This window comes from Lithobates pipiens, unplaced genomic scaffold (assembly GCF_037356315.1).
Source record: "Lithobates pipiens isolate NorthernLeopardFrog02 unplaced genomic scaffold, aLitPip1_a1.2 Scaffold_13, whole genome shotgun sequence".
NCBI classification, from domain to species: domain Eukaryota; kingdom Metazoa; phylum Chordata; class Amphibia; order Anura; family Ranidae; genus Lithobates; species Lithobates pipiens.
Window position 1 is genome coordinate 548,942,021 of NW_027507718.1, and position 144,179 is coordinate 549,086,199.

Genomic DNA, 144,179 nt, shown 5'->3' on the forward strand with positions numbered 1-144,179 from the left:
TGTTTATCAAAAAATAAAAACCGCAGAGGTGATCAAATACCACCAAAAGAAAGCTCTATTTGTGGGAACAAAATGATAAAAATTTCATTTGGGTACAGTGTAGCATGACCGCGCAATTGTCATTCAAAGTGCGACAGCGCTGAAAGCTCAAAATTGGTCTGGGCAGGAAGGTGTGTAAGTGCCTGGTATTGAAGTGGTTAAAGTTTGTTTACCAGAGAGAAGTATGCAGTGCAGTGTGGACCGGACTCGGGGGGGGGGGGGGGGTGGGACTCTGGCTGGGGAGAACAGACATCGGACTGAGCGGCAATGCATGGAGCAGGAGAGGGGTACTCTGAGGAGCCGGCTGAGGACACGGGTCATGCGGGGAATGCACAACTAAAGAGCAGCCAGTGAGATAGTCGAGCATGGAGCTCTGCTAGTCACCCTCCACCTCCAGCCACCCCGTGTGCATGGTGCACTGGTACCCCTTGCTGCCTATGCTGCTGCCGGCCATATGTAGAGGGGGCTGCATGGGCCCCCTGCAGCACAGGGCCCAGTTGCGGTCGCCACTGCTACACCCCCTATAGTTACGCCCCTGCTGAGAGGTTTTGCCCCAAACTGGTCCATGTTCCTTTAGATGGTCAAGAGCAGCCTCCTTTACCTGGATGGGCACCTTGGTTGTCACACATGATAGGACTCCTAGCAGGTTCTCAGCAACATGCACAAAAATAGAGGGCAAAAAACTTACAAGATACAAACGGAAGTGTATATAGGTTTGCCGATCCTCACAGATCTACATGTATCGATTTTAGAATGAGCGGAGATCAGTCCTCCAATAATGACGTCCCCTTCTTGGTAATATTCATACTCAACCTCAGACTTTAGGGCTTCCAGTCTACAATGAGAGGCCGATCTTTGGGTTGTTGCCATTCTAGAAAATGTGGACAGGAGAAGAGTCAGTAAATAACCCCCCCCCCGATGTGTTTCATTGTTTCATTTCATATGGCGGATCTTTTTACACAAATACTCTATTTTTGCATACTTTTACCATTTCACCTACAGCGCCTGTACACCCCCTATAGACCAGGCTCATGTTTTGCTCTAGGACAGTTTATTTGGTGATAGCTATAAAGTAATACATACAGTAAAACCTTGGTTTGAGAGTAACTTGGTTTGAGAGCGTTTTGCAAGACCAGCAAAAAATTTTAATACATTTTGACTTGATATACAAGCGCTGTCCTGATATACAAGTAACGTCATGTCACAACTGGGTATAAAAGAGAAGAGAGGCCCCTCCAAGTGTAGAAATATGGTAACATTTAACGAAGATCCAACAATTAGCAAGTCACATGGATGATGATTAAAAGAGACACAGCTAAATATGCAGGGATCCGGGATAAAGCTGTCCACATAGACCGTCCTCTGCACCGCCATTGACGTCATCTCTTCCTCGCTCCATGAGAGGTTCAAACCTTCGCTTTCAGATCACTCTACTGCAGGGTAGCCTTCCCGGTCACGATTGCAGACCATTGACGTCATCTCTTCCACGCTGCACTCCATGAGAGGTTCAAACCTCGCTTTCAGATCACTCTACTGCAGGGTAGCCTTCCCGGTCACGATTGCAGACCATTGACGTCATCTCTTCCACGCTGCACTCCATGAGAGGTTCAAACCTCGCTTTCAGATCGCTCTACTGCAGGGTAGACTTCCCGGTCACCATTGCAGACCATTGATGTCATCTCTTCCACACTGCACCCCATGAGAGGTTCAAACCTCGCTTTCAGATCGCTCTACCGCAGGGTAGTCTTCTCGGGTCACAATTACAGACTGACGGCGGTGAGAGCCGGCGGCGTGGAGGACGGTCTATATGGATACCTTTACCCCGGATGCCTGCATACTTAGATGTGCCTATTTTAATCATCAACCATGTTAGTTTCTAAATGTTGGATCTTCATTAAATATAACCATATCGCTACACCTAGAGGTGCCCTCTCTTCTCTTTTATACTCTGGAGTTCCTGCTGGATTTTGCCTCTAATCTTGTGGAGGCCGCCATTTGTGGACGGATATTTTATGGTTACACAACCTGATCACATCGCTATAATCTTTTTATATGGACTATAAACTGAAGGACTTATCAATAAATGGTTGTGGAACGAATCACCTGAGTTTTATTTCTTATGGGGAAATTTACTTTGATATACAAGTGCTTTGGATTACAAGCATCATGTTTCCGGAAAAAAAATATGCTTGCAATCCAAGGTTTTGCGAACTTGATAGATATTTTGGATGCTGAATCCAAATCCTATTAAAATAAAAGGGAGCTGAACCTGTCAAATTAAAAATGCCCATTTTCTGGGATAATCGGCGACTGTCAAAAAAAAAAAAAATAGCGTGGAGGTAGGTACTGACCTCGGGAACATGTATCGATGGAAAAAAAATAAAGAGATAAAAATAAGTTCTAGTCGGCCAGGGGCAGTAATTTAATGCAAAAATGCCCAATTCCTTTAAATATTATTATTATTATACAAGATTTATTTAGCGCCAACAGTTTGTGCAGCACTTTACAGCATGAGGGCAGACAGTACACTTACAATACAATGAAATACTTTTAAGCTTTTGGGTTGACGGTCAACTACAACCACTAGTGAAGGGTTTGTCTAGTTATTTAACCACTTGCCGACGGCTGGCCGTCATATGATGTCCTGGGCTTTGTGTGGAGATATCTGAATGATGCCTGCAGCTACAGGCGATTCCCTACACCATGAGAACGATCATAGCGGCTGGTAAGTTGCTTGATCGTTCTTACGGGTGGCGAGAGAGGACGTCCCCCCCCCCCTCCCGCCGCCCTCTGGTGCTTCTTCCGACTCACCGATGCGATCAGTGAGTCGGAGAACGGATCCGCCGGCCCCAGATGTTTACATAGAGATTTTCGGCGGACCATATGGCAGCGGTGAGTCAGTAGAAGCATCGGAGGGCAGCGGGAGGGGGGAGACATCCCCTCTCGCCACATGTAAGAACGATCAAGTGGATGGGCCGCTTGATTGTTCTTACGGGCGGCGAGAGGGGTTGTCTCCCCCCTCCCGCCGCCCTCCGGCGCTTCTACTGACTCACCGCTGCGATCGGTGAGTCGGAGAACGGATCCGCCGGCCCCAGATGTTTACATAGAGATTTTCGGCGGACCATATGGCAGCGGTGAGTCAGTAGAAGCATCGGAGGGCAGCGGGAGGGGGGAGACATCCCCTCTCGCCACATGTAAGAACGATCAAGTGGATGGGCCGCTTGATTGTTCTTACGGGCGGCGAGAGGGGTTGTCTCCCCCCTCCCGCCGCCCTCCGGCGCTTCTACTGACTCACCGCTGCGATCGGTGAGTCGGAGAACGGATCTGCCGACCCCGGATGTTTACCATAGAGATTTCCGGTGGACAAGATGGTCGCCGGAGTGTCTATGATCGTCGGAGGCCGGGCGTGATGTTATGATGTCACGCCCGGCCTCTGCATTAAAAAAAAAAGCGCAGCCTCCGTTGGGAAGCCGTGATCTTTTTTTTTTTTTAATTTTAGGCTTCCCAGCCTAGAGGTGAGATGTGGGGTCTTATTGACCCCCCATATCTCACTGTAAAGAGGTCCTGTCATGCCATATTCCTATTACAAGGGATGTTTACATTCCATGTAATAGGAATACAAGTCATCTTTTATTTTTTTTTATTTTTTTTTAAAGTGTCAAACAAAAAAATATAAGTAAAATTAACAATTAAAGAAAAAAAAAAGTAAAGTGCCCCTGTCCCCGTGAGCTCGCACGCAAAAGCGAGCGCATTCGTAAATCCCGCCTACATATGAAAACAGTGTTCAAACCACACATGTGAGGTGTCGCCGCAAATGTTTAAAATATCGCCTATGGGGACTTTTAAGTACTGAAGTTTGGCGCCATTCCACGAGCGCGTGCAATTTTGAAGCGTGACATGTTGGGTATCTATTTACTTGGCGTAACTTCATCTTTCACATTATGCAAAAAAATTGTTTGGGGGTTCTATGTAATTTTCTAGCAAAAAAATGATGATTATTTACATGTAGGAGAGAAATGTCAGAACTGGTCTGGTTGGCAAGAGGTTAAAGTGGTTGTAAAGGCAGAAGGTGCGTTCTATGCATTAAGATAAAAAAAAAAAAAACCTTCTGTGTGCAGCAGCCCCTGCTCAGCCCCCCTAATAGTTATACCTGAGCCTATCTAGATCCAGCGATGTTGCACGAGAGACTGTCCGAGACTCTCCCTCCTCATTGGCTGAGACAGCAGCGAAGCGCCATTGGCTCCCGCTGCTGTCGATCAAAGTCAGTGAGCCAATGAAGAGAAAGAGGGTCTGGGGCCAGGCCACCAACTCCGTGTCTGAATGGACACACAGAGCTGCGGCTCAGCTTGGGTAACCCCAGAGAAAGCTTCTGGCTGTGAGGGGGGGCGGCACTCAACAGGAGGGAGGGGGTCAGGAGAGCCAAAGAGGGACCTGAGAAGAGGAGGATCCAGGCTGCTCTGTTCAAAACCACTACACAGAGCAGGTAAATAGTACATGTTTATTATAAAAAAAAAGACATTAGTATCACAATGTGCCAACAGATAGTTTGGGAGGAGGGTGATGTTTGGATGTCATGAGATGTGTCCAGTCTGTATTCTTCTATACCACACATATTGGGGCAGTGCATTTTTTTTCTGGACCATCGCAAGTGGTTATTTCTAAATTCATAAGGAATATATTCAGGAGTGCTTACAGTACTTGCTTACGCTCTACTACTTCTCATTTGATGGCACATTTTACATCCAGAGACGTGGGGCTGCTATGGGATCCCGTTTTTCACCCTCTCTCGCCAACCTTTACATGGGTTGGTGGGGGAAGGTCCGCATCTTTGGAGGTACAAATCTGTTTTTGACCCTCTAGTAGGTTCTACCGTCACTACGTTGACGCCCCCGTTGTTCATCTGTACAGGGTCTGTTGGGACTTGGGATAATTGTTTTTATATTATTGAAATGATAATCAGTTAGATTTACTGGACAGCTGAACTATTTCCTTCTCGGATGTCACTCTCCAAGGTAAAGAGGGAAATATTACCTCTAGGCTCTATAGGAAGCCTCTATCCAGAAATATGATCCTGGACACCCTGGTCATGTAATTCGGGGTATACCGGTAAGATCATTTTTGAGATTACAGAGAATCCGTAGCAGGGACGTGCGGTGAGGTGAGTGACTGGCGAGGCACTGGCTAGTATCAGAGCCGGATACACACAGGTTACATACACCACGAACGTTAGAGCGATAATTCTAGAACTAGATCTCCTCTGTAACTCTACACATTTACATCCAGAGACGTGGGGCTGCTATGGGATCCCGTTTTGCACCCTCTCTCGCCAACCTTTACATGGGTTGGTGGGGGAAGGTCCACATCTTTGGAGGTACAAATCTGTTTTTGCCCCTACGTTGACAACCCGTTGTTCATCTGTACAGGGTCTGTTGGGACTTTGGATAATTTTTTTTATATTATTGAAATGATAATCAGTTAGATTCACTGGACAGCTGAACTATTTCCTTCTCGGATGTCACTCTCCAAAGGTAAAGAGGGAAATATTACCTCTAGGCTCTGTAGGAAGCCTCTATCCAGAAATATGATCCTGGACACCCTGTAATTCGGGGTATACCGGTAAGATCATTTTTGAGATTACAGAGAATCCGTAGCAGGGACGTGCGGTGAGGTGAGTGACTGGCGAGGCACTGGCTAGTATCAGAGCTGGATACACACAGGTTACATACGCCACGAACGTTAGAGCGAGAGCGATAATTCTAGAACTAGACCTCCTCTGTAACTCTACACATTTATATCCAGAGACGTGGGGCTGCTATGGGATCCTGTTTTTCACCCTCTCTCGCCAACCTTTACATGGGTTGGTGGGGGAAGGTCCGCATCTTTGGAGGTACAAATCTGTTTTTGACCCTCTCTTAGGTTCTACCGTCACTACGCTGACGACCCGTTGTTCATCTGTACAGGGTCTGTTGGGACTTTGGATAATTTTTTTTATATTATTGAAATGATAATCAGTTAGATTCACTGGACAGCTGAACTATGTCCTTCTCGGATGTCACTCTCCAAGGTAAAGAGGGAAATATTACCTCTAGGCTCTATAGAGAAATATGATCCTGGACACCCTGTAATTCGGGGTATACCGGTAAGATCATTTTTGAGATTACAGAGAATCCGTAGCAGGGACGTGCGGTGAGGTGAGTGACTGGTCTGAGCCAGATACACACAGGTTACATACACCATGAATGTTAGAGTGAGAGGGATAATTCTAGAATTAGACTTCCTCTGTAACTCTACACATGTAAAAAAAAAAAAAACAAAAAAAAAAAACAGGGTGGCCTATGGAGATTTTAAAGTACAGAAGATTGGAGCTATTCCACAAGTTTGCGCAATTATAAAGCGGGACATGTTAGATATCGATTTGCTTGGCATGCCATCATATTTCACATTTTACCCAAAAATCGGGCTAACTTTAATGTTTATTTTTTATTTTTTATTCATTAAACAGTTTCTTTCCCAAAAAAAGGTGTTTGAAAAATTGCTGCGCAAGTACCATGTAACATAAAAAAAAAATTGCAACGACCACCATTTTATTCCATAAGGTGTCTGCTAAATATATATATATATATATATATATATATATATATATATATATATATATATACAGTATAATGTTTGGGGGTTCTGTGTAATTTTCTAGCAAAAAGGTTATAATATTTACATGTAGGAGAGAAGTGTCAGAATTGGCGTGGGTGGCGAGGAGTTAATTACCATAAGTAATATACAAATAATAATTAATTTAATTATTACAGTATATATTGTTTTTAAGGTAATTTGCTATATTTTCAAAAACTGGACTCAAGCAGGTGGCTTAACGGACAAATTACTGAAGTTTGAAGTTATAACTTCCAACCAGTAATTTCACAGTAAATAGATAAATAATAAATGATTATGTTATAACATATAGCATATAAATATATGATTTAGCTTGTACCTTCTCATCAGCAGATTCTCCTTCTCCCTCTTAAATGTGTGAGGAAAAACACGGGATTGTGGGTAAATCTTATACACATAAACACATGTTATTTCCTTGTAGATAAGAGGGCTGGAAGGGAAAGTTTGTCTTTTAGACACACGCCCCCTTCTATGACACTGCAGTGAGAGGCGTGCCTCCACTGCAGCATTTTTATTGGACAGCTTGTTCCAATGGTGCTTTACCATTTGGTCCAAGACTCCAAGCTGTCCATTGAGCTCAGTGCCTCTGATAAGAAGTGAGGAGAGGCCCTCTGAGCGCATCCTCTCAGTCTGCTGCAAACAGAGTGTGCCGGTGTCTTGTCAAATAACGTCCTCCATCGGATAGTGTCCGCTGCGTACTGCGCATGCGCAGTACACAGCAACACAGATTCCGAAAATTGCCGAGGATGAACGGCGCCTGCGCCGTGAGTCCAGGTTCTATCCCCACTATCCAAGTGGACATAGAGTAGGAATAAAAAAGAGCCGAGCCCGAAGCGTGGCGAGCGAAGCTTACCCGCGAGGGGCCCTCTAAAATTCACAACCCTATGTCCGCTTGGATGGTGGGGCTACCACCTCCACTCACGGCGCAGGCGCCGTTCAGCTTCGGAGATTTTCCGAAGCTTCGTCTGCTCCGTACTGCGCATGCGCAGTACGGAGCGGACACTATTTCATGGACGGACACTATACGGCAGAACACCGGCTTGTATTTAAACTGGCTGCTCTGTATGCAGCTTCTGACAGGCTGCACAAGGAGCCCCGTATCTCCGGAACGGTGTTAAGCCCTTCCCTGTCAGTGTCATTTACACAGTAATCAGTGAATTTTTATAGCACTGATCGCTGTATAAATGTCACCGGTCCCAAAAAATGTGTCAAAAGTGTCCTATGTTTCCATTGCAATGTCGCAATACCGCAAAAAATTGCAGCTAACCATCTTTACTAGTAAAAAAAAAAAAAAATTCATAAAAATGCCATAAATCTTTCCCATAGTTTGTAGACGCTATAACTTTTGCGCAAACCAATCAATATTTACGCTTATTGTGTTTTTTTTTTTTTTTTTTACCAAAAATATGTAGAAGAATATATATTGGCCTAAACTGATGAAGACATTTGTTTTTTTTTTGTTTTTTTTAAGAATTTGGGGATATTTATAATAGCAAAAAGTAAAAAATATTGTTTTTTTTTTTTTTACTTTTTCCAAAATTGTCGGTCTTTTTTTGTTCATAGCGCAAACAATAAAAACCGCCGTGGTGATCAAATAACACCAAAATAAATCTCTATTTCGGGGGGGGGGGGGGGGGGGGAAGACACACATTTTGTTTTGGGTACAGCGCTGCACGACCGCACAATTGTCAGTGAAAGCGGCGCAGTGCCGAATTGTAAAAAGTGCTCTGGTCAGGAAGGGCGTAAAATCTTCCGGGGCTGAAGAGGTTAAAGAAGCTTATCCTGCTTCTAACTAATACACTGTTTTTACTTTATCCATCAGCTCACCCCCCCCCCCCCCCCCAGCTATTGCCTTTTGTATCAATTGACCCTCCCTCCTAGATTGTAAGCTCTAGTGACCAGGACCCAAAAAGACGCAAATTTTGTTTTGGGTACAGCGCTGCACGACCGCACAATTGTCAGTGAAAGCGAAGCTGTGCCGAATTGTAAAAAAAGTGCTCTGGTCAGGAAGGGAGTAAAATTTTCCGGGGCTGAAGCGGTTAAAGAAGCTTATCCTGCTTCTAACTAATACACTGTTTTTACTTTATCCATCAGCTCACCCCCCCCCCCCCCCCCCCCCCACAGCTATTGCCTTTTGTATCAATTGACCCTCCCTCCTAGATTGTAAGCTCTAGTGACCAGGACCCAAAAAGATGCAAATTTTGTTTTGGGTACAGCGCTGCACGACCGCACAATTGTCAGTGAAAGCGACGCAGTGCCGAATTGTAAAAAAAGTGCTCTGGTCAGGAAGGGAGTAAAATTTTCCGGGGCTGAAGCGGTTAAAGAAGCTTATCCTGCTTCTAACTAATACACTGTTTTTACATTATCCATCAGCTCACCCCCTCACAGCTGTTACCTTTTGTATCAATTGATCCTCCCTCCTAGATTGTAAGCTCTAGTGACCAGGGCCCTCTGATTCGTCTTGTACCAAATTGTAATGTAACTGTAATGTCTGCTTTCATTTTGAAAAGCGCTGCGCAAACTGTTGGCACTATATAAATCCTGTATAATAATAATAATACAATATGTTTTGTTCCTTTTTACTAGTTCGCTTACAGGAGAACATTCCCGCTTTTCCTTTTTTTTTTGTACTATTGATGATATGATTTTTGCTTTCTATGGGAATCATCCTTTCCTATGTAATACTTTGTAATGGTGCTTATCACATGTTTCTCTTTTTTTTAATAAAAAGTTTGATTAAAGAACAAAAATAAATTGGGTGATTATCCATACCTCCCAAAATTTTTGAGATGGGAATGAGGGACACCTATCAGCAAAAGTATGCAGGCATAGGACACACCCCCCTTGCCACGCCCCCTTAAAGGAGAATTGTACAAAAAAACTAAATCGATTAAACCCACAAGTGTTTTTTTTTTTTGTTTGTTTTTTACCACGACTATTCCTTTATATTGGGTTTTGGAATTTACAAATGTAGCAATTTAAAAATCAGATGAAAGGTTTAGCTCTGGAAAACACTTTTTGATAGATGAAAAGTGCATTTTATATACATTTTATATGGATCAGACCAAAATGAAGGACAAATGAGGAGCAATGGTGGACAGAGGGACATTGCTCGAAATCAGGGACAGTCCCTCGAAATCAGAGACAGTCCCTCGAAATCATGGACAGTCCCTCGAAATCAGGAACAGTCCCTCGAAATCATGGACAGTCCCTCGAAATCATGGACAGTCCCTCGAAATCATGGACAGTCCCTCGAAATCAGGGACAGTCCCTCGAAATCAGGGACAGTCCCTCGAAATCATGGACAGTTGGGAGCTATGGATGATCTGATGCTAGCACCGGTTAGTATTAATGGTATCTCGCATGTAGTCTACTGAGTTTAGTCATTGGAGAAACGGTGGATATACAGTATAATATATTGTAGTGACCTCTTACCTGGGTGTGCCGAAACTAACCGAGTAACCGGGACATTGTAAGACCTGTACGAAGACCGATATCCCCAATAAGACCAGCCACTTCTTCCTTTTGGCTACAATAGTCAGGAGCCTCCGTCTTTTCTCTAGACAACGTCTGAAGGGTAGATCCCAAGGTTGGCCTTGGATTGCCACAATTATTAAATGTATGATAACACAAGGTAACCCCGAGCACAGGTTCAAGAATCTTGTTAAACTCATTAAAAGCAAAGATCAGAGCCAAGATGCTTCAGTATAGTTGAATGTTAATTCTGCAGGATATGAATTATTTAGACTTTGTTTAGACTACAGGAGGATATAGAATCGTATAAGATAGAAGAACTACATACACACATACCTGTATTCTTTAAAATGAACATTAGTGATTATAGCCATCTTACAATTCAAATGAAGGCCTCTTGAACCCCCCCCCAGGGAAAGAGAGCCTGGACTGATGGGGGCATGGCCAGGTGCAGGACGAGGTGGCTGAGTGGTCACCAGGGATTGGTTGTTATGGGGGATGGGCTGGGCCTGAGCCCAGGAAAGTTTTGTTCCAAGGGAATTCTGGGTTTTTCCGAGGAACGTGGCTTAAAGAGCTGGCCACCCTCCCACCCCTTTTGTCTATGGTATGTCACAGCTTGCTGCGGTTTCTTGAGCTTGCCAGCATAAAAGTGGCTGTAATGGGCTATGCCCTTGATGGAAATCGGAAGTAGGCGGCCTGTCCAGCACTTATAGTAAGGACAGCCCCCCCCCCCACCCCCACCCCCACCCCCTTTGGAATTGTGTGCTCATAGTACAACTGTGACTGTCACTGGTTTAAAAGTCTTCACATGTTATGTGTTGGATTTTAATAAAGCTGTGGCCTTGCCCTTTCCAACCTAATGGTGGTAAGTGTGTTGATTTAATGGGGTGAAAGGGCAATTGTGAAGGTTTTTTCCTATACATTTATGTTACAGTTAATTTGTACCGGGACCATTGCGCCTCAGCAGTCAAGCGTCGCCAGGCAATAGAACATATCAGTGAGACTTGGTGCCCATGTGTGGGACAAGGGGAACTGCACTTGCTAATGCCGAAACTTCAGGCTGGGAGCTGAGGTCATGTGACAGTCCACATTAGGGCAGATCTCCCTAGTTTAGAAGCGACCTGCACTGACACGGTTATCTCCTCGCTCTCTGTGCTGACTTCATTACACTGACGAGACTTGGGCGCTCTCATGCATTGAGGACACCATCTCCCAGGGGTGCCGCATTTTGGGGCCGGTACTGCTGAGCCTGTACCGGGCTTCACCAATCCAGCAGTTCATGCCAAATCTCTCCCAGTTTCCCATGGGAAATAAGAAAATGCTTGACATATGAAGGACATAACCTCCAGTTCTCTTTTCCAACCTGTTATAACATAATCTCCAAACCCCTCCACTTACTCAATAAATGACGTGACAAGGTTTATTGGGGTAAATTGGCCTTAAGGCCATTTATTAACAATTAACGTAATTTAAGTAAATAACATTTTTAAATAATAACCATCAACCAAACGTCTCTATATATTTCGGGGGTCTTTGAGGGAAACGACACACAAATTGGTTCCTGCGACCAACTTCTTTTAAACATTAGGCCTCCGGTCACAAGCCACCGACTCAGAGATGATACTCAACATTCGCAGTGACCTAAATTTTTACCCCTTCCTGGTTAACCCCTCATTAACAGGAAGGTACCTGAGAACCCCATAGCACAGATGGGTATCCCAACCATGTTATTTATATATATATATATACAGTGGTGTGAAAAAGTGTTTGCCCCCTTCCTCATTTCCTGTTCCTTTGCATGTTTGTCACACTTAAGTGTTTCGGAACATCAAACCAATTTAAACAATAGTCAAGGACAACACAAGTAAACACAAAATACAATTTGTAAATGAAGGTGTTTATTATTAAAGGTGAAAAAAAATCCAAACCATCATGGCCCTGTGTGAAAAAGTGATTGCCCCCTAAACCTAATAACTGGTTGGGCCACCCTTAGCAGCAACAACTGCAACCAAGCGTTTGCGATAACGTGCAATGAGGCTTTTACAGCGTCCTGGAGGAATTTTGGCCCACTCATCTTTGCAGAATTGTCCTAATTCAGTTACATTAGAGGGTTTTCGAGCATGAACGGCCTTTTTAATGTCATACCACAACATCTCAATAGGATTCAGGTCAGGACTTTGGCTAGGCCACTCCAAAGTCTTCATTTTGTTTTTCTTCAGCCATTCGGTGGTGGACTTGCTGGTGTGTTTAGGATCATTGTCCTGCTGCAGAACCCAAGTTGGTTTCAGCTTGAGTACACGAACAGATGGTCGGACATTCTCCTTCAGGATCTCTTGGTAGACAGCAGAATTCATAGTTCCTTTTATCACGGCAAGTCTTCCAGGTCCTGAAGCAGCAAAACAGCCCCAGACCATCACACTACCACCACCATATTTTACTGTTGGTATAATGTTCTTTTTATGAAATGCAGTGTTCCTTCTACGCCAGATATACTTGGACACACACCTTTCCAAAGAGTTCCACTTTTGTCTCATCGCTCCACAGAATGTTGTCCCAAAAGTCTTGGGGATCATCAAGATGTGTTGTGGAGAAATTGAGACGAGCTTTGATGTTCTTTTTGCTCAGCAGTGGTTTTCTCCTTGGAACTCTGCCATGCAGGCCATTTTTGCCCAGTCTTTTCCTGATGGTGGAGGCATGAACGCTGACCTTAACTGAGGCAAGCGAGGCCTGCAGTTCCTTGGACGTTGTTGTGGGGTCTTTTGTGACCTCTTGGATGAGTCGTCGCTGCGCTCTTGGGGTAATTTTGGGCGGCCGGCCACTCCTGGGAAGGTTCACCACTGTTCCATGTCTTCGCCATTTGTGGATAATGGCTCTCACTGTGGTTCGCTGGATTCCCAAAGCTTTGGAAATGGCTTTATAACCCTTTCCAGACTGATAGATCTCAATTACTTTCTTTCTCAATTGTTCCTGAATTTCTTTGGGTCTCGGCATGATGTGTAGCTTTTAAGGATCTTCTGGTGGACCTTACTGTGTCAAGCAGCTCCTATTTAAGTGATGCCTTGATTGTGAACAGGTGTGGCAATAATCAGGCCTGGGTGTGGCTAGAGAAATTGAACTCAGGTGTGGACAACCACAGTTATAGTATGTTTTAACAAGGGGGGCAATCACTTTTTCACACAGGGCCATGATGGTTTGGATTTTTTTTCACCTTTAATAATAAACACCTTCATTTACAAATTGCATTTTGTGTTTACTTGTGTTGTCCTTGACTATTGTTTAAATTGGTTTGATGTTCCGAAACACTTAAGTGTGACAAACATGCAAAGGAACAGGAAATGAGGAAGGGGGCAAACACTTTTTCACACCACTGTATATATATATATATATATATATATATATACCACCATCTTCTCTTCCTCCAAAGACCCACCACTTCGGGGCTGTCCTGACAGCCACCCTGAAATACAGACCAAACATCGGGAAGGTGGGTGGGAATCTTCTTCCCCTCCGCTCTCGACTGACGTACCTTCTCTTTCACCCTACTTCCCTAGAAAGCTTCCCGGCTCCAGACCATCCCCCTTTCCATAAAGGGGCCAACTTCCTACATTACCCCCTCCTGTTCTATGTCCACCCATGTCATGCCATCCCTCCACCCATTCTTTCTATTCTTTTTAACTCCGGGTCTCCCTCTCTCTCTCTACAATCTTTGCACTTGTACTCTCTCCCTTGTGCTCTCTCCCGTGGCCCCTCTTCATCTATCCTCTTCCCCCTCACTTAAGGCAGGTGCTCTGTGCCACGGAGGCAATTCCAAAAGTGGGGAACCGGTCGTTAGGGGAAGTGCCAAGCACTTAACCATCTCCACTACCAGAGGCCTGCCTGTTCCCCATCTCCTGGCTGATTGGCTGCCTTAAGCAATGACACAAACTATGTAGTCATTAGCAACAACACATTAAAGGGGTTGTAAAGGTAAATATTTTTCCACCTTAATGCATTCTATGCATTAAGGTGAAAAAACATCTGACACTGCCTGAGCCCCCAGCCCCCCACGTTTTACTTACCTGACCCCTCGAAAAGTCCCACGCTCACCTCCGACATCCTCCTCGCAGCTCAGCCTGGCCGCTGATTGGCTAGAGTGGATGGATTGAAAGCAGCGCAGCCATTGGCTCGCGCTGCTGTCAATCACATCCAATGACACAGTTCGCCGGGGGCGGGGCCCAGTGATACAGCGAGCGCCTATAGCCACCGGCTGTATCACGGGAGCACGCCCGCAAGTACTTCTCACCATGCGAAGGAGCTCGCATGAACGTGAGAAGTACTTGCGGGGGGAAGCCAAGAAAGCCGCCGAGGGACCCCAGAAGACCAAGTTCGGGGCCACTCTGTCCAAAGTGGAGGTAAGTATAACATGTTTGTTATTTTAAAAAAAATAAAAAATTTACTTTAAAGAGGAAGTAAACCCTGATGGGTTTACTTCCTCTTTCATTCCCTGCAAAGGCAAAGCATAATGGACTACTATGCATCGCATAGTAGCCCATTATGTGTCACTTACCTGACACAGGAGCCAGCGATGTCACCGCTGTCCTCTGTAGTCCGCCGCATCCATCTTTTCGGTGGGGTCTCGCAGCTCCGCCGCTGTCATTCGGCGGAGCCGCGATGATGTCACTCCCACGACACGTGCGGCAGCTCCATTGTTGGAAATGCCGCGCTCAGTGCGCCTGCGCGCGCTTTCTACGGCGCATGCGCCATAGACAGCGGTGCCTGTTTTCGGGCAAATATCTCCTAAACCATATAGGTTTAGGAGATATTTCTTGGACCTACAGGTAAGCCTTAATCTAGGCTTACCCGTAGGTCAAAGTGGTTTGTAAGGGTTTACAACCACTTTAAAACCACTTTAACATCCTCTTTACCGTACTCTGTGTGTTGGACTCATGTATTGCATCTTCCTCTAGCTCAGTCCCCTTGTTGTTTTGCAAGCCCTGTTCTTTTGATACTCTGTGCATGCTCCCCTTTAAGCAACTTTAAACAAGGCAATTAACAGTTAATGGTAACTTTACTGAAGAAGAGCAAACATACGGGAACAGTTCTTGTAAAGCAGCTTCTTTCAGAAAATCCTGTACACAGGTCTTCTAGTACCCATAAAGTAACAGCACTGGAGACAGAGTCCATGATTGCTTTGTGATCTGCAAAGGCAGTAAGTCCACAGCTGGCAGCTAATTCCCCGTACACACAAGGGGAAATTCCGCCAGCAAAAGTCCGATGTGAGCTTTTGCTCGGAAATTCCAACCGAGTGTAGGCTCCATCGGAATTTGCGCCAGCAAAAGATTGAGAGCAGGTTCTCTATTTTTCCAACGGAAAAGGTTCCTATCGGAAATTCCGATCGTCTGTAGCAATTCCGACGCGCAAAATTCCTACGCATGCTCGGAAACCATTCGATGCGCATGCTCAGAAGCATTGAACTTCATTTTCTTGGCTCGTCGTAGTGTTGTACGTCACCACGCTCTTGGCGGTCGAAAGTTCAGAGAACGTTTGTGTGACCCGTGTGTATGCAAGCCAAGCTTGAGCGGAATTCTTGGATGGTTTTTCCGACGGAAATTCCGCTCATGTGTACAGGGCATGAGAGTCCATGGAGTCTTCAGGTTCCCAGCCCCTCGGGGAACCCCAGCTACCCCCACCCTAGATAGGGACAAAGACCAACAAAGTAGCAGCCTAAATTTTGACAGTGGTCCCCACCAGCTCCCTTGGGTGCCTCTTGTAGGCACTTGATACTTTGTTATCAGAATAGAAGCCAACGTTTTAAGTTGTTGAGGTCAAAGGCTACAGAAATTCTTTCCCCATAAACCCCAGAGACTTTACATTAAGATCCCAATTGGATAACACCATGGGGCAGAAAGACACCAAGAGAGTGGGATCACACTCTCCTGATGGGGAGTCTCACTGCTATTCTGTTTGCACAGTAAACTGGTAACTGATTCTTTGAACCACTTTTTTAACAGTTCACTATTATGCCAGGGTTAGGATAATGGTATCCACTCAATGGAATTGCTTACAGAGCCAATTCATGATTATTCAATGAGAATTCTTTGCTATATTAGCTTCAATGGAGGGTAGGTGAGACATCAGGGGTATAATATACCTCTGATGTCTCATTAAAAAGGCCTGTCACAAAAACATTGTATCACATAGGGGACTTTTGGGTCCCTATCTCCTATACACTATATTACCAAAAGTATTGGGACACCTGCCTTTACACGCACATGAACTTTAATGGCATCCCAGTCTTAGTCCGTAGGCTTCAATATTGGGTTGGCTCACCCTTTGCAGCTGTAACAACTTTAACTCTTCTGGGAAGGCTGTCCACAAGGTTTAGGAGTGTGTCTATGGGAATGTTTGACCGTTCTTCCAGAAGCGCATTTGTGAGATCAGGCACTTATGTTGGACAAGAAGGCCTGGCTCACAGTCTCCATTCTAATTCATCCCAAAGATGTTCTGCCGGGTTGAGGTCAGGACTCATGTCATGTTGGAACAGGAAGGGGCCATCCCCAAACTGTTTCCACAAACTTGGGAGCATGAAATTGTCCAAAATGTCTTGGTATGCTGACGCCTAATGCCGCATACACACGAACGGACTTTCCGGCAGAAAAGGTCAGACGGAATCATTTCATTGGATATTCCGATCGTGTGTGGGCTGCAGCAGACTTTTTTTTAAAAAAATTCAGATGTACCTAGAAATAGAACATGTTTTAAATCTTTCCGACGGAATCAATTTCTATCGGGAAAACCCTTTTGTCTGTATGCTGGTCCAAAGGAACCAAATATGATGCAAGGGCAGCTATTGGCTACTGGCTATTGAACTTCCTTCTCTAGTCCCGTCATACGTCATCGCGTTTCAAAACTAATGGACTTTGGTGTGATCATGTTTGGGCAAGTCCATTCGGTCGGAGCTCTGTTGGAAGGACCGTCGGAGTTTATTCTGATGAGAAGTCCGATCGTGCGTATGTGGCATTAGGAATTCTCTTCACTGGAACTAAGGGGCCAAACCCAACCCCTGAAAAACAACCCCACACCATAATCCCCTCTTCACCAAATGATTTGGACCCATGCACAAAGCAAAGTCCAAAAAGGCATGGATGAGCAAGTTTGGGGTGGAGGGATTTGACCATTTGCATATGAATGCACTGTGGGTACAAGGGTAGGGCATTTGCAAGACAAGCAACTAAGCTGAGAATGTGGGACTTGCACAATCTGGGACTGTTCCTTTATAATTAGCCCCTTAGACCCCTTTCACACTGGGGGCGCAGCCATGTTAGCGCTAAATTGGCGCTTAATTTTAGTGGTGTATGGTGCTTTTTAAGCTGTGCTTTTCACTTGCTAGTGGGCAGCTTTTAACCCTAACGAAGGGGTTAAAAGCGCTCATGTTTTGCGGAGCTTACGGAACACTTTTCAGGCGCTTCGGAGGTGCTGTCTATTCATTGCAATGGGCAGGGGTGTTTTGGGAGCGTTGTATGCAGTGCTCCCAAACCGCCTTAAGGATGCCACTTGCGTGACTTTTTCTAATGTCCCGCAAGCGCACCACCGCACTGTGAAAGCACTCGGGCTTTCATACTACGGCGACATGGGGGGCAGTTTTCAGGTGCTTTAAAGGCACTATTTCTATCGATAAAATGGCTGAAAACTGCCGGGCATGCATGGAATGGCATCAACCCAAAAATGAACAGATACAGGGGAGGGGAGGAGGAAAAATAAGGAAAAAATAGGGGAGCAAACAGTGGAGGGGACAAGAAAAGGAAAAGAGAGAAAAAAATAAAAAAGAAGCAAAAGCCACAGGCTAGCCAGACACAACAAGAAAGGGGCAAATGGGCTGGAACCCATTGCACCCTGAGATGGAAATATGGGACACACATCACGACAACAACAAAAATGCACAGAACATAAAAGACATGCACTGTATGCATTGGAAGGGGCATATGGCATAGATGGACACAAATGGTCGTTAAATAAAATCCCAAAATACATAATAATATTTAACAAAAAGCCGTATTGATAGAGCAGAGCAAGCCGGGGTACCAGATGTCCAGGCTATTTTTACGCGCCTCCAGAGGTGAATCCCTCCAAGAAGGTTTATGTAATACAAAAGCACATTATTAAGGAGGCCATGATGGTCTCTGCCAGCCCTGGGTCTCCTGTTGCCTACTAGTCTGAAGGGTCTTTGACCCATTGTTAATTGTGCTAATACACCTATTGTCTCCTAGCAAACTATTGGGGGATAAGTTTATACTTGTAATAACATGTATTGTACTTTGTGAGCTTGGGGCCGGGAAGTCTGACCTGATGTGGAGATATCTGATTATTCACAACATTGTCCAGGTGGCTAGTTATCCGGTTGCCGACCAGCGCACAGTGATGTACGTCGGCAGAATGGCACAGACCGGCAAATGGGCGTACAGGTACGTCCCTTTAAATTTGCTGCTGTGCCATCGCGTGAGTGCCGCCGGGACCTCCGTTAGTCGGGTTGTGGGTCCTGCGGACTCGATCTCCGGAGGGATACCCGCGATCGTCCTACGGGGAGGAAGAACGGTGAGATGCTAATGTAAACAAGCATTTCCCCGTTCTGCCTAGTGACAGTGTCACTGATCTCTGCTCCCTGTGATCACCACCATTACTAGTAAAAAAAAATATTAATAAAAATGCCATAGAACAAAGCCCTATTTTGTAAATGCTAGAACTTTTGCGCAAACCAAACAATAAACGCTTATTGCGATTTTTTTTTTTTTAACCAAAAATATGTAGAAGAATACGTATCGGACTAAACTGGGGAACATTTTTTTTTTTAATATATTTTTGGGGGATATTTATTTATAGCAAAAAGTTAAAAATAATATGTTTTTTTTTTAAATTGTGGTGCTTTTTTTGTTTATAGCGCAAAAAAAACCCCACGGGGGTGATCAAATACAACAAAAAAAAACCTCTATTTGCTTGGGTACAACGTCGCACGACCACGCAATTGTCAGTTAAAGTAACGCAGTGCCGAATCGCAAAAAGTGCTCTGGTCAGGAAGGGGGTAAAATCTTCTGGGGCTGAAGCGGTTATTTACTTCATTTAATTTTTATAGTACATGTTGGTTGCTTAGGTATGGTAATTATTTTCCTGTGAACAGTTTGTATTGTTTGGGTAACATTCCAGTTTCATACAAGCTATTCTCGGCTAGTCCTGTATATTGCAGCTATAATATCTGATATCTATGTTCAGACTGAGGGAAGTGGTATACAGACCGAAGCACTCAAGCGGAGTGTGGGATGTTCCATCACATTGTTGGCAAGCAGTGGGATGCTTCCTGCAGTCTGGAACATCCAACCCTTCACCTGGATCCATGGTCCAGATAGCAGAAAAGGAGAGGTACAGATATCAGCCGCCATGGTAGAGGAATTCGAAAGGAGATTGGGAGAGATGTGGATACAGCACAGAGGACCAGCGTCAGAGCAGGTCTCACAAGAGCCACATACCTGAGATGAGACCGAAGTAGTGGGGAGGCCTCCCTTGCACCTTGGGTCCTTGAAATCTCTGGAGATGGAGACAGAGACTTGGTGGACACCGAGTGGCATGGGTGCCAGGGGTGCAGAGCACCGTGCAAAGCCTTAGTCCAAGATCCAAGCTGAGGTCCAGTCCAGTTTGGCAAAGAAGTATAAAAGGGTTAATCAGAAGAAGAATGATCGAGATCCAAGCCGGGGTTGGTTACAAACTGGCAGCTGAATACAAAAGGGGCAAAGAAGTAGAATGGTCAAGGTACAAATCTGAAGTCAATGGGAAGCAGCAAATAAGAGTAGTCAAATAGGTTTCTGGGTCACAACAAGTTCAGACAGATCACATACTAGCACAGGAACAATGGGGGACTAAAGATAATCCAGCCATTTGGCAGTGTCTGGGCTGGGCTTATATAGGGAAGTTTGAGGTCACTTCCTGTGCGCCTCCTGGGCATTTTCCCGACTTTTTCCATCAGGTTGAGGTCACTTCCTGTACGCCTCCTGGGCATTTTCCCGACTTTTTCCATCAGGTTGAGGTCACTTCCTGTACGCCTCCTGGGCATTTTCCCCACTTTTTCCATCAGGTTGAGGTCACTTCCTGTGCGCCTCCTGGGCATTTTCCTGCCTTTTTCCATCAGGTTGAGGTCACTTCCTGTATACCTCCTGGGCATTTTCCTGCCTTTTTCCATCAGATCTTCTGCGCAGGTGCGGGTTGGTGCAGTGAGGCGTCTTTAGCGCATGCTCAGTTGGCACATATTTCCTCTTTCGGCAACGCGCCATTGGTGCATGCATAGTAAGACCTGGACTCTTACAGCGGGTCCTGTTTGGATAGTATGATTCTGTACGCTGGGAACTCTAGAAAAAAGAGCTAGGCCATGAGCAGCAACACTAGGGAAAAATTCTCCCCTCCATCCAGGAAAGGTACTGGTCACAGTAAGAAGTGTGAATGCTGTTTTTGGGGAAACAACCACACAAGGAATGGAAAGATGAGTTAAGCAGGCTGGTTCAGGCAGAGATGCGGTTGGGCGAGAGCTACAGAGTCCTCCACTGGTAGGTAGCCCAAGTGTGCCCGTGGACAACGGACAAGAGTCCAACAGAAGGCTTTGGCTATGGTGGCCTGGGGCTGTTATTGTTATTAGAGAGGCTGTCCAAGGACCCTGACTTTGGGAGTGATCTGGAGTGTTGTTTGGAGGAAATATTGGAATACAGAGAACGGAAAGCTGAATGTCTTGGAAGTTCTCTGGTCACTGGAAGATTTGGAGTTTCTAGCCAATCAGATATAGGAGCTGGAGATCGCCTACAGACGGCTGCTAGACTCTGCTCAACAGTAGGACTTGGCTCCTTTTGCATGGGACAATCCAGAAGTACCAGCTGACAGCTCTGAAATCCTGGCTGAAGTGTCAGCAATGGGGCAGAATAACAGTGTGATTTGCTCATCTCTGCCCGCAGCTATGGAATAGGAGGTCTTATGGCGGGTGCAGCAAGTGCTGACTCACGTTGACGATCCTGTTTCTGCATGGGACAATCTTGGATGGAGGAATGCATCTGTATAGCAGCTGGGTAAAGGTACTGGAGATGGAGCAGCCGGCTCATCTTCCCATTTGCAGTTGCAGAGCTCGGGAGAAGACAACGCCATCATCATTCCCCAGCCACCGATCACAGAATATATGGATTTAATTGACTATTCATCAGAGGATGTTATAGAATATGAGTCACCTGCCAAAGTGTTGGCACTGGGCCCAAGAGCCACCAACCCTGTCCTGGATTTTCAGCAATTCCAGAGACTAGTGATTTAATCAACTTTTCTGCTGAGGAAGAACAACCGGGTGAGCCTCCAGCAGAAGAGCTGGCATCAGGGCTAAACCTCACTGACCTCTGTCCAGCAACGGCAACAACTGCTGACTTACAGGGATCTGGAGCAGTTGGCACCTCTCCCCAGCGACAAGATTATGTAGTGAAGCTCCTACTCCCAGCTGAATCACTGGCAACAGGGCAGAGCACCCCTTGCTTCTGCCTAGTACCTACAGTGTCTCCACAGCTTCAGAGAGCTGGGTCGATCGGTCACTTTCCCCAGCAGAAGACTGAGCCCCGGAAGGGTAAAAACCCACCCAGCTGAAGTGCCCGGCAGCAGGACAGAGAGTGACTTCTGTCCCACACCTACTGATGGCAATTATTCCCTGCAGCCAGGAATGGAGATCATGCAGACTGACTATGTTCACTCTGCCAGACTAAAGCATATCCAGACCAGGTGGAGGTCTGGCTCCTTGTTAGTCGACTTTTGATGGGGGAGAAATGTGATAGACTCACCCGGGACAGAGACTTTTGGAGGAGACTGAATGCTAGCCTAGCCTTGCCTCGACTATGGGTCCTCGCATTTGAGGGAGCTACAAGCATTTAGGAAGATGTTCTGTTATGTAATACAAAAGGATATTATTAAGGAGGCCATGGTGGGATCTGCCAGCTTGGGACTCAGCAGACAGATGTATGTGAAAGGAAAGCTGGCTAATGAGATCTGGAAAGCCCTGGGTCTCCTGTTGTCTACTAGTCTGAAGGGTCTTTCACCCATTGTTAATTGTGCTAATTAACTCACCTATTGTCTCCTAGAAAACTATTGAGTAATGCGTTTATACTTGTAATAAGGTGTATTGTACTTTGTGAGCTTGGGAAGAGAAGCACACAGGGTTCCAGAGAACACGGGGCTTGAGGAGGAGGAGGACAGAGGAGCCAGAGGAGGAGGACACAGTTGGCTGGAGGAGGAGGACAGGGGGCCCAAGAACAAGGGACTGGAGGAGGACAGAGGGCCGGAGGAGGACACAGAGGGCTGGAGGAGGAGGACAGGGGGCCTGAGAACACGGGACTGGAGGAGGTAGACTTAGCAGACATTGAAGGGATGATCAGTGCGGCACTGTGGCAGAGGGACAGTTGCAAGCACCGATCTCCCTGTATGGCATTTCAACTGAAGGCCATGGGAGGAAGAGGAGGGGAAGTGACTGTCTGAAAAGCCATGCAGGGAGATCGGTGCACACAACTGTCTCTCAGCCACAGTGCCGCACTGATCATCCCTTCAATGTCTGCCAAGTCCACCTCCTCCATTCCCATGTTCCTGGGCCCCCTGTCCTCCTCCTCTGGCTCCCCTGTCCTCCTCCTCCTTTCAGCCTCGTGTTCTCTGGAACCCTGTGTGCTTCTCTTCCACCCCCCTCGATCATCGTCCCGATCAAGAGACAATCAACCATGTGTGCAGAATGGGTCACAGTGGATGATACACCACTGGTTGAATGTTAATTCAAGTAAAAGTTTGTAAAGATAGAAATGACAATAAACAATTTCAGAGCAGATTTTTGGTAGCAAAACTGACACAAGAAACTGAGAAGAATGCAGTTGGATTGATACTGAAAGTTATGCCCCATACACACAGGGTCGGAAATTCCGACAGAAAAATACAGATCGGATTATGTGGATGGAAAATCCGATCGTGCGTGGGCTCTGTCAGACTTTTTCTGTCCCAATTTCTGACGGAAAAATTTTGCGAGCTGGATGTAAAATTTTCTAACAACAAAATCCAATCAGACTTTTTTTCCGATCGTGTGTAGAGAATTCCGGCGCACAAAGCGGCACGCATGCTCAAAAAAAAATTTGGAGACACAAAGCTATTGTCTACTGGCCTCTACGTGGTCCTGTTGTACGTTTTTTTTTTTTTACGTCACTTCGTTCCGAAGCGATTGGATTTTCCGACAACTTTGTGCGACCGTGCATATGCAAGACAAGCTTCGACAAGCTTCGGCCAAAATCCGTCGAAAAACATCCGAGGGATTTTGTGGTGGGAATGTCCGGCCCGTGTGTACGGGGCATAAAAGTCCATCTCTGAGAAATCTGAAAATCCTCCGTGGCTGCGGGGCTGAATCTGCGCACAAGAATAAGCCTATTCTCACCAAAATCAAAGAAATTACAAAACTGTCCGGTCAGTGGAATGTGGTAATTCAAAGATATTTTTCTTATATGTAAAAAATCTGATTATGGATTGAACAGAGATTGTTCCTCCAATAATCACCACCCCTCCCCCGATGATATTGAAACACGAAAAGAGGTTAAATGGTTCCTCGTCTACACTGCGATGCTGAGCTCTAGGTCGCTATTGTTCAGTAATATGTGATTTGGGCAAATAAGAATTCTAAGCAAGTAAGAGCAAAGTGTAGAGGAGACCAATCCATGGCGTACACCAGATCTTCTCACACAGGGGGGTCACCGGCAGCTCTGCTCTTCCCCGGCCAGGACTGGAGGAGACTCACAATCACCAGATCTTTATATACATCAACTGACATTCATTTACATCTAGAAACTCATCTGCAGAACAAAGGAGCGGTGTGTTCATTTCACCATCAATCCTAAAGATAAATCTACATTCATCTTATTCTCTTGGTTTATTTGTATTTCATTTTCAGTATACAGTATACAGAGATTTTTCTTTTTTTTGTTTGCGAAATTATAAATACCTTTTTATAAACACTCACCAGCTTTATGAGTGAAAATCCCAATGGAGTTTGAGCAAAGTTGACTTTTTACTAATCTTTGTACAAGTTGATCAGTGACACAACAGACTGATAATATCGTTTCTGAGCGTCCTCTTCTGCTTAAAGCGGAGCTCCACCCTAAAGTGGAACTTCCGCTCATTGGAACCCCCCCCCCCCTCCGGCGCCACAATTGGCACCTTTCAGGGGGAGGGGGGTGAAGATACCTGTACAGTACAGGTATCTGCACCCACTTCCGGCATAGATATCCACATAATCTGCGGATATTTACGCCACTTCCTGTGGGTCCCCCGCTCTCCGCTGGGAAACACACGGATCCCAGAGACAGCGGGGACCTTCCTTATTGCGCAGCGCGACTCGCGCATACGCAGTAGGGAACCGGGAAATGAAGCAGCAAGGCTCCACTTCCTGATTCCCATACCCAAGATGGCAGCGGCGGCAGCACCTGAGAGACGATCGACAGATCGGCTTCGGGTGCCGACATCGCGGGCGCGCTGGGTGGGTAAGTGTCCTTATTTTAAAAGTCAGCAGCTGCAGTATTTGTAGCTGCTGACTTTAAAAAAAAAAAACACCAGCGGAACTCTGGCTTTAAAGTGGTTGAAAACCCTTACAAACCACTTTGACCTACAGGTAAGCCTAGATTAAGGTTTACCTGTAGGTCCAAGATATATCTCCTAAACCTACACGGTTTAGGAGATATTTACCTGAAGACAGCGGCGCGCAGGCGCACTGGGTAAGCCGCAGATCGCGGCGATATGCCGCAAGTGTCGGCTCCCGTGCGCATGCGCGGGAGTGATGTCATTGCTGCTCCGGCGCTGTGATTCGCCGGAGACCCACCAAGAAGATGGACGCTCGGAACTACAGGGGACAGCGGTGACTTTGCCGGCTCCTGTGTCAGGTAAGTGACACATAATGGACTACTATGCATTGCGATGCGATGCGATGCGATGCATAGTAGCCCGTTATGCTTTACCTTTGCAGGGAATCAAAGAGGAAGTAAACCCATCAGGATTTACTTCCTTTTTAACCACACTGTATTGTCTTAAAAGTTTAATAAATCCTCAAAACTAAGTGCACAAAAACACTTTAAAAACTACAACTCCACATAAAACCACCTCCCGTCCCCATTATCCACAAGTACTCCAGAATGTTACGAAGAGCGATCATGAAAATGAACTTAAAGCGGGGTTCCACCGCCGTTTTTTTTTTTTTTTCCCCGCAATAATGTGTAAAATTAAGTATTCTAAATACTTTACTTACTTCTAAGTGCTGTCCGAGTCTCTTGCAGCCGTTTTTCTTTCTTCAAAACTTATTAGGAAAACGTCTCCAGGCGTTTTCCATTTTGCCTGTGGGCATGTGAAGCCCACAGGCATTGTCTTCCGGGGCACAGTCCTCCTAAACTCCCATCATGCACCGCCCGTATGATCTGCGATCTCGCGCATGCGCAGATCAATCCGCTCGAGCGCACACAACAATCCTGGGCGCCGCACAGACTCCTGGGAAATAAAAATAACGATCCCAGGAGCCCCTGCGGCCGACAGGAAGAAGTGACCTACTGCTGAAGCCCCGTCCATTTCCGCAGCGGCTCCGCCCCTTTCCGGAATCTCCAGAGGCAGAAAATTTGAAAGAAGAAGAAAACAGAAGAAGACAGCAGAAAGGTAAGGGGGTTACCTAGCGATTAGGGAAGGGGGGATCACATAGACCTAGGACTGTTAATTAGGGTGGACCTCCGCTTTAATCCCATGAAAACCTTTTCTACTGTACTTGTGAAGAAGGCTTCGGAGCGCCTAAGAAATTCCAGACCATCTCCTACAGTTGATTCAGCTGTGGGATCGGGGGGGCACCACCAGTGCGGAGATTGCTCAGGAATGGCAGTAGAAAGGTGCGAGTACATCGGCACGCACAGTGAGGAGAAGACTTTTGGTGGATGGCCAGCAAAGGGCAACAAAGAAGCCACTCCTCTTCAGGAAAAACATCAGGGACAGACTGATATTCTGCAAAAGGTATAAGAATTGGACTGCCGAGGACTGGGGTTAAGTCATTGTGAGTGACAGACCTAGCTGGCACAGGGGCTTTTGGAGAGGACTGGGAGCAAGTCTCTTACCCGCTGACTGAGGTCTGGTATTTAAGGGAACACTACTCTTTGGAAGGTGTATGCCTGGGGGATCCGTGGAGTGGTCTTGTTACTTTGGATTCAAGTCCATATCTCCCCAAGAAGACACAAGACTCTGGGACTCTAGGCCCGGGTCCATGTTAAGGGCCTAGATGCCACATTTCCAGCAAGGACTGCTCCACACTGTGGGACTCATAGCAGACATTGATGTCATCAGCAAGCCACCTGTCTGGGGTTGCCTGCTATAATGTGTTTATTGCAAGTAGGTCTAGTATGCCTCCTATGGGGTCTTTCACCCATTGTTATTTATGCTAATTAACTCATCTATTGTCTGTCTGCTAGCAAACCATTGTAGGTTGTGTTTATACTTGTAATAATGTGTATTGTACAGTACACTGTATTGTGGAAGCCGGCAAGTCTGACCTGGAGTGAAACCTCTGAATAGTCTGGGTGGGCCCTGAGTCATCCAGGTGGCTAATTAACGTAATGTTTCATGCATCCAAGGAGGGCGGAGTCACTGGGTGGCCCCGCCCTCCGTTATAAAATAACTGTCAGAAGAAGAGAAGCGTCACACAGCGGGAGCCTCCCATTGCGCGGAGCGGCCCGTGAACCAAGAAGAGACGCCGTGGAGGAAGACGAGGACACCGGAGCAAGAAGAAGCGGATCAGAGGAAGAAGAGGATCGGAGGAAGAAGAAGATGGAGGAAGAAAACAAAGGATGAAGAAGGAAGAAGACCAGAAGAAAGAAGATGAAAGAAGACGACTTTAATAAAGGAATTGTCAAAGACCGTCTCCTGTCATTTTTAACACTTTTTTTGTCACTTTTTTGGTGAAATGGTAGGGTTACTTTTGTACCCACTTACCATTTCACACAGGGGGGAGGCCGGGATCTGGGGGTCCTCTTGTTAAAGGGCAGCACAGTGGTGTAGTGGTTAGCACTTTCACCTAGCAGCAGTAGGGTTGCTGGTTCAAATCCCGACCACAACACTATCTGCCTGGAGTTTGCATGTTCTCCCTGTGCCTGCGTGGGTTTCCTCCGGGTACTCTGGTTTCCTCCCCCACTCCAAAGACATGCTGGTAGGTGAATTAGACCCTGTCCAAAAAAAATTGGCCATAGTATGTGTATGTCAATGTTGTATGTGTCGTAAGTGTGTCAGGACCCTACAGATTAAAGGACTGCATAAAAGCTGCAGATGGACACCAGTGGCAAGAAAGCGCCCTGAGGCGATTCAGTTCATATAGGTAGCGCTATACAAGTCACTCATTCATTCAAAGGGGGCTTCCAGATTCTGATAAGCCCGCAGACCCCCACAACTACCGGCCAGGGTTGTGGGGATGAGGCCCTTGTCCTCATCAACATGAGGAAGAGGTGCTTTGAGGGGCTACCTCAAAGCACCCTCCCAATGTTGAGGGCATGTGGCCTGGTACAGTTCAGGAGGGGGGGGGGCGCTCTCTCGTCCTTCCCTCTTTTCCTGCAGCCTGCCAGGTTGCATGCTCGGATAAGGGTCTGGTATGGATTTTGAGGGGGACCATTATTATACCACGCCATTATTTTTTTGGGGCGCGGGATTCCCCTTAAAATCCATGCCAGACCTGAAGGGTCTGGTAGGGATTTTGAGGGGGACCCCCCCACGCCGTTTTTTTTTTTGGCACGGGGTTCCCCTTAATATTCATACCGAATTTCGGGGGACCCCCACGCATTTTTTTTTCTTTAATGCTAATGACCTGTGTGCAATGCAAATAGCCTTTAAAAAACCCATAGAAGACGTACAACATTAGAATCCTACTATAGCTTGTAGTCAAAATATTCGACTGGGAATGTATGATTGCAGCATCATAAGTGAGTTTCGCTGCTCCGTCGAATCTTCTTTAAACATTCCGACAGACACCATAAGTCTTCAATGACAGATTCGACCGTAATTCATTTTGATTTTCGGACAAATGCAATTATTTTAATGAAAAACGAAATAAATAAAAACAAATTTCGGGAGTAACTAAATAAATTTATTTTTCGAACGAAAACTAAATTCCGAAACGAAATATTTCAGTCTGCACATGTCTATTAACCACTTCCTTCCCGAAGTATTGTCAAATTAGGTCTGCAGATGGGATCTCCCATTCTGGGCGAACGTCATATGACGTCCTCCTCTTCCCACCAGTGTAGGGGGCGCGCATGCGCCGCGTCACTGAGGAGCCGATGCACGTGCCTGACGGCCATGATGGCGGCCGGGCACCCACGATTGATCCTGACAGAGCAGAAACATGGATCTGTGTGTGCAAACACACAAATCCATGTTCTGTCAGAGGAGAGAAGACAGATTGTGTGTCCTAGTATATAGGAACACCGATCGGTCTCCTCCCCAAGTCAGTCCCATCCACCCACAGTTAGAACACACACTGAGGGAACACATTTAACCCCTCGATCGCCCCCTAGTGTTAACCCCTTCCCAACCAGTCACATATATACGGTAATCCATGCATATTTATAGCACTGATCACTGTATAAATGTCAATGGTTTTAAAAAAGTGTCCGATCTGTCCGCCACAATGTCACAGTCCCAATAAAATTTGCAGATCGCCGCCATTACTAGTAAAAATAAAATAATAAAAATGCCATAAATCAATAACCTATTTTGTAGGCACCATAACTTTGCACAAACCAATCAATATACGCTTATTGCCAGTCCCCCCATGTAACAAATTACAGCACAGCTTGGGCGGCGGGTGCACACTTTACCCAGAAGCACTGATCATGCCCCTCAAAAAAGGCCAGTACTTGTACTGCCCAGCCAAGACCCGATTTACCTTGTTCCAATGCTGGCTCTACAGTGATTACATGCAAGAGGGGGGATATATGTGTAACACTGACCCCCGAAGGAGCGGCTAATTTGATTTGGGCTTACCGTTACCTTCTTGACCTCGTATTCGTCTAGGGGGTTTCCCGAGGTAGATGGCCCAAAGAACTGTAGAGACCGACACTGGATCCACTTTAGGAATTTTTATTCGCAAAATGGCCGACAAAACACAGTCTCTCCATAAAGGATAGTGGGTATAGGTGGGAAGTTCAGGTACTCTTGGAACTGCATAAATCTCTCACCATGGCATCCAGAGAATAGCTATTCGCAACTGGATATTACGGCCATCGGATAAATCTCCTCTCAGCAGATTTAGCAACTGATAGGTGGTTCAGATACAGAAAAGTCTCTGCCACAGACTTGGTTGTAACTGAAGGATATTTGAAATTAGAGAACCCTCGTACGGTACCTGTATCTTGCAACCGGTCCGGCGATACCATACGAGTGTGGATTCACCTGTTGTCTGGTGTCTTAGCTTCCATTAGGCTCTTACCGAGCAGCCAGCCTCCTTCATGGCCCTCTTCTGAAGAGTCTTCCCCTGGTTGCGTTCTCAGTTGCTGGGCCTCTCCAAAGACGAGACGGCACCGGACCACCTCGGAATCCTCCTTCCAGTTACTTCGCCTCGGGCTAGCCAGCCCCGAGACTCGGCAATGGATGAATCTGCAACCCAGCCCATGAGGGCCCCTGAGGACTGGTCAGGAGGACCAGGACCAAGAAGACAGAACAATCCTCTGGACCGGAACCCCGTATCACTGGACCTCTGCATCTTAAGTACCCCCTCCCAGAATGCCCAGCAAGATGACACACTCACGGGTTGGTTCCGAGAGAGATTGGCACCCAATGCGTCCAACCGGACATCGTTCATTTGCTTGCCAGTGGTGACACCGACACCTATGGTCAAGCAGAACACAGTGCAATCCAGCCAAACTGGTACTGAGACCATCATTTAGAACAATTAACTCCAAAACCCAACTGTGGTTTTGGGAACGTTTACATTTACAAAACAAATAGCGCATGCTCATCCTGAGCCCAGGGCTACATATGACTTCTCCAATCACAAGCAGGGGGTGGGGGTTGTGCCTCTCTAGACATTCCCGGGCAGGACAAGTACTGTCAGTGACTAAAGCGGCGTTGTGGCGGCCTTTTTTGGGGGCATCGGATCAGCCCTGAGGGGTGGGTGGCAGTGTCAGTTTCATTCCGGGACACTGTATTGCCCCGGAATGAAGGTGCCCGGGACAGACCTGCAAAATGCGGGACTGTCCCGGGCAATCCGAGATGCGTGGTCACCCTAGACCCAGGGCAGCTCCCCCTTGAGCCCGCACTGCCTGAAAATAGTTGCTAAGTGGCTTTGAGAGGGCAAAAAAGAAAATGTTTGCTCATGGTGCAATCAATTTTAAAGACGGCCCTGCTGGCAGCAGGGTGATATGGCGGATGTTTGTTACTAGTGGCTACTACACTGCTACAATAATAATATCAGTTTGATCAGGAATGTTATTTTCTGTGAACTTTGCCATGTAAAAATCACACAGGGATGTCTAATGCCACCTGTATAATCATACATTGTATGAGCAGCTGGCAGACTGCGCTCCCCCTCCCGTCATCCTCCCCCTCCCCCCATCCTCACCGGGATCATTCTATCAGTACACAGTATCCATACACAGGGGGACGGGGTCACCTGGAGACAAAATTACAGAGGTGTCACCTTCATAGAAAGACAGATCACAGCTTCTCCCCCCTTCCTACTCACACCCCTTCCCTGCCGGGACTCTCCTGGGGCCCCTCCCACATAACTGATCATTATTGATTACAATGAATGGCAATGAGATTGTTTTCATAGCGGATTTTATTATAACTTTATCTGTACCTTCCCCGGGGGACACTGAACAGACTCCCAGCACAGCGAGGAGCACAGGAGAGACGCACAGAGGAGCGCACCTAAAAGTTACACACAAGTTGTGGCAAAACACAATGACTTTGATAAAGTACTTTTATTTTTTAACCGCTTCAGCCCCGGAAGATTCGGCTGCTTAATGACCAGGCCATTGTTTGCGATTCGGCACTGCGTCACTTTAATTGACAATTGGGCGGTCCTGCGGCGCTGCACCCAAACATTTTTTTTACGCACAGAGGAGCGCACCTTAAATCAGGGGAAAGTTACACACAAGTTGTGGCAAAACACAATGACTTTGATAAAGTCATTTTATTTTTTAACCGCTTCAGCCCTGGAAGATTCGGCTGCTTAATGACCAGGCCATTGTTTGCGATTCGGCACTGCGTCACTTTAATTGACAATTGGGCGGTCCTGCGGCGCTGCACCCAAACATTTTTTTTACGCACAGAGGAGCGCACCTTAAATCAGGGGAAAGTTACACACAAGTTGTGGCAAAACACAATGACTTTGATAAAGTCATTTTATTTTTTAACCGCTTCAGCCCTGGAAGATTCGGCTGCTGAATGACCAGGCCATTGTTTGTGATTCGGCACTGCGTCACTTTAATTGACAATTGCGCGGTCCTGCGGCGCTGCACCCAAACATTTTTTTACGCACAGAGAAGCGGACCTTAAATCAGGGGAAAGTTACACACAAGTTGTGGCAAAACACAATGACTTTGATAAAGTCATTTTATTTTTTAACCGCTTCAGCCCCGGAAGATTTGGCTGCTGAATGACCGGGCCATTGTTTGCGATTCGGCACTGCGTCACTTTAATTGACAATTGCGCGGTCCTGCGGCGCTGCACCCAAACAAAATTGACGTCCTTTTTCGCCCCACAAATAGTGCTTTCTTTTGCTGGTATTTGATCGCCCCTGCAGTTTTTATTTTTTGCGCTATAAACAAAACAAAAAAACGCCAATTTTGAAAACAACGCAATATTTTGTCCTTCTTTTTTTTAAATCTTTTATTTATTTCAAGAAAGCACAAAAACGCAAAACACACATAACGTCTCTGGATATATCAGAGTGAAAAAATAATAATTAAAATATATCAAACTAACATCATTCATCTAAATCATATCATTCAAGAAATCGATATATATATATATATATATATATATATATATATATATATATAATAACATGATGGCCATGCCTACTCTGCCTAACCGACATCTAATATTTTTCTATGCACTAGACGTCTATTCCTTCATATTATAACCTGTGCCCCTATGCTTCTTGCCTCCAATCTTCTCAAACTGAACCACTTCAGCCCCGGACCAATTTGCAGCCAAAGGACCAGGCCCCTTTTTGCGATTCGGCACTGCGGTCGCTTTAACCAACAATTGCGCGGTCGTGCGACGTGGCTCCCAAACAAAATTGGCGTCCTTTTTTTCCCACAAATAGAGCTTTCTTTTGGTGGTATTTGATCACCTCTGTAGTTTTTTTATTTTTTGCGCTATAAACAAAAATAGAGCGACAATTTTGAAAAAAAACGTTATTATATATTATTTTATTATTATTATTATTATTATTATTATTATTATATTATTATATTATAGCATTATTTTTTTATTTTTTGTTATAATTAATATCCCCAAAAAATATATAAAAAAAAATATTTTCATTCCCTCAGTTTAGGCCGATACGTATTCTACATATTTTTGGTAAAAAAAAATCGCAATTAGCGATTATTGATTGGTTTGCGCAAAAGTTATAGCGTTTACAAAATAGGGGATAGTTTTATAGCATTTTTATTAATTTTTCTTTTTTACTAGTAATGGCGGCGATCAGCAATTTTTATTGTGACTGCGACATTGTGGCGGACACATCAGACATTTTTGACACATTTTTGGGACCATTGTCATTTATACAGCAATCAGTGCTATTTAAATGCATTGATTCCTGTGTAAATGACACTGGAAGTGAAGGAGTTAACCACTAGGGGGCAGTGTAGGTGTTATGTATGACGTTATGTTTTTTTTTTTTAATTGTATGGGGGTGTGGCCTGGCATGTGACGTCACTGATCGTCTTTCCCTATAAAAGGGAAGAGACGATCGGTGACAACCACACTAGGAAGCACGAGGAGAGGTTTGTTTACACAGACCTCTCCTCGTTCTTCAGCTCTGTGACCCGATCGCAGGACACCAGCGGCGATTGGGTCCGCTGGTCCCGCGGCCATGGTCACGGAGCCCAGGACCGGGACGGGAGCGCTCTGCCGCCGGCGCGCTCCCGACCCATGGCTGGGCACTTAAAGAGCAACGTACAGGTACGTACTTGTGCCCAGCCGTGCCATTCTGCCGACGTATATATAAAAAAGGGGGGGGGGGAGTAGAAAAACTATAATTTAGGTAGGGAAAGGGGAAGGATAATTTTTTTGCTATAATAAATATCCCCCTATTTTTTTTAGGTTTAGGCCGATACGTATTCTTCTACATAGTTTTGGTAATAAAAATCGCAATGAGCGTATATTGGTTGGTTTGCGCAAAAGTTATAGCGTCTACAAAATAGGGGATAGATTTATGGCATTTTTATTTATTTTTAAATTTTTTTACGGCGATCTGCGATTTTCATCGGGACTGTGACATTATGGCGGACGCATCGGACACTTTTGACACATTTGGATTATTGGCATTTATACAGCGATCAGTGCTATAAAAATGCACTGATTACTATAAAAATGTCACTGGCAGGGAAGGGGTTAACACTCGGGTGGGGGGGGTGATCAAGGGGTTAAATGTGTTCCCTAGTGTGTGTTCTAACTGTAGGGGGATGGGACTTGCTAGGGGAAGAGAGAGATCGCTGTTCATACTTTGTATAAACACACAATCTCTCTCTTCTCCCCTCAGGGAACCTGGATTTCTGTGTTTACACACACAGTTTTCCGGTTCTCGCCGTGTCATGAGCGATCGCCGGGGAGTCCGGCGGTCATCGCGACCACCGGGCACTCTTATCGGCTCCGGGGGGCGAGTAGCGTGCATGTGCGCTCCTCTAGTGGCCACCAGAAGAAGTGACGTAACATGATGGCGATTCGCGCAGCCGCGCTGTTCTGCTGCAGTAAAAACGGCCGTGGCTGGTCGGCAAGCGGTTAATAGATTGAATGATGTGACATGTAAAGGTCAAAAGAAAAAAAAAGAATCCCCTGTGCCCATGACCAATGAACATTAACCACTTAAAGTGACACTAAAGGTTCAGTTTTTTTTAAATAACAAACATGTCATACTTACCTCCACTGTGCAGTTTGTTTAGCACAGAGTGGCCCCGATCCTCCTCTTCTGGGGTCCCGCGGCGGCTCTCGCGGCTCCTCCCCGCACTAGATGACCCCCTCTGGGAAGCTCTCTCCCGAGGGGGTTACCCTGCGGGCATATTCCCATGTCATACACTCGGCATCCTTAGCCGGCGAGTGTATGACTCGGCCCCCCCCCCCAGCACCCATATCATTGGATTTTATTGGCAGCAGCGGGAGCCAATGGCTGTGCTGCTATCAATCTATCCAATGAAGAGCCAAGAAGCGGTGGATAAAGCAACGCGGGATCACGCCCACGGAAATTCGGGGGCTCAGGTAGGTAAAACCGGGGGGGAGGGGCTGGGGGGCCGCCCGGACACTGCAAGGTGTTTTTTCACCTTAATGCATAGGATACATTAAGGTGAAAAAGTACACGAGGGTTTACAACTCCTTTAACCACTTGCCTACTGAGCACTTACACCCCCTTCCTGCCCAGGCCATTTTTCAGCTTTCAGCGCTCTCACACTTTGAATGACAATTGCGCGGTCGTGCTACACTGTGACCATGTGAAATTGTTATCATTTTCTTCACACAAATAGAGTTTTCTTCTGGTGGTATTTAATCACTGCTGGGATTTTTATTTTTTACAAAAAAAAGACCAAAAATTTTGAACAAAAATGTTTTTCACTTTTTTTCTGTCAGTAAATTTTGTAACTAAGTAATTTTTCGCCTTCACTGATGTGCGCTGATGAGGGGGCACTGATGGGCACTGACAGGCTGAACTGGTGGTAACTGATGAGGAGACACCAAAATGCTGCACTTTTGGGCACTGACAGGTGGCACTGATATGTGGCACTGATGAGCACTGATAGGCGGCACTGATAGGCGGCACTGGTGGGCACTGTTAGGCGGCACTAGTGGGCACTAATAAGTGGCATTAGTGGGCACTAATAGGTGGCAGTGGTGGGCACTGATAGGTGACACGGATAGGCCGGCACGGATAGGTGGTACTGATGGACACTGATGGGCATTGATGGGTGGCACTGATGGGTGACACTGATGGGCATTGATTGACTGCAGTAATGGGCATTGATGGGCAGCACTGATAGGCGGCATCTATTGACAGCACTGACTGGCATCGGTAATGGGCACTGATTGGTGGCACTTTTGGGCAGTGGTGGGCATGGATTGCTGCCACTGGTGGGCACTGATCATTGGCATTGGTGGGCACTGTTTTTTTGCACTTTTTTTTTACTAATGTAATCAGGGCACTGATGATCAGTGCCCTGATTACATTCCTAAATATGAGGCAAGGAGCACCAATTACAGGCACTTCCTTGTTTACATGTGACCAACTATGATTGGACACAGCCAATCACATGTTTAACCACTTAAGGACCGGCAGAATGTCACGGCTGGGCACAATCATGTACCTGTACGTGGCTCTTTAAGTGCCCAGCCGTGGAACGGGAGCGTGCCACCGGCGGCGCGCTCACGACCCAGGTGCTGAGCTCTGTGACCATGGCCGCGGGACCAGCGGACCTAATCGCCGTTGGTGTCCCGCGATCGGGTCACAGAGCTGAAGAACGAGGAGAGGTCTGTGTAAACAAACCTCTCCCCGTGCTTCCTACTGAGCCTGTCACCGATCGTCCCTTCTATAGGGAAAGACGAACAGGGATGTCACATGCCAGGCCACGCCCCCCTACAATAACAAAACACATAACGTCATACATAACACATACACTGCCCAATAGTGGTTAACTTCTTCACTGTCAGTCTCATTTACACAGGAATCAGTGCATTTAAACAGCACTGATTGCTGTATAAATGACAATGGTCCCAAAAATGTGTCAAAAATGTCTGATGTGTCCGCCACAATGTCGCAGTCACAATAAAAATCGCTGATCGCCACCATTACTAGTAAATATGTAGAAGAATACTTATCGGCCTAAACTGAGGGAAAAATGTTTTTTATATATATATTTTGGGGACATTTATTATAGCAAAAAGTAAAAAAAATAGAATTTTTTCCAAAATTGTCGCTCTATTTTTGTTTATAACGCAAAAAATAAAAACCGCAGAGGTGATCAAATACCACCAAAAGAAAGGACGCCACTTTTGTTTGGGAGCCACATCACACGACCGTGCAATTGTCAGTTAAAGTGACGCAGTGCCGAATTGCAAAAAGGGGCCTGGTCCTTTGGTTGCAAATTGGTCCGGGGCTTAAGTGGTTAACCACTTTCAGCCCCGGGCCATTTTGCTGGCTTAAGACCAGACCACTTTTTGCGATTCGGCGGTCGTGCGACGTGGCTCCCAAACAAAATTAACGTCCATTTTTCCCCACAAATAGAGCTTTCTTTTGGTGATATTTGATCCCCTCTGCGGTTTTTATTTTTTGCGCTATAAACAAAAAAAGAGCCCCAATTAAAAAAAAACGCATTATTTTTTCCTTTTTGTCATAATAAATATCCCCCAAAAATATATAAAAAAGCATTTTTTTTCCTCAGTTTAGGCCGATACGTATTCTTCTATATATTTTTGGTAAAAAAAAAAGCAATAAGCGATTATTGATTGGTTTGCGCAAAATTTATAGTGTTTACAAAATAGGGGATATTTTTATGGCATTTTTATTAATAATTTTTATTTTTTACTAGTAATGGTGGCGATCAGCGATTTTTGTTGTGACTGCAACATTATGGCGGACACATCAGACATTTTTGACACATTTTTGGGACCCTTGTCATTTATACAGCAATCAATGCTATACAAATGCAGTGATTCCTGTGTAAATGACACTGGCAGTGAAGGGGTTAACCAGGGGGTGGCAGTGTAGGGGTTAAGTGTGTCCTAGGAGCGTTTTACTAACTGTGGGGGGCTGGGCTGTGTGTTAATGAACACTGATCTCTGCTCCAATCACATGGAGAAGCGATTAGTGTCACTTGTTGCTAGGCAGAATGGGGAGATGCTGTTTACATCGGCATCTCCCCATTCAGCCTCCCTGTGAGACGATTGCGGGTATCCCCGCGGCGATCGAGTCCGCGGGACCTGCGACCGGACTCACGGGGGTCCCGACCCACACACGCGCGTGCCGGCGAGCACGCGATGGCAGGGCGGCAATTTCAACTGGACGTACCTGTACGCCAATTTGCCTGCCCGTGCCATTATGCCGACGTACATCATCATGCGCTGGTCGGGAAGTGGAATTTCCGAGACTCGAAATGCATGGTTCCACACCCCAGGCCAGGAGGGCCATGAGGCGGGGTCAGGAGGACCACCGGAACCAAACAGACAGAAAATAATCTCCGGAACCCCCGAAGCACGTGATGTCGGTACCTTAAATACCACCTCCCAGAATGCACAGCAGGAGAACACCCCCACTGGGCTGGTTCTGAGAGAGCAGTGGCATTCAATCCACCCAGCTAGACTGCGTTCTTACTCTTGCCGGCGGTGACAGCGACACCTGCGGTCAAGGAGAACCCAGTGCAACCCAGCTGGACTGGTACTGAAGCCAGAAATTTAGAAAATTTAGCCCCAAAACCCAACTGTGGTTTCAGGAAAATTAACTTTGAAAAAAAAAAAACATAGCGCCTGCTCGTCAGGATCCAGCGCTACATCTGATATATGTAACGCTGTCAATCTGCACAAATGTTTAAAACTTCAATAAATCTTGATTGTGAAAAAGAAAAAAAAAGGAAAAGTTGTATATAATGTATACCTGAGTATTCCTATATAAACTGTAACGTTCGTTTTTATAGATGGATTGAAATTGTTGTGAGAATACCTCCTGAATCCCGAAGAAGCAGAATATCCATGAAACGCGTAGGCTACTCATGACCACGAACCATGGTTTTGGATTCTTTTCATATATATATATAATGATTTGATCCAATGATTTTAATGGCTATATATGGTGATTTTTTTTTAACATGAGTTGTAATAATAAACATATTCATTTTATGTATATGGATTCTAAATTGATGTAATGACTTCATAAAGTGAATATTTGAAAGACCCGTATATCTACTTGTTTTAAGATTTGGTAAATATTCAAAACAACTCAGCATGCCTCCTAAAAAATACCTTTGCAGGGTTTTCTCTCTAAAAAGTATTCAGGGAAATAGATGCATAATATATACCCCTTGAAAGCCTAAAGGCACTCATTGGATTTTGGGCCTCTATATGTGTCCAGGCTGCAAAAAAAAAAGTTTTACACATATGTGGTATCCTCATACTTGAAACAAGTAGAAGAATGTCTTGTGGGGTGTAATTGTAACATTGTAGGTATGCCAATGCTGTGTGCGGGTAATTCCACTGCTCTGGCACTCCAGAGCCTCCAAACACATGCTAAGTATTCAGGGAAATAGATGCATAATATATACCCCTTGAAAGCCTAAAGGCGCTCATTGGATTTTGGGCCCCTGTATGTGTCCAGGCTGCAAAAAAAAAGTTTACACATATGTGGTATCCTCATACTTGAAACAAGTAGAAGAATGTCTTGTGGGGTGTAATTGTAACATTGTAGGTATGCCAATGCTGTGTGCGGGTAATATCTTTTTTAAAATGTCAACTTTGTGAAATTTATAATAACATTTTATTTACTTTTTTGTTCCATTTTCTAAAACACTGTGGCAAAAAAATGTAAACTTAACCGCTTGCCGACCAGCCGCCGTCATTTTACTGAGGCAGGTCGGCACGATCCCGAGAGCCGTCGTGGCCATACGTCGGCACGCAGGATCGGGATAGCAGGCGTGCGCTGCGGGGGTGCTGACGCTCTTGTCCGACGGTCGTGATGACCGTTGGCCAGGAGCGATAGCAGGCACGAGACGCAGAACAGGAATGTGTAAACACACACACACATCCCTGTTCTGTGAGGAGTCACAGATCGTGAGTTCATAATAGCTAGGAACCACGATCTGTCATTTCTTCTAGGTCAGTCGCCTCCCCCTACAGTTAGAACACACACAGGGAACACCCCCTTGATAGCCCCCTAGCATTAACCCCTTCCCTGTCAGTGACATTTTTACAGTAATCTGTGCATTTTTATAGCACTGATCGCTGTATAAATGCCAATGGTCCCAAAAATGGGTCAAAAGTGTCTGATGTGTCCGCCATAATGTCGCAGTGCCGATAAAAATTGCTGATCGCCGCCGTTACTAGTAAAAAAATAATAATAATAAAAATGCTATAAGTCTATCCCCTTTTTTGTAGACGCTACAACTTTTGCGCAAACCAATCAATATACACTTATTGTGATTTTTTTTACCAAAAATATGTAGAAGAAAACGTATCGGCCTAAACAGAGAAAGAAATTAGCTTTTTTTTTTTTTTTTTTTTATAAAAATGGGGATATTTATTATAGGAAAAAGTACAAAATATTGTGTTTTTTTTTCAAAATTGTCGCTCTGTTTTTATATAACACAAAAAATAAAAACTGCAGAGATCATCAAATACCACCAAAGAAAGCTCTATTTGTGATAAAAAAAAAGAACGTGGGTCGCATGACCGCGCAATTCTCAGTTAAAGCGACGCAGTGCCGAATCGCAAAAAAAAAAATGGCCTGGTCGTTCAGCAGCCAAATCTTCCGGGGCTGAAGTGGTTAAAAAAACTCATCGTGCTTCTTATTAAATGTACTAAAGGCCATAGAATGTGTCACATTTGTGTAAATCTTCTCTTCTATCTTTTCATGTGACAACACTGAAGAAATGACACTTGTCTACAATGTAAAGTAGTGAGTGTACAGCTTGTATAACAGTGTAAATTTCCCGTCCCCTCAAAATAACTCAACACACAGGCATTAATGTCTAAACCGCTGGCAACAAAAGTCAGTACACCCCCCTAAGTGAAAATGTCCAAATTGGGCCCAAAGTGTCAATATTTTGTTTGGCCACCATTATTTCCAGCACTGCCTTCACCCTCTTGGGCATGGAGGTCACCAGAGCTTCACAGGTTGTCACTGGAGTCCTCTTCCCCTCCCCCATGATGACATCACAGAGCTGGTGGACGTTGGAGACCTTGCGCTCCTCCACCTTCCGTTTGAGGATGTCCCACAGATGATCAATAGGGTTTAGGTCTGGAGACATGCTTGGCCAGTCCATCGCCTTTACCCTCAGCTTCTTTAGCAAGGCCGTGGTGGTCTTGGAGGTGTGTTTGGGGTAGTTATCATGTTGGAATACTGCCCTGCGGCCCAATTTCCGAAGGGAGGGGATCATGCTCTGCTTCAGTATGTCACAGTACATGTTGGCATTCATGGTTCCCTCAATGATCTGTAGCCCCCCAGTGCCGGCAGCACTCATGCAGCCCCAGACCATGACACTCCCATCACCATGCTTGACTGTAGGCAACACACACTTGTCTTTGTCCTCCTCACCTGGTTGCCCCCACACATGCTTGTCACCATCTGACCCAAATAAGTTTATCTTGGTCTCATCAGATCACAGGACATGGTTCCAGCAGGGGCGGACTGACCAGTCGGTCACTCGGACGCCGCCCGAGGGCCTGAGGCCATTAGGGGCCCGGACTTGGCCACATGAGAGGCCACTTGCATCGGCTGTATCACATGCCATGATGCCGATAATAATACTACTAACACCGGCCCCTCCTTCCTTCCCGTTCGTCCCAGGTACTTGTGTACTGTATGCATCATGACATCATGTGACCTGGGACGGACGCAAAGAGTGGAGGGGCCGGCGGGGAGCAGCGCGCCATTAGAAGTATTGTTATTGGCAGTCACCGGTGAGTGAAGCTGAAATACCAGGGCTGCCACACATGTGGGGGGTGCAGATGTATGGGCCCCGGGTCCCCCCCACCCCACAGTGTCCTCCTGTGTATGTGTCCCCCTGTGTGAGTGTCCCCCTGTGTGCGTGTCCCCCTGTGTGTGCGTTCTCCCTCCAGTGTCCCTGTGTGTGTGTGTGTGTGTGCATTCTCCCTCCAGTGTTGCCCTGCATGTGTGCGTTCTCCCTCCAGTGCCCCCCTGTTTGTGCTCTCCCCCCCACAGTATCCCCCATTGTGCTCTCCCTCCCCAGTGTCCCCCTGTGTGTGTGCTCCCCCCCTCCAGTGTTCCCCTGTGTGTGTGCTCCCCCTCTCCAGTGTTCCCCTGTGTGTGTGCATTCTCCCTCCAGTGTCCCCCTGTTTGTGCTCTCCCCCTACAGTATCCCCCACTGTGCTCTCCCTCCCCAGTGTCCCCCTGTGTGTGTGTGCTCCCCCCCTCCAGTGTTCCCCTGTGTGTGTGCTCCCCCGCTCCAGTGTTCCCCTGTGTGTGTGCGTATGTGTGCGTTCTTCCTCCAGTGTCCCCCTGTGTGTGTGTGTGTGTGTGTGTGTGCGCGTTCTCCCTCCAGTGTCCCCCTGTGTGTGTGCGTTCTCCCTCCAGTGTCCCCCTGTGTGTGTGCGTTCTCCCTCCAGTGTCCCCCTGTGTGTGTGCGTTCTCCCTCCAGTGTCCCCCTGTGTGTGTGCGTTCTCCCTCCAGTGTCCCCCTGTGTGTGTGCGTTCTCCCTCCAGTGTCCCCCTGTGTGTGTGCGTTCTCCCTCCAGTGTCCCTCTGTGTGTGTGCATTCTCCCTCCAGTGTCCCCCTGTGTGCGTTCTCCCTCCAGTGTCCCTCTGTGTGTGTGCGTTCTCCCTCCAGTGTCCCTCTGTGTGTGTGCGTTCTCCCTCCAGTGTCCCTCTGTGTGTGTGCGTTCTCCCTCCAGTGTCCCTCTGTGTGTGTGCGTTCTCCCTCCAGTGTCCCCCTGTGTGTGCATTCTCCCTCCAGTGTCCCCCTGTGTGTGTGCATTCTCCCTCCAGTGTCCCCCTGTGTGTGTGCATTCTCCCTCCAGTGTCCCCCTGTTTGTGCTCCCCCCCCCCCACAATGTCCCCCATTGTGCTCTCCCTCCCCAGTGTCCCCCTGTGTGTGCTCTCCCCCCCTCCAGTGTCCCCCTGTTTTCTCTTCCCCCCCTAGTCTCCCCCTGTGTGCTCCCCCCCAGTGTCCCCCTGTGTGCTCTCCCCCCTGTGTCCCCCTGTGTGCTCCCCCCTGTGTCCCCCTGTGTGCTCCCCCCAGTGTCCCCCTGTGTGCTATCCCTCCCCCCGTGTCTCACTGTGCAGGTGTGGCTTTAGTGTGGGAACCAAGGGGGCCCCCATGAGTTGTCAGTCCGCTCCTGGGTTCCAGTAATCCACGTGCTTAGTCTGCTTGTCTTCAGCATACTGTTTGTGGGCTTTCTTGTGCACCATCTTTAGAAGAGACTTCCTTCTGCTGTTCACTTTGTCCTACTACTTAAAGAGACTCGGTCATTAAACTACTAAGGGAAGGGTGTCCTCATTTTTTCCTCTTAGTGTTTGAGGAGTTCAGGCTGAAGCTGTATCATTACCTCTCTATGGTGGCCGGGTTCCGATGTTTAGCGTTTCTACCTGTCTGTCTTTCGATCTGTTCCAGCTAGCTTGAATGAGCTTGATTGAGCGCCGGCACCCGGTCTGTGCTTTGGACCACAGGGGGGGGGAATTTATGCATTGCTTTTGAGTGGCGCTACAAGTTTTTGTATATGGGTAAAATGAGCATCAGTTTTATGGCTCAAACACAATTGATCTGACAGTAACCGCGAATATGTGTAGGCTCTGGAACAAGAACAAGTTCACAAATATACATAGTCATGGTTATTTCAAAGTTTATGGTCAATAAAAAAATAAAAATATAGAAATTGTATAAACTGAACAATAACATTTTTAATAGTTTTGTGTGTGTGTATATATATATATATATATTTTTTTTTTTCAGAGAACACTGAGGGGATCTAAATATTTCTCCAATAAAGTATATAAACTGCTAGATATTGCTGTGATCCTGAGCACTGCTCTGGTGGGAATCTGTAGATGTGTCAGTGTGAAGGTTGTGTCTTCAGTATGGCCTCCTCTGTACGGCTCATCGCTGCCTGTTATCTGCTTATACTGGTCCCAACGTCATCCAATGTGGAGAGACTGCGACAATCACCATCGCAATGGAAACTCACCGAGCTCCAGTCTCAATTTGAGTATGAATATTACCAACCGGGAGATATCATTATTGGAGGATTGATCTCCGCTCATCTCTTCACATTACCTCGGAGTTTTACTGATTTCAGCCGGATTGAAAAAATTATTTGCCACGGGTAAGTGTGATTTGTTAGATATTTATCTACCAGGTTATAGATGAGTGGTTGACATATTTTATTGCAGTATCTTCCTATATATATTTTATTGTCAGCTTAACTTTAGTTATGTACTTATTTGTGTTATTTTGTATGTACCGTATTTATCGGGGTATAACACGCACCCCAAGTTTAGGGGGGCATTTTAAGGAAAAAAGTTTTAGGAGGGAAGTTTAAGGAAAAAAAACCTACATTTAAATGCCCGTCAATGCAGCCTTATCAGTGTGCATCTGCAGCCTTGTCCATCATTGCAGAATGATCAGTGTCATTTGCAACTTGCCCAGCGCCGTTTGCAGCCTTGCCCATGTTTAAATTTCCCGCCGCCGAGACAGACCGAGCGAGCGCCGCCGAAAAAGACCGAGCGCCGCCAAACAAGACAGAGCCGATTGCTCGGCTCCGCTCGTAGTCCCGCCTCCCTGCTGTTTCTCTAGCGAGCGCTGCCGAAAAAGACAGAGCCGTCTGTACTGTGTATTCGGCTGGGCTCCGCTCGCAGTCCCACCCAGCATGGGCAGGACTGCAAGCCGAGCTGAGCCGAGTACACAGTACAGACGGCTCGGTCTTTTTTTTTCGGCAGCGCTCGCTAGAGAAACAGCAGGGAGGCGGGACTACGAGCGGAGCCGAGCAATCGGCTCGCTATTTTTCGGCGGCGCTCAGTATTTTAGACACACAGACAGTGGGGATCGGCGTATAACACGCACCCACGACTTTCCCCCGATTTTAAGGGGGAAAAGGTGCGTGTTATACGCCGATAAATACGGTAATTATTATTATTATTATTATTATTATACAGGATTTATAGAGCCCCAACAGTTTACGCAGCGCTTTACAATATAAAAGGGAGACAATACAGTTACAATACAATAAAATACAAGAGGATTAAGAGGGCCCTGCTCAGAAGAGCTTACAATCTAATAGGGTGGGGTAGGTGGTACAGAAGGTTGTAACTGTGAGGAATGAGCTGATGGTAAAAGATTAGTCGGAGGTGCGATAGGCTTCCCTGTAGAGATGAGTTTTCATGGATTGCCTGAAGGCAGCTAGAGTAGGGGGGTAGCTGGACAGACTGAGGTAGAGAGTTCCAGAGGATGGGAGAGGCTCTGGAGAAAGCTCCTGGAGACGGGCATGGGAGGAGGAGACAAGGTAGTTTGAGATCAGGAGGTATTGAGAGGAGTGGAGAGGACGGTCTGGGTGATATTTGGAGACAAGATTGGTGCTGTAGCTCGGGGCAGAGTTGTGGATGTCTTTGTATGTTATGGTTAGTATTTTGAATTTATTTTGATGGGTGATCGTAAGCCAGTGTAGGGATTGCCGGAGAGGGGTGGCAGACACTGAGCAGTTGGTAAGGTAGACGCAGCACTTATGGTAGACTGAAGAGAGGGTAGCCTATGGAAAGGTAGCCCAGTGAGAAGGGAATTCTAATAGTCAAGGCGAGAGATAACGAGGGAGTAAATGAGGAGCTTGGTGGTTTCATTTGTTAAAAAGGGGCGAATTTTAGAGATGTTACGGAGGTGAAATCTACAAGCTTTTTGACAGCGATTGGATCTGGGGCTGAAAGGACAGGTCAGAGTCCAGGATTATAGCTAGTACCCTGGCATGAGAAGAGGGATTGATGGTTGCATTATTTGATTTGATGGAAAAGTCACGGAGGAGGGCACGGGTTGGGGTAACATTACCAGCTCGGTTTTAGAGAGATTGCGTTTAAGGAATTGGTGTGACATCCATGCTGATATGTCAGTTAGCAAGTTTAGTAATGGGAGAGGAAACTGAAGGAGTGAGGTGAGGAGTAAACAGATAGATTTGGGTGTCATTGGCGTATAGATGGTATTGGAAGCCATGGGCACTTATCAGGTGACCAAGGGAGGAGATGCACATAGAGAAGAGAAGGGGTCAAAGAACAAAGCCTTGTGAGACCCCCACAGAAAGGGGTAATGGAGATGAGGAGCCAGAGTTGTAGGTAACACTGAAGGAGCGCTGTGATAGGTAGGAGGAGAACCAGGATAAGGCAGAATCTTTGAGGCCAAGGGAACAGAGTTTATTGAGAAGGAGCGGGTGGTCAACAATATCTAAGGCCACAGAGAGGTTAAGTAGTAGGAGTATGAAGTAGAGGCCATTGGTTTTAGCAGTTAGTAGATCGTTAGTGAGTTTTAGTAAGGCAGGTTCCGTGGAGTGCTGCAAGCTAAAGCCAGACTATAAGGGGTCAAGAAGGTTATTTTGAATGAGGTAGGAGCTAAGACAGTTGTTCTAGAAGTTTAGAAGTGAATGGGAGCAATGAGATGGGTCTTAAGTTGATCAGGTTGGTGGGGTCCAGTGAGGGCTTTTTAAGTGTGGGAGTGATCTTTACATGTTTTAGAGGGGAGCGGAAGATGTCACTAGAGAGGGCGAGATTGAAGATGTGAGTGAGAGAGGATAGGATAGAATAAGGGGGTGACCAAAGTAGTTGTGAGAGAAAAGGATCCAGGGGACAATTGGTTAGGTGGGCATCCTAGAAAAGATTTGTAACCTCTTGAGTAGTAGCTAGTTCAAAAGAGGAGAGTGTTGAATGTGCTGTTAGGCCAGGTACAGGGGCATAACTATAGGGGGTGCAGCAGTCGCAACCGCAACTGGGCCCTGTGATGCAGGGGGCCCATGCAGCCCCCTCTACATATGGCCGGCAGCAGCATAGGCAGCTAGGGGTACCAGTGCACCATGCACACGGGTGGCTGGAGGTGGAGGGTGACTAGCAGAGCTCCATGCTCGACTATCGCATTGGCTGCTCTTTAGTTGTGCATTCCCCGCATGACCTGTGTCCTCGGCCGGCTCCTCAGAGTACCCCTCTCCTGCTCCATGCATTGCCGCTCAGTCCGATGTCTGTTCTCCCCAGCCAGAGTCCCGCCCACCCCCGAGTCCGGCCCACACTGCACTGCATACTTCTCCCGGGTAAACAAACTTTAAGCACACAGATGCAGTGCAGCCCTATGAGAGCCCCCCGGAGGACACTGCAGGCTTGTCTGCCAGCCCCCCTCCTCCCCCGTCATACACAGATGATGAAAGGTCTTTCTGGGAGATATGCTGATCACCCGTCCAGCACACTGGATGGAGCCCAGGCCAACATGGATGAGTGCGCGGCCTACAGCTTGGTCATGGTGAGTGAGAGGACCCCATCCCCCACACACCATTACATACCCCCTCCATCTCCCCCTGGGGACAGGGGCCCCTTCTCATGTGGTGACAGGGACCCCCATCTCCCCTGGGGACAGGGACCCCTTCTCACCTGGGGGCAGTAACTTCATCTGCCCTGGAGAAAAGGACCTCATCTCTTCTGGGGACGGGGACCCAATCCTGCCTAGGGACAGTCCCCCAATGGGGCACCTAAAAATTAAAAAAATTTAAATAAAAAAAAACTACTGATACCAGTGGTGGAACTACAGGGCTCACAAAGGTCATACCTGTGACCACGCCCTGGAGTTCCACCGCCGGACTCAGAGGGAAGGGCCCTGGCTGGGGTTCAGGGGGGCCCTTCATGGTTTCTTGCATCAGGGCCCTGAAGGTTCTAGTTACGCCACTGGCCAGGTATGTTGGGTGGGGATGATGCACAGTGGAGGGGTCCTTGCATATTGCATCAATTTTGTCTTTAAAGTGTTTGGCACTCTCTTGGGCGGTTAGTGCGTTAGTGGGTAGAGGGAGCGGGGGACGAAGTAGAGAGTTAAAGCTTGAGAAGAGCCGACGGGGACTGGATGACAAGGTATTAATAAGAGAGACAAAGTAGGCTTGTTTGGCAGCATGGAGGAAGGAATTGCATTTTAGAAGGGCAGATTTATATAGAGTGAAATCCTGCTGGCATTTGGTTTTACACCACAGTCGTTCAAGAGCACGGCAATGTCTCTTAAGATTTCTAGTGCTGTCAGTTTGCCAGGGATGTAACAGTCGGGGCCTGATTCTGCGTGTAGATGCAATTGCATCCAGTGATGATGAGAGTGAGACTGTTTGAGACAGAGGTGACCAGGTCAGGAAAAGACAGAGGATAGATTATGTCATAGAGGTCCATTGGCAACAGCACCCGAAAGACCCACACCATAAAAAAATGTAGACTTCTTGCTCCTCATCTGGGATCTCTACCCCTACTATACCTCAAGTCTTCTCGAAAATCTCCACGGAGAGGGATGCTGGTATAGCAATGGGTGCCACAGGTACTTCCACCCAGTCTGTTAGCAGTACACCACGTGTTAATTTCCCCCAGACAAATTTTGCTACCTCAGTTGCTGAACTGTAAAAAAAAATATACTGTCCCAGCCATCCACATGCTAAGCGTCTAAATTCTAGCTTGGTCAAATTTCTAGGACTACAACTGCTGTCATCTGGTAGACTCTGCCCCCTTTCATGACTTTATCACAGTGGCAGGTCTTTTCACGTAAGGCTATTCCAGCTCTGTACCATCATGTGAAAGGCAATGTTTTGGCCCCCGTTGGACAAGGCAGTCAACAGCAAGGTGCATATTACCGCTGACTCATGGTCCTCCAACATGCCTCCAAAAAAGCTGGTGGTGATTCTGCTCTCCTCTGCTCTCCTCTGCTCTCCTCTTCTTATGTCTCTATGACTTCTTCTGCTGAATTGTTCCCTTAACCAGCAGTGCACCCTAAGCATTCAAGGGGCTACGCAAGCAGTCAGGCTAAAAGATGCCAAGCAGTGCTTCAGTTGGTTTGTCTAGGGGACAGGAGCCACACCGGGGCAGAGATTCAGTCAGCTCTGCAGGGGCAGGCTCAGAGGTGGTTGACTCCATGGCAGCTTGAGCCAGGAATGGTTGTATGTGACAATGGCACCAACCTCCTCGCCCTCCGACAGGGACACTTGCTTGGCACATGTCCTGAATTTGGTGGTTCAGTATTTCTTGAACAGGTACCCAGGCTTACAAGATCTTCTGAAGCAGGCCAGAAAAAGACTGTGGCCATTGTTTGGCTGGCCGACATTCAATGGGAATTTAACCTGCCCATCAACCGCCTCATTTGTGACATGCCCACCAGTTGGAACCAGGGGCGTAACTATAGGGGTTGCAGCAGTTGCGACCGCAACCGGGCCTTGTGATGCAGGGGGCCCATGCAGCCCCCCTACATATGGCCGGCAGAAACATAGGCAGCTAGGGGTACCGTGCACCATGTACATGGGTGGCTGGAAGTGGAGGGTGACTAGCAGAGCTCCATGCTCGACTATCGCACTGGCTGCTCTTTAGTTGTGCATTCCCCGCATGACCTGTGTCCTCAGCCGGCTCCTCAGAGTACCCCTCTCCTGCTCCATGCATTGCCGCTCAGTCCGATGTCTGTTCTCCCCAGCCAGAGTCCCGCCCCCCCCCCCCCGAGTCCCCCTTCTCACCTGGGGGCAGTAACTTCATCTGCCCTGGAGAAAAGGACCTCATCTCTTCTGGGGACGGGGACCCCATCCTGCCTAGGGACAGTCCCCCAATGGGGCACCTAAAAATAAAAAATAAATAATAAAAAAAACTACTGATACCAGTGGTGGAACTACAGGGCTCACAAAGGTCATACCTGTGACCACGCCCTGGAGTTCCACCGCCGGACTCGGAGGGAAGGGCCCTGGCTGGGGTTCAGGGGGGCCCTTCATGGTTTCTTGCATCGGGGCCCTGAAGGTTCTAGTTACGCCACTGGTTGGAACTCAACATTGGCAATGCTGCAGTGGCTGCACATGCAGCAGAGGGCTATCAATGAGTACCTGTGTGAGTATGGCATAAGCATAGGCTTAGGGGAGCTTGGCTTCTTTCACACCACACCAGTGGCTGCTGATAAAGAATGCATGCAATGCCCTGTCACCATTTGAGGAGGTAACAATGATGGTGAGCCGTGACAATGCATGCATTAGTAACACCATCCCCCTAGTCTTGCTGCTGGAGCACACGCTTTGTGGAATCACGGACAGGGCACTTGAGGCAGAACAGCGGGAGGAAGAGGAGGACTTCCTTTCCCCTCAAGCCCTCTTCATGCAGATACCATTCCTGCAGAGCTGCTAAAAACACAGGAGGAAAAGGAGGAGGATTGTGTCAGGATGGATGCAGAAGATAACATACAGCAGTCTTCAAGGGATGGTTTTCCCTCCTCAGAAGTTGTATGTGGCTGGAAGGAGGTCATTCCTGACAATGTCATCCTTAGTGACCCAGAGGAATCAGAATCTCATGCCTTCTCAAACTTACGCTGCATGGGCTCCCTGGTTCTGCAAAGCCTGCAAAAGTACCCTAAGTTTTGTGTTATCAAGGAGAGGGATCGTTACTGGCTGGCAACTCTTCTTGATCCACGTGTAGCACTGACCCCCGAAGGAGCTGCTGGTTTTATTGGGTTTACCGTTGCCTTCTTGACTGCTTTTCTGTCTAGGGGTTCCCGTGGTAGATGACCCAAATAAACATGGAAACTGACACTGAATCTTCTTTTGGGTTATTTATTTGAAACAGAAACAGAGCCTCTCAATGAAGGGTAGAGGGTTAGGAGAAGGTTCAGGTACTTTAGACTGCGAAAATGGAAAATCTCTTATAGAAAAATCCTGAGAAAAGCAACCGTTTCTCAACTGAATTTTACAACCCCCGAATAGACCTCCTCTCACTAGGCCTAGCAGCCAGTAGAGTGTTAAGTAAAGTCTCTGCCACAGACTTGAGCGTATGAGTGTAGATCCATGTTATGTCCTTCAACTAAGCCTCCAGGCTCCTTCAGAGAAGCCAGCCTTGTGCACGGCCTTCTCCTGAAGAGTCTTCCCCTGGGGTTCTTCCAGTTGCTGGGCCTCTCCCTTAGATGAGACGGCACCGGACCACCTTTGGATGAATAGGCCCTGAAATCCATTCAGGCCTGTCCCTGCAGTTGTTTTGCCTCGGGATAGCTAGCCCCAAGACTCGAAATGCATGGTTCCGCACCCCAGGCCAGGAGGGCCATGGGGCTGGTCAGGAGGACCACCCGAACCTGAACAGGCAGAAAATATTCTCCAGAACCACAAAGCACATGATGTCGGTACCTTAAATACCACCTCCCAGAATGCACAGCAGGAGAACACTCCCACTGGGCTGGTTCCGAAAGAACAGTTGCATTCAATACACCCAGCTAAACTGTGTTCTTACTCTTGCCAGCGGTGACAGCGACACCTGCGGTCCAGGAGAACCCAGTGCAACCCAGTTGGACTGATACTGAAACCAGAAATTTTGAAAATTAACCCCAAAACCAAACTGTGGTTTCAGGGAAATTAACTTTAAAAAAACACATACCTGTAAGGGTTAAGTGTGTCCTAGGTAGTGATTCTAACGGTGGGAGGAGGGGCTACATGTGACACATCACTGATCACCGGTCCCAATTACAGGGAGCTGTGATCAGTGACGGTGTCACTAGGCAGAAACGTGGAAATGCTTGTTTACAATAGCATTTCCCCACTCTTCCTCTCCGTGAGACGATTGCGGGTATCCCCCCGGAACATCGAGTCCACAGGACCCGCGATCCTACTCATGGAGCTTGCGGCGAAAAGTAAAATCAAGGTCAGGTGATGAAGTCATGTGACGGTGACGAACATGCATGGGAACACGAGACACCGGAAGTGACCTGGGCGAGCTCGCAGCTCGTTTGTTATATGCCTGTTTGATAGTTCTTATTGTGAGTACCTTGATTTTACTTTTACTGTTTTGTCAATAAACATTTGGAAATACTACAATATTGTGCATCCCTTTTTACATCCCCCCCCCCCCCCCCCCCGCCCCATTGCAAGGTTCATTAGATGCGGACACACCAGGGACAATCAGTGCCTTGAAAAAGTATTCATACTCCTTGAAAAGTTCCACATTTTGTCATGTTACAACCAAAAATGTAAATGTGTGAAGTCCTCAGAGGTTTGTTAGAGAACCTCAGTGAACAAGCATCATGAAGGCCAAGGAACACAGCAGACAGGTCAGAGATAAAATTGTGGAGAAGTATAAAGCAGGGTTTGGTTAAAAAAATCTCCCAAGCTTTGAGCATCTCACAGAGCTCTGATCAATCCATCATCGGAAAATGGAAAGAGTATGGGCACAACTGCAAACCTACCAAGACATGGTCGTCCACCTAAACTGACCAGGCCGGGCAAGGAGAGCATTCATCAGAGAAGAGCCAAGAGGTCCATGGTAACTCTGGAGGAGCTGCGGAGATCCACAGCTCAGGGGGGAGAATCTGTCCACAGGACAACTATTAGTCGTCTCTCCACAAATCTGCCCTTTATGGAAGAGTAATAAGAAGAAAGACATTGGGAGAAAGAAAGTCATAAAAGGTCCCATTTGCAGTTTGTGAGAAGCCATGTGGGGGACACAGCAAACATGTGGAAGAAGGTGATCTGGTCAGAGGAGACCAAAATTGAACTTTTTGGCCTAAAAGCAAAACTGTGTGGTGGAAAAATAACACTGCCCATCCCCCTGAACACACCATCCCCACCGTGAGACATGGTGGTGGCAACGTCATGTGGTGGGGATGCTTTTCTTCAGCAGGGACAGGGAAGCTGGTCAGAGTTGATGGGAAGATGGATGGAGCCAAATATAGGACAATCTTAGAAGAGTCTGCAAAAGACTTGAGACCGGGGTGGAGGTTCACGTTCCAGCAGGACAACGACCCGAAACCTACAGCCAGAGCTACAATGGAATGGTTTAGATCAAAGCATATTCATGTGTTAGAATGGCCCAATGAAAGTCCAGACCTGAATCCAACCTGAATCTGTGGCAAGACTTGAAAAATTGCTGTTTTACAAACAATTTCTACTCGCTGTTCACAGATGCTCTCCATCCAATCTGACAGACCTTGAGATATTTTCCAAAGAAGAATGGGCAGAAATGTCCCTCTCTAGATGGGCAAAGCTGGTAGAGACACCCCCAAAAAGACTTGCAGCTGTAATTGCAGAGAAAGGGGGTTCTACAAAGTATTACACAGGGGGGGCTGAATACAAATACCCCCCCCCCCCCACACACACACACACACACTGTATAGATACTTATTTGTAAAATATTTAGAATATTATTTATCATTTTCCTTCCATTTCACAATTATGTGCCACTTTGTGTAGGTCTAAATCCCAATAAAATATATTTACAAATTTGGCTGTAACATAACAAAATATGGAACATTTAATGGGGTATGAATACTTTTTCAAGGCACCGTATCAATGTGATTTAACTGTGAGGTTAAAAGAGTTTACTTTGTTTAATCTGATATAATTATATCGTTCGCCTGTAGATCAAAACTTTTCCTGTACAGTTCCTCTCTATGGGGTCTTCATTTCTCCCAAACCGGATCTTCTTTTTTTTTTATTGGAAAGCCCCTTTGAATGTTCAATTTTGAAAAGCAAATTTATGACTAAAGCGGGTCATACATGGGTCAAATTCTGAAAGAATTCTCTTATGCCGCGTACACACGACCAGACTTATGTCCGACAGACTTTCGAAGGAGTTCTGCCGGAGTTCTGACAGAGTTCTGACGGACTTTCCGAATGAGCGGACTTGGCCACACACAATCACACCAAACTCCGACGGATTGGAACGTGATGACGTACGACTGGACTCGAATAAGGAAGTTCATAGCCAGTAGCCAATAGCTGCCCTCGCGTCGGTTTTTGTCCGTCGGAATAGCACACACACGAGCGGATTTCTCGGTAGGAACTGGGTCCGGCAGGGTTCTTGCGGAAAAATTTGAAGCATGTTCCATTTCTAAAGTCTGTCAGACTTTTGCGAATCAAAAGTCCGTTGCAGCCCACACACGATCGAATAGTCTGACGGAATCATTCCATCAGACTTTTGATGTTGAAAAGTCCGGTCGTGTGTACGGGGCATTACAGAAATTGTGACTTATGCCACGTACACACAACCAGACTTTTCAACATCAAAAGTCCGACGGAATGATTCCGGCGGACCATTCGATCGTGTGTGGGCTGCAGCGGACTTTTGATTTGCAAAAGTCTGACAGACTTTAGAAATGGAACATGTTTCAAATCTTTCCGCCAGACCCGGTTCCTACCGAGAAATCCGCTCGTGTGTATGCTAGTCTGATGGACAAAAATCGACGCGAGGGCAGCTATTGGCTACTGGCTATGAACTTCCTTATTCTAGTCGGGTCGTACGTCATCACGTTCGAATCCGTCAGACTTTGGTGTGATTGTGTGTGGCCAAGTCCGTTCATTCTGAAAGTCCATCAGAACTCTGTCAGAACTCCGTCGAAAGTCTGTCGGACCTAGTCCCTCGAAAAGTCCGGCCGTGTGTACGCGGCATAAGATCTTTCTTTCAAATTCCGCACCATTAGTGGGCTGCAGCAACAGCCAATTTTTGCGTGGCCACTGAATTTGAGTGATGTTAGGACGAATGAATTTCTAATCAATGATGGGAGAATCGTGCAAGAAACATAATCGAAAAAAAAGAAACGTGACTTGGAAAGAAAAGAAAATTCCTTGCCACAAAAAAAAATATATATTTTCTGTAGCAACTTGAGATGAAATTGAAGGCTTGGTTGGTCGAATTGCGAAAATCGATGGTGATGCCATCAGATCACAAAGTGTACAACATTTTAGATTTTTAAAAGAAAAATTTGTTTGGAATTTGACCCATGTATGGCAGGTTTAGTTCTCAACTGATCAATGGGCCCTCCAACTCTGGAGATTCCTACAGTCCGTTGGATTCAATTGGTTCATTTATTTAGGAATTGTTCTATTGAATTCATGTTCATGTACCTCAATGCTTCTTCATTCGTTTTTCAATGTCACCATTTTATTGCCATGGTTTTACTACATTGTATTATACATGTTTTGCAGCATTGAGTTGGATGAATACTTCAGCATTTTGGTGCTTATTTTCACTATTAATGAAATTAACGATAGCTTGGATCTTCTGTCCAATATTACTCTGGGTTATCACATATATGACACCTGTAATGATATAAGGAAAACCTTAATTTATGTCCTAAAAATATTATCGGGGAAGATGAAATTGGCTCCTAACTATGACTGTATACAACGTGGTGAAGTTGCCGGTTTTGTTGGTGATACTGGTTTTAACCCAACCCAAGCAATGGCAGAGTTACTCAACCTGTACAGATATACACATGTGAGTGGAGACTGCCAATCTTAAATTAAAATATAAAAACGGCCTACAAACATTTGACAATATTTTTGAAACATTTCAACTAAACTATTTTCATATTAAATAATGATAATATAACTAAGCGTGCTCATGACGTTTTAAGCTTTGAGTTCTTCGCTTCCAGACAAAGAGTCTTAAACATCTGGCAGCCCTCTTTGCTTTTGGCGGTAAATGTTCTGTGTCACGTGAACTTGATGGACATGTGTCTTTTTTCAACCTGACTAACTATGTATGTAACTATGTAACGTGACAGACCCCAGTGCTTCCAAAGAGTATGTCCACCATGCCAGTGTCAGGTCACCTTGAGGCGAGGTGACAGATGCACACCGTAGGGATCAGGAGTGCACCGCAAGGTTGTGGACCCTACGGCTGACTGCTGCGGACGGGAGACAGGTCCCACCGGGGTTAGAGCGTAAGATTCCCTGGGGCGCGGAGTCTAAGAGCCAGCAGGTGTTCACCAGAGCCTCGAGTGGTGAGGATGGACTTGGCTGCAACTGGCTCCAGGTCACGACCCCCAGGGTCCCCCAGCTCACACCCACATTAGGCAACAGGAGGATAGGGATGGTGAGGGACAAAGCCAAGGTCGGGGGCCACAAGCAGACAGGAATAGGCAGGGACACGCCAAAAGGTCAGGATCACAGGCAAACAGGGATAGTCAAAGACACGCCAAAGTCGGTAACGGAAAACAGTAGAAGAGCACACGGCAGGTAACAGGAAGCCAACACACAAAGGAATACACAATGGTTGATCAGCACTGCTGGCTTGCAGTGCACAGGTTAATATAAGGTTCCCTGATAGGGCCTGGGGTGGAGCCATGCTTAGAGGAGAGGTTATAAAAACCACCAGGTGGAAGTGGCTGGCCTCTTAGTCTGAACACATGAGGGGAGGTAAGCAAACAGGAAGATCACTGCATAACCATGACAGCCAGCTTCCCTTGCCTGGACACCAACTGCTATTCAGGTTCCACCGCCCACCCTATAAACTAGTCGGGACACAGTGAAGGATGGTAAAAAGCATAAGACTCTTTATTGTAAACACAGAAATATATAACCTCAGGGTCGGTTTCCTCTCCCTCTTGGTAAAAAAAAAAAAAAAAAACACAAGGCTAGACCATCTGTACAGCCAATAACTAGCGGCATTGAAACCTTTAACCTTTCAACAGCTATTTGAAACAGTAATTGGTCACACAAACCACTTCTTTTATAGAGAGGACCGTCAAAGGAGCGTCATCTCTCCTATGACTTGGGCACACAGTTCAAAAATGGCTACCATGAACCGAGAGTGATGGTCTGTATCCTGGCCTAGGCCAACAAGGCCCAGGCCTAGGGCAGCATTTTTCAGGGGGGGCAGCACGGAAAGGGTCCCCGCCGGCTTGCGCTACATTGTTAGTGTAGCACCAGTCTTATGGGGCGGACTGGGCTGAGAGGCAAATTAGTCCGTCATCCCCCATAAAGCGGCCGCACTGCTTCGGGTATGCGAGCGGCTGGCATTACGCAACTGTGGGGGGGGGGGGGGGGGGCACCGATTCTAATTTTGACTGTCCTCTCATCCTGAACCACAATCCTTCCTCACTGTGCTCTATGGTTTCTGCTGCACCATTGACATGGTTATATCCTCTTAGTCCTCTCCATAAAATTATCAGAAATTTGTGCTTAAAGTAGAACTATAGGCAACACTCTTTTTTTTTTTTTCATTTTGGATAGAGTAAGGGAGGGTTATAACCCCTGTCAGTTTATTTTTTACCATCCCTGTCCCATTGCAGAGATTTCCCTTCACTTCCTGCCCCATAGCCAAACAAGAAGTGAGAGGAATCCATTGCCCACCCCCTCCCCCAGGCTCTCAGAACTAGTGTCCCCACTCGAAAATGTCAGGGCGGGTCTTAAACAGCAAGGGGTGTGGCATTGACAGGAAGGGGTGTGTCATATTTAAATTAGGGGGTGCACGAGTTTAGGCAAAACCTAAATACACTACTGAGTGGTGGGTACTTAAGAGGGATAGTGGGGTTGAGATAGACCCGATGGGACTGGGCTGTCACATCTCATTTGTTCCCACTCTGTCCCTGGCCAATCAGAACATATTATGATACTCATCTTCTCATCTAAAAGCTATTCAGTGACACAAATGTTTCAAAGTGTGACAGGTTGTAAGAGAACTGCTGTAACACGTTGTGTGCATGCACGTGCGCATGTGCATACTGAGGCTAATAGACTTGGGCACAGACAAACTAATATTGGCATATGTGCCAATGCGCATGCGTGAAAGAATGCGTGCACTCGCGGGAGCACATCCACAGTCCCCATCAGGACCGGAAGGCCTATTTAAAGGGTGCTCTGACTCCTGCTCAGTTCTGACTGGCCTTCAGCTGTTTCCTTGTGCCCTGCTTGAATCCTGCTTGATATTCGCTGCTGACCTGGCTTACCACTGACCTGTCCTTGGATTCTGTTTATGCTCTTGATTAGGGATGAGCCCAATGTTCGAGTTGAATGTAAGTTCGACTCGAGCATCAGTTGTCCACCCGTTTGCCAAATTGCGAACATTATGGGGCGTTTATGGCAAAATTCGAGCACAGCGGAACACCCCATAATGCACTGCGAGATTGCAGTGCATTGGCGTCTTATGATGGGCCAAAGCATGCACTTGACCTACATGCTTTGGCCAATCACAGCGCGCTCTGCTGAGAAAGCCATAATTGGCCAATGTCCACACCCCACACTATGTAAGGCTGCTTACATAGCAGACGTACATAGTGTAATGAATGAGAGCAGCAAAATTACATTTCTAAAGGAAAATTTTTAATTTAAAACTGCTTGTGGCTTTAATTTATTGCCGGATCCCAGCAATATACATAAAAGACATTGAAAAAAATGGCGTGGGTTGCCCCTTCCCTTCCATACCAGGCCCCCTTCAGGTCTGATATGGGTATTAAGGGGTGCCATGTGCCAAAATGAAAAAAAAATGGCAGCCCCCCCCAAAGTCATACCAGGCCCCTCAGGTCTGGTATGGGTTTTAAGCAGAAACGGCACCAAATTTAAAAAAAATGGTGTGGGGGCCCCCCAAAATCTATGCCGGACCCTTACTTGAGCACGTAACCTGGCAGGCTGCAGTAAAGGGGGGAGGAGAGAGCTCCCCCCTCCTGAACTGTACCAGGTCATATGCCCTCAACATGGGGAGGGTGCTTTGGGGTCCCCCCAAAGCACCTTGTCCCCATGTTGATGGGGACAAGGGCCTCTTCACCACAACCCTTGCCCGGTGGTTGTGGGGGTCTGTGGGCAGGGGGATTATCAGAATCTGGAAGCCCCCTTTAACAAAGGAACCCCCAGATCCCGCCCCCCCATGTGAATGGGTATCGGGTACATTGTACCCCTACTCATTCATCAAAAAAGTGTCAAAAAAAGTAAAAATGACAAGATACAGTTTTGGACAATTCCTTTATTAAAAAAAAAAAAGGTCCCGCGATGCCTCCAATCGAGGCAGAGTTTTTGCATTTTTTTTTGATTTGTCAGCACTGTGATCAAAGATGGACGGACATCACGGGATACTTTTATGTGGCCCGGTATGGTTCAGGAAGGGGGGATGATCTCTCGCCCCCACTTTTCCTGTGGCCTGCCAGGTTGTGTGCTCAGATAAGGGTCTGGTGTGGATTTTGGGGGGGACCCCCACAGCATTTTTTTCAATGATTTTTATCTATATTGCCGGGATCCGACAATACATTACAGCAGCGAGCAGTTTTAAATGACCTTTTTTTCTTTTAGAAATGTCCTTTTGCTGTGGCACAGTAAACTACATCAGAAAGATGCTCTACTCTATAGGCATACTAAGGAGACCTCCTAGGCTCGATATTTAATGGAATATTCAATTTTTATTGTTTCACTTTAAGCATTATTAAAATCACTGCTCCTGAAAAAACGGCCGTTTTTAAAACTTTTAATTGTATTGATACAATCATGTCCCCTGGGGCAGGACCGGGTCCCCATATACTTTTTATGACAATAACTTGCATATAAGCCTTTAAAATGAGCACTTTTGATTTTTTCATGTTCGTGTCCCATAGACTTTAACGGTGTTCACACAAATGTTTTGCCGGCTTGCATGTTCTGCTGCAAACCGAACCAGGGGGTGTTTTAGCCCATCCCTACTCTTAATTATCGGTTCCTGACTTCGGCTTACTCCTGACCCTGCTCCTGTCTAATGCCCTGCTACCCCGCTGCTCACTCACTGATGATTCCTCTCGTGAGGCGAATGGTAAATTATAAATAAAAGGCTGGAGGCACTGTTGATAGACAGTGCCTCCAGCCGATTACGGCAATTAATATAAATAACTTAACCACTAGGGATCCGCGCTATAGCCAAATGACGGCTACAGCGCGGACCTCCTTTGCCGGGACTACGTCTATTGAGGTTGTTCCGTGCACGAGCGGCCTGCGCGCCCCCTGAGGGGCGCGCGGCACACTCTGTGATCAGTGAGTCTATGAGACTCGCCTCATCACGGATCGAAGCAAGGGGTCGATCCCGCCCCCTTACTACATGATCAGCTGTCAGCCAATGACAGCTGGTCATGTGACACAACGGAGCCGGTAATCGGCTATTTTTCCTCCTCGCGCTGATAGCGCGAGGAGAAAAAAAAACAGCCGATCACCGGCGGCCGTGATCGGGACATTAGTCCCGATCACGGCCAGCTTACCAGTGCCCACCTGCCCCCTGCCAGTGCCACCTCAGTAATAAAAAAGTGCCCCCATCAGTGCCACCCATCCATGCCCATAGTGCCACCCAGCAGTGCCCACAGTGCCACACATCAGTGCCCACAGTGCCACCCATCAGTGCCCACAGTGCCACCTATCAGTGCCCACAATCTGCCTCAACAACGGTGCTGCACCCCAGTGCCACATATCCGTGCCCATCAGTGTCATCTACCAGTGCCCATCAGTGCCCATCAGTGCCACCCATCAGTGCCCAGCAGTGCCACCTATCAGAGCCACCTATCAGTGCCCATCAGTCCCATCTATCAGTGGTACCTATCAGTGCCCCTTAGTGCCACCCATCCGTGCCATCTTATCTGTGCCCATCTTTGCCTATCAGTGCCGCCTTATCTGTGCCCATCAGTACTGCCTTATCTGTGCCTATCGGTGCCACCTTATCTGTGCCTATTAGTGCCCCCTTAACTATGCCTATCAGTGCCCACCAGTGCAGCCTATCAGTGCCCACCATTGCTGCCTCATCAGCGCACTTCAATGAAGGAGAAAAATGACCTGTTTGCAAAATTTTATAACAAACTATTAAACATGATTTTTTTTTTTTTTTTGCATCTTTTTTTGTTTGTTTAGCAAAAAATAAAACTCCGAGCTGTAATTAAATACCACCAAAAGAAAGCTCTATTTGTGGGAAAAAAATGATAAAAATGTCATTTGGGTACAGTGTTGTATGACCGCGCAATTGTCATTCAAAGTGCATCAGCGCTGAAAGCTGAAAATTGGTCTGGGCAGGAGGGGGGTTTAAGTGCCCAGTAAGCAAGTGGTTAATAACAATATGAATTTTGTTCAGACACTCAATAGTATACCACAACAATTTTCAGAGTGCTTTAATCTATAGTGATTTCTTACCAATATATAAATATCTCCCAATTAAATTAATAAGTAAATATATTTAATTAAAATACAAGTCTACGTATACAACTACATACAAAGCTGGAATAACTGGTGATTCCTATTTCACACACACATGCAAAGACATCAGTACAATAGGAAGGTCATTTTTTTTTTTTAAATACCAGGACAAAACCTGGAACAGCTACAATCGACTATAAAAAGGTCATCAACGTATCTTGAAGAGCACAAAGTAAACCGCTACTAAATTTAAAAATAACCCTAAATTCAATAGATCTGGTGGACAATAATCAATTTTACCTGGGACACCAACAATAGCCAATTTAGCCGCAATACAGATCTATACCTATTTTACCCGTACATGATTTCAACATACAACATAGACAGACTATGTAGGAAAACTTTAGTCAATAAATCGCCCCGCACACTATAAATAATAATATAAAAACACAAGCAGTAAAAACACAATCCCTATAAATTTTGGGATCAAAAAAGGTTAATCGGTATATTTAGAGTCAAATATGTTTATTTATTGTATATCAGAATAAGAAAACAGAACAGAAGATCCAAATATTCAGCACAATAATTTGTACAGTACGATCAATGTGTCAAAAGAGAAGGAAGAGGAAAAATTGGAACATAAACATAAATGAGGTACCATTATATGCAAATACCACATATAACTGAGGAACAGCAATCTACCACTCTTGGTAGTGTGTGTTGGATCTTGAAGTCAACACAATCATATTGGGAAGGGGAAAACCAGAAAACAGAGGAGAGGGAGAGAAGAAAAACGGGTTGGAGAATAGGGTGAGGTCGAGGGGGGGGGGGGGGGGGGAAGTTGAGAGAGGGATTGAGCAAACCTTGGAGGACTAAATTTGGTCAAGAAATGTTCCAACAGTAGCCAATGGGTGACAACATAGTCTGAAGTGGAGAAATCCATCCAGAAAAGCCACAGGGCCTTACATTTTTCAAAGGTGTCCAGGCATGTACTGGCCATTGGGACTACAGGGAGTTTCCCGGTGGGCCGATGGCTCAGTGGGCCGGTTTCAGGGAGAAAGTAATGGCTGTGCGGCTCGCCCTCAACTTCACGCAGTGATGTGAGAAAGATGAGAAAAATACAGAGGAGAATAAGTAAAATAATAAAAGAGGTTAGCGAGGACTCCTTATGTTATGCTACTTATGTTTTTTTTTTTCACAATTACGTATAGTTTTATATACTGTTTTTGTGCTTGTTTGCAAAATTAAAGTGGGCTGGTCTGGATGAAGTCCAGGGCCAAATTTTTGTCCCAGTCCAGCCCTGAAGGTGTCACTATTCAGAGCCAGCATCTCCTCCATACGCATAATGTTGTTGTTAATAGCAGAGACCCACAAGGACAGTGTGTGTGTGTGTGTGTGTGTGTTAGTTATTTTCCAAAATAGGAGGATCAGTTGTCAGGCTTCTGACAGGAAAAAGTGCAGTACGTTGAATTTCTGGGAGGTCATAGAGCCTGGAAGCATAGATAATAATGCTATCTCAGGTGTGGGCGTCAGGGGTCGATCATAGCGGGTACCGTGTATGGAGAACACCTGTGACCAGAAGGTCTGAATTCCAGGGCATTCCCACCAAATGTGGAGATAAGTCCCTTCAGTCGATCCACACCTCCAACAGGTAGGGGGAACCGATGGAAATATTGTATGTATGGACTGGGGGGGGGTCGCTGTACCATCTGGAGAGAAGTTTACAATTTTTTTTTTCCTGCATGTAGCAAGATATGGAGGATTTATGCGTAAAGTAGAATGACTTCTGTCAGTCGACCATTGTGAGCTCCTTCCCTAAATCCGTGGACCACCGCCTGGTGTATGGTGGGAGTTTATCATATAGTAAGGCGCATAATAGTTTATAGATGGAGGAAAGTAAATAAATGTCTGGGAGTTTCTGAGAGAGAGCACAACTGTTCATAACCTGTCAGGTGTCTATGAATCTGGGAGGAGGAGGATAAATCCATCCAGAAGGAGAATTTGCAGAGAGCAGTAAGCCAGTTACCACCACGGCCCTTAGGAACGATAGGTGTACCCGAGGCGGGGTGTACAAATGAGCTAGCGGCCAGGAGGAGCATGTAAACGGGCCCACCTTATGCAATCCCATACCCTGAGGCAGTGCAAGGTGATCAAATAGGGAAGACATCCCCTTCCTGTACCATAAACTTAAGGGGGAAGAAAGCCGCTGTAACTCCTGTCCGTATCCCCAGAGGAGGGCCCGTAGGTCAAAGTCAGAGAGGTCCTGTTCAACCATAGTGAATGCTTTAGGGAAGGGGCGAGGGAACCATTTCAATACCCTGGATAATAGGGCCGCCCTGTGGTAAAGTTCAAAATCTGGTAGGCCCACCCCTCCCTGAAGTTTGGGGTAGGTAAGCAATGTATGGCGGATGCGGGAGAGCCCCTGATGCCAAACAAAATGTATAGATGTGGAGCGTAGGGAACTGAAGAAACATTTAGGGGCAGTTATGGGTATAGTCTGGAACAAATAAAGTAGTTTAGGTAGAGTGTCCATTTTGAGCGTGTTAATGCAACCAAAGCAGAGCAGAGATATACAATTAGTGGACCTCCAGCTGTTGCAAAATTACAACTCCCATGAGGCATAGCAAGACTCTGAATGAATGAATGAATGAAATACTTATATAGCGCACAATGCGAACTGAATCGCCTCTAGGCGCTGTGGCGAGCTTTGATCATCTGCTAAAAGAGGAAGGTCTTGAGTTTTTTCCTAAAAGCCAGGTGATTTTCTTCCAGGCGGATGTTGATTGGTAGAGCATTCCATAGCCGAGGCCCTTGGACAGCGAATCTCCGATCACCCTTGGATTTATACCGGGCTTTGGGCACGAGGAGGAGGTTTTTGTTGGCTGATCGAAGACTGCGGTTTGGTGTGTAATGATTTATTTTCTCCATTAGGTATTGCGGAGCTTCTCTATGCACGCATTTGTGGGTGAGGCAAAGGGTCTTGAACGTGATCCGATTTTTTACGGTTAGCCAATGTAAGCTCCTCAGTGAAGGAGAAATGGATTCCCAGGGTTTTTTTCCTGTTATCAGCCTTGCCGCCGTGTTTTGGATCAGTTGTAATCGCGCAAGTTGATATTGTGGTAATCCTATGTAAAGCGAGTTTGCGTAGTCCAGTCGTGAATTAATGATTGTTCCAACTACCACTGCTTTGTCATTCTTTGGGATAAAAGGGATGAGTCTGCGAACTCTGACAGCCACAACTATGACACCCAGAGGCATGATGGGACTTGTAGTTTTGCAACAGCTGGAGGTCCGCTAATTGCATATTCCTGGTATAGAGGATAAATTCCAGGCATCTAGGTCCTTCCTGATTTGAGTCAATAAGGAGACATAATTCAGGGCATATAGGTCTGACAAGTTAGAAGGAATCATTATGCCTACATATGAGATACCCCTAGGAGAAATTAGATCTCACTTGAGCAAGGCTATTGGCAGGTAGAGATATGTTAAGGGCTTCTGCCTTGGAAATATTCTGAGTATATATACTAGTAAGTCATCCGCATAGATCGGAAGTTTCTGATTAGAAGAAGGCGTCTGGATCCCAACTATAGAGTCGTTTTGCCTGATAGCCCTAGCTAGGTGTTCAATCACTAGAACAAACAGCAAGGGGGATAAGGGACACCCCTGAGGAGTCCTGTTAGAGATATGAAATGGTTCTGATGAGGAACCATTAACCAACATGGATGCGGAGGGCTGGGAGTACAGTGACTTGGCCTTGGTGTCAAAGGCTTTTCCGAGACCGATCTGTTCCATAAAGAGACGTAGAAACTGCCAGTTAACTCAGTCGAAACACCTTCTCAGCGTCGAAGGAGAGAAGGCATGCTTTCAAATTATGTCTCTGGATGTAAGAGATGAGGAGGATGGTTTTAGTGGTGTTATCCCTAGCCTTCCATCCAGGAACGAAACCCACCTGGTCTTTATGTATGACTTCAGGCTGGAGGGGCGAAAGGCGGTTGGCCAGAACTTTTGCGAACAATTTAATATCTGAATTAAGGAGGGAAATTGGACGGTAACTGCTACACTGGGAAGGGTCTTTGCTGGGTTTAGGAAGGACAGAGATGTTAGCGGATAGAGGGTCTTTACAGGATAAGTGGGAATTGTCAATGGAGTTGAATGCTATCTATATACTTGTGGATAGGTTGAAGATGATGGCGGGAATGTATGGTATAGCTCTGGCATGGGTAGCCTCGTTCCTGTGAGACAGGGCTCAGAGGGTAAAGTTGGGACCATTTTATTCCTCCGATATTCCCCTGTCTTGCGGGGTCCCACAAGGATCGGCTTTATCTCTGATCCTGTTTAACATCTATATCAGGCCGCTGCTGTACATCATTCGGCGTTACAACCTCCCGTTCCATGTATATGCTGACGACACCCAGATCTACTTCAAACTATCCAACTAAACTACTATTAAACTACTCTAACTAAAAAGGGGAAGTTCAGGTAAAGCTGGCATCCTGTCTGGAGGAAATCCAGTCCTGGATGGGTGCCAATTATCTAAAGTTAAATGGAACCAAAACTGAATGTATCATCTTTAGTAACCAGGTGTATCCAAACTTGTTTCTGTTATGGCCGGAATCTTTCAAACCTTCTCCGATTCCAGCCACTCAAGTCAGTGACCTGGGTGTCATCTTTGACTCTAGGTTGAACTTGCGCCCTCAGGTAAATCAGGTGGTGAGTTCATGTCACTTCTACCTGAGACTCCTGAGGTCGAATTTTCGCTATATCGCAGATTCTGATAAGATTGCCATTGTCAATGCCATTATCAGCAGTCGATTGGACTACTGTAATGCCCTGTATTTGGGTTTACCTGCTTGTACCATTTACAAGCTCCAGTTGGTTCAGAATGCCGCAGCAAGGTTACTGACAGTGGTTGGTCGCCGTGACTACATCACTCCATCCCTTAGAGCCCTGCATTGGCTGCCCATGTAGAACGGGTTCTGTTTAAAACTGGATGTCTTGTCCATAAGTCACTGCATGGACGTGGCCCAGAGTACCTGAAGGAAAAATGTGTCAAGTATTTGTCAAGTACCGTATTTATCGGCGTATAACACGCACTTTTTTCCCCTTAAAAGCAGGGGAAAATCGTGGGTGCGTGTTATACGCCGATCCCCCGAAATTCTGAGCCTCTGGGCGGCTTTCAGCTACCTTCGGCTCTTCAAGGCGACTTTCGGCCGCCTTCGGCTCTTCTCGTGCAGCTTTCGGCCGTTCTCGGCAGTTTTCGGCCGCCTTCGGCTCTTCTCGGCGGCCGAAAGCTTCCGAGAACGGCCAAAGACGGGCAAAAGCTGCCCGAGAAGAACCGAAGGCGGCCGGAGGCCCGCCGAGAACTACCGCACGCCGCTGAGATACACATCCGGTTCTGTATCTCGGTGGCGGCATTTTTAAAAAATAAAATAGACACGGCTGCAATGGGGGACACGGCTGCAATGGGGGACAAGACTGCAGTGGGGGACAAGACTGCACTGGTGGACAAGGCTGCATAAGGCTGCAATGGGGGGCAAGGCTGCAATGGGGGACAAGGCTGCAATGGGGGACAAGGCTGCAATGGGGGACAAGGCTGCATAAGGCTGCAATGGTGGACAAGGCTGCATAAGGCTGCAATGGGGGACAAGGCTGCAATGGGGGACAAGGCTGCATAAGGCTGCAATGGTGGACAAGGCTGCATAAGGCTGCAATAGGGGGACAAGGCTGCAATGGGGGACAAGGCTGCAATGGGGGACAAGGCTGCAATGGTGGACAAGGCTGCATAAGGCTGCAATGGTGGACAAGGCTGCATAAGGCTGCAATGGGGGACAAGGCTGCAATGGTGGACAAGGCTGCAGATGACACTGATGGGCATATAAATGTAAGTTTTTTTTTTCCCTTAAACTTCCCTCCTAAAAGTTTTTTTTCCTTAAAATTCCCTCCTAAACTTGGAGTGCGTGTTATACGCCGGCGCGTGTTATACACCGATAAATACGGTATGTGCCTACCCGATCCTTGAGATCGGCAAACTTGGCCATACCTAAGATTCCAAAATTTAGAAAGAAAACATGTGGAGGGAGAACGAGTGAAGTACAAGGAGCTGTATTTTGGAACTCCTTGCCTCTGAAACTGAGACTTGAGAATTACTTTTTGAAATTACGAAAGAAATTGAAAACCATACTTTTTTTACAAGCTTTTGGAGTCACCTAATTATTAATTGGGGTTTGATGGACAGACTCCCTGGTTTTTATTCTGTATCTTGCTATGCTGGTTCGTTGGTTTTCTTAAGGTCTTTTAATGTCAATGTTCTTTTGTTTTTGCGCATCGAGGCCTTCGGGTAAGACTGCGTAGGTTAAGCATTTTAATAAATAAATAAATAAAATAAATAGACAGTAAGGGAGCAAGGAGAGAGGCAAATGATTTATAGAACCTAGGTGAGAACCCATCCAGGGCCCAGGCATTTCCCTGGTTTCAGAGCTTTAATGGTGCCTAGGAACTCTGATTCAGATAAAGATTTTTTTAAAGGTCAGTTACCGCATCAGTGTCTACCTGTGGTAAGGCTGTTTCTACGATATACTTTTTTATGGTAGAGGAAGGGGGGCCCACCTGTTGGGTCCTAGGGTGCGGAGGAAGATTATATAATTGGGAATAATATTGCTGAAAGCCAGTGAAGATGCCTTGAGTGTTGCAGATCCGCTGCCAATCGATGGTGCAAATAAGTTGTATGGGATGACAAGGGGCGAGTGGATGGAGGGCCCGCGCTAAGTGCTGTCCACACTTGTTGGCTAAGGAGTAATGGTAGTTATGCACTTTATCCCTAGCTATGAGAGAGTGGGAGTCTAGGATACCCAGTAATTCTCGGCGGGAATTCTCTTGGGTCTAAGTTTCATTTGTGGGAGAGTTCAAGGGTGGCTATAGTTGAGAGAAGAGGGGTAATATCAGCAGATCTTGCTTTCTTTTAGTGTGATCCATGTTGTATGAAGACCCCCACGAAGCACGCATTTCAGGGCTTCCCATTTAACTAAGAGACTAGTTTCATCAGATCTATGATCCAAGACAAAGTTTTGTTTCGCTTGTTTAATCACCGCCATACAGGGAGCATCTTTCAATAGGTTGTCATTTAAGCACCAAGAAAACTTCCTATGGATCTTAGGGGGGGTGTGCTAGTTGTAGATGTACAGGCGTGGGGTCAAACCATAATAGATTACCAAGGGACGCTCTAAGAGGAAGGTCTAACAGGGATTGGGAGACAAAAAAAGTGCCAGCTGGTGACGTTTTAGGATGGGGGGACGCCAGACCCCACCTTCCTTTTTGACCCCTCCCACTTGGTGAAAATGGGCGTGGTTTCAGCAAAATAGTAGGCGTGTCTCTAAGGTGGTGTGGTTAGGGTCTGAGATGAATGCGGGATGGAGGGAGAGAGGGAGGGATAGCAGGCCCAGATCCTACACAACAATAGAAATATGTGTATTTTAGAAAGTTTAACAATCAGCAGATAAAGATACTCCAAACACCTGGTGTTAGTACTTCAATCATCCCGGAACCATGGTTGTTATGGTGTCAGGATGATTGAAGTGCAATATTTCTATTATTACATTGTAATATAAAATTAAATCATTCAACTCACCATAATGCAGAATCAGTGAGAGCCCTCAGCGTGTCACCTACCATGTTGCCTGCCACCAGATGCCATCAGGTGCCCCCAGCGGAGTCCCTCCTTACATCAGGTGCCCCCAGCGGAGTCCCTCCTTATATCAGGTGCCCCCAGTGGAGTACCTCCTTACTTAAGGTGCCCCCAGCGGAGTCCCTCCTTACATCTGTGTCCCCAGCGGAGCCCCTCCTTACATCTTTGTCCCCAGCGGAGCCCCTCCTTACATCTGTGTCCCCTGCGGAGCCCCTCCTTACATCTGTGTCCCCAGCGGAGCCCCTCCATACATCAGTGTCCCCAGCGGAGCCCCTCCTGATATCTTTTGTGTGACAGGCTTGTGTACACACAATCTGACTTTCCGACAAGTTTTGTTGGCGGAAAATTTGAGAACCTGCTCTCAAACATTTGTGGGCGTAAATTTCCGACAGCAAATGTTCGATGGAGCATACGCACGCTTGGACTTTCCGACAAAAAGCTCACATCGAACATTTCCCGTTGGAAAATCCGACCCTGTGTACGCGGCATGACAACAAAAGCCACGGTACAGTGGTGGGGTAAAAAATTAGCTTTGGCCATACTGAAGTGCTATTATATTTAAAAAGTAATACCGTATTTTCCGGCGTATAAGACGACCTTTTACACTTAAAAAAAACTGGCCAAAAGTCGGGGGTCTTCTTATATGCCGGATCAGCCCCTCGGATGCCTGCTGAGGGTTCGGTAATACTGTATGTAGCTTCGGCTACATACAGTATATACCGCTGAGCAAATCCCGGTGAGCGATGTATTCAAATGAATACAGAGCCTGCTCGGATTGGAGTAACAACCTCTGCCAATCCGAGCAGGCTACTCTGTAGCCTGCTCGGATTGGCTTTGAGAGTCAGAGAGGTGCGGGCTGATGATTATACCGCCTCTGCCAATCCAAGCAGGCTTTGTATTCATTAATAGAATACATCGCTCACCGTGATCGGTTCCAGCAAAAGCAGGAAGAAGGATATGGCGCCAGCTCCTGCTCCAGCAAGAAGGACGAAATATCAAGCATCGGAAGCCTCGGAAAGGGGGTCGTCTTATACAGTAAGTACAAGAAAAAAATGCTTAAACAACTGTAAGATTGGGGGGTCGTCTTATACGCCCGGTTGTCTTATACACCAGCATATACCCAGGGCCGTCTTTAAGGCAGGGCAAAAGGGACAGCTTCCCTGGGCCCTGTCATTGTTGTGGGGCCCAAAGCAGCTGCCTCATACTTGCCAACTACCCCAGTTTAAATTCCCTTATCCCTTGAATTTTTAGTCCTGTGCTGTGTCTCGATATCACAGTGTGAAGTGCTGGTACTAATGCTGTCCAGCTCTGCCCTATTGTGTACAGATGACTTGCCTGCAGACCCGTGTTTACATGTAAACAACCGTCATTCGTAATTAAATAGCTGAGGCCAGCGGCATTGATATGTAAATAATCATATTCATATGTATATCATGCCCCCCTGCAGTGAGAAGATGATGTGCTGTAACCTCTAGCAAGCAATCAGTGAGCAGTATTACAGTACAGTAATCTCTAGCAACCAATTGACAAGCAGAAATAATTTTCTGTAACCTCTAGCATCCAAACAGTGAGCCGTAATGTGTGCTGTAACCTCTAGCAACGAGTTAGTAAACAGTAATGATATGCTGTAATCGCTGGCAACCAATCACAATCGCTGCCTGATCTGATACAATAATTGGCAGTTAGGCTTAAAATCAGTTTAACCACTTGCTTACTGGGCACTTAAACCCCCCTCAGTCCCAGACCAATTTTCAGCTTTCAGCGCTGATGCACTTTGAATGACAATTGCGCGGTCATACAACACTGTACCCACATGAAATTTTTATCATTTTTTTCCCACAAATAGAGCTTTCTTTTGGTGGTATTTAATTACAGCTCGGAGTTTTATTTTTTGCTAAACAAACAAAAAAAGATGCAAAAAAAAATAAAAAATAAAAATCATGTTTAATAGTTTGTTATAAAATTTTGCAACCAGGTCATTTTTCTCCTTCATTGAAGTGCGCTGATGAGGCGGCACTGATAGGCTGCACTGGTGGGCACTGATGGGCTGCATTGGTGGGCACTGATAGGCTGCACTGGTGGGCACTGATAGGCTGCACTGGTGGGCACTGATAGGCATAGTTAAGGCGGCACTAATAGGCACAGATAAGGTGGCACCGATAGGCACAGATAAGGCAGTACTGATGGACACAGATAAGGCGGCACTGATGGGCAAAGATGGGCACAGATAAGATGGCATGGATGGGTGGCACGGATGGGTGGCACGGATGGGTGGCACTAAGGGGCACTGATAGGTACCACTGATAGATAGGACTGATGGGCACTGATAGGTGGCTCTGATAGGTGGCACTGCTGGGCACTGCTGGGCACTGGTAGATGACACTGATGGGCACGGATATGTGGCACTGGGGTGCAGCACCGTTGTTGAGGAAGATTGTGGGCACTGCTGGGTGGCACTGTGGGCAGTGATAGGTGGCACTATGGGCACTGCTGGGTGGCACTGACGGGGGGCACTTATCTTTTAATGAGGTGGCACTGGCAGGGGGCAGGTGGGCACTGGCAGGGCTGGCCGTGATCGGGACTGATGTCCCGATCACGGCCGCCGGTGATCGGCTCTTTTATTTTCTCCTCGCGCTGTCAGCGCGAGGAGGAATAATAGCCGATTACCGGCTCCGTTGTATCACATGATCAGCTGTCATTGGCTGACAGCTGATCACGTGGTAAGGGGTTGGGATTGACCCCTTGCTCGGATCAGTGATCAGGCGAGTCTCATAGACTCGCCGATCACAGAGCGCGCCCCCTGAGGCCGCTCGTGCACAGGACGACGTCAATAGACGTAGTCCCGGCAAAGGAGGTCCGTGCTGTAGCCGTCATTCGGCTATAGCGCGGGTCTCAAGTGGTTAATGTATGTCTGGAGATTGAAATTTCATGGGTGGGGGGGGGGGGGGGGCCCAAGAAAATGTTTGCCCAGGATCCAATCAATATTAAAGACTGCCCTGCATATACAGTGTATGTTTAACCATTTCTAACTTGTAGACCTTGCAAGGTGATATCAGAGGTCAGTTTTTGACACATTTTTTGGTGAATGGGAAACCGCTAAAAATACGATTACTGAAATCTGCTGCCTATGCCCATATAGTAATGATTATTGATTTTTTGAAGTCGTGTGAATTTCTTTGTAATCATTTTATCGATTTTTTTCTTGCCGACGTTCTGGTGGTCTTTAAATAAACTATATTATGTAACTGAATTGTCTTGCAGCCCCGACTCCCGTGAATACAAAAGTATCTTGGCGTTTATAGTCACTATTAATGAAATCAACAAGAGTACAACGCCGCTCCCTAATATCACCCTGGGTTATCACATATATAACACTTGTAGCGATGTAAAGAAAACCTTAATTTATGTCCTGCGGATATTATCTGGGAAGAAGAAAGCGACTCCTAACTATGATTGCACGAAACGTGGTGAAGTTGCCGGTTTTATTGGCGATACTGGTTTTTACCCAACCCAGGCAATGGCAGAGTTACTGGGCTTGTACAGATATACACATGTGAGTGAAACGCTATCAAGGTGTTACTAAACTGCAAACATGGAAAACTTCCTGTCTTGTTTACATGGCAGCAGAGCCATATGTAGGGTCGCCACCTTTTCTTCGGGTCAAACCCGAACACTTTAGCGGCGCACGGCAATTTTTTTTTTTTATAGTATAAACTATACATATATTTTGCTATTAAAGTGGAGGGCCACCCTGAAAAACAAAAGTACATTAAAAATTAGCAAAAAAATCTGAAAAAAAAAAATATTTTTTATTTTTTTTAAACTTACCAGAAATGCCTGTTGCTAGGCATATCGTCCTAATCTGCCTCTTCCTCCTCCGCGGTGATGTTCGGTCTTCTCTCCTCCGTGCGGCGTCTTCTGGGTAATGGGTCGCGCTGTGTGTTATGGGAACTGTGTGTCGCAGAACACAGTGCGCCCCCATTCACAAAGCGCTGCGCGTCTCGCGCATGCGCAGTAGGAAACGGACAGTGAAGCCGCAAGGCTCCACTGCCTGTTTCCCTTAGAAATGGCGGCGCCGGGACCCGAGAGCCGAGGGACGGTTCAGCCTCGGGCGGGCCAACATCGTGGGCGCCCTGGACAGGTAAGTATGCTTATTAAAAGTCAGCAGCTACAGTGTTTGCAGCTGCTGACTTTAAAAAATTTTTTTTTTTTTTTTAAGGGCCGGTTCACACAGGGGGCGATGCGACCTGCCGCGACCTCAGCGGCGACTTGCAAATGACTTCTGTATAGAAGTCAATGCAAGTCGCCCCGAGGTCACCCAAAAGTAGTACAGGAACCTTTTTTCTGAGTCGGAGCGACTCGAGTCGCTCCTCTTAGAACGGTTCCATTGTACAGAACGGGGGCGACTTGTCAGGTCGCGGCGAGGCAAGTCGTGTCTCCTCGCATCGCCCCCAGTGTGAACCGGCCCTTAAGCTGGCTCTCCTCTTTAAATAAAATTTCTAATAATATACATTTAAAGTGGTTGTAAACCCTTACAAACCACTTTGACCTATAGGTAAGCCCAGATTAAGGCTTACCTGTAGGTCCACGTAATATCTCCTAAACCTACACGGTTTAGGAGATATTTACAAAAAGACAGCCACCGCTGTCTATGGTGCATGCGCCGTAGACAGCGGCGCGCAGGCGCGCTGGGCAAGCCGCAGACCGCGGCGATATGCCGCGAGTGTCGGCTCCCGTGCGCATGCGCAGGAGTGACGTCATCGCTGCTCCGGCAAATCACAGCGCCGGAGCAGCGAGACCCACCAAGAAGATGGACGCTCAGAACTACAGGGGACAGCGGTGACTTCGCTGGCTCCTGTGTCAGGTAAGTGACACATAATGGACTACTATGCGATACGATGCGATGCGATGCATAGTAGTCCATTATGCTTTACCTTTGCAAGGAATCAAAGAGGAAGTAAACTTATCAGGGTTTACTTCCTCTTTAAGAACAAGAGTCCTCCTTTACATCAGAGTCCACAGAGTTCCCCTTTTACATCTGAACTCGCAGAGTTCCCTTTCACTGTAAGCCCTTGTACACACGGTCGGAGATTCCGACGGAATGTGTCCGATCGGAGCGTTTTGTGGGATATTCCGACTGTGTGTGGTCTCCACAACTTGCCGGAAATATTTTCCGACAAAATGCTCCGATCGGACATACTCCGATCATGTGTAGAGAATTCCGATCGGACAAAGTGCCACGCATGCTCAGATCAAATTCCTACATCAAAGCTATTGGCTACTAGCCTGAACGTAGTCCCGTCGTAAGGAAATTACGTCATCACGTTCTGAAAGATCGGATTTTCCGACAACTTTGTCCGACCGTGTGTATGCAACACCGGTTTCGGACAAAATCCGTCGGACAAAATCCGACGGATTTGGTTGTCGGAATCTCCGACCGTGTGTACAGGGGCTAAGAGGGGACTCTGCAGACTCTGATGTCAGGGAGAACTCTAACATAAGGGAGGCTCTGGGAATCCTGATTTAAGGGGGGGAACACTGAGAGCTCTGATGTACGGAGAAGACTCTGATGTAAGGGGGGTACTCTGTGGCCTATGGTGTAAAGGGGGAATCTGATGTAAGGGGTGCTCTGAGAACCCCCTGATTTACCTTAGTGTACTTACTCAGAGGCAGGAGAGAGAAGGAGGGAGATTTCAATCACAGACAGGGACGGATGGTGAGCTCACTCACCCCTTGGCAGTCAGCACATCTCATCCAGATGTATCTATCCCACACCCACCTAACAACTGTCCCCGAGCCACCCCCCATCAAATCATTCTCTGCAGCTATTACCTTTTGTACCACCACCCCCTCCCTTTAGAATGTAAGCTCTATGAGCCGAGCCCCCCTGTACCTTTTGTATTGTACTGTGATTGTGTTGTCCCCCCCTATGCATTGTAAAGCGCTGTGTAAACTGCTGACGCTATATACATTGTGTATAATAATAATAATAATAATCTGAGGCTGCTGGACTTCAAATTTCCAGCCTCCACTTACTTTCCTATTCTGAGGCACAGCCCTGGGGATTGGAGTGTGGGCAGACACAGAGGGGTAGGGGTAGGGGGAAGAGGTGTAGATCGATCCCTCTCTCCTCTCCTGTCTGTGTGTGTGTTTGGGGGAGGGGGGGGGGTTGTTAGTGCTGACTTTGGGCAGTGTTAATATAAAGAGTGTAACAGACACTCTCAGCTCAGACAACTGCAGCCAGTAACCCTGCTGGGAAGCCACAGTCCAGTCTAAATAATGTGTCCGGGTTTCAGACTGCCTTAAACCCGGACGCATGATTCCAAACCCGAACTGTCCGGGTGAATCCTGGACAGGTGGCAAACCTAGCCATATGAGATGATGATGGCTCCTCTTACACCTCCAGCCCAGGGTCCCTGATGGAGAAGACAAGTCGTGAAAGGGCACAGAGTGGCACAAGTGCCTCACTGGTCTGCTAGATGCTTGTGCCAATTGATGATGGGAGCCACTGGGTGAGTATGTGATGTGTGGATTCCACCTGCAGGATGGCTGGCAGGAGATGGGTCGCTGGAACAGCAGATTAGAACAATGCAGAACATGTGGTGGCTGAACATGGGATCAGTAGACTGGTGGGCAGGCAGGTTCATGGTAAGGGGAGCTGCATGCAGGTAAGTAAAAAAATCTCAGGGCTGGTTTAAGGTCAGGTTCCAACAAGCAGGTCAGGATCGAGAGAATCAGGTGGCAGCAAGGTCATGGTGCAAGCCAAGGTCAGCACAGGCAAATAGGAGGAGCAGGTCAACACAAGCTGAGCCAACATCAGGATGTCAATAAGAAAATACCGGACACAGGTTAATAGGTATTACCAAATGCAAGTAAGTAAATAATTGACAATTGCGCGGTCGTGCGACGTGGCTCTCAAACAAAATTGACGTCCTTTTTTTCCCCCACAAATAGAGTTTTCTTTTGGTGGTATTTGATCACCCCTGCGGTTATTTTTTTTTTACTAGTAATGGCGGCGATCAGCGATTTTTATTGCGACTGCGACATTGTGGGGGACACATCGGACATTTTTGACACATTTTTGGGACCATTGTCATTTATACAGCAATCACTGCTATACAAATGCACTAATTCCTGTGTAAATGACACTGGCAGTGAAGGGGTTAACCAGTGGGTGGCAGTGTAGGGGTTAAGTGTTCCTAGGGGCGTGTTACTAACTGTGGGGGGGGGGTTGGGCTTTCATTTAGTGAACACTGATCTCTGCTCCAATCACATGAAGCAGAGATCAGCGTCACTAGTTGCTAGGCAGAACGGAGAAATGCTGTTTACAACGGCATTTCTCCATTCAGCCGCCCCGTGAGACGATCGCTCAGGGGGGGGGAGGAGCATAAATGTTATATGCTCTGGGAGGCATCCAACACATTGGTCAGGAAGGTAAGCCGCCTCAGCCGTTCTAATGCCCTGTACACACGGTCAGACTTTGTGACGGAAAATGTGCGATCGGATCATGTTGTCGGAAAATCCGATCGTGTGTGGGCTCCATCTGACTTTTTCCGTCGGAATTTCCGACGCATAAAAGTTTGAGAGCAGGATCTAAAATTTTTCCCACAACAAAATCCGATCGTTTAAATTCCGATCGTGTTTAGACAATTCCAACGGACAAACTGCCACGCATGCTCAGCATAAATTACGAGACGAAAGCTATTGGCTACTGGCCCGTTTATAGTCACCGCGTTCAGTGGTTTACGTCACCGCGTTCAGATTTTCCGACAACTTTGTGCGACCGTGTGTATGCAAGACAAGTTTGGGCCAAAATCCGCCGGAAAAAATCCGCCAGATTTTGTCGTCGCAAAGTCCGACCGTGTGTACGGGGCATAAGGGTTCTCCCGGCCAACAGGAAGATGGTGGAGAGCTGGAGAGGAGGCTTGGATCGCTCCCTGGACTGCAGCGCTGAAAGGGATGACATCACAGGCGTGATCGCGACGCGTTTCCAGGCTGGCGCACCCTGGTGGTGGGAGGAATGTCAAGCTTATTACAGATGAGCTAAATGTGCTGTATTGATGTCCACGTAGTGCTGTCATCTACTTAGGGAGTTAGTATATTACTACGGGCAGCATTTTAGGAGAATAACCATTTTAACAGAAGAAGGGACGAAAAAATGTATATACCACATATCCATATATACATCATGATAAGCATTGTTAGCATTAAGGGTGTGGATATAAATAAATTATATAACGGATGGAATAAAGATAAAAAGGCTAAGGACCTTTTGGTGTACAGTTCAATATAAATGGGATTAATGAATAAAATAATGGTATGGTAATACTGGTTAACCACTTTCAGACCGGACCATTTTGCTGGTCAAAGACCAGACCACTTTTTGTGATTCGGCACTACGGTCGCTTTAACTGACAATTGCGCGGTCGTGCGACGTGGCTCCCAAACAAAATTGACGTCCTTTTTTTCCCACAAATAGAGCTTTCTTTTGGTGGTATTTCATCACCCCTGCGGTTTTTATTTTTTGCGCTATAAACAAAAATAGAGCGAAAATTTTGAAAAAAAACGCATTATTTTTTACTTTTTGTTATAATAAATATCCCCCAAAAATATATAAAAAAAACATTTTTTTCCCTCAGTTTAGGCCGATATGTATTCTTCTACATATTTTTGTTAAAAAAATCGCAATAAGCGATTATTGATTGGTTTGCGCAAAAGTTATAGCGTTTACAAAATAGGGATAGTTTTATAGCATTTTTATAAATAATTTTTTTTTTTTTTACTAGTAATGACGGCGATCAGCGATTTTTATTGTGACTGCGACATTGTGGGGGACCCATCGGACATTTTTGACACATTTTTGGGACCATTGTCATTTATACAGTAATCCCTGCTATATAAATGCAGTGATTCCTGTGTAAATGACACTGGCAGTGAAGGGGTTAACCAGTGGGTGGCAGTGTAGGGGTTAAGTGTTCCTAGGGGTGTGTTACTAACTGTGGGGGGGCTGGGCTTTCATTTAGTGAACACTGATCTCTGCTCCAATCACATGGAGCAGAGATCAGCGTCACTAGTTGCTAGGCAGAACGGGGAAATGCTGTTTACAACGGCATTTCTTCATTTGGCCGCTCCGTGAGACGATCGCGGGGATGCCCGCGGCGATCGAGTCCGCGGGTCCCGCGACCGGACTCATGGGGGTCCCGACCAGCGCGGGAGCGCGCCGCCGGCGGTGCGCTCCCGATGGCAGGGCGGCAAATTTAAAGGGACGTACAGGTACGCCTATTTGCCTGCCCGTGCCATTCTGTCGACGTACATCGTCGTGCGCTGGTCGGCAAGTGGTTAAATTACGTGACCTTAAGACCCCTTTCACACTGCCGCGCCCACAGCGTCGGTGGTTAAAACGCTTTACGTTTTACATTTTACCGTCGGATTTGCAGCACATTTCAGCCGCTAGCGGGGCACTTTTACCCCCCGCTAGCGGCCGAGAAAGGGTTAAAACCACCCGCAATACGCCACAATAGCGGCGTTGTGCCGGCGGTAATGCAGCGCTCCCCCATTGATTTCAATGGGGGAGCAGCGGTGGAGGAGCGGTAAACACACCGCTCCTTCACCGCTCCAAAGAAGCTGCTGGCAGGACTTTTCCCTGACGTCCTGCCAGATCACCGCTCCGCTGTGAAAGCCCTTGGGAATGAATGGAGCAGCAGTTTGAGGGCGGATTGCAGGCGCTATTTCTAACGCTATAGCGCCTGCAAAACTCCCTCGTTGGGAAAGGGGTCTTATTGTAAAAATGGTCTATAACCAGATATTATTACATAAAGGAATGAGGTGGTTAAAAGATTAAACATGGATGTGTTTCCACAAATCAAGGGCAAAGATGTCGTTAATGAGAATAAATAACAAATAATATGATATAAAGGGGAGAAAATCAACAACAATAATTTGTAAAAAATGCAGAACAGTGTATAGTTTTCCTCAATATGGATTGCATGTTTGCATTTACTTTAGTTTGGGTAATTTTGTTGAAAAGCTGAGTCTTGGTGATCTCGCCAAGAGTCGCAACACAAGAGTGGTTATTGTGTAAGTCTGAGTGGAGGTCATCCTATTGAGAAAAATTTGCATCATGATACTAATGTCAAAAGTACTTACTTACTCATCTAGGGTCCCACTACCCCCGATATATGTCATGCCCATAGATCACCTGACGGATGGTGATGATCTGCAGAAGAATAAAAAGGAAGGGGAGGGGGGAGGAGCATAGATGTTAGATGATATAAAATAGTGGACACTTCTATTTCTTCATTCAAGCCACCAGGCGAGAGGGTATCTAGAGAATAGATCCAGAACATCTCATGTTCATGTAGCACTAACCCCCCGAAGGAGCTGCTTAGATTTTTCTGGGCTTACCGATTACCTCCTCCAGCTCATAACTCGTTGTTCTTGTCTAGGGGTACCCAGGGTTGATGACCCAGTAAATGTAGAGCCTGACACTTGAATTCCTTGTCAGGGCTTTTATTTTGCATTAAACAGTAGAACGAACTCAGTCTCTAAGTCAGGAATAGAGGGTATGAAGATAACGTTTAGCTCAGGTGCTCGGAACTGCTGACTTCAATCAAAGTCTCTCTCTATGTACACAATCCAGGGACTAGCCACTTGCAACTGGATTCTTTAACTGTTGGATAAATCCTTAAATTTGGTTTAGTAGCCAACAGGTAATTCTAGCTTTCAAAGTCTCTCACACAGACTTGGTTGAACAGGAAGGGTAAAGGTAGGAACTTTTATTACTGTACCAGAATCTTTCAGCCGGTCCAGCTATACTGTAAGAATTGTGGATTCAGTCAATGTCAATGGCAACTCTGCTTCTAGGCTCTTACCGAGCAGCCAGCCTTGTGCGTGGCTCTCCTACCGAAGAGTCCGCCCCTGGTCGCATATAGAGTTGCTGGGCTTCTCCAAAGTTGGAACGGCACCGGAACACCTTAGAATCCTCCTTTCAGTTACTGCGCCTCGAACTAGCCAGTTTTGAAGTTCGGGAGCGGATGGATCCGCACCCCAGGCCATGAGGGTCCCTGGGGGCTGGTCAGGAGGACCAGGACCACGGAGTCAGCAACAACTTCTGGACCAGAACCCAGAACTACGTGACTTCGGCACCTTAAGTACCCTCTCTCGGATTACGCAGTGAGACAAACGCGCCCACTGATTGGTTCCGAGATGGAGATTGGTACCCAATGCGTCCAACCAGACTGCGTTCTAAAGTCTCCCACAGGTGTACAACCCCACCCAGTGCCGGGACAAGGTCATCCAGCGCCCAGGGCAAAGATGCCAAACTGCGCCCCCCTTTCCCTTAGGGTTAGGATCAGGGTGCCCCCTACCCATGCAATAAACCATTGCGCCAGGGGCAGCCGCCCCTCCTGTCCACCCCTTGTCCCGGCCCCGACCCCACCTATGACCAGGCAGAAATTCTATACAGCCCAGCCAAACTGATGCCAAAGTACAATTTAGCACAATTAGCCTCAAAACTTACTATAGTTTTGAGCAAAAACTAAATTTAAATACATAGAGCGTAAACATTCACAAAGCCTATGAAATCTGTGGGCATCTGAGAGGTTTCTGGGGATCTGTTCTACTATCCACACCTCTAGACCTGCGGTTGACCCTTGGTGATATTTGGCAAAGTGACAAGGAACACTATGTTTATCTTTGCCTCCCTCTACCAACCTGCGAATGGTGCGGCATACATATAGAAGATTACAAGGGCAACTGAAACAATACACTACATGATCTGAAGAGCAGTTATAAAACTCATCAAATTTGTAGGTTTTCCCTTTTGTAACAAACTCTTTTTTCTTTTGCCTATGTTTGATGAAGGCACAGGTTTTTTTCATAAATTTATTCATTAATCCAATTTATATTAAACCGTACACCCGAAGGTTCTTAGCCTTTTTATCTTAATTCCATTGTATAATTTTTTTACAGCCACACCCTTATTGCTAACAATGCTTATCTTGATGTATATATAGATATGTGGTATATATATATATATATATATATATATATATATATATATATATATGTATATGTATGTATATATATATGTATATATATATATATATATATATATATGTATATGTATGTGTATATATATATATGTATATATATATATATATATATATATATATATATATATATATATATATATATATATATATATATATATATATATATATATATATATATAATGTGTGTTTTTTAAATTTAAGAATTTATTTGTCCCTTCTTCTGGTAAAATGGTTATTCTCCTAAAATGCTGCCCGTAGCAATATACTAACTCCCCACTACATGGCAGCACTATGCATATTTAGCTCATCTGTAATGAGATTGAAAAAGGAGCGTGCATTCCTCCCACCACCAGGGTGCGCCAGCCCGGAAACGCATCACCTGTGAGGTCATCCCCTTCAGCGCTGAGGTCCAGGGAGCGAACCAAGCCTCCTCTCCAGGGGAGAACCGCTATGTGGCACCGATATTCAGGTTGTGGTCCCTTTAAGGGGGATAGGTGGATGTACTCAGGGGTCTCAGCCATGCAGGGTGAGGAATTTCGGGACATTTGTACAAAGGAGAATAGTAACTCGCAGTCCTCTCGGCATTAGTGGTGGCTTATTTGGGACCCAGAGTTTTGGAGGTCTGGAGTGACATTCAGGTAGGAAAAGGACTTTCGCTCATGACTACGGGGACTACGGTCCCCTACGGGGTTAAGCAGCCTCCAGGAAGAAGGAAATAAGTCAGGAACTTCCCAGTACTAATGGGTTGGGCGTAGGAATTTGAGAGAGAAACCCATGTGAGTGCTGCACATTTTGGACTGTGCTAACCTTGGGGTAAATCCAGTATGTGAACGTTTCTTTATGTTTCCTATATGATGTTTGTGCTGAAGACAAGCGGACTTTTGTGTTATGTTTTCTGGAATTGTAGTGATTGTAAAGGCTTGTATTTTATTTTTTTTTAAATAACAAACATGTCATGCTTACCTCCACTGCGCAGCTCGTTTTGCACAGAGCGGGCCCCGAACCTCATCTTCTGGGGTCCCTCGGCAGCTCTTGCGGCTCCTCCCCACATCAGATAACCCCCCTAGGAGAAGCGCTCTCCCGGGGAGGGGTTTACTTTGCGGGCGAGCTCCCGAGTCCAGTATTTACATCCATAGACACGAATGACGGATCTCTGCCCCACCCCCTGGGGGCTTGCGTCATTAGATGTGATTGACAGCAGCGGGAGCCAATGGCTGCGCTGCTATCAATCTATCCAATCAAGAGCCGGGGCCCCGTGGGGAGAGGGAGAGCGCCCCTCCGCAGACAGAAATTCGGGATTCCGGTAAGTAATGGGGGGGGGGGGGCTCACTTCCAGGTGTTTTTTCACCTTAATGCATAGGATGTATTAAGGTGAAAAAACACAAGGGTTTACAACCCCTTTAAATCAACTCTGTTGCTGCTGAAAGTGCTGGTTTGCTTTGAAAGAAAAATAAACACCTTTATGTTTAAGCCCTTGTACACACGGTCGGTCATTCCGAACAAAAAAATCTGTCGGATTTTGGCCGACGGATTTTGTCCAAAACCGGTGTTGCATACACGCGGTCGGACAAAGTTGTCGGAAAATCTGATCGTTCTGAACGTGATGACGTTATTTCGTTAGGACGGGACTACGTTCAGGCTAGTAGCCAATAGCTTTGGTCTAGGAATTTGCTCTGAGCATGCGTGGCACTTTGTCCGATCGGAATTCTCTACAGACGATTAGACAAAGTCCGATCGGATCATGTTGTCGGAAAATTTTATAGCCCAGCTGTAAAACTTTGTCGGTCGGATATTCCGACGGAAACAGTCTAATGGAACCCACACATGGTTGGATTATCCGACAACGCGGTCCGATTGGACATTTTTCGTCGGAATGTCCGGCCCTGTGTACAAGGGCTAAGACAAGTGGCTTTGTCCATGGTCCCGAGGAGCTATACCCCTGAACTTTACACTGCCAAAACAACTTTATATAAAATTGGAAAAATTTTGATGGTTCTGACGCTCCCCCTACATCGGTCGGAAGGTTTGGCCATTTTTGCCATCCTTTTCCGACCCTCTTTTTCCATCGTTTTTGCCTCCACGCCTGACTGGGCGGTTGGATTGGTGGCCACGTTCGTCTATGCCGTCGCTTTTTACGAAGGCATCGTTCGTTCCCCTCTTTCCCCTGCCCACATGCTTGAGGCATTATGGGACTTGTAGGCTTACTCAGTCTCGTCCCATTGGTGAGCATGCGCAATAGCGCTCCTTTTGTCCACATCAGGCCGACTACGTCAGACGCCGGCTTGGGCATATAAAAAGCCTTCGTAATACCGTCATTCCTTTGCGGGTCGCAGCCAAGGGTGACGCTTGATCCTCCAGACTTTGTACTTCTTGGTAAGCTTACTGCTATATCTTTCTATATTTACTTTAATCGATCGTTCTTTTCATTTGCAAACGTTCACTTTCCCTTCTGATTGTTTTTCAACCCTTTAGACCTGGGCTATTGTCCATGTCTCTTTTTGTATGTCTGCATTGACTCCCTGGCTTGGAATTCCATGCCTTGGGATGCTAATGTGTAATTCTTAGTGTATGTCTATATGCTTGAGTGTTTGTGTTTCATAACACTCAGTTTTTGATGTACATACCACCCTTTTGAGATATACTTTCTTACCTATCCTAACCTTTCTAATCTTCGTTTTGTTTTTTCTTTGATTGGCCACCCAGCTGGTACTTCTGTGCAGGTGTGTCTCCCTGAGTGCTCCAAAAGATTTTTTTCAAAATACGAGCGTCCCCATTTCTTACAACTATCCAACCTATGTAAGTAATATATTTTAAATTAAAATATATCGGTGTACTACCTTTCTCAATTTTTATACTTTAGAGGGTCTTTCACCCCTAAAAGGCTGTTTTATTTTAGCAACCTTAAAATTAAGTCATGTACTAAAGAACTTTAAATTATTCCAAAATTTCAAATTTCGCTTTTTACTACATACCTTTTTGTTATCAGTTTCCTTGGGTTGGCTTTTTAGCCCCCTGCGATTCAGCACTGCTGCAGTTAACCCCCGAGGTGGACAATTCCCCTACTTTACCATCAACGTAGTGGTTGAAGGTGGGTTTGATGTGTGTCTGTGTTGTTTTGGTGTTTTTTTTTTTTTTTTTTTCTCTCTGCACTTATGAATTTTGTGATATATTCTATTACTATTTTTGTATTTTTGGTTTAGATTTTGTTCAAACATTCACACATCCCCTGAAGAAGCAATCCAATGCGAAACATGTCGGGACTATGTGTGACGAGAACAACCACTGTATTGCATTATTCTGTATCTTTTAAGTATATATTGCTACTGATTTTAACTTCAAACGTAATAAATTTTTGTACTACAAATTTTGTACTTTAATTAATTGTACTTTGTTAACTTGCACCGCGAAAATCCCTAATTTCCCTTCCTGTTCTTTGATTTATGTTTCAACTTTATATAAACTTCATTGGGGTACAGTGTTGTACAGTGTTGTACGTCTTGAGTGATTCTCATCCCAAAGTTGGAGAGCGTCGAAAATTGAAAACGAGCCTGTACAGGAATGGAGATTACCATGTCAAGTGGTCAAAAAAAAAAAAGTTAAATTTTGTTATGTTTCTGCAGATGGGCTACAACGTTGCAGATCCTTCCCTGAACAATAGACAACGGTACCCAACTTTTTTCCGGACGTTTCCAAATGATGGTTTTCGCTTTTCTGCCACTATTAAATTCATTTTACAATTCGGCTGGACTTTTGTTGGAATGATATCAACAAGTGATGGTTCCGGAGATACGGAACTCAGGGAACTGAGCAAAGGCTTGACCAGGCACGGCATATGTATTGAGTATACCGCCCAGTTCCCTAAAACACATGAATCTCTTGATCGGGTGTTAAGGGTTATTAAAGAATCTTCTAGTACAGTTGTTATCATCTGTGGGGTGTTGTCTCCTTATAGTTTCATTTTTTTTAAATACTTTAATCGTATTCATAAAAATATTACATTTCTCCTTCACGAGTCATGGCTTTATGTAGAAACAAAAGATGAAAATTATCGTCAGTCAATCAACTGTAGCTTTTCTTTTAAATTGCCCTTGCTTGCTGTCCCTGGTTTGAAGACATTTATAGATGGTCTAAATCCATCCAACAACCCAAACGATCCATATATTGAAGATATTAATATATTTTACCATAGATGTCTATCTAATAACGATGAAAAGAATATGCTTTTTAGTAACTTTTACAATATTGCTTTGGTCAATTGCACCAGAAAGTGGCGGTTTGTTTTTGAAACTTTTACCCAACACTACTATATCTACACAGCCGTGTACGCTCTGGATCATGCTTTACACATGATGAATCTGAACAAAGACCGTCCAATCAGGTTAAATAACAAGGTAAGTGTGATTACTTCTCTTCTATTCTGACATGATGGCGTTGGTGTTCTCAGTCGTATCATTTGTAGATAAACATTTAACCCAGAGGCGCAACTAGAACCTTCAGGGCCCCAGTGCAAGAAACCACGATGGGCCCCCCTGACCCACCCTTCCATCCAAGCCCTGAGCTTCCAGTTTTGGGAAGGCGTCCATGGACATCCTCCCAGAACCCTGCTTTCCGTGTGCCCCCTGGGACGTGTGTCCAGCGCAATCATGCAATATCAGTGCTCATCAGTGCCACCTATCAGTGATCATCAATGCCGCCTATCACTGCCCATCAGTGTTACCTATCAGTGCTCAATGCCCATCAGTGCAACCTATCAGTGCCCATCAGTGCTACCTATCAGTACCACCTATTCATGCTCATCAATTCTACCCATCAGTACCACCTATCAGTGTCCATTAGTGCCACCTATCAGTGCCCAGTGCCCCCTATTAGTGCCCATTAGTGCCACCTATCAGTACCCAGTGCCACCTATCAATGCCCATTAGTGTCACCTATCAGTGCTTATCAATGCCACCTATCAGTGCTCATCAATGCTGCCTATCAGTGCCCATCAGTGCCACCTATCAGTGTCCATTAGTGCCACCTATCAGTGCCCAGTGCCTTCTATTAGTGCCCATTAGTGTCACCTATCAGTACTCAGTGCCACCTATCAGTGCCCATTAGTGTCACCTATCAGTGCTTATCAATGCCACCTATCAGTGCTCATCAATGCCGTCTATCAGTGCCCATCAGTGCCACCTATCGGTGCCCAGTGCCACCTATTAGTGCCCATCAGTGCTCATCAGTGCCGCCTATCAATGCTGCCTATCAGTGCCCAGTGCCACCTATCAGTGGCCATCAGTTCCCCATATCAGTGCATATCAGTACCACTTATTAGTGCTGCCTATCAGTGCCCATCAGTTCCACCTATCAGTGCATATCAGTGCCTATCAGTGCTGTCTATCAGTACCCATAAGTGCTACCTATCAGTGCCCAGTGCTGCCCATCAGTGCCACCTATCAGTATCGCCTATCAGTGCTACCAATCAGTGCCACCTATCAGTCCCCATCGATCAATGCCACCTGCCTCCCCAGCAGGTCTCTGAGCATGTCTCTAATACAGCTCACAGCCGTCATTGACAGTTCTCTCCTCTCTCGCACGGGATGAGCCGATCTGCTCCATCTCCAACCCCCTCCTAGTGTGTGTGCTCTGGGGGAAGTCAAGTGTGAAGCTAACAAGCTCACACTTGTACAGAGCACACACAGGAGGAGGGGGTTGGAGACAGAGCAGATCGGCTCATCCCGTGCGAGAGAGGAGAGGAGAGAGCGGTCAATGATGGCCGTGAGCTGTATGAGAGACACGCTCTCAGCTCAGAGACCTGCGGGTAGCGACCCTGCATGGGGCTCCCTGACAGTGGCAGAATGCTAGGGCCCGGTCGCAAGTGCAACAACTACAACTCTGGTAGTTCCCCCACTGATGTAACTATCCAAGATAGTACCATATTTTAACCACTTCCCGACCGCAGGACATCCTGGGGTCGAGGTAGTTATACTGGGATGATGTCTGCCGCTACTATTGCAGGATTATCACAGTATCAAAATTTGCAGCCGGCTATTCCCTGTATTAGAAGAAGTGATTGTAGTGGCTGAACAGCCACACGATCACTTCTGAGGGTGGCAGAAGGGGGTCTCCTATCCAATCGCAGGAGAAGGGTAAAAAGGCAAGCGCCACCTGAGTGCAGTATTAAAATGTATGTTTTAATGACACAACGTATGATTACACTTACAAGACGACAAAGATAAAAAGGCAAATCTTGTAGTCAGTGGTCCATGGAGGTTTCCTCAATTCCTAATCCGGGTGACTCTGCAGAGATGTGGGACTGCAGATAGATGATTATCGGCAGAGAGTACTTCCTGTGGCCATCAGGAAGACGCTGGGTCCGGCGTGGAACACTTCCGGGGGAGGGCTTCCAGCAAGGAGACAAGCTAGTGCTGAATGGGCGGATAGGCTACGAACTGCCTTAGGTTATTAAAAGAGCAGTATGTTTTTTTTATTTTTTATTTAATACTCACGCTTACCTAGGTGGATGCAGCATCGGTCTGATATTGCATCTGTCCCCCGGCTCCTCTACACTGAGAACCAAAAGGAGATCAAACACCGCTGATTGCTCGGTTCTCAGAGCTCCCCGAGCAGAGAGCCGTGGCTGTCTCCAAAATACAGTGACGTCCATTTTCAACAGATACTTAGATCGTTCGCCAGACACAGAAATCCTTATCGACCGAGTCCACTGGACCCTTGGTCCCCGCCTCCTTTTTGCTGGATAGGCCTAGAGATGTGTTATTTTGCTTGCATTGTTATTCCCTCAAGGAGGAAATTTTGCAGTGGGCCTGGCAAGTTGGCGTCTTGGAGTTTGATGACACTGCTGTCCATCTTGTACCTGATGTCTCTCGGAGGACACTGCTAATGCGCAAGACACTTAAACCTTTGCTTGAATGGCTCAGTGAATTGGGACTAAACTATAAACGGGGTCACCCGTATCATGTACTTGTACGGAAAGGAAACCTTACCTTCCCCCTACGCCACCCTACCGAGCGTCCAGATCTTTTTACTTTTGCCGAAATGGAGCAACCAAATGTACCAAACTGGCTGACTGTAGTGGTGACACCGGATCCACAGCTGAGAGTACCAAGGGGCGGACCACAAAGAGAAAGATCCAACCAACGGCCCTGGGAGAGGTTGACGATGCACCTCTCACCCTGAGGGCACTGCCCCATGTATGAGTCTCCTGTTTAGTTCATTCATGACAGTGATATTGGTACTCCCTTGCATACCTACATTCTTGTGACTGGTAACAATGAACACTTGTGTTACCCTTTTGACCAGTTTAGAAATGTTGTTTTAGAGCGACTGTCATGAACCTGGAGGCCCTGAGTGGATCTCACTTGGTCTTACCCTGGACTTAGATGTGGGAAAAACTTAGTTTCCTTATACAGCACAGTTTAGAGCTGAGGTTCCCCGTCTCACTTTTTGAATACCAATGATGGTTATGTTATATTCCTACCGTATAACAGGTTCTCCATATTCAGTTATTGCTGATTCATTTTAATAGCTAATAGTTGCTCTTATTGACTTGCCTCACTGAGGTGCACTTACCTTAGACCCTCACAAAGACTCTTCAGTGGGCTCCTCCATTTTGCCCAGCAAAGTCAGACTTCGTCTTCAAGACCTTTTGCACTCACATCAACTGATCGATATCTGGAGATATTCCACACACAGGAGAAGGATTTCACCTTATTTTCCTCCACGCATAGATCCTATTCCAGAATAGATTTTTTTCCTGCTTGAACATTCAACCATTCCCCTGATCTCTAAGCCCTTGTGCACACGGTCGGAGAATCTGTCGGAATGTGTCCTATCGGACCGTGTTGTAGGATAATCTGACTGTGTGTGGTATGCATCGGACTGATTTCATCTGAATATCCATCGGACCCAATTTTTCCAACTTGTTGGAAATATTTCCCGACCAACTGGTTCGATCGGACATACTCAGATCATGTGTAGAGAATTTTGATCGGACCAAGTGCCACGCATGCTCAGATCAAATTCCTACATCAAAGCTATTGGCTACTAGCCTGAACGTAGTCCCATCATAACGAAATTACGTCATCACGTTCTGAATGATCGGATTTTTCGACAACTTAGTCCGACCGTGTGTATGCAACAGTTTCGGACAAAATCCGTCGGACAAAATCCGACGGATTTGGTTGTCGAAATCTCTGACCGTGTGTACAAGGGCTTAGGCCGATATTGGTCAGATTGCTCTATCAGATCATGAACCGATCACCCTGGAACTATCCATGCATAAATCCCAACCCAAAACACTGACCTAACACTGACCTCATCAAGTCATCTGGTGACTTAATGAGGCCCTTCTAAAGGACCCTACTAGAGCTGCAGATATTCTCCAGGAACTTTCCACATTCTTCACTGAGAATGGTCTGCCCATAAATATTTTGTAATGGGGATCTTGATCAAATATGGACACTTAGCCAAGCAAAAACAGGAAAACACACTGTCAGACCTCCTGGTACGGCTTCATTTTCTGGAACATAAACAAAAATCTGGGACAGATAATACTATTGAATCAGACCTATTAAACGTACGAGAATCTATCCATGAACATTCGCTCTACAAAGCAAAACATGTCTTCTTATAGGCCCGCCGATCCTTCTATGAGTCTGGAGACAAGTGCAGCTGCTTGCTGGTCAATGCCCTACAGGCCAAACAATCTCAAACGTTCGCGTCCTCTTTATTTTCCTCATTGGCTCGAAAATTCACGCCACTCCAGACTTAGCCAAAGCATTTAGGAACTTCTACTCTGGGCTCTACAACCTTAGCCCAACAACTTCCCCCTCACCTAGCGCAACACTTTCTGACCTGAAGCAATACATCCAGGAAGCAAATCTTCCTAAAATTACAGACGAAGATCATTTGTTCTTGTCCCAATCTATCTCAGTAGAAGAATTTGCTGCTGCCATAGCTGCTACCCAACAAGGAAAAGTTCCCTGGTCCAGATGGCTTCTCTGTGGCCTATTATAAAACCTATAAGAACAAGACCAGGTGGTTCTACTGGAATCTCTTCTGTTTCTCTGAGGAATACCTGCAATGCAGTTCCTTTGGTACAGCGCTATATCTGGTCATGATACTGAACGGGGGGACCAGAGGAGCATGGGGGGAACCAGAGGAGCGTAGGAGATGGACTAGAGGTGCAGGGGGAACCAGAAGAGCAGGGGGAGACCAGAGGAGCATGTGGGGAGACCAGATGAGAATGGGGGAACCAGAGGAGCATGGGGGGATTAGAGGAGAATGGGGGAATCAGAAAAGCATGTGGGGGATCAGAGGAGTATGAGGAATAGAGAGCATGGGGGCCAGAAGGGTACAGGGGGGACAGAGAAGTATGTGGGGGACCAGAGGAGCATGGGGAAAACAGAGCAGCATGTCGGGGACCAGGGGAGCATGGGGGTAATAGAGGAGCATGGGGGACCAGAGGAGCATGTGGGGGACCAGAGAAGCATGAGGGAACAGGATCAGGGGGTACCAGAGGAGCACAGGGACCAGAGGAGCAGGGGGAACAGAGAAGCATGGGGGACCATAGGAGCATGTGGGGGACCAGAGAAGCATGGGGGTAACAGGAGCTGGGGGTACCAGAGGAGCACAGGGACCAGAGAAGCAGGGGGAACAGAGGAGCATGTGGTGGACCAGAGGTGTGTGGGGGACCAGAGAAACAAGGGGAACCAGAGGAGCATGGGGGGACCAGAGGAGCACATGGGCAGAGGAGAATTGGGGGACCAGAGGAGCAGGGGGGAAAGAGGAGCAGAGGGGACCAGAGGAGCACAGGGGGACCAGAGGAGCTCAGGTCCCCAGGGGAACCTGTGTGAGACCAGCAGAGTGGGGGGGACCAGAGGAGCACAGGGGGCCAGAAAAGAAACGAGGAGGGGACAGACAGCTGACTTAACAGCTATGGCCTGGGAGTTTCTAACTTTCCTGCCTAATCTTGTCCCGTTATGGGGGGCGCCAAACTGATTCTTTCCCCCGGGTGAAAGAATGTCTGGCTTTGCCACTGCTTCCTGACTTTGCCACTGCTCCCAAAAAGTCATAGCACAATCAAGTTCTTTACAACTTCCATCCCCTTCTGCATTGCCACATTGGATGTGGGCAATACAGAAGATTTGGGGCTGAAAGCATGGATTACGGGACGGTGCCCCTAATGAGCGGGTCAACATTGGTGGGTACTGTTCCTGTGTGTGTATTTTCTATGTAAATACACTATTCCCCATGTCTCCATATTTATCACTCCAGGGAATAGGAAGGACATTTTTATTTTATTTTTAAGAAAAAGGATCTTTGACTGTACTAAACACACTTTTTGTTTCTTATTTAAAAGCTTCACCATTATTTGAGGAGAGTTAATTACATAGATAGTAGGGGAAGACATATTTTCTTCAATGAGAAAGGTGAAAAGCCATCAAATCTTCAACTATTTAATTGGGTATTTCACTCAAATGGAATTCCAATTGGCAAAGACCATGTGGGTATTATTGAATTTTTTCCAGAGATGGAAGAAGTTTTCCATTTATTGCAGGAAGAGATCATATGGAAAAATGGCAAGGTAAGATTTTGAATGGTTTTATACATTTTTTATTCATTGATAGCCACTTGCAATGAAATAGATTGTCCTTCTGGTAGCAGTGATCATTTACTCGTTGATACCCACCCTTACAATCTGGATCATGCATATATCCAGTAAATAAGTACCATTATGGGCATTTATAAGGTAATTGTCTCTTATCTAAACATTCTTATCTTCATAAAATGCACGGCAACCTTTTAATATGAGTCTAGTTGAAATAGGAGAAGCTAAAGATGTCTATGCACAGTGTTCAAGATAGGTTCAGTAAAGCATTCCCAAGGTAAAGCTGTCTGTGCACAGTGTCCCAGTGAAACAATAAGGATAGATTGCAAAGGTGGGCGATTGCCCTCTCACCAATGATCAGGCCGATCCAATGCCTTCAGCTCCTTGAACGATGCTCATGCAGCAGATCTGCTGTAACCATCTCCTGATGCAAAGCTCGAAGCACAGGTTGTCAGGTGACCGAGGTGGTGCTGGATGGATGTCTGATGAACAGCAGGCAGTGCTAGGCCCTTCTCATATGTGTCAGGGTCAATAGGAAAAGAGAACATGCCCCAAGGGACTTTGTGGGCGGGGTTACAAATGTAGTCGGTACAAAAAGTATAGAAATATATAAAATACTATTTTTATTAATACATTACAATAATAAAGGCAAAAAACACAGAAAGAAACAGTACAATATATGCAGAGACTCTTGCAGGATGTATATATGGAAGAAGCCGAAGATTCTAAATAATCAAAGCATAATCCAATATGCAGTACTCCTGATATCCAACATGTTTCGGATTAATATTTATATGTCTAATTCCTTCTTCAGGGATCGCAAAGAGAAACTGCAATATCTAGCAAACATGCAAAAATAGTATTAATTCATGTGACATACAGCATATATAGATGGCTCAAACAGAGGGTGCCGAAAAACGTTTAGACGACACTTACTAGGCAGATCAGAAGACACAAAATGTTGGTTTAAAATCAAGCAAGACTCAGCAGGATTTCAGCATCCAGATAGTGCTAAAAAAAACTCCAAAAGCTCAGGGGTGATTTGATTGTAAGCTATTAGTGGATGGTCTAATTGAGTAGAAAATCGCAGCGAGAACTGTAGACCACCAAATGGACAGACACCCTTAGGCCGCGTACACACGCGCGGACTGTTTGCCCAACCTTGTTCGTCAAAGGCCGCGTACACATGGGCGGACTGTTCGCCCAACCTTGTCCGCTGAACAGTGTTTGGGCGGACAGTCCGCCCGTGTGTGGGCTTTCAGCGGACAGTTTCAGCGGACAGTTGGACGGACAAAGTCTTTCGGAAATTCCGAAAAACTGTCCGCTGAAACTGTGTTTGAGCGAACAGTCCGCCCGTGTGTAGGCTACTTTTGAAATGAGCAAACTGTTCCCGCTCGGAAAGTCCGCCCATTTCGAGCGCGTGTACAGGTAGGCGGGGCCCGCGAAGGAGACGTCGCGGGCTCCGCCACCTGGAATGGGCTTAAAGGGGAACCCCAACGCCGAAAAAAATCGGCGTGGGGGTTCCCCCAAAGTCCACACCAGACCCTTGTCCGAGCACGCTACCCGGCCGGCCAGGAAAGGGGGGCGAGCGAGCGCGCCCCCCCTCCTGAGCCGTACCAGGCCACGTGCCCTCAACATGGGGGGTGCCTTGGGGAAGGGGGGGCCGCGCGGCCCCCCCACCCCAAAGCACCTTGTCCCCATGTTGATGAGGACAAGGGCCTCTTCCCGACAACCCTGGCCGTTGGTTGTCGGGGTCTGCGGGCGGGGGGCTTATCGGAATCCGGGAGCCCCCTTTAAGAAGGGGGCCCCCGGATACCGGCCCCCCACCCTATGTGAATGAGTATGGGGTACAATGTACCCCTACCCATTCACCTGTGAAATAAAGTACAAAAAAAAACACAACACAGGGAAAAAATATTTTATTGCACAGCTCCGGGGGTCTTCCGTCTTCGGGGGTCTTCTCGCCGGACTCCTCCGCTATCTGTGTGTAGCTCTTTTACTAGCGGAGGAGTCCGGCTTTCTTCCTCCCCGCCGCCGGCCTCTTCTCCCGACTTCGGGGGTCTTGTCCCCCTCTTCGGTTCTTCTGCCGGGCCACCGCGCCTTCTTCTAGCTCTTTTACAGGCGGTGGCCCGGTCTTCTGTCGCCGCTGTCGTCGCCGCCGCCGCCGCCTTCCGTTCTTGTTCTTCTTCTTGTTCTTCTTCTTCTTCTCCAGGAGATGTTGACTCGACGAGCTCTCCGGCCGGAATGCCAGAGCCGCGCTGTGCGGTCACTTATATAGTGACAATGGGGCGGTGTCACATGGTATATGTCACATGGGTTGGTCACATGGGTTGATGTCACATGGGGACTATGACATCGTAAGGGGGCGGGGTCACCATGTGACCAACCCATGTGACATATACCATGTGACACCGCCCCATTGTCACTATATAAGTGACCGCACAGCGCGGCTATGGCATTCCGGCCGGAGAGCTCGTCGAGTCAACATCTCCAGGAGAAGAAGAAGAAGAACAAGAAGAAGAACAAGAACGGAAGGCGGCGGCGGCGACGACAGCGGCGACAGAAGACCGGGCCACCGCCTGTAAAAGAGCTACAAGAAGGCGCGGTGGCCCGGCAGAAGAACCGAAGGCGGCGACAGAAGAACGGAAGGCAGCGGCGACAGAAGACCGGGCCACCGCCTGTAAAAGAGCTAGAAGAAGGTGCGGTGGCCCGGCAGAAGAACCGAAGAGGGGGACAAGACCCCCGAAGTCGGGAGAAGAGGCCGGCGGCGGGGAGGAAGAAAGCCGGACTCCTCCGCTAGTAAAAGAGCTACACACAGATAGCGGAGGAGTCCGGCGAGAAGACCCCCGAAGACGGAAGACCCCCGGAGCTGTGCAATAAAATATTTTTTCCCTGTGTTGTGTTTTTTTTTGTACTTTATTTCACAGGTGAATGGGTAGGGGTACATTGTACCCCATACTCATTCACATAGGGTGGGGGGCCGGTATCCGGGGGCCCCCTTCTTAAAGGGGGCTCCCGGATTCCGATAAGCCCCCCGCCCGCAGACCCCGACAACCAACGGCCAGGGTTGTCGGGAAGAGGCCCTTGTCCTCATCAACATGGGGACAAGGTGCTTTGGGGTGGGGGGGCCGCGCGGCCCCCCCTTCCCCAAGGCACCCCCCATGTTGAGGGCACGCGGCCTGGTACGGCTCAGGAGGGGGGGCGCGCTCGCTCGCCCCCCTTTCCTGGCCGGCCGGGTAGCGTGCTCGGACAAGGGTCTGGTGTGGACTTTGGGGGAACCCCCACGCCGATTTTTTTCGGCGTTGGGGTTCCCCTTTAAGCCCATTCCAGGTGGCGGAGCCCGCGACGTCTCCTTCGCGGGCCCCGCCTACCTGTACACACGCTCGAAATGGGCGGATTTGCCTCCTCCTTACGTGGGCGAGTCCATTCATTTCAAAAGTTGAGCGAACTGTTTGGCAAACAGTTCGCTGAAACAGTCCGCTCGTGTGTGGGCAAGTCCGCTCATGCAAATTTTGAGCGGACTGTTTGCCGAAACTGTTTGACGAACAAGGTTGGGCAAACAGTCCGCGCGTGTGTACGCGGCCAAACAGTTTCGGCAAACAGTCCGCTCAAAATTTGCATGAGCGGACTTGCCCACACACGAGCGGACTGTTTCAGCGAACTGTTTGCCAAACAGTTCGCTCAACTTTTGAAATGAACGGACTCGCCCACGTAAGGAGGAGGCAAATCCGCCCATTTCGAGCGCGTGTACAGGTAGGCGGGGCCCGCGAAGGAGACGTCGCGGGCTCCGCCGCCTGGAATGGGCTTAAAGGGGAACCCCAACGCCGAAAAAAATCGGCGTGGGGGTTCCCCCAAAGTCCACACCAGACCCTTGTCCGAGCACGCTACCCGGCCGGCCAGGAAAGGGGGGCGAGCGAGCGCGCCCCCCCTCCTGAGCCGTACCAGGCCGCGTGCCCTCAACATGGGGGGGTGCCTTGGGGAAGGGGGGGCCGCGCGGCCCCCCCACCCCAAAGCACCTTGTCCCCATGTTGATGAGGACAAGGGCCTCTTCCCGACAACCCTGGCCGTTGGTTGTCGGGGTCTGCGGGCGGGGGGCTTATCGGAATCCGGGAGCCCCCTTTAAGAAGGGGGCCCCCGGATACCGGCCCCCCACCCTATGTGAATGAGTATGGGGTACAATGTACCCCTACCCATTCACCTGTGAAATAAAGTACAAAAAAAAACACAACACAGGGAAAAAATATTTTATTGCACAGCTCCGGGGGTCTTCCGTCTTCGGGGGTCTTCTCGCCGGACTCCTCCGCTATCTTCTTGTAGCTCTTTTACTAGCGGAGGAGTCCGGCTTTCTTCCTCCCCGCCGCCGGCCTCTTCTCCCGACTTCGGGGGTCTTGTCCCCCTCTTCCGTTCTTCTGTCGCCGCCTTCGGTTCTTCTGCCGGGCCACCGCGCCTTCTTGTAGCTCTTTTACAGGCAGTGGCCCGGTCTTCTGTCGCCGCTGTCGTCGCCGCCGCCGCCGCCTTCCGTTCTTGTTCTTCTTCTTGTTCTTCTTCTTCTTCTCCTGGAGATGTTGACTCGACGAGCTCTCCGGCCGGAATGCCAGAGCCGCGCTGTGCGGTCACTTATATAGTGACAATGGGGCGGTGTCACATGGTATATGTCACATGGGTTGGTCACATGGGTTGATGTCACATGGGGACTATGACATCGTAAGGGGGCGGGGTCACCATGTGACCAACCCATGTGACATATACCATGTGACACCACCCCATTGTCACTATATAAGTGACCGCACAGCGCGGCTCTGGCATTCCGGCCGGAGAGCTCGTCGAGTCAACATCTCCTGGAGAAGAAGAAGAAGAAGAAGAACAAGAAGAAGAAGAACAAGAACGGAAGGCGGCGGCGGCGGCGACAGCGACGACAGCGGCGACAGAAGACCGGGCCACCGCCTGTAAAAGAGCTAGAAGAAGGCGCGGTGGCCCAGCAGAAGAACCGAAGAGGGGGACAAGACCCCCGAAGTCGGGAGAAGAGGCCGGCGGCGGGGAGGAAGAAAGCCGGACTCCTCCGCTAGTAAAAGAGCTACACACAGATAGCGGAGGAGTCCGGCGAGAAGACCCCCGAAGACGGAAGACCCCCGGAGCTGTGCAATAAAATATTTTTTCCCTGTGTTGTGTTTTTTTTTGTACTTTATTTCACAGGTGAATGGGTAGGGGTACATTGTACCCCATACTCATTCACATAGGGTGGGGGGCCAGTATCCGGGGGCCCCCTTCTTAAAGGGGGCTCCCGGATTCCGATAAGCCCCCCGCCCGCAGACCCCGACAACCAACGGCCAGGGTTGTCGGGAAGAGGCCCTTGTCCTCATCAACATGGGGACAAGGTGCTTTGGGGTGGGGGGGGCCGCGCGGCCCCCCCTTCCCCAAGGCACCCCCCATGTTGAGGGCACGCGGCCTGGTACGGCTCAGGAGGGGGGGCGCGCTCGCTCGCCCCCCTTTCCTGGCCGGCCGGGTAGCGTGCTCGGACAAGGGTCTGGTGTGGACTTTGGGGGAACCCCCACGCCGATTTTTTTCGGCGTTGGGGTTCCCCTTTAAGCCCATTCCAGGCGGCGGAGCCCGCGACGTCTCCTTCGCGGGCCCCGCCTACCTGTACACGCGCTCAAAATGGGCGGACTTTCCGAGCGGGAACAGTTTGCTCATTTCGAAAGTAGCCTACACACGGGCGGACTGTTCGCTCAAACACAGTTTCAGCGGACAGTTTTTCGGAATTTCCGAAAGACTTTGTCCGTCCAACTGTCCGCTGAAACTGTCCGCTGAAAGCCCACACACGGGCGGACTGTCCGCCCAAACACTGTTCAGCGGACAAGGTTGGGCGAACAGTCCGCCCGTGTGTACGCGGCCTTACTGGTATTTATAGCCCAAAAAGGAGTGGAGACATTGGGGTTGCCGTGTCCGCAAGGAGCAGGTCATATGATGGCGTGGAACCCCTACATGGATGATTAAAGAAATAATAAAATATACTGAGTCATATTTCACTGTCAAACTAGCAAGGTTATAGAGTTACCGTATTTATCGGAGTATAACATGTGCCGGCGTATAACACGCACCCCAAGTTTAGGAGGGAATTTTAAGGAAAAAAACTTTTAGGAGGGAAATTTAAGGGAAAAAAAACTTACATTTAAATGCCCATCAATGCAGCCTTATCAGTGTCCATCTGAAGCCTCGTCAGTGTCATTTGCAGCCTTGTCATGCAGCCTGTCCTCATTGTAGCCCTGTCCTCATTGCAGCCTGTCCTCATTGCAGCCATGTCCTCATGGCAGCCTTGCCTTTTATTTTTAAAAATGGCGCCACCGAGATGTCCTGTGTATCTCGGCGGCGCCCGGTAGTTCTCGGCCGCCTTCGGCTGTCCTCGGTGGCTTTTAGCCGCCTTCGGCCGTCCTCTGCGGCTTTCGGACGCTTTTGGCTGTACTCTGCGGCTTTTGGCCGCCTTCGGCCGTACTTGGCGGCTTTCGGCCGTACTTGGCAGCTTTCGGCCGCTCTCGACCCTTCTCTGTGGTTTTCGGCCACCGAGAAGGGCCGAAAGGCGGCCGAAAGCTGCCGATAAAGGCCGAAGGCGGACGAAAGCCGCCGAGAAGGGCCGAAGGCGGCCGAAAGCCGCCCAGAGCCCAGAAATCGCGGAGGATCGGCGTATAACATGCACCCGCTATTTTCCCCTGATTTTAAGGGGTAAAAAGTGAGTGTTATACGCCGATAAATACGGTGAATACAATAACAGGGAAGGCTGTCTCTGATGCCGCGTACACACGATCGGAATTCCGGCCAGAAAAAAAACGATGAGAGCTTTTGCGACCTCAGAGACAGCCTTCCCTGTTATTGTATTCACCCGCCTTCGGCCCTTTTCGGCGGCTTTCGGCTGCCTTCGGCCATCCTCGGCGGCTTCGGCCGCTTTTGGCCGTACTCGGCGGCTTTCGGCCGCCTTCGGCCGTACTTGGCGGCTTTCGGCCGCTCTCGACCCTTCTCTGTGGTTTTCGGCCGCCGAGAAGGGCCCAAGGTGGCCGAAAGCCGCCGAGAAGGGCCGAAGGCGGCTGAAAGCCGCCCAGAGCCCAGAAATCGCGGAGGATCGGCATATAACACGCACCCGCGATTTACCCCTGATTTTAAGGGGAAAAAAGTGCGTGTTATACGCCGATAAATACGTTGAATACAATAACAGGGAAGGCTGTCTCTGATGCCACGTACACGCGATCGGAATTCCGGCCAGAAAAAGACAGATGAGAGCTTTTCATCTGAAAATTTGACCGTGTGTACGCTCCATCGGAATTTAGCTGTCGGAATTTCCGCCAGGCAAAAATTGATAGCATGTTCTCAATTTTCCCGACGGAAATTCCGATCGTGTGTATGCAATTCCGACACGCCAAAAATCACGCATGCTCAGATTCAACTACGAGGCGGAAGCTACTGGCTATTGGACTTCCTTTTTCTAGTCCCATCGTATGTGTTGTACGTCACCGCGTTATAAATGATCGGAATTTGATGTGACCGTGTGTAGGCAAGACAGCTTGAGCCGAATTCCGTCGGAATTCCATCGGGAAAACCATCAGAGCTTTTTTTCCGACGAGAATTCCGATCGTGTGTATGCGGCATTAGGCTCACATACGTATATGAATGATGTCGGTATCACTTGGAAAACCTAATATGTATGGATATCAAAGATTCCATCTAACGTCTAGAACCAGAGCCAATCCATACAATGATAACTCCAGTTAGGAAAGAACCAGGCACAGAGAACCTCAAGACAAATGCTCCAAAACAAAATAAATGAAAGAAAGTTCCTTATTAGAAAGAAATAATAAAGAGCTATCCACTATCAGTGTAATTGTGTAGCTTTACCATAGTGGATTGCCAATCCAACCTAAACAGAAGCTTGATGTGGGAGCAAGGTAAAGCAGAAAAGACTTACCAATGGTCTAATACAAAGTAGCAAGCAATCAGTCACATCAGGGGTTTGAGAGGAGCCATAAATGTGTGATACTAATTAGGTGTATAAGTACTACCTGAGATCAATGTACCGCCCACAGAGCGAAGGACCAAACAATGGGCAGGTTTTGCCTAACACCTGTGAAGAGGGAGAAGGGGACCGCCCATAGGGAGCGTGTCAGCACCCCCCCCCCCTGCCGACACAAAGTGTCAGCAAGGATAGCGCTGTGGCCCAGAGAGACCTGCCCAGGGCCATCTTTAATATCGATTGGACCCTGGGCAAAAAAATATTTGCCCCCCCCCCCCCCATGCAATTTCGCTCTCCAACTGCACTGATACATACAATAAATAGAAGCTAGACTAAAATCAGTTTACTGTATCAGATCAGGCAGAAATTATGATTGGTTGCCAGCAGTTACAGCATATCATTACAGCTTACTGACTGGTTGCTAGAGGTTACAGCGCACATTATGGCTCACTGATTAGTTGCTAGAGGTTACAGCACATCATCACCTCACTGCAGGGTAGCATGATATACATATAAATGCTGCCTTTATTTACATATAAATGCCACCGACTGCAGCTATTTACTTAGTAGTGCAGCCACTATTTACATACGAATGCCGGTTATTTACATGTAAACACAGGGTCTGCAGGTGAGTCATCTGTACACAACAATAGGGCAGAGCTGGGCAGCATTAGTACCAGCACTTCACACTGAGATATCGGGACACAGCACAGGACTAAAACTTCAAGGGGCAAGGGAATTTAAACCAGGATAGTTGGCAAGTATGAGGCAGCTGCTTTGGGCCCCACAACAATGACAGGGCCCAGGGCAGCTGCCCCTTTTGCCCTGCCTTAAAGATGGCCCTGGACCTCCCCCCGGGTCAGAATGTTGTACACCACGTGGTAGGCCGCGACCTCTCTCTCCATGCACAAAGAGGTCCGTCTCGCATCAGGCCCAGGAGGAAGAGAGCATGGGGCGGGTCTCTGGCTTATTTTATAGCTCCTCCCAGCAATCTCCCTGATGGTAACAAAGATCCCTGGGATATATAGTCCAAGTAAACAGTCAGGCAGAGCAATTACCATTCTGAGGAACTACTCATCCCATAAGCCCTTTAGCTTGACTTGCAAATACGATTTCAGTTGGCAACACTGGGCACTAGAGGGACAAGCAGGGCCATGTTTAATATTGATTGGACCCTGGGCAAAACTTTTCTTGAACCCCCCCATGTAGTTTTGCTCTCCACCTGCTCTGAGACATACAAAAAAGAGCAGCTAGACTCAAAATCAATTTACTGAATCAGATCAGGCAGCTATTGCGATTGGTTGCCAGAGGTTATAGTGTATCATTACTGCTCACTGACTGGTTGCTAGAAGTTACAGCACATTATTTCTGATTGTTGATTGGTTGCTAGAGATTACTGTGGATATGACCTCAGGGGGGCATGATATACCTATCAATGCCACCGGCCGCCCCTATTTACATATGAATGGCGCCGCTATTTACATATAAATGCCGGTAATTCACATGTAAACACAGGGTATGCAGGTGAGTCATCCGTACACAACAATAGGGCAGAGCTGGGCAGCATTAGTAGCAGCACTTCACACTGAGATATCAGGACACAGCACGGGACTAAAACTTCAAGGGACTAGGGAATTTAGGGATAATTGACAAGAATGAGGCAGCTTCTTTGGGCCCCACAACAATGACAGGGCCCAGGGCAGCTGCCCCTTTTGCCCTGCCTTAAAAACTGCTCTGGGGACATGTGATGCATAGAAATACCGGAGGATCACTGTACTTTGCATTTGTAGTCCACATTGCTACAATAGTTAAGTCAGATGCCAGTCTCCATGATTGGGGGGCCCATTGCTAGGACATGGAACACACCGGTTTCTCGCAGTTACAACATATTGGAGCTGAGAGCTGAGGAAGCGCTGAAAACATTTCTACCAGTCTTGCAGGGTCAAAGAGTTAAGTTATTAATGGGCAACAAGATGACCGTTGAAATACATCCTAAAGCAGGATGGAAAAAGATGCCTTGCAAGGGCTGAGAGCCATTTTCTGGACTTGTGTGTGTGTCCTAACTTCCCAGTCCTTCACTGGCGGAATGGTTGAGTTGGAGGTTTTTGAGTCACATGGAATGGGTGTTAAATCCCAACTATCTGAAGGAAATTTGCGTCCTGTGGGGAGTTACAGATGTGATTCTTACAGAGAAAGGGACTGGGGAATCTGTGTCCTCAGTTCCTTTCCCTGTCTCAAAGGGGAGATGTCAGGGGTCTGTTTAAAGAGCAAGTAAACCCTGATGGGTTTTACTTCCTTTTTGTTTCCCTGCAAAGGTAAAGCATAATGGGCTACTATGCATCGCATCGCATCACATAGCATCGCATCGCATAGCATCGCATCGCATCACATCACATAGCATCGCATCGCATAGCATCGCATCGCATCACATCACATAGCATCGCATAATAGCCCATTATGTGTCACTTACCTGACACAGGAGCCTGCGATGTCACTGCTGTCCCCTCTTCCACAAAGCGTCCATCTTCCTTCTGGTTATCACCGCTCCGGCGCTGTGATTGATATGCACGCGGGAGCCGCCAGTCACGGCAAATCTCCTTTAGAAACGCCACGCTTGGAGTCTAAAGTGCGCTGTAGACAACGGTAATCGCCTTTTTTTGTAAATATCTCCTAAACCGTGGAGGTTTGGGAGATATTTCGAGCACCTACAGATAAGACTTAATCTAGGCTTACCTGTAGGTAAAAGTGGTTGTAATGGGTTTACAACCACTTTAAACCTCTAATATCTCACCAAAGCTCCCCCCCCCCCCAACAGTGGCGATAAAAAAAAAAATAATCATAAAAAAAATAGTAATAAATATTTAAAAATTACATTTTGAAGAAAAAATAAAAAAAACACTGACACTGTCCACTCCACCCACCCCCCAAAAAGAAAGAATTGTAAAAAATTTTATAAAAAAATATATATATATATATATATATATATATATATATATATATATATATATATATATATATATATATATATATATATATATATATATATATATATATATATATATATATATATATATATAAAATGTAAAAAAATAATTTTTAAAAAAAATACTGGCAGTCCAAACCTCATCAGTGCTGCATATTAGTGCCACTGTCACATGACATAAAAAAAAAAAAGTATTGGTACTTATCTTAAAAAGTGGTATCGGTGCAACCCTAATATTTATATTGCCAAATTTTACAAGCTGATAATATTTACACTTATTCACGATACATGTATTGGTTTAACTCAGCCTTTCTCAACCTTTTCAACACAGAGGAACCCTTGAAATAGTTCTCCGGTCTCGAGGAACCCCCTGCTAAAAATTAGATATCTACAACTCATGGTACATTTGTGTGATGGTCAGTGGGAAGAATGGTCCTTACACTTGTGGTCATTGGGAAGAATTACCTCCTTGCAGATAGCTACAAAGATCAATGGTGTCGGTGGGAACTTATCTGAGAGGCAGAAATTGCCCAATGCTGAAGGAACCCCTAGCAACCTCTGGAGGAACTCTAGGATTCCACAGAACCCTGGTTGAGAATCACTGCTCTAGAGGAACCCTGGTTGAGAATCACTGCTCTATAGGAACCCAAGGGTTCCACGGAACCCTGGTTGAGAATCACTGCTCTAGAGGAACCCAAGGGTTCCACGGAACCCTGGTTGAGAATCACTGCTCTAGAGGAACCCAAGGGTTCCACGGAACCCTGGTTGAGAATCACTGCTCTAGAGGAACAAAGGGGTTCCACGGAACCCTGGTTGAGAATCACTGCTCTAGAGGAACCCTGGTTGAGAATCACTGCTCTAGAGGAACCCTGGTTGAGAATCACTGCTCTAGAGGAACCCAAGGGTTCCACGGAACCCTGGTTGAGAATCACTGCTCTAGAGGAACCCAAGGGTTCCACGGAACCCTGGTTGAGAATCACTGCTCTAGAGGAACCCTGGTTGAGAATCACTGCTCTAGAGGAACCCTGGTTGAGAATCACTTCTCTAGAGGAACCCAACGGTTCCACGGAACCCTGGTTGAGAATCACTGCTCTAGAGGAACCCAAGGGTTCCACGGAACCCTGGTTGAGAATCACTGCTCTAGAGGAACCCTGGTTGAGAATCACTGCTCTAGAGGAACCCTGGTTGAGAATCACTGCTCTAGAGGAACCCTGGTTGAGAATCACTGGTTTAACTTAATATTGGGTTTCACTTTTGTTGTCATTTGAGGTTCCGCAGTCTCGGTGCAATGAGAAGTGTCCTCCTGGTTATCGTAAAGCTCCTAAAGAAGTCATCCACTCTTGCTGCTACAATTGCGTTCCGTGTGATGTGGGGAAAATATCCAACATAACAGGTCAGAATGTGTTGTTTGTGGAATTCATGTAACCGTCATTTAAACGAATACCATGTACAACGCTGCTCCTGTAATGCATTCAAGTTTATTTATTTTATTTATTTATATATTATTTATTTATTTTAAGGCTTTCTTTTGAATAAATAAACACTTTCTTATTGCAGACCTCCAGACAAAGTGGAAAACACAAAATCTTCCGTGTAAATAAATGTTAGTTGTCGTGAGATTTATTCCACTTTCAGTATCATTGTACTTTATTTAACCGCTTACAGACCGCCCGCCGCCGTCGTTGTACATCGGCTGTTTTGAAGTGGAATACCGTTGTAATAGCAGCAGATAGCTGCCATAGCCCCCCGGTATCCTCTTCAACAGCGGGCGGCCTGCTTTCAGAAAAAAGTGGTCTCCGCAGTGGATTCAACGAGAGATCAATTTTCTCGGGGGCGGGAGAGAGGCCCCCCCCCCTCCCGCCATGCTCCGGTCTTCTCCACCACTTACTGGAGCTATTGGTAGCGGTGGAGACAATCGCGTCCTCTCCCCTCAACAGCCTGGAGCCGAGTGAGGGAAGGATGGCCCCCGCTCGGCTCCAGTCATTGGATGGCAGAAACAACGTCAAACGTCACTTCCGCCCAATGGTCTTATAGGGAAGGGATCTGCAATTAGCGGACCTCCAGCTGTTGCAAAACTACAAGTCCCATCATGCCTCTGCCTCTGGGTGTCATGGTTGTGGCTGTCAGAGTCTTGCGATGCCTCATGGGACTTGTAGTTCTGCAACAGCTGGAGGTCCGCTAATTGCATATCCCTATAGGGGATTTTTTTTTTAAAAGACATTTATTTTTATTTATTTATTTTTATTGCAATTAAGTGTAAATCTGAGATCTGAGGTCTTTTTGACCCCCCCAGATATCACACTAAAGAAAACCTGTCATGTTTTATTCTCTATTACAAGAGATGTTTACATTCCTTGTAATAGGAATAAAAGTGAGCCCAATTTTTGTTTTTGTTTTAGGACAGTGAGAAAATAAAAAGTACAATAAGAAAAGAAAATGAAAGTGTCCCTTCCCGCCGAGCTCGCGTGCAGAAGCGAACGCATACGTAAGTCACGCCCGCATTTGAAAACAGTGTTCAAACCACACATGTGAGGTACGATCGTTAGGCCTCCCCTGTAACTCAAAACTGGCAACCCGTAGACATTTTTAAACGTCACCTATGGAGATTTTTAAGCGGCAAAGTTTGTCGCCATTCCACGAGCGGGACGCAACTTTGAAGCGTGACATGTTGGGTATCAAGATTATCTTTCACAATATATATATATATAAAAATGGGCTAACTTTACTGTTGTCTTATTTTTTAATTAAAAAAAAGTGTATTTCCCCCCCCCCCCAAAAATGCCCTTGTAAGACCGCTGCGCAAATACGATGTGACGTAAAGTATTGCAACAACCGCCATTTTATTCTCTAGGGTGTCTGAAATATAATGTTTGGGGGTTCTAAGTAATTTTCTAGCATATATTTATACTTTTATTGAGGCCTGATAGTAAAGTTTTCACGATACTTCCAGAACTCCGACAGGAAAGTGACTCTCATACACAGTGTCGTGGAAATTCCAATGGCAAATATGGCTATGTAGCCATACTTGGTTAGCGATGTCAGTCCTATTCCCGACACCTGCTGCTTCCTTAACAACTGACAGGAAGTTGTCATACAGTATACCAGCCTTTCTCAACCTTCAACACAGAGGAACCCTTGGAATAGTTCTCCGGTCTCAGGGAACCCTCTGCTAAAAGTTTGAAATCTACAACTCATGATACATTAGTGTGATGGTCAGTGGGAAGAATGGTCCTCACACTTGTGGTCATTGGGAAGAATGGTCCTTACACTTGTGGTCATTGGGAAGAATGGTCCTCACACTTGTGGTCATTGGGAAGAATGGTCCTCACACTTGTGGTCATTGGGAAGAATGGTCCTCACACTTGTGGTCAGTGGGAAGAATGGTCCTTACACTTGTGGTCAGTGGGAAGAATGGTCCTTACACTTGTGGTCAGTGGGAAGAATGGTCCTCACACTTGTGGTCATTGGGAAGAATGGTCCTCACACTTGTGGTCAGTGGGAAGAATGGTCCTCACACTTGTCGTCAGTGGGAAGAATGGTCCTTGCACTTGTGATCATTGGGAAGAATGGTCCTCACACTTGTGGTCATTGGGAAGAATGGTCCTTACACTTGTGATCATTGGGAAGAATGGTCCTTACACTTGTGGTCATTGGGAAGAATGGTCCTTACACTTGTGATCAGTGGGAAGAATGGTCCTTACACTTGTGGTCAGTGGGAAGAATGGTCCTCACACTTGTGGTCATTGGGAAGAATGGTCCTCAACTTTGTGGTCAGTGGGAAGAATGGTCCTTACACTTGTGGTCATTGGGAAGAATGGTCCTTACACTTGTGGTCATTGGGAAGAATGGTTCTCACACTTGTGGTCAGTGGGAAGAATGGTCCTTACACTTGTGGTCATTGGGAAGAATGGTCCTTACACTTGTGGTCATTGGGAAGAATGGTCCTCACACTTGTGGTCATTGAGAAGAATGGTCCTTACACTTGTGGTCATTGGGAAGAATGGTCCTTACACTTGTGGTCATTGGGAAGAATGGTCCTTACACTTGTGGTCATTGGGAAGAATGGTCCTCACACTTGTGGTCATTGGGAAGAATGGTCCTCACACTTGTGGTCAGTGGGAAGAATGGTCCTTACACTTGTGGTCAGTGGGAAGAATGGTCCTTACACTTGTGGTCAGTGGGAAAAATGGTCCTCACACTTGTGGTCATTGGGAAGAATGGTCCTCACACTTGTGGTCAGTGGGAAGAATGGTCCTCACACTTGTGGTCAGTGGGAAGAATGGTCCTTACACTTGTGATCATTGGGAAGAATGGTCCTCACACTTGTGGTCATTGGGAAGAATGGTCCTTACACTTGTGATCATTGGGAAGAATGGTTCTTACACTTGTGGTCATTGGGAAGAATGGTCCTTACACTTGTGATCAGTGGGAAGAATGGTCCTTACACTTGTGGTCATTGGGAAGAATGGTCCTCACCTTTGTGGTCAGTGGGAAGAATGGTCATTACACTTGTGGTCATTGGGAAGAATGGTCCTTACACTTGTGGTCATTGGGAAGAATGGTCCTCACACTTGTGGTCAGTGGGAAGAATGGTCCTTACACTTGTGGTCATTGGGAAGAATGGTCCTTACACTTGTGGTCATTGGGAAGAATGGTCCTTACACTTGTGGTCATTGGGAAGAATGGTCCTTACACTTGTGGTCATTGGGAAGAATGGTCCTCACACTTGTGGTCATTGGGAAGAATGGTCCTCACACTTGTGGTCAGTGGGAAGAATGGTCCTTACACTTGTGGTCAGTGGGAAGAATGGTCCTTACACTTGTGGTCAGTGGGAAAAATGGTCCTCACACTTGTGGTCATTGGGAAGAATGGTCCTCACACTTGTGGTCAGTGGGAAGAATGGTCCTCACACTTGTGGTCAGTGGGAAGAATGGTCCTTACACTTGTGGTCAGTGGGAAGAATGGTCCTGCCACTTGTGGTCATTGGGAAGAATGGTCCTTACACTTGTGATCATTGGGAAGAATGGTCCTTACACTTGTGGTCATTGGGAAGAATGGTCCTTACACTTGTGATCAGTGGGAAGAATGGTCCTTACACTTGTGGTCAGTGGGAAGAATGGTCCTTACACTTGTGGTCAGTGGGAAGAATGGTCCTTACACTTGTGGTCAGTGGGAAGAATGGTCCTTACACTTGTGGTCATTGGGAAGAATGATCCTTACACTTGTGGTTATTGGGAAGAATGGTCCTCACCTTTGTGGTCAGTGGGAAGAATGGTCCTTACACTTGTGGTCATTGGGAAGAATGGTCCTTACACTTGTGGTCATTGGGAAGAATGGTCCTCACACTTGTGGTCAGTGGGAAGAATGGTCCTTACACTTGTGGTCATTGGGAAGAATGGTCCTTACACTTGTGGTCATTGGGAAGAATGGTCCTTACACTTGTGGTCGTTGGGAGGAATGGTCCTTACACTTGTGGTCAGTGGGAAGAATGGTCCTTATACTTGTGGTCATTGGGAAGAATGGTCCTTATACTTGTGATCATTGGGAAGAATGGTCCTCACACTTGTGGTCATTTGGAAGAATTACCTCCTTAAAGATAGCTAAAAAGGTCAATGGTGTCAGTGGGAACTTATCTGAGAGGCAGAAATTGCTCAATGCTGAAGGAACCCTTACAACCTCTGGAGGAACCCTAGGGTTCCACCTAACCCTGGTTGAGAATCACTGCAGTATACGCTACAGTACTAGTAGAAATACTGCTACTATACATAAAGCTCAGCTCTTGCTGAATGAGCAAAAATTCTGTTGTTTGGGTGAGCTTGTGTTCAGACCAAGCCTTGAACTCATCCCTACTGGTAATATTCCATAGTTCAATTACACAAAGAATTCACACTTTTATTACAGTAACATAAGATAATTGTGCTACATTCTTTAAAACATAAGGTGTATTTATTAATGTTTTCATTCAAGATTCTTATGAGTTTCACCCAAGATTCACCCATTTTGGTAATCACATTTTATATAAAAGTGTTCAACTCCTGAGTGTAGGTTGTGTGAATCCTGGGTGAATCCATAGGCCCAATTCACCTGTGCTAAGAAAAGCTGCCTCCTCCTAGTTGTCTGGATGTCCCTGACTTCAGTATATTTTAAGTTATTAAAAACAATAATGTGGCGCTAAGGTAGTGTTTCTCAACTGCAGTCCTCAAGGCACCCCAACAGGTCATGTTTTCAGGATTTCCATTATTTTGCCTTAGTAATTACCACAGCCATTTCATCTGAGGGAAATCCTGAAAACATGACCTGTTGGGGCGCCTTGAGGACTGGAGTTGAGAAACACTGCGCTAAGGTGAACAAATGAAAAACAAAATTGATCAAATATAACCAGAAAGGCCAAGAGACGAGGTGAGCGATAATAAAGTGTAAAGACTGTCAGAGATGGTTTCAAAGTGAATAAAAAAAAACATCCTGAAAAAAAGTCCATCCAATCAAAATAAATGTGTAGAAGTCATTCTTCTGTTGTTCAACTTGATCTTGAAGGCGCAATCAAAAAATGGTAAAGTTGTCACGCTTACCAGACCCGGTGGACACACGCTTACCAGATCCGGTGGAGACACGCTTACCAGATCCGGTGGAGACACGCTTACCTGATCCGGTGGAGACACGCTTACCTGATCCAGTGGAGACACGCTTACCTGATCCGGTGGACACACGCTTACCTAATCCGGTGGAGACACGCTTACCAATACCAGTGGACAGGGCCGTCTTTAAGGCAGGGCAAAAGGGGTAGCTGCCCTGTGCCCTGTCATTGTTGTGGGGCCCAAAGCAGCTGCCTCATACCTGCCAACTATCCCAGTTTAAATTCCCTTGTCCCTTGAAGTTTTAGTCCTGTGCTGTGTCCCGATATCTCTGTGTGAAGTGCTGCTACAAATACTGCCCAGCTCTGCCCTATTGTTTTATACAAATGACCCACCTGCAGACCCTGTGTTTACATGTAAATGTCTGGCATTCATATGTAAATAGCTGCATCTGGCAGCATAAATATGTTAATAAAGGCAGCATTCATATATCATGCCCCCCTGCAGCGAGGAGATGATGTGCTGTAACCTCTAGCAACCAATCAGTGAGCAGTATTACTGTACAGTAATCTCTAGCAACCAATCAACAAGCAGAAATCAAGTGCTATAACATCTAGCAACTAATCAGTGAGCCGTAATGTGTGCTGTAAACCTCTAGAAACCAGTCAGTGAGCGGTAATGGTACAATGTAACCTCTAGCAGCCAGTCAGTGAGCGGTAATGATATACTGTAACCTCTGGCAACCAATCGCAATCGCTGCCTGATCTGATACAGGAAACTGATTTTAACTCTAGCTGCTATTTATTGTATGTCTCAGAGCAGGTGGAGAGCAAAATTGTATGGGGGGGCCCCAAGAAAGCGTTTGCCCGGGGTCCAATCAATATTAAAGACGGCCCTGCCAGTGGACACGCGCTTACCAATACCGGTGGACACACGCTTACCAGATCCAGTGGACACGCGCTTACCAGATCCAGTAGACACGCGCTTACCAGATCCGGTGGACACGCGCTTACCAGATCCGGTGGACACACGCTTACCAGATCCGGTGGACACGCACCTACCAGATCCGGTGGACACGCGCTGACCAGATCCGGTGGACACTCGCTTACCAGATCTGGTGGGCACATGTACCGTATAGCACGTGGGTCAAACAGGCAATCTTGAGGGACTAACCTCAACAGAATCTCCCGCAAGAGGAACGAGGGTATGGAAATTGGACTCCAAACAGAATCCAGAGTGTGTGATGAATCACATCAAATGTTGCAATAATCCATGATGATATGCATGAAAAACAGATAACCGCACATAGTGTGATTCTGTATGATGTTTAATGGTAAAAAGAGGGGGGGTTACACTTACAGCTAATCCGATTAAACAAGCGTGTAACTTAAAATAGGCAAAAGCAACAATTCGTTTCGTCCTATTGTATCGGATTTTCTGTAAGTGTAAACGCCCCTTTTTTAAAAATAAACATCATACAGAATCTAGACATGGGCGCCGTCAATAAATTCGTTCCGTTCTGTTCCGTTTCGATTCGTAATAAAATTAATTCGTACTTCGTATTTCGTGTCCGGAATTCCGTTCTATTTCGTACGAAATACGAATTGACGTTCGTTCTTTACGATGAGTTTAAAGGCAAAAACATTGCTCATTATGCTTATTATGACTTGCAGAAGACTTCTGTGATAGAAGTCAATGTAAGTTGCCTGAAGACATCGTCGGATGTCAAGATTTTTCAGTGCGCAAACCTGTGGTGAAACACAAAACACTCGGGCCTCCCGGCCACGAGCGCGGGGAAGGGGAAAACAAAGAAGGACTCCGATCGTGAACGTACCGTTAAGCAGTCGACAATTTTATTAATAAAAAAATATAAATACACAGCAGACCAAAGGTATGACCGAATAGGTCCGATTCTAACTAATAAAAAGTATGCATAAAAAAACGGTTAAAATTAAGAACAAATATACACCCGTGCTAGGCAATATTCTAAGCGTGGTGGTATCAGCACAAACAGCCCGACATGTTTCGTAAAAACTTACATCCTCCTGGGGCACCTCATACATGTGTTATGTCACGGTGCTGGTGTCAGATCACTCTAACTGACAAGTTGCGGTAGTGTGAACGGGCACTGAGTCGTCGTCCGAAATCCGGAATTCGTAAACAAAAGTTCAGTCGGAGCGACTTGAGTCGCTCCTATTAGAACGGTTCCATAGTACAGAACGGAGCGCGACTTGTCAGGTGACTAATTCGCCTGACAAGTCGCGGCAGTGTGAACGGGCACTGAGTCGTCGTCCGAAATCCGGAATTCGTAAACAAAAGTTTGTATTCCGTACAGAATTCGGACGCACGACAATTCGTATTTCGGATCCTCCCGAACCTATGAATTTGTGGAAATTCGTACGAATTTGAGATTCATACGAAACGAATCGCACATGTCAACAGAATCACACTCTCATGTGGTGGATGTGCGGTTATCTGTTTTTCGTACATATCATCATGGATCATTGCAACATTTGATGCGATTCATCGCAATCTCTGGAGTCCGTTTTTTGATGCTGGAAACACCTTGCTCAACATCGGGGTGGAGTCCATTTTCCATACCATCGTTCCTCTTGCTGGAGATTCTGTTGAGGTTATTCCCTCATGATTGCCTGTTTTACCCACGTGCTATACGGTGTGTCCACCAGATCTGGTAAGCGTGACAACTTTACAATTTTTTGATTGCACCTTCAAGATCACGTGGAATAAAGGCCCGGTACACACGATCTGACTTTTTGACAACAGACATGCAAATTAGCTGTTTTAAGGGAACATCCGACTGCGTGTACGCTCCTTCGGACAAACTTTTTCGGTTTTTATCGGACAAATGTTGGCTTGCGTGAACAGACAATCTTTTCGACAACATAAGTCCGATGGAGCAAAGTCCGATCGTGTGTACAGAAAACCGAATCGGAGTTTACAAACAGCCATGCTCAGAACCAATGCAAAAGATCAGACAACAATACAGAAGTTGACCAAAGGTGGCGGTAAAGAGCAGAAAAACCATGTAAGTTGGCGGTTAAAGTCCTGTGTATGCAATACAAGTTCACAGCCAACGCCCTTTGTACAAAAGTCCACGGGAAAGTTTGTATAAAGTCCGATCGTGTGTATGAGACTTTACAGAAGAATTTATTTTACACATTTATTTTGATTAGATGGATGTTCTTTCATTCACTTTGAAACCATGTTTGACAGTCTTTACAATTTATTCACTTTATTATCGCTCACCTGGCCTCTTGGCCTTTCTGGTTATTTTTGATCAATTATGTTTTTAATTTTTTCACATTAGCGCCACAATATTGTTTTTATATATGTTTGCACTATATGTCTAGTGGTGTGTTGGCAGCTTATCTATATCTATGCACAGTTTTTTTTTCTTTACTCTATTTTAAGTTATTGACCTGACATACAGTCAGCCCGAGTGAAGCAATCCTCCTATTCTGAATATTTATCCCAGCCTGAGACCCAAAAAGCATTGAAGCCTTTGGACCAGCATGACATCTAGGCTACATAAATCTACATTTTAATAATGGAAGCCTAATGCCCCATACACACGATCAGACTTTCCGCCAACAAAACCGTGGATTTTTGTTTGAAGGATGTTGGCTCAAACTTGTCTTGCATACACAAGGTCACACGAATGCTGGCCAACAATTACGAACGCCGGTGAATGTACAAGACGTACGACGAGCCGAGAAAAAGGAAGTTCAACAGCCAGTGTGGCTCCTTCCGCTTGATTCCGAGCATGAGTGGACTTTTGTCCGACGGACTTGTGTACACGCGTTCTCAAATTCCCGACAACAAAGTTTTGTTGGCGGAAAATTTGGAGAACCCGCTAGCCAACATTTGTTGGTGGAAAGTCCGACAGCAAATGTTCGATGGAGCGTACACAACGGTCGGACTTTCAGCCAACAAACTCACATCCAACATTTGTTGTCGGAAAATCTGATTGCGTGTACAGATCCTTCTCCAAAGATAGATTTCTTTTTTTTTTTAAATGCATCAGTATAAACATTTATCTTTTTTTTTTTTTTTTTTCTAATTTATTTTCAGACAGTGAAATTTGCCATGAATGTCCCGATGAAGAGTGGTCAGACAAGAAAAAAGTGAAATGTATCCCCAAGTACCACGAGTTTCTCTCATATGAAAATGATAATGTGGTTTTAGTTTTATCATCAGTAGCTGTATTGCTTTGTGTTGTAACTTTAGTTGTATTTCAAAGTCTCATTTGTTATTGGGATACACCTATTGTGAAGGCCAATAACCGGACTGTGAGCTTCATCCTCCTGACCTCCATCTTGCTGAGCTTCCTCTGTGTCTTCTTCTTCCTCGGACGTCCTGTGGATATAACCTGCATGCTGAGACAAAGTTTATTTGGCATCTTCTTCACCATCGCTGTCTCTTCTGTTCTGGCCAAGATTATCATGGTCTACATCGCCTTTAAAGCCACCAAACCCGGCAGTGTATGGAGGAAGTGGGTGGGAGTTAAAGCAGTTAATTTTGTTATGATGTGTTCCTCTGTCCAAGTTCTGATCTGTGTTATTTGGCTGTCGGTGTCTCCTCCCTACCAAGAGTATGACATGGACTCCTATCCTGGGAAGATCCTCATTCAGTGTAATGAAGGGTCAGTTATCGGGTTCTACTCTATGTTGGGTTATATGGGGTTTCTGGCAGCTGTGAGTTTTGTTCTGGCTTTCATGGTGAGGACATTACCGGACAGTTTTAATGAGGCCAAGTACATCACCTTCAGCATGCTGGTGTTCTGCAGTGTCTGGATTGCCATGATCCCGGCCTATCTGAGCACCAGAGGGAAATACATGGTGGCTGTGGAGGTATTCGCCATATTGGCCTCCAGTGCTGGACTGTTGGGCTTTATATTTTTTCCAAAAGTGTATGTTCTGATGGTTAAACCCTATCTCAACTTCCGACATATTCTGCAGACAAAACATTAGTATAGTGAAACATTATTTAGTCAAACATATTGCCTATAAATTAATGATTATTGGGTAAAACATGTAATTTGTCTTTGTTGTGAGGGCGTGCACTACACTTGATGAACATTTTAACAAACAATGAAAGAATATGTACATAATAGCAAAAAGGTGGTGGCTAATCAACATATGCAACATGACATGACAATGGAAAATTTCTCATGGATCCAGGACTGCCACGGTGGAAAGACAACGGCGGGAATCCATGGGCCACACCCGACACGTTTTAGAATGACTTCTTTCTTCAGGGTTGTATATATATATATATATATATGGTGGTGGAGTATGTTATATCTATGGTAGAAAGAATATTGTATAATATATGACAAATAAAAAGTGAATCCACAGAGAAAAGATATACAGTATATATAACTATGGCTTGTATGGTGTAGACCAGATAAAATGTAAATGTTGACATTAGTGATGGCCCGAACCTCCGACGGGACGTTTCGCGAACGCGGACCGCGAACGAGGCCGACCGTTCGCGAAACCGAACGTTCGCCGCGGGCCCCATTGACTTCAATGGGAGGCGAACGTTTCAAACCTTTAGGTCGAATTTGCAGCCACGAGGTAATTATTAGCAGGGAAAACATAGTCCCACCACATGGCCAATGACATAACACATGTATGAGGTGAATTTGGGATCGATAACTACAAGCATTCTTTTTTTATATGGGAAATTGTTCTGACAATTCAGGACTGTGGAGCACATGAAGGCAATGGAGGACAACAGCACCGTGATAGAGGGCACTGACATCAGAAGCATGACATACAGCACTGACATCAGCACAGTGATATACAGCACTGACAGCAGCACCGTGATAGAGGGCACTGACATCAGAAGCGTGACATTAAGCACTGACATTAGCACCGTGATATACAGCACTAACAGCAGCACCGTGACATACAGCATTGACAGCAACACCGTGATAGAGAGTACTGACATCAGAAGCGTGACATTAAGCACTGACATTAGCACCGTGATATACAGCACTAACAGCAGCACCGTGATAGAGGGCACTGACATCAGAAGCGTGACATTAAGCACTGACATTAGCACCGTGATATACAGCATTAACACCAGCACCGTGACATACAGCATTGACAGCAACACCGTGATAGAGAGTACTGACATCAGAAGCGTGACATTAAGCACTGACATTAGCACCGTGATATACAGCACTAACAGCAGCACCGTGATAGAGGGCACTGACATCAGAAGCGTGACATACAGCACTGACATCAGCACCGTGATATACAGCACTGACAGCAGCACTGTGATAGAGGGCACTGACATCAGAAGCGTGACATACAGCACTGACATCAGCACAGTGATATACAGCACTGACAGCAGCACCGTGATAGAGAGTACTGACATCAGAAGCGTGACATTAAGCATTAACACCAGCACCGTGACATACAGCATTGACAGCAACACCATGATAGAGAGTACTGACATCAGAAACGTGACATTAAGCACTGACATCAGCACCGTGATATACAGCACTGACAGCAGCACCGTGATAGAGGGCACTGACATCAGAAGCGTGACATACAGCACTGACATCAGCACAGTGATATACAGCACTGACAGCAGCACCGTGATAGAGAGTACTGACATCAGAAACGTGACATTAAGCACTGACATCAGCACCGTGACATACAGCACTGACAGCAGCACCGTGATAGAGAGTACTGACATCAGAAGCGTGACATTAAGCATTAACACCAGCACCGTGACATACAGCATTGACAGCAACACCATGATAGAGAGTACTGACATCAGAAGCGTGACATTAAGCACTGACATCAGCACCGTGGTATACAGCACTGACAGCAGCACCGTGATAGAGAGCACTGACATCAGAAGCGTGACATACAGCACTGACATCAGCACAGTGATATACAGCACTGACAGCAGCACCGTAAGCAGCCCCAGGAGGAAGTCAGCACAGCACAGGGATGGTGTGATCCCCTCATAATAAGAACCCCCAGGAGGAAGTCAGCACAGCACAGGGATGGTGTGATCCCCTCATAATAAGAACCCCCAGGAGGAAGTCAGCACAGCACAGGGATGGTGTGATCCCCTCATAGTAAGCAGGCCCAGGAGAAACTCAGCATAGCACAGGGATGGTGTGATCCCCTCATAATAAGAACCCCCAGGAGGAAGTCAGCACAGCACAGGGATGGTGTGATCCCCTCATAGTAAGCAGGCCCAGGAGAAACTCAGCACAGCACAGGGATGGTGTGATCCCCTCATAATAAGAACCCCCAGGAGGAAGTCAGCACAGCACAGGGATGGTGTGATCCCCTCATAGTAAGCAGGCCCCGGAGAAACTCAGCACAGCACAGGGATGGTGTGATCCCCTCATAATAAGAACCCCCACGAGGAAGTCAGCACAGCACAGGGATATCATAAGCAGCCCCAGTAGAAATATGACACCGCTCAACCTCTTCAAAGAGGAGGGTAGGGGCATATAGTACGGTGTGCTTTTTTGGGACAAGGAAGTGAGCCAAATGAAGAAAGAAGGTCTGTGTGCTTGATTAAAAAAATTGTTTATAGACATATACATGGTCTACTGGTCACATGTGTTGAATTCCTCCGAGATCCATGCCTCATTCATTTTTATAAATGTGAGGTAGTTAACACTGTCGTGAGCTAGGCGAGTACGCTTATCGGTCACAATCCCCCCTGCTGCGCTGAACGTCCTTTCCGACAGGACACTGGATGAGGGGCAAGCCAACAGTTCGATTGCAAATTGGGCAAGCTCTGGCCAGAGGTCAAGCCTGCCCACCCAGTAGTCCAGGGGTTCATCACTCCTCAGAGCGTCCACATCGGCCGTTAACCCGATGTAGTCGGACACCTGACGGTCTAGGCGTTCCCTGGATCCGGATGACACCTGTCGATGGGTCAGCTGAAAGAATGACCTCATATCCGAAGTCACCAACACATCTTCAAACCGGCCTCTTCTTGCAGGCGCTGTTGGATTGGTACCCGCAAATCCTTCTCTGGGAGTGGGAATTGCTCCTCTGCCAGCACACGCAAAGGCAGAATGCAGCATTTCTCGAAGCAAGGCCTGGAAGTGCTGCATTCTGACAGCCCTCTGCGACGGCGGTAACATTTCCGCCATTTTGTGTTTGTACCGGGGGTCTAAGTACGTTGCCACCCAGTACTGGTCCTTGACCCTTATGCTTTTTATACGGGGGTCCCTATTAAAACACTGGAGCATGAAGGCCCCCATTTGCACTAAAGTGGAAGCGGTGTGGTGGCCTGGCTCCTGCTCATCATCCAGGATAATGTCGTCCTCTTCATTCTCCTCTCCCCATCCACGCACAACAGGGATCCCAGAAAGGTTTCAAGCACGCTCTTCTTGCTCCTCCTCATCCGCCCCGGCACCATCCTCCTCTGACTCCTCTTCAAACTCCTGTTGTTGACTTGTCTCAGATAGAGTAGCCCCCCCTGGGAATTCATCCAGCATTGCGACTTCCTCATCTTCCCGCTCCTGCTCCTCCACAGCCTGATCAATGACACGACGCAATGCATGCTCCATAAAGAAGGCATAAGGTACCATGTCACTGATGGCGCCATGGCTGCGACTGACCAGTTTGGTGATCTCCTCAAATGGCCGCAGAAGTCTGCATGCGTCGCGCATGAGCAGCCACTGGCGCGGTGAAAAAAACCCCAGCTCCCCAGAACCGTTTCTTTCGCAGAGTTCATACAGGTAGACGTTAACTGCACGTTTCTGCTGGAGCAGCCTATCAAGCATATAGAAGGTTGAGTTCCATCGCGTCGGGCAATCGCAAATAAGACGTCTGACCGGCAGATGGTGTCGCCGCTGAATGTCAGCAAGGCGAGCCATGGCCGTGTAAGATCTTCTGAAATGGGCCGAGATTTTCCTTGCCTGCCGCAAGATGTCCTGGACCCCAGGGTATTTGACAACGAATCGCTGGACGACCAAGTTTAAGACGTGTGCCATGCATGACACGTGCGTGATTTTGCCCTGTTTCAATGCGCTAAGCAGATTGGCACCGTTGTCACACACCACTTTACCAACTGTCAAATTGAGTGGTGTTAGCCACTGATCTGCCTGTGAACGCAAAGCTGAAAGGAGTGCCGGGCCAGTGTGGCTCTTGGCTTCCAGGCACAACAGACGCAGCACGGCATGGCAACGGCTCACCTGGCATGTGGAATAGGTTCTGGGGAGCTTGGGCGGTGCAGCGGAAGAGACGCTAGCAGCGGAAAAGGAGGAGGCAGCTGAGGAGGAGAGGGAGGAGGATGGAGTAGGAGGAGGAGGAGAAGAAGAGTCAGGCCTGCATGCAATCCGTGGCGGTAAAACCAAATCTACACGGGTGCCACGGGTTACATGCTTGACGGCCGTCAGAAGGTTCACCCAGTGGGCAGTAAAAGTGATATACCTTCCCTGCCCGTGTTTGCTAGACCACGTGTCTGTGGTCAGATGTATCTTGGCACCGACACTGTGTGCCAGAGATACATTCACTTGCCGCTGAACATGGCCATATAGCTCTGGGATGCCCTTCTCTGAGAAATACTTCCTTCCTGGGACCTTCCATTGTGGTGTTCCAATGGCCACAAATTTGCCAAAGGCCTCCGAGTCCACCAGTTTATATGGCAGTAGTTGGCGGGGCTATCAGTTCTGACAAGCCAGCCGTCAACCGTTGGGCAAGAGGGTTATCCGGCGTCATCATTTTTTTACGCTCGAACATTAGGCCCACGGAAGCCTGCCTTTTTGCAGAAAAACGTGAGCTTGGCGTGATGGAAGGTGGAGTGGAGGACAATTGTGAGGAGAGAGGAGAAGGAGGAGTAGAAGACGAGGCTGGACGGTGAGAGCCTGCAGTGTGGCTTTGTGTGTTCCGTTGCTCCCACTGGGCTCGGTGATGGCTGCTCATGTGCCTTCTTAAGGCGGTCGTCCCTAGGTGAGTGTTGGGCTTACCACGACTAATGCGTTGACTGCAAAGATTGCAGATGGCAACGCTATTGTCAGCAGCGGACACGTTAAAAAAAGCCCACACTGCGGAGCCATGTGCCGGTGTCCTGGGAGCGCCAGATGTGACCGTACATGGTCGATGACTCGCTCCTGATACATTTGCAGTCTGCTTTGTCCCTCCTGTGCAATGTAAGTTATTCCTGCTTCTCCTCCCTATCTGCTGGTCCATATCTCCCTCTGAACTCCCCTCCTCTTCCTCTCTTGTGGGCACCCACGTGACATCACTAGACACGTCATCATCAACGTCACCTTCCCCACCCCTATAAGTAGAGATCTCGGAGTAGGCAGAAACACCGGGGACCAACCTCCTCCTTGGGCTGATCTGGGTACTGTCGTCAGACTGCTGAGTAGCGGTTGTTGCTACCTCCTCTTCCTGATCCAATACCAAGAGAGGCTGTGCATCAGAAATGTCCTCTTGATATGGATCGGAAAATAATTCCTGTGACTCAAGCGGAAGGTATGTGGTGGTGGTGGTGTTGTTGGTGGTAGTGTCTTTGGGGGTGCACATAGCAGAGAGTGAAGAAGAGGGTGCAGATCGAGAGGATGAGGAGGGTGCAGAAGTGTAAGGCTGAGTGAGCCACTCAACCAAGTCTGGTGCGTCCTTTAAAGTAATTGAACGCACCTTCTGCAACTTCCCACTTTGGCTCAAGGCTGTTGCTCCTGCCCCCTACCCCTACCACCCCTGCGGAAGGGCCTGCCTCTTCCTCTGCCTGTCATTTTTTAAATCACCCTGTGACAAAACTCTTAGTCCCTATACTGATAAAGGACTACTGCAGTATAGGGCAGCGGTCAGCAGTAGTGCACCTCAACCCTATCTATTGTGGACCGATAGCGGTCCTTACAGAACAGCAGACTGTACCGCACTCAACCCTATGTACTGTAGCACCCTAGACCAAGTTACCAGTCCTTATAGGAACTTTTGTGGACCAAGCAGGTTGTGTGTTAGTGATTAGCAGACTGTACGTCAGTCCCTATACCAATGAAGGACTGCTGCAGTATAGGGCAACGGTCAGCAGTGGTGCACCTCAACCCTATCTATTGTGGCCTGATAGCGGTCCTTACAGAACAGCAGACTGTACCGCACTCAACCCTATGTACTGTAGCACCCTACACAGACCAAGTTACCAGTCCTGATAAAGAGCTTTGTGGAACAAGTGAGTTGTGAATGTTTAGCAGACTGCAGCAGAAGGGCAGCAGTCAAGTATAATATTCTTTCTATATTTGGAAGAAAGAATATTATACGTGTACAAGCCTATTACCATACCACTGATACCAGTCCTGAAAAGAACCTTTGTGGAACTAATAGTAACAGCAAGTCTTTAAACTGACCCTCACTGCCTGACAACACTGCTTCCTTCCTGTCCCTATACAAAGTGGCAAAAAAGAGTAGACTGGAACGATTAGTGGTTACTGGAACAGCTCTTTTGTGGACCTTGATAGTAACAGCTAATGATGATGATGATGATGATGATGATGAAAGACTAATCTGGCTGCCCCTGTAGCACACACCGTCCTTTCCCTTTCTCTAAACTGACAAAAGACACTCAGGCTGCTGCAAGAATCAGTAGCACAGCAAACCTATAAACACCTAACACCTATACCAGTCCTGAAAAGAACTTTTGTGTACCAAATAGCTAGCGATTTATCTCTCCCTACTCCACACAGCAACCTTTCCCTATAGTGACAGAAGAAAGAATGTGAAATGGCCGCCGGATCGGGTGTATTTATAGGTTAGGGGGAATGTCCAAGTGTCCATGTGCTGTCATGTCTCAATTGGCTGTCCTGTACCCCATGATAGACGTGTCATCATAGGTCAAAGTTCTTTTACACATTAAACATGTAAGTCCGCGGGGGCGAACGACGGCAAAAGGCGAGCGAACGAGCGGACCGCGAACGACCGAAATTCGCCGCGAAACGACCGCCGGGCGAACCGTTCGGCCATCACTAGTTGACATAAGTAATGTAGAAAAACAATGTAACAGCCACATAGCAATAATAGCAGTCGTTTAATCCATCCAGAGGTCCCCAGGGAACCAGAATATCCCACCAAGCAAGCAGGGCCACAGCGAGAACCAGCAAGACCAGAAAAAAGAATGGCCTCAATAAGATGGAGATGGGCAATAAGAGTACAGATCATACCAGGTTCATAGTCTATTCAAAAAAAGTATATATATATATATATATATATATATATATATATATATATATATATATATATATATATATATATATATCAGAAGATAAATAAATATATATGTCCTATCCTGCTTTAGTCTATTCTATTTTATAAAGCAGCCTAAGTAGGAATCATTATTATATTTCACTTCTATAACTTACTATATTTATTGAAATATGTCAATATGTTTCCATTTCAAATTCAAAGAAATGTTTAAATTCAAATTAGAATAAATTGTTTCAATATCATTTATTTTGGATTCATTGAAATTCTTTACTATTGTGATTCGGAAATGAAGATACAGTACATTCAAATCTCTGAATAATGAAAATGTAATCCAAATTTTTTTTTAGTAATGAAATGAATTGCACATGTCTATCAAGCTCGGTTCACATATGAGCGACATGCGTCTCATAGCGGGGGGTCCGGTGCGTCCTGGTTTACTGATTCAGGCCCAATTTTAGCCCAAATTTTGGGCTGAATTTGGTCCTAAAATGGACCAAAAGATGCACAGCGTTTTTGTGCAAAATGCACCGGACACGCTCCGGAGATGTGTGAACCGACTCCATAGAGAGCTGGTCAAAATCTCCTGCTATTGCAAATTGAATGCGGGGAAACCACATCCAATTCACAATTGTGTGAACCCGGCCTAAATCACTAAACAGGATCCCCACCAGACATTTCAATATCAAGAGATTGACGTTAGAGTCTATTTTTTTTTTGATAAAAAAAAATCCCACAAAATATTGTCGTATCAGTATTATTATTATTATTTATTTTTTTAGGACTTTTGCACAATGGATAATCCTTTTGTTTTGGATTTGTTCATTAACCAGTTCCTGACCGGCGCACGCTGATGTACATCAGCAGAATGGCACGGGCAGGCATATTGGCGTACAGGTACGTCCATCTTTAAATGCCTGCATCTTTAAATGCCTGCCATCGCGAGCGCGCCACCGACGGTCGGGACCCCCGTGAGTCCGGTTGCGGGTCCCGCGGACTCGATCGCCGCGGGCATACCCGCGATCGTCTCACGGGGCGGCTGAACGAGGAGATGCCGTTGTAAACAGCATCTCCCCGTTCTGCCTAGCAACAAGTGATGCTGATCTCTGCTCCATGTGATTGGAGCAGAGATCAGTGTTCACTAAAACAAAGCCCAGCCCCCCACAGTTAGTAACACACCCCTAGGAACACTTAACCCCTACACTGCCTCCCCCTGGTTAACCCCTTCACTGCCAGTGTCATTTACACAAGAATCACTGCATTTGTATAGCACTGATTGCTGTATAAATGACAATGGTCCCAAAAATGTGTCAAAAATGTCCGATGTGTCCGTCATAATGTCACAGTCACAATAAAAATCGCTGATCGCTGCCATTACTAGTAAAAAAAAAAAATATTAATAAAAATGGCATAAAACTATCCCCTATTTTGTAAACACTATAACTTTTGCGCAAACCAATCAATAATCGCTTATTGCAATTTTTTTTTACCAAAAATATGTAGACGAATACGTATCGGCCTAAACTGAGGGAATAAAATGTTTTTATATATATTTTTGGGGGATATTTATTATAACAAAAAGTAAAAAATAATGAGTTTTTTTTCAAAATTGTCGCTCTATTTTTGTTTATAGCGCAAAAAATAAAAACCGCTGAGGTGATCAAATACCACCAAAAGAAAGCTCTATTTGTGGGAAAAAAAAGGACGTCAATTTTGTTTGGGTGCCACGTCGCACGACCGCGCAATTGTCAGTTAAAGCGACGCAGTGCCGAATCGCAAAAAGTGGTCTGGTCTTAAGCCAGCAAAATGGTCCGGGGCTGAAAGTGGTTAAGTTAATCATTTACCTTTGTCATATTCGTTATGTAAGAATGATTAAAATTATTAATTTTTGTTTCATATATTCTTATCCATTTTGGATTTTTATTTATTTTTTTTCAAATCAATTCGAAATTCAAACTTATTTGAAATTCTAAATTTATAAAGACAGCTACATTTATTCTATTCTATTCTATTCTTTTTATTGTTTATTCTACCTTATTCTTTTATATTCTGTTTTATTAAAAAAAAAAAATTATTTTCTTCTTTTCAATTTATGTTTTTTTCTATTTTATTTTATTCTATTCTAGAAAGGATCCTAAGTCAGAATCATCATCTTATTTCATTTTTATACCTTACTTTATTTTGAATTCATATTCTTTTTTAAATTCACATTCAAATAATTTCATTATAATTTATTTTGGATCCACTGAAATGTGTTACTATTGTGATTTGGAAATTCAGATACAACCAAATCTCAGAATAACTAAAATTTCACCCAAATTTCAACTAGTAAGGAAACAAACCGCACGCTTATTAACCACTAAACAGGATTCTCACCAGCCATTTAAATATCAAGAAACCAAAGTTATGCTGCGTACACACGATTGGACTGTTCGACGGACTTGGTCCCGGCGGACAATCCGACGGACTTTGCAGCTGAGGTCCGCCGGACTTTCAAACGAATAGACTTGGCCACACACGATCACTCCAAAAGTCTGATGGATTTGAACGTGATGACGTAGAATAAGGACGTTCATAGCCAGTAGCCAATAGCTGCCCTGGCGTCGGTTTTAGTCAGTCGGACGACCCGATTTTTCTCCGTCGGAAAGATTTGAAACATGTTTTATTTCTAGGTCCGTCTGACTTTTGGGAAGAAAAAGTCCGCTGGAGCCCCACACACGATCGAATTGTCCGACGGATTCCAGTCCGCCGGACCAAGTCTGTTGAAAAGTCCGGTTGTGTGTACGTGGCAATAGAGTCAGGTTTTTTTTTTTGGTGAAAAAAGCTCACAAATAGTGATGGACGAACTTCCGACGGGACGTTTCGCGAAAGCAAAATGCGAACGGACCCAAACGTTCGCGAAACCGAACGTTCGCCGCGGGCCCCATTGACTTCAATGGGAGGCGAACTTTGCAAACCTTCATGTCGAATTTGCGGCCACGTGGTAATTATTAGGGGGTAAAACGTAGTCCCACCATCTGGACAATGACATAATACATGTATGAGGTGAATTTGGGATCGATAACTACAAGCATTTTTATTTTATTTGGGAAATTGTTCTAACAATTCAGGACTATGGAGCTAATGAAGGCAATGGAGGAGAGGGAAGGTCAGGGACCAGGGTAGGCAAAGAAGAGGGTGCAGGAGATGATCACCAGCAGCGTGACATACCGGAATGACACATGCACCGTGATAGAGGCATCTGACAGCAGCACCGTAATACAGAGCACTGACAGCAGCACCGTGACATACAGCGCTGACAGCAGCACCGTGACATACAGCGCTGACAGCAGCACCGTGACATACAGCGCTGACAGCAGCACCGTGACATACAGCGCTGACAGCAGCACCGTGACATACAGCGCTGACAGCAGCACCGTGACATACAGCGCTGACAGCAGCACCGTGACATACAGCGCTGACAGCAGCACCGTGACATACAGCGCTGACAGCAGCACCGTGACATACAGCGCTGACAGCAGCACCGTGACATACAGCGCTGACAGCAGCACCGTGACATACAGCGCTGACAGCAGCACCGTGACATACAGCACTGACAGCAGCACCGTAAGCAGCCCCAGGAGGAAGTCAGCACAGCACAGGGATGGTGTGATCCCCTCATAATAAGAACCCCCAGGAGGAAGTCAGCACAGCACAGGGATAGTGTGATCCCTTCATAATAAGAACCCCCAGGAGGAAGTCAGCACAGCACAGGGATATCATAAGCAGCCCCAGTAGAAATATGACACCGCTCAACCTCTTCAAAGAGGAGGGTAGGGGCATATAGTACGGTGTGCTTTTTTGGGTCAAGGAAGTGAGCCAAATGAATTAAGAAGGTCTGTGTGCTTGATTAAAAAAATAGTTTATAGACATATACATGGTCTACTGGTCACATGTGTTGAATTCCTCCGAGATCCATGCCTCATTCATTTTTAGAAATGTGAGGTAGTTAACACTGTGGTGAGCTAGGCGAGTACGCTTATCGGTCACAATCCCCCCTGCTGCGCTGAACGTCCTTTCGGACAGGACACTGGATGAGGGGCAAGCCAACAGTTCGATTGCAAATTGGGCAAGCTCTGGCCAGAGGTCAAGCCTGCCCACCCAGTAGTCTAGGGGTTCATCACTCCTCAGAGCGTCCACATCGGCCGTTAACCCAATGTAGTCGGACACCTGACGGTCTAGGCGTTCCCTGATGCTGGATCCGGATGACACCTGTCGATGGGTCGGCTGAAAGAATGACCTCATATCCGAAGTCACCAACACATCTTCAAACCGGCCTCTTCTTGCAGGCGCTGTTGGATTGGTACCCGCAAATCCTTCTCTGGGAGTGGGAATTGCTCCTCTGCCAGCGCACGCAAAAGCAGAATGCAGCATTTCTCGAAGCAAGGCCTGGAAGTGCTGCATTCTGACAGCCCTCTGCGACGGCGGTAACATTTCCGCCATTTTGTGTTTGTACCGGGGGTCTAAGTACGTTGCCACCCAGTACTGGTCCTTGACCCTCATGCTTTTTATACGGGGGTCCCTATTAAAACACTGGAGCATGAAGGCCCCCATTTGCACTAAAGTGGAAGCGGTGTGGTGGCCTGGCTCCTGCTCATCATCCAGGATAATGTCGTCCTCTTCATTCTCCTCTCCCCATCCTCGCACAACAGGGATCCCAGAAAGGTTTAAAGCATGCTCTTCTTGCTCCTGCTCATCCGCCCCGGCACCATCCTCCTCTGACTCCTCATCAGACTCCTGTTGTTGACTTGTCTCAGATAGAGTAGCCCCCCCTGGGAATTCATCCAGCATTGCGACTTCCTCATCTTCCCGCTCCTGCTCCTCCACAGCCTGATCAATGACACGACGCAATGCACGCTCCAGAAAGAAGGCATAAGGTACCATGTCACTGATGGCGCCATGGCTGCGACTGACCAGTTTGGTGATCTCCTCAAATGGCCGCAGAAGTCTGCATGTGTCGCGCATGAGCAGCCACTGGCGCGGTGAAAAAAAACCCAGCTCCCCAGAACCGTTTCTTTCGCAGAGTTCATACAGGTAGACGTTAACTGCACGTTTCTGCTGGAGCAGCCTATCAAGCATATAGAAGGTTGAGTTCCATCGCGTCGGGCAATCGCAAATAAGACGTCTGACCGGCAGATGGTGTCGCCGCTGAATGTCAGCAAGGCGAGCCATGGCCGTGTAAGATCTTCTGAAATGGGCCGAGATTTTCCTTGCCTGCCGCAAGATGTCCTGGACCCCAGGGTATTTGACAAGGAATCGCTGCACGACCAAGTTTAAGACGTGTGCCATGCACGGCACGTGCGTGATTTTGCCCTGTTTCAATGCGCTAAGCAGATTGGCACCGTTGTCACACACCACTTTACCAACTGTCAAATTGAGCGGTGTTAGCCACTCATCTGCCTGTGAACGCAAAGCTGAAAGGAGTGCCGGGCCAGTGTGGCTCTTTGCTTCCAGGCACAACAGACGCAGCACGGCATGGCAACGTCTCACCTGGCATGTGGAATAGGTTCTGGGGAGCTTGGGCGGTGCAGTGGAAGAGACGCTAGCAGCGGAAAAGGAGGAGGCAGCTGAGGAGGAGAGGGAGGAGGATGGAGTAGGAGGAGGAGAAGAAGAGTCAGGCCTGCATGCAATCCGTGGCGGTAAAACCAAATCTACACGGGTGCCACGGGTTACATGCTTGACGGCCGTCAGAAGGTTCACCCAGTGGGCAGTAAAACTGATATACCTTCCCTGCCCGTGTTTGCTAGACCACGTGTCTGTGGTCAGATGTATCTTGGCACCGACACTGTGTGCCAGAGATACATTCACTTGCCGCTGAACATGGCCATATAGCTCTGGGATGCCCTTCTCTGAGAAATACTTCCTTCCTGGGACCTTCCATTGTGGTGTTCCAATGGCCACAAATTTGCGAAAGGCCTCCGAGTCCACCAGTTTATATGGCAGTAGTTGGCGGGCTATGAGTTCTGACAAGCCAGCCGCCAACCGTTGGGCAAGAGGGTTATCCGGCGTCATCATTTTTTTACGCTCAAACATTAGGCCCACGGAAGCCTGCCTTTTTGCAGAAAAATGTGAGCTTGGCGTGATGGAAGGTGGAGTGGAGGACAATTGTGAGGAGAGAGGAGAAGGAGAAGTAGAAGACGAGGCTGGACGGTGAGAGCCTGCAGTGTGGCTTTGTGTGTTCCGTTGCTCCCACTGGGCTCGGTGATGGCTGCTCATGTGCCTTCTTAAGGCGGTCGTCCCTAGGTGAGTATTGGGCTTACCGCGACTAACGCGTTGACTGCAAAGATTGCAGATGGCAACGCTATTGTCAGCAGCGGACACGTTAAAAAAAGCCCACACTGCGGAGCCATGTGCCGGTGTCCTGGGAGCGCCAGATGTGACCGTACATGGTCGATGACTCGCTCCTGATACATTTGCAGTCTGCTTTGTCCCTGCTGTGCAATGTAAGTCATTGCTGCTTCTCCTCCCTATCTGCTGGTCCATATCTCCCTCTGAACTCCCCTCCTCTTCCTCTCTTGTGGGCACCCACGTGACATCACTAGACACGTCATCATCAACGTCACCTTCCCCACCGCTATAAGTAGAGATCTCGGAGTAGGCAGCAACACCGGGGACCAACCTCCTCCTTGGGCTGATCTGGGTACTGGCGTCAGACTGCTGAGTAGCGCTTGTTGCTACCTCCTCTTCCTGATCCAATACCAAGAGTGGCTGCGCATCAGAAATGTCCTCTTGATATGGATCGGAAAATAATTCCAGTGACTCAAGCGGAAGGTATGTGGTGGTGGTGGTGGTGGTCGTGTTGTTGGTGGTAGTGTCTTTGGGGGTGCACATAGCAGAGAGTGAAGAAGAGGGTGCAGATCGAGAGGATGAGGAGGGTGCAGAAGAGTAAGGCTGAGCGAGCCACTCAACCAAGTCTGGTGCATCCTTTAAAGTAATTGAACGCACCTTCTGCAACTTCCCACTTTGGCTCAAGCCTGTTGCTCCTGCCCTACCCCTACCACCCCTGCGGAAGGGCCTGCCTCTTCCTCTGCCTGTCATTTTTTAAATGACCCTGTGACAAAACTCTTAGTCCCTATACCGATGAAGGACTGCTGCAGTATAGGGCAGCGGTCAGCAGTGGTGCACGTCAACCCTATCTATTGTGGACCTATAGCGGTCCTTACAGAACAGCAGACTGTACCGCACTCAAGCCTATGTACCGTAGCACCCTATACCAAGTTACCAGTCCTTATAAGAACTTTTGTGGACCAAGCAGGTTGTGTATTAGTGTTTAGCAGACTGTACGTCAGTCCCTATACCGCTGAAGGACTGCTGCAGTATAGGTGAGCGGTCAGCAGTGGTGCACGTCAACCCTATCTATTGTGGACCGATAGCGGTCCTTACAGAACAGCAGACTGTACCGCACTCAAGCCTATGTACCGTAGCACCCTATACCAAGTTACCAGTCCTTATAAGAACTTTTGTGGACCAAGCAGGTTGTGTGTTAGTGTTTAGCAGACTGTACGTCAGTCCCTATACCGCTGAAGGACTGCTGCAGTATAGGGCAGCGGTCAGCAGTGGTGCACGTCAACCCTATCTATTGTGGACCGATAGCGGTCCTTACAGAACAGCAGACTGTACCGCACTCAAGCCTATGTACCGTAGCACCCTATACCAAGTTACCAGTCCTTATAAGAACTTTTGTGGACCAAGCAGGTTGTGTATTAGTGTTTAGCAGACTGTACGTCAGTCCCTATACCGCTGAAGGACTGCTGCAGTATAGGGCAGCGGTCAGCAGTGGTGCACGTCAACCCTATCTATTGTGGACCGATAGCGGTCCTTACAGAACAGCAGACTGTACCGCACTCAAGCCTATGTACCGTAGCACCCTATACCAAGTTACCAGTCCTTATAAGAACTTTTGTGGAACAAGCAGGTTGTGTGTTAGTGATTAGCAGACTGTACGTCAGTCCCTATACCGCTGAAGGACTGCTGCAGTATAGGTGAGCGGTCAGCAGTGGTGCACGTCAACCCTATCTATTGTGGACCGATAGCGGTCCTTACAGAACAGCAGACTGTACCGCACTCAAGCCTATGTACCGTAGCACCCTATACCAAGTTACCAGTCCTTATAAGAACTTTTGTGGACCAAGCAGGTTGTGTATTAGTGTTTAGCAGACTGTACGTCAGTCCCTATACCGCTGAAGGACTGCTGCAGTATAGGGCAGCGGTCAGCAGTGGTGCACGTCAACCCTATCTATTGTGGACCGATAGCGGTCCTTACAGAACAGCAGACTGTACCGCACTCAAGCCTATGTACCGTAGCACCCTATACCAAGTTACCAGTCCTTATAAGAACTTTTGTGGAACAAGCAGGTTGTGTGTTAGTGATTAGCAGACTGTACGTCAGTCCCTATACCGCTGAAGGACTGCTGCAGTATAGGTGAGCGGTCAGCAGTGGTGCACGTCAACCCTATCTATTGTGGACCGATAGCGGTCCTTACAGAACAGCAGACTGTACCGCACTCAAGCCTATGTACCGTAGCACCCTATACCAAGTTACCAGTCCTTATAAGAACTTTTGTGGAACAAGCAGGTTGTGTGTTAGTGATTAGCAGACTGTACGTCAGTCCCTATACAGCTGAAGGACTGCTGCAGTATAGGTGAGCGGTCAGCAGTGGTGCACGTCAACCCTATCTATTGTGGACCGATAGCGGTCCTTACAGAACAGCAGACTGTACCGCACTCAAGCCTATGTACCGTAGCACCCTATACCAAGTTACCAGTCCTTATAAGAACTTTTGTGGAACAAGCAGGTTGTGTGTTAGTGATTAGCAGACTGTACGTCAGTCCCTATACCGCTGAAGGACTGCTGCAGTATAGGTGAGCGGTCAGCAGTGGTGCACGTCAACCCTATCTATTGTGGACCTATAGCGGTCCTTACAGAACAGCAGACTGTACCGCACTCAAGCCTATGTACCGTAGCACCCTATACCAAGTTACCAGTCCTTATAAGAACTTTTGTGGACCAAGCAGGTTGTGTATTAGTGTTTAGCAGACTGTACGTCAGTCCCTATACCGCTGAAGGACTGCTGCAGTATAGGTGAGCGGTCAGCAGTGGTGCACGTCAACCCTATCTATTGTGGACCGATAGCGGTCCTTACAGAACAGCAGACTGTACCGCACTCAAGCCTATGTACCGTAGCACCCTATACCAAGTTACCAGTCCTTATAAGAACTTTTGTGGACCAAGCAGGTTGTGTATTAGTGTTTAGCAGACTGTACGTCAGTCCCTATACCGCTGAAGGACTGCTGCAGTATAGGGCAGCGGTCAGCAGTGGTGCACGTCAACCCTATCTATTGTGGACCGATAGCGGTCCTTACAGAACAGCAGACTGTACCGCACTCAAGCCTATGTACCGTAGCACCCTATACCAAGTTACCAGTCCTTATAAGAACTTTTGTGGAACAAGCAGGTTGTGTGTTAGTGATTAGCAGACTGTACGTCAGTCCCTATACCGCTGAAGGACTGCTGCAGTATAGGTGAGCGGTCAGCAGTGGTGCACGTCAACCCTATCTATTGTGGACCTATAGCGGTCCTTACAGAACAGCAGACTGTACCGCACTCAAGCCTATGTACCGTAGCACCCTATACCAAGTTACCAGTCCTTATAAGAACTTTTGTGGACCAAGCAGGTTGTGTATTAGTGTTTAGCAGACTGTACGTCAGTCCCTATACCGCTGAAGGACTGCTGCAGTATAGGGCAGCGGTCAGCAGTGGTGCACGTCAACCCTATCTATTGTGGACCGATAGCGGTCCTTACAGAACAGCAGACTGTACCGCACTCAAGCCTATGTACCGTAGCACCCTATACCAAGTTACCAGTCCTTATAAGAACTTTTGTGGACCAAGCAGGTTGTGTATTAGTGTTTAGCAGACTGTACGTCAGTCCCTATACCGCTGAAGGACTGCTGCAGTATAGGGCAGCGGTCAGCAGTGGTGCACGTCAACCCTATCTATTGTGGACCGATAGCGGTCCTTACAGAACAGCAGACTGTACCGCACTCAAGCCTATGTACCGTAGCACCCTATACCAAGTTACCAGTCCTTATAAGAACTTTTGTGGAACAAGCAGGTTGTGTGTTAGTGATTAGCAGACTGTACGTCAGTCCCTATACCGCTGAAGGACTGCTGCAGTATAGGGCAGCGGTCAGCAGTGGTGCACGTCAACCCTATCTATTGTGGACCGATAGCGGTCCTTACAGAACAGCAGACTGTACCGCACTCAAGCCTATGTACCGTAGCACCCTATACCAAGTTACCAGTCCTTATAAGAACTTTTGTGGAACAAGTGAGTTGTGAATGTTTAGCAGACTGCAGCAGAAGGGCAGCAGTCAAGTATAATATCCTTTCTATATTTGGAAGAAAGAATATTATACATGTACAAGCCTATTACTGTACCACTGATACCAGTCCTGAAAAGAACCTTTGTGGAACTAATAATAACAGCAAGTCTTTAAAATTACCCTCACTGCCTGACAACACTGCTTCCTTCCTGTCCCTATACAAATTGGCAAAAAAAGAGAACGATTAGTGGTTACTGGAACAGCTCTTTTGTGGACCTTGATAGTAACAGCTAATGATGATGATGATGATGATGATGATGAAAGACTAATCTGGCTGTCCCTGTAGCATACACCGTCCTTTCCCTTTCTCTAAACTAACAAAAGACACTCAGGCTGCTGCAAGAATCAGCAGCACAGCAAACCTATCAACACCTAACACCTATACCAGTCCTGAAAAGAACTTTTGTGTACCAAATAGCTAGTGGTTTATCTCTCCCTACTCCACACAGGAACCTGTCCCTATAGTGACAGAAGAAAGAATGTAAAATGGCCACCGGATCGGGTGTATTTATAGGTTAGGGGGAATGTACAAGTGTCCATGTGCTGTCATGTCTCAATTGGCTGTCCTGTATCACATGATAAACGTGTCACCAAAGGTTAAAGTTCTTGTATACATTAAACACGTAAGTCCGCCGCGGCGAACGACGGAAAAAGGCGTTCGAACGTGCGGACCGCGAATGTCGGAAATTCGCCGCGAAACGACCGCCGGGCGAAACGTTCGTCCATCACTACTCACAAAGTATTATCTTTCTATCTTTTCTATCTCTCTTTATTTTTTGTGTTATTTTGTCTTTTATATTACTATTATACTAATTTCCTTTTTTTTTTTTTTTTTGTGAATGGCAACCAGGGGTACTATATACCCCTAACTCATTCACATTGGGGAGGCAGATATCTGGAATCCCTCTTACTTTTTTTTTTTTTTGAAAAATATTTTTATTAAGAGTTTCATAACAAACAACACTTATAACAACAGTGCTCACAGTATACAAGAGTCATTCATTGACACAGATGTATACAATGCAATATAATATGTCAACATTTCACAGTAATAGGGTGCTCCACTGGCGGCCCCAATTCCCTTGGCCAGTATAAACAATCCCCTGTCTGGTTTCATAAGAGAGAACAGAGCAGCTCCTAAGAACACGAAGGGGGGGAGGGGAGCAGAAAATAAAACATAACATAACATATCGTACCATATCTCCCCAACAGCCACAAGCACTACCCCCATCTAAAGCTGTTTCGGGGTCAGCTACCCAAGCATGCCAGACTTTATTATACTTCTTTGGACATCCCCGATGGAGGTAAGTATCTTTGTACAGGGGGAGACTGTCATTCACCAGGCGCTTCCATTGCACCACGGATGGGGGTTCTGCCTTTTTCCAGTGCATAGCAATATTCTTACGGGCATAAAAGAGCAGCAGGCCAGTCATCGTGCGTTTGGCGGTGGACTGCACCACGGGCTCGATGAGTCCCAGTATGCAGACCTCCATGGCCAAAGGCACCATAGTCATGGCGACCTTTCTGGTTAGATGCAACGCTGACTCCCAGTACTGCCGAACCCTCGGGCACTGCCAGAAAATGTGCGAGAAGTCCCCAGGGGAGGCCCCACATCGCCAACAGCTCGGAGAGTGCGCAGGGTTCATCCTATGGAGTCTGTACGGGGTGTAGTAGGCCCGGTGTACAATTTTAAATTGCACAAGACGGTCCCTAATAGAGACCAGGGAGTTAAAAGGAAGGTCCCAAACATCATCCCAGTCATCTGTGTCTAGTGAGGGGATGTCAGTCCGCCACCTTGTCCAAAGTTTATCAAGAGTCGGCAGCGACACATTTATGAGATGGGAGTATAAAAGTGAGGTAGGTTTCCTGTCGCAGTCGGCCCTGAGTGTGTGTTCCAGTTTAGATTGTGTCATATTGCATGAGGAAAGTGGGAATTGCGCTGCAAACACGTGGACCAATTGAAGGTATCTGAATAGGTAGTGGCCAGGCACATTGTACAAGGAGATCAGGCTGGTAAAGGGGAGTATAGAGCCCCGCTCCACGACATGCGACATAAGCTTAATCCCGTGCCTAGTCCATGCGCATGGGTCAGGGATCTTGTATAGGTGAGACAAGCCAGGATTCAGCCACAGTGGGGCATTTGGGGATACATCAGTGCGTCCACGTCCCTCCAGGGCCAGCCCCGCCCGCCACGCTCGCAGGGTAACGATCGTGGAGGGAGTCAAAGAATAAGGAGCCCGAGGGCCTCGGTATATGAGAAGCCGGAGGGCCTCCAGCGAACCCAAAACCGTAGCCTCCAGAACAGTGGAGGAGTTTGTTTGGTCCGGTTGCAACCACCAAGCTACCGTAACCAGCTGTGCGGATAGATAATCACTCTTACTTTAACCACTTCAGCCCCCCGGAAGGATTTGCCCCCTTAATGACCATTTTTTGCGATACGGCACTGTGTCACTTTAACTAACAATTACGCGGTCATGCAATGTTTTACCCAAATAAAATTGATGTCTTTTTTCCCATAAATAGAGCTTTCGTTTGGTGGTATTTGATCACATCTGCAGTGTTTATTTTGTTTGCTAAAAAAGAGCGACAATTTTGAAAAAAAAATGTTTTTTTACTTTTTTCTATAATAAATATCCCCCCAACAAATGAAAAAAAAAAAAAAAAAAAAACACATTTCTTCATCGGTTTAGGCCAATATGTATTCTTCTACATATTTTTGGTCCAAAAAAAAATAAAAAATCGCAATAAGCTTATATAGCACTGACCCCCGAAGGAGCTGCTGGTTTTATTTGGGCCTGCACTCTGCTAATAAACCCCACTAACTTAACTCAGTCCCCTTGACACAGCTGTGGTGCAATAGAATCCAATACAATATAATATAACACAATATACCTGTATTGACACTTCAAGATCCACTGGCTCCACCTGCTGAGGGAAAACAATACTCCACACAACGATGTACGTTAAGTATATTTTAAGTATATTTTACTATAAGTATTGACAAGCAGGTGGTTACAATAATTGTGCTGTCATCCCAACATAGAATGACAGAACAATGACTTTTGATATAACAATTATAAACAATATAATCACAAGGGAGCTCCCCCTACTTTTATAGCTATGTGTGAGATCTCACTTAAAGTACTCAGTCTTTTTGGTCTTCTTGTCTTCGCTAGCAATGATAATTCCTTATAATTTTTAATCCAAGGGTTAAAGTAATCAAAGTTGAGTTAAGGATGATCTTATTGTTGCTTCAGTAACTATAATACAATAGTTGAGATGCGATAGTAAGTAGTCCTTATGCCTGCCTAGTGTCGGTTGCTATACTCCTCCTCCGTAGGACTATGGATCCCAGCGAGGCCTGTATATAAGTCTGGCTAGGTGCAAAAGTAAATAAACTGTGAGCCGCAACCCGCTTACCAACTGGATAGGAAGCTCGGTATGATAACTTTGTTCCGGTGTTTGCAGCTTGCTTCTATGTTAGCCGGTTCCGTCACTCCGTTCCGTTCCGATAGGTGGACCTGGTCTTCCGATGCTCAAACGAGTGTCTCTGGATCTTCCCAATCTGATCACTGTATCTCTGGCACTTCAGGTTACTCACACAACCGAGCAGGGTTGCGCTCCGCAAGGGCAATAGGCCTCTTCCTCAGGGAGGCCTCCTCACAAGTCCTTGCAGGCAGCCATGCATTCCCAAGAGACCTAATATGGCCGCTCGGGCTCCTTTTATGTCCTACCCAGCATGCACTGTCAGAGAGGGTGTTCATGGGTAAGTCCCATGGCATCCTGGGTAAAAAGGTCAACTCTCCAAAGTAAATAACAGTCACTTCCTGTAATCATCTCAGTGCTTTGTGAAAGCAAATATCGTTCAAGTTCACTATCAATGTTTGGCCACTAGATGGTGCCAAACACTAAGCCATAGAAACGTCCATACACTTTCATTATAGATGCTACTATAATTCAGTAGACAAGGATGCCAGCGCTACATGTATATTGATTGGTTTGCGCAAAAGTTATAGTGTCTATAAAATAGGGGATAGATTTATGGCATTTTTATTACTATTTTTTTTTTACTAGTAATGGTGGTGATCGGCGATTTTTAGCGGGACTGCGGCATTGCGGCAGACAGATTGGACACTTTTGACACTTTTTTGGGACCATTGACATTTATACAGTGATCAGTGTTCACTGATTACTGTATAAATGTCACTGGCAGGGAATGGGTTAACGCTAGGGGGCGATCAAGTTGTTAAGTGTGTTCCCTGGGTGTGTTCTAACTTTAGGGGGGGGTGGGCTCACTGGCACATGACAGAGATCATTGTTCCCGATAACTGGAACAGTAGATCTCTGACGTCATCTGGCAGAACAGGGAATTGCCTTCTTTACATAGGCAGTTCCCCTTTCTGTCTCTCTACACCACGATTGTGGGTCGCCGGCGGACATCGAGTCCACGGGACCCACGGGTGCACTCCCATGGCACTCGAATGCCAACTATTCTCCCTGCACAGACCGACGTACACCTAAGGTGATTTGCGCAGGAGAGCCGACCTGCCGCAGTATAATGACGGAGGCTGGTCAGCAAGAGGTTAAAGGAGGTTTCCAAAATCTAAAAAATTTACCAAGATCCCAACATCCACTGGATCAAGAGGAGACCATTAGGTAAAACAAGTTACTTGTTGCCTAGGCATATGATCTGGTAGGGTTCAGGAGGGAAGATCCATACTCATTGCCCCTCCCTTTCCTAGCTAGCCAGGGTACAGGCTCAGAAATCAAAATAATGTTGGGGGGGGGTAGAATGCTTTTTTAAATATTTTTACATGGGGTATCTTCCTAAAATATAGTCTCTTATGTACTTTGGTGGGACCCACATACATCTTAGCCGAGTAAACCAGAAGTGACGTTGTGACATCGTTTCCATGTTTTTACATCAGAGGCCCAATCAAAGCCATTTTTTCCAGCTTTGTTAGGGACTCTACACAGCTGCCGGATGTGCTGGATGGTCGCTCCAGTCTGCCGGTGGGACGGGAGACCCGGGCAGAGTGGCGGAAGGCAGAGGGATTGAGGTCAAAAGCACCCCTCTAGCGACTGAAAAGAGCAGCAAACATGGCGGTAAAGAGCCGCTAAAAATAGCAGCACTTTACCGCCGACTACCGGGCGATGCCAGTGTGAAAGTGCCCTTATGCAGTGCTGGGTGTTCTGGCTGGCCCCAACATGTACTAGGGGTTATTATTGCTGGCCCTTATACATGCTGGGGTTTTTATCATCGCTGGTTCCATTTGGGCTTGTTTTACTCCAACAATCAATTTTTTGTGCCCGGAGGCCCTATTTTGTTTACACAGTGGGAGAGACCATGAAAGAAACACTCACTTTTTGACCAGGCCCACAAGAGGGCGACGCGTGCCGCATTATACTTTCAGCACTCACACAGCAACCCCCCCCCCCCCAAAACAAATGTCTGGAGCCGCCCCTGGTTTGTCAACACAGAACTCTGTGTGTGATTGGACACAACCGATCAGCAGGTTTCTGCCAAAATCATTGGCTTAATGCCAATCACAGCTTGAGTTGGCAGAGGGCGTGCAGTAAGCAAGCCAGTAACATACATGTATGCTGCCATGCTTGCACCCGCTGCCGCTGCCTGTTGGTAGTATATTTACTGTGAACGGTCGTCAGGAGGTTAAATATACTAGTACATTACTATTATTATTATACAGGATTTATATAGCGCCGACAGTTTGCCCAGCGCTTTACAACTTGAAGGTAGACAGTACAGTTACAATACACTTTAATACAGGAGGAATCAGAGGTCCCTGCTCGTTAGAGCTTACACTCTAAGCCCTTGTACACACGGTCGGAAAATCTGTCGGAATGTGTCTTATCGGACCGTGTCGTCAGATAATCCGACTGTGTGTGGTATGCATCGGACTGATTCCATCCGAATATCCGTTGGACCCAATTTTCCAACATGTTGGAAATATTTCCCGACCAACTGGGCCGGACGGACCTAATCCGATCATGTGTAGAGCATTTTGATCGGACCAAGTGCCACGCATGCTCAGATCAAATTCCTACATCAAAGCTATTGGCTACTAGCCTGAACGTAGTCCCATCGTAACGAAATTACGTCATCACGTTCTGAAAGATCGGATTTTTCGCCAACTTGGCCCGACCGTGTGTATGCAACAGTTTCGGACACAATCCATCGGACAAAATCCGACGGGCAAAATCCGACGGATTTGGTTGCCAAAATCTCCGACCGTGTGTACGTGGTCTAAGGCATCATGCACACGAGACGCTGTTAAACGCGTGTTCAGAGGCCGTTGGACACTTTTTTCAACTGCCCCTGAACTCATTCAATGTTATCCTATGTGTCCATGTACACAGTCTCCTTTTTTGCCATTTTTATGCAGTTGCGTTTAACCTCGTTTTTCCAGAAGCAAAAAAAAAATGGGTTCAGATGCAAATTTTTTCCACGTTTCAAACGCCAAACGCGTCAAAACGTGGCAAAATGCGGTACCGGCATTTTGCCGCGTTTCCGTTTATAAGCATTTTTAAAGGTGCCCTTTTTTTTACATTAAAAATCTAAAAAATTATGGAAAATTATGAAAAACCATTAAAAAAATATTTTAAACAATTGCAATTGCAAGTGGACAATCCACAACTTGTGTCAAGTGACATGGCAGGTGGCAAGTGATGTGCCAATTGACGTGGCAAGTGGACAATCCACAACTTGTGGCAGGTGACGTGGCAGGTGATGTGGCAGGCGACGTGGCAAGTGGACAATTCACAACTTGTGGCAGGTGACATGGCAAGTGACGTGGCAGGTGACGTGGCAAGTGATGTGGCAGGTGACATGGCAAGTGATGTGGCAGGTGACGTGGCAAATGATGTGGCAAGTGGACAATCCACAACTTGTGGTAGGTGAAGTGGCAAGTGATGTGGCAGGTGACGTGGCAAGTGATGTGGCAGGTGACATGGCAAGTGATGTGACAAATGGACAATCCACAACTTGTGGCAAGTGATGTGGCAAGTGATGTGGCAGGTGACGTGGCAAATGATGTGGCAAGTGGACAATCCACAACTTGTGGCAGGTGAAGTGGCAAGTGATGTGGCAGGTGACGTGGCAAGTGATGTGGCAGGTGACATGGCAAGTGATGTGACAAATGGACAATCCACAACTTGTGGCAAGTGATGTGGCAAGTGATGTGGCAGGTGACGTGGCAAATGATGTGGCAAGTGGACAATCCACAACTTGTGGCAGGTGAAGTGGCAAGTGACGTGGCAGGTGATGTGGCAAGTGACGTGGCAAGTGACGCGGCAAGTGGACAATCCACAACTTGCAGCAGGTGATGTGGCAAGTGACGTGGCAAGATACGTGGCAGATGGCGTGACAGGTGACGTGGCAAGTAACGTGGCAAGTAGACAATCCCCAACTTGTGGCAGGTGACGTGGCAAGTGATGTGGCAGGTGACGTGGCAAGTTGACAATCCACAACTTGTGGCAAGTGACGTGGCAAGTGGACAATCCACAACTTGTGGCAGGTTATGTGGCAAGTGATGTGGCAGGTGACGTGGCAAATGACGTGGCAAGTGGACAATCCACAAATTGTGGCAAGTGACATGGCAGGTGATGTGGCAAGTGATGTGGCAAGTGGACAATCCACAACTTGCGGCAGGTGACGTGGCAAGTGACATGACAGGTAATGTGGCAAGTGATGTGGCAAGTGACGTGGCAAGTGGACAATCCATAACTTGCGGCATGTGACATGGCAAGTGACATGGCAGATGACGTGGCAAGTAACGTGGCAAGTGGACAATCCACAACTTGTGGCAGGTGACGTGGCAAGTGACGTGGCAAGATACGTGGCAGATGGCGTGACAGGTGACGTGGCAAGTAACGTGGCAAGTAGACAATCCCCAACTTGTGGCAGGTGACGTGGCAAGTGATGTGGCAGGTGACGTGTCAAGTTGACAATCCACAACTTGTGGCAAGTGACGTGGCAAGTGGACAATCCACAACTTGTGGCAGGTTATGTGGCAAGTGATGTGGCAGGTGACGTGGCAAATGACGTGGCAAGTGGACAATCCACAAATTGTGGCAAGTGACATGGCAGGTGATGTGGCAAGTGATGTGGCAAGTGGACAATCCACAACTTGCGGCAGGTGACGTGGCAAGTGACATGACAGGTAATGTGGCAAGTGATGTGCAAGTGACGTGGCAAGTGGACAATCCACAACTTGCGGCATGTGACATGGCAAGTGACGTGGCAAGTAACGTGGCAAGTGGACAATCCACAACTTGTGGCAGGTGACGTGGCAAGTGGACAATCCCCAACAGGTGACGTGGCAAGTGACACACTAAATACAAGTACACTGCTGATCTCACATCTGCTACTACTCACTCTGATCTCACAAATGGCTGAAATAGTTAATAATACTGTTTTTTGAGCTTGGGGAGGGTCTATGATGTTATCTTAACTAAACGCTTTTAGATGCAAACGTGGTAAAACGCGGTAAAACACTGCTAAAATCACACCGGCGTCTCGTGTGCATGAGGCCTAAGAGGGAGGTTCAGGAGATACAAAAGGTAATAACTGTGGGGGATGTGCTGAAGGCAAAAAATAAATGTCGAGTTGTTAGGTGGGGGCCGAATAGGCTACTTTGAAGAGAGATGAGTTTCCATCGTCTGAAAGTAGACAAAGTAGGAGATAGTCGGACATATTGGGATAGTAACATTCCAGAGGATGGGAGAGGCCTGGAGACGAGCATGGGATGAGGTGACAAAGGGAACTAGAGAGCAGGAGTTCTTGGTTGGTATCATACATTTAGAAACTTGAGGGGCCCCTTCACTTATCTAATAAAAGTCCTAATTTTTAACTAGGTTTTCCCATTGGGCAGTGAATGGTCGCACCCTTTCGCCTGATACAAACAGGTTCAACTTTTCCTATTTTTTACATTACTAATATGCACCAATAAGGGGACCAAGGATGCAATGTTTAATGTAATGCGGCGGCACAGTGGTGTAGTGGCTAGCAGTAAAAAGGTCGCTGGTTCATATCCCAACCACGACACTACCTGCCTGGAGTTTGCATGTTCTCCCTGTGCCTGCGTGGGTTTCCTCCGGGTACTCCGGTTTCCTCCCACACTCCAAAGACATGCTGGTAGGTTAATTGGCTTCTGTCCAAAATTGGCCTAGTATATGAATGGGGGGGACCTTGGATTGTGGGCTCCTTGAGGGTAGGGACCAATGTGAGTGTGCAATGCACAGCAATGGGGACAACTGTAGACACTCAGGATGGACTGGTGTCTTTATTCAACCTATGTAGCTATGTAACTATCAGATGTGTAACTAGAACCTTCAGGGCCCCGATGCAAGAAACCATGAAGGCCCCCCCTGAACCCCAACCAGAGCCCTTCCCTCCGAGTCCGGCAGTGGAACTCCAGGGCATGGTCACAGGTATGACCTTGTGAGCCCTGTAGATCCACCACTGGCCTCAGTAGTTTATTTTTATTATTATTTTTTTTAATTTTTAGGTGCCCCATTGGGGGACTGTCCCTAGGCAGGATGAGGTCCCCCTCCCCAGAAGAGATGAGGTCCTTTTCTCCAGGGCAGATGAAGTTACTGCCCCCAGGAGAGAAGGGGTCCCTGTCCCCAGGGGAGATGGGAGTCCCTGTCCCCACGTGAGAAGGGGTCCCCTGCAGCACAGGGCCCAGTTGCGGTCGCGACTGCTGCACCCCCTATATTTACGCCCCTGGTAACTATGTAGATGCCATCAGAAAGATGTCAGTCCCTTTCTCCTGTCATTATTTTGGTGGAGGCCATAATGGAGTCATTGGTTTCCTTTTAAACAGCTCTAGCCCTAAGGGTGGACCTTCAGAACTCAACCAAGCCTCTGATTGCCCACCCAGTTCACAGCAAATTCACTGACTGGCCAGGGCTATGGCTATTGCCACCATCTCTTTCTACCTACAAACAATTCACACAACTTGTGGGCAGATTCTAAAGAAACCCAAACATTAATATCATTAATAATATTATTGCTTTTATTTTCGTTACAATAAGTGTACTGTATAGAACAGTAAGGTACTATGTAGCCTTTTAAATACAAACTGCAATTTTTTACATATTATCAATATTTCAGAGACTTGTTAGGTCGAAAAAAGTTCATAAATATTATTATTTTTTTAACTGTTGCAATATCAATTTGTTTATAAGAACTCTATATGCAGAATATGTTTTCTGGAATTAAGATCGGGGTTTATCAACAGAATATACATCTTTGGAAAAAATATGCAGCTTAATACTCCAGCACTGGAGGTCAGTATGGCGAATATCTCCACAGCCACCATGTATTTCCCTCTGGTGCTCAGATAGGCCGGGATCATGGCAATCCAGACACTGCAGAACACCAGCATGCTGAAGGTGATGTACTTGGCCTCATTAAAACTGTCCGGTAATGTCCTCACCATGAAAGCCAGAACAAAACTCACAGCTGCCAGAAACCCCATATAACCCAACATAGAGTAGAACCCGATAACTGACCCTTCATTACACTGAATGAGGATCTTCCCAGGATAGGAGTCCATGTCATACTCTTGGTAGGGAGGAGACACCGACAGCCAAATAACACAGATCAGAACTTGGGCAGAAGAACACATCAGAACTACAAAATGAGCTACTTTAAATCCCACCCACTTCCTCCAGTAGCTGCCGGGTTTGGAGGCTTTGAAGGCGATGCAGACTGTAATGGTCTTGGCCAGAACACTAGAAACTGCGATGGAGAAGAAGACCCCAAATGAACTTTGTCTCAGCATGCAGGTTATATCCACAGGACGTCCGAGGAAGAAGAAGACACAGAGGAAGCTCAGCAAGATGGAGGTCAGGAGGATGAAGCTCACAGTCCGGTTATTGGCCTTCACGGTCGGCGTGTCCCAGTAAAATATGAAGACTCCAAAAATGAATAACGTTATTACACTAAACAATAGAGATGCGAATAAGAAAAATAAAACCAGCACATCATTTTCATATGACAGAAACTCAAATGTCTTGGGGATACATATCACTCTTTTGGTGTCTGCCCACTTTTCATCGGGACATTTATGGCACTTTTCACTGTCTGCAGAAAAAAAAAAAAAAAAGTTCATGTGTATTTGGAAAGAAACTTTTACTGAGAGGCCACAATTGCTGACCTTTGTTCTGAAGATACTACTAGCCAGGCTTTCATATTGAAGGTTTCAGAACTTTTTGAATCATTGACTTGAAAAAGTGTGATGCCACGTACACACGACCGGACTTTTCGAGGGACTAGGTCCGACAGACTTTCGACGGAGTTCTGACGGACTTTCCGAATGAACGGACTTGGCCACACACAATCACACCAAAGTCCGACGGATTGGAACGTGATGACGTACGACCGGACTAGAATAAGGAAGTTCATAGCCAGTAGCCAATAGCTGCCCTCGCGTCGTTTTTTGTCCATCGGACCAGCATACAGACGAGCGGATTTCTCGGTAGGAACTGGGTCCGGCAGAGTTCCGGTGGAAAAATTTGAAACATATTCCATTTCTAAAGTCTGTCAGACTTTTGCAAATCAAAAGTCCGCTGCAGCCCCACACACGATCGAATGGTCTGCCGGAATCATTCCGTCGGACTTTTGATGTTGAAAAGTCCAGACGTGTGTACGCGGCATGAGGAATAGGAATACCAACATCATTCTGATTTTACTGGTTGCATGTTTGTTGTGGGTCAATGAAAAGCATCCAAGTCATGCCACGTACACACGACCCCGACTTTCCAGCTGAAAAGGTCAGACGGTCTTCCCGATGGAGTGCCAACCGAACGGACTTGCCCCCACACGAACGGACCAAAGTCTGTTCGTTTTTAACGTAATGACATATACGTCGGGACTAGAAAAGGAAGTTCATTAACCAGTAGCCAATAGATGTCCTTGCGTTGTATTTGGTCCGTCGGACCAGCATACAGGCGAACGGTTTTCCCGATAGAAATCGATTCTGTCGGAAAGATTTAAAGCATGTTCTATTTCTAGGTCCATCTGAATTTTGAAGAAGAAAAACAATCGGAATATCCCACACACAATCGGAATATCCGACGGAATGATTCCATCTGACCTTTTCTGCCAGAAAGTCCGGTCGCGTGTACACGGCATTATAAGACAGTCCAACCAACACATTTAGAAGAAGGTTAAGATTGGAAACCTTAATTTTTTTTTTTCTTTTACTTCAGAATTATGTTAAGAAGCTGATTCTTCTCCCATGTTGCATGCCCCATTTATGTCATTCAAGCTGGAATGCTTTTTGTTGCTCCTTTGAATTCAGTTAAGTGATTTTTCATAGTTTGCACCATTCTGTAAACATGTCTAATCTTTGGGATGCTGATCCATCACATTGTAGCAGTTACCGGTCTAAAGCACCGCTAAACAAGAACCTTAAATTATTTGCAAAGGTGTTGGCCAACAGGTTGCTCCCAATCACTCCCTGTCTTGCCGCCTTGCCCCACTTCTCTTTCCATTGGGCCTCTGACCATCCGTTATCTAGGGACCGACATTACCCCTGATCCAAGAGACTTGTATTCTGCAAATTTCAAAAAACCCTTCTCCGGAAGATTAAAGTTGACCTGCAAGTCTGGCAATCCCAGAGTCTAACTTGGTTTGGTCAATGCAGTGTGCTGAAAATGACGGTCCTACCTTAAGTCTTTTTCCTATTCCAAACCCTACCTATTTCCCTATCACCTTCCTTTTTCAGGAAAATATGCACTATGTTTTTGGAACTTTGTGTGGTCCCGTAAGAAGTTCTTCATAAAACTAAAATTTTTGTCATTGCCTAAGCTTTGCCTAAATTTTTGTCATTGCCTAAGCTCTCTGGAGGAGTGGGCCTTCCTGACATAAGGGCCTACTATAGATTGACCCACCTCACCGGGATAGTTGACTGGTATTGTCATGGCTCAGCAAAACATTGGGTGGAGATGGAGTTTGAGGACTCCCGAAATATTGCACGGAGCTGGACCTGGATCTCCTCCGAATTACCATCTGAGCTTCGAGAACATCCCACTCTGGAGAGCACGATCGCAGTCATGTGGAAAACCTTTTACTGTACCTTGATCTCACCGCTCCTTTCACCCTTCTTTTCAATCGTTGGCTACCCTGAATTTGTTCCTGCACTACAAACTAAACTTTGCCAGTGCCTCTGCTTCTGTGGCTATTCTCATTTCTCAGGAAAAGGGGCACACCCTCCCTCTTGGAGCCTTTTTGACCCACCTTTGGATATCTGGAGTGAGCTGCAGTTGTGCAAGCACCCCAGACAGCCTGGTATCGCTCGCCCCTTAAGTGAACTTGAACACATCTGTTAAAAATGTGAACTTATATTTCATTGCTTCTTTACCATCTATCTCTCTCTGATCCAGCTGGAGGTTGATTATATTCCTTCCTTACTGTTAAAATG

The 144,179-nt window shown here is 46.8% G+C and overlaps 2 protein-coding genes across 2 annotated transcripts in view; one reads left to right on the forward strand and one right to left on the reverse strand.

The window, feature by feature from the left end:
• Window positions 1–43,215: 43,215 nt before the first annotated feature.
• Window positions 43,216–113,366, forward strand: LOC143975981 (vomeronasal type-2 receptor 26-like). Its single transcript, XM_077478509.1, has 6 exons — window positions 43,216–43,460; window positions 71,137–71,428; window positions 86,712–87,026; window positions 90,289–90,513; window positions 102,786–102,909; window positions 112,181–113,366. Exons 1-6 carry the CDS (start codon window positions 43,216–43,218, stop codon window positions 113,077–113,079), a joined length of 2,100 nt encoding a protein of 699 aa, XP_077334635.1. The 3' UTR covers window positions 113,080–113,366.
• A 27,529-nt stretch (window positions 113,367–140,895) lies between these two features.
• LOC143975982 (vomeronasal type-2 receptor 26-like) overlaps window positions 140,896–144,179 on the reverse strand; it is a 48,089-nt gene continuing 44,805 nt past the window's right edge. The window contains exon 6 of the mRNA XM_077478510.1: window positions 140,896–141,838. Within this exon, the coding sequence (XP_077334636.1) occupies window positions 140,931–141,838 (908 nt within the window). The 3' untranslated portion in view covers window positions 140,896–140,930. The remainder of the gene's footprint in view (window positions 141,839–144,179) is intronic.

Bases quoted from the DNA above. Each gene is read 5' to 3' on its own strand.
- LOC143975981 (XM_077478509.1), top strand. From the start codon at position 43,216: ATGGCCTCCTCTGTACGGCTCATCGCTGCCTGTTATCTGCTTATACTG. The intron at 43,461-71,136 runs GTAAGTGTGATT...ATTGTCTTGCAG, and splicing joins GAAAAAATTATTTGCCACGG to CCCCGACTCCCGTGAATACA. The intron at 90,514-102,785 runs GTAAGATTTTGA...TTGTCATTTGAG, and splicing joins TCATATGGAAAAATGGCAAG to GTTCCGCAGTCTCGGTGCAA.